Source organism: Fringilla coelebs (genome assembly GCF_963513975.1).
Source record: "Fringilla coelebs genome assembly, chromosome: 3".
Classification (NCBI taxonomy): domain Eukaryota; kingdom Metazoa; phylum Chordata; class Aves; order Passeriformes; family Fringillidae; genus Fringilla; species Fringilla coelebs.
Window position 1 is genome coordinate 1861748 of NC_140030.1, and position 144179 is coordinate 2005926.

Here is a 144179-nt window from a genome sequence, read left to right on the forward strand (position 1 = left end):
GTTGGATGGGGCTTGGAGAAATCTGGGATAGTCCAAGGAAACGTTGGAGAGGGAAAGGAGAAATCTGGGATAGTCCAAGGAAAGGTTGGAAAGGGAAAGGAGAAATCTGGGATAGTCCAAGGAAAGGTTGGATGGGGATGGAGAAATCTGGGATAGTCCAAGGAAAGGTTGGATGGGGATGGAGAAATCTGGGATAGTCCAAGGAAAGGTTGGATGGGATGGAGAAATCTGGGATAGTCCAAGGAAAGGTTGGATGGGGATGGAGAAATCTGGGATAGTCCAAGGAAAGGTTGGATGGGGAAAGGAGAAATCTGGGATAGTCCAAGGAAAGGTTGGAGAGGGAAAGGAGAAATGTGGGATAGTCCAAGGAAAGGAGAGGGATGGAGAAATCTGGGATAGTCCAAGGAAAGGTTGGACGGGGAAATCTGGGATAGTCCAAGGAAAGGAGAGGGATGGAGAAATGTGGGATAGTCCAAGGAAAGGTTGGACGGGGAAATCTGGGATAGTCCAAGGAAAGGTTGGATGGGGATGGAGAAATCTGGGATAGTCCAAGGAAAGGTTGGAGAGGGAAAGGAGAAATCTGGGATAGTTCAAGGAAAGGTTGGATGGGGATGGAGAAATCTGGGATAGTCCAAGGAAAGGTTGGATGGAGAAATCTGGGATAGTCCAAGGAAAGGTTGGATGGGGATGGAGCCACCTGGGATTGTCCAAGGAAAGGTTGGATGGGGCTGGAGAAATCTGGGATAGTCCAAGGAAAGGTTGGAAAGAGCTTGGAGAAATCTGGGATAGTCCAAGGAAAGGTTGGAAAGAGCTTGGAGAAATCTGGGATAGTCCAAGGAAATGTTGGAGAGGGAAAGGAGAAATCTGGGATAGTCCAAGGAAAGGTTGGAGAGGGATGGAGAAATCTGGGATAGTCCAAGGAAAGGATGGATGGGGGTGGAGAAATCTGGGATAGTCCAAGGAAAGGTTGGATGGGGATGGAGAAATCTGGGATAGTCCAAGGAAAGGTTGGAGAGGGAAAGGAGAAATCTGGGATAGTCCAAGGAAAGGTTGGATGGGGATGGAGAAATCTGGGATAGTCCAAGGAAAGGTTGGATGGGGATGGAGAAATCTGGGATAGTCCAAGGAAAGGTTGGAGAGGGATGGAGAAATCTGGGATAGTCCAAGGAAAGGTTGGATGGAGAAATCTGGGATAGTCCAAGGAAAGGTTGGATGGGGATGGAGAAATCTGGGATAGTCCAAGGAAAGGTTGGATGGGGATGGAGAAATCTGGGATAGTCCAAGGAAAGATTGGAGAGGGAAAGGAGAAATCTGGGATAGTCCAAGGAAAGGTGGGATGGGGATGGAGAAATCTGGGATAGACCAAGGAATGGTTGGATGGGGATGGAGAAATCTGGGATAGTCCAAGGAAAGGTTGGAGAGGGAAAGGAGAAATCTGGGATAGTCCAAGGAAAGGTTGGATGGGGATGGAGAAATCTGGGATAGTCCAAGGAAAGGTTGGATGGAGAAATCTGGGATAGTACAAGGAAAGGTTGGATGGAGAAATCTGGGATACTCCAAGGAAAGGTTGGATGGAGAAATCTGGGATAGTCCAAGGAAAGGTTGGATGGAGAAATCTGGGATAGTCCAAGGAAAGGCTGGATGGGCCTTGGAGCAGCCTGGGATAGTCCAAGGAAATGTTGGATGGGGCTTGGAGAAATCTGGGATAGTCCAAGGAAAGGTTGGAGAGGGAAAGGAGAAATCTGGGATAGTCCAAGGAAAGGTTGGAGGGGGAAAGGAGAAATCTGGGATAGTCCAAGGAAAGGTTGGATGGAGAAATCTGGGATAGTCGAAGGAAAGGTTGGCTGGGGCTTGGAGAAATCTGGGATGGTGCAAGGAAAGGTTGGAAGGGGATGGAGAAATCTAGAATAGTCCAAGGAAAGGTTGGATGGGGGTTGGAGAAATCTGGGATAGTCCAAGGAAAAGTTGGAGAGGGAAAGGAGAAATCCGGGATAGTCCAAGGAAAGGTTGGATGGGGATGGAGAAATCTGGGATTGTCCAAGGAAAGGTTGGATGGGGATGGAGAAATCTGGGATAGACCAAGGAAAGGTTGGATGGGGGTGGAGAAATCTGGGATAGTCCAAGGAAAGGTTGGATGGGGATAGAGAAATCTGGGATAGTCCAAGGAAAGGTTGGATGGGGATGGAGAAATCTGGGATAGTCCAAGGAAAGGTTGGATGGGGAAATCTGGGATAGTCCAAGGAAAGTTTGGATGGGGCTTGGAGCAACCTGGGATGGTGGAAGGTGCTGGGGGTGGAACTGGATGATCCTCAAGGTCCCTTCCAACCCATCCATCCCGGGATTCTCCAATTCCTGGGATTCCGAGTCCCACCGTGGTGGCACAGGGGAACAGGACAAGACCCAGCTCCCAACTCTCCGACCTCTCCCATGGCCAGGACCCCCCAATCCCGGTGGGAAGGGAAGCGGGACCCCCCTCTTGGGTGGTGCCACCCCCAGAGCCGCCGGTATCCCGAATTTCCCGGCTGATCCCAATCCCTTTTCCAGGCACCCACCTTCTCCTGGAGGCGCTCCAGCATGGCGGCCAGGTGCGCCTCGCGGTTCTCCTTGTTGGATTCCATCTTCTGCGCCAGCTTCTCCTTGGCCATCTTGATGAAGTTGTTGTTCTCCTCGATGGCCTTCTGGATCACTTCCCGCTCGTGTTCCCGCTTTTCCGCCAGGTGCTTCAGCAGCTCCGCCTCCTGGTACTGGAAGGGGGAAATTCCTGGGATAAAGCCACCTCGGATTCCCAAAACCCAAAAAGGAGGGGGAATTCCTGACCCAAAAACGAGGGGGGAATTCCCAAAACCCAAAACCAAGGGGGGGAATTTCCCACCCAAAAATGAGGGGGGAATTCCCAAAACCCAAAAACGAGGGGGGAATTCCCATCCCAAAAACGAGGAGGGAATTCCCAACCCAAAAATGAGGGGGGAATTCCCAACCCAAAAATGAGAGAGGAATTCCCGACCCAAAAACGAGGGGGGAATTCCCAACCCAAAAATGAGAGAGGAATTCCCGACCCAAAAACGAGGGGGGAATTCCCGACCCAAAAAATGAGGGGGGGAATTCCCAACCCAAAAACAAGGGGGGAATTCCCAACCCAAAAACGAGGGGGGAATTCCTGACCCAAAAACGAGGGGGGAATTCCCAACCCAAAAATGAGAGAGGAATTCCCGACCCAGAAACGAGGGGGGAATTCCCAACCCACAAATGAGGGGGGGAATTCCCAACCCAAAAACAAGGGCGGAATTCCCAACCGAAAAACGAGGGGGGAATTCCCAACCCAAAAAGGAGGGGGGAATTCCCGACCCAAAAACGAGGGGGGAATTCCCAACCCAAAAATGAGAGAGGAATTCCCGACCCAGAAACGAGGGGGGAATTCCCAACCCAAAAATGAGGGGGGAATTCTCGACCCAAAAATGAAAGGGGAATTCCTGACCCAAAAATGAGGAGGGAATTCCCAACCCAAAAACGACGGGGGAATTCCGAACCCAGAAACAAGGGGGGAATTCCTGACCCAAAAATGAGAGGGGAATTCCCAACCCAAAAATGAGGGGGGAATTCCCAACCGAAAAACGAGGGGGGAATTCCCGACCCAAAAACAAGGAGGGAATTCCAAAACCCAGAAACGAGGGGGGAATTCCCAAAACCCAAAAATGAGGGGGGAATTCCCAACCATAAAACGAGGGGGGAATTCCCGACCCAGAAATGAGGGGGGAATTCCTGCCCCAAAAAAGAGGAGGGAATTCCCGACCCAAAAAATGAGGTGGGGATCCCCGACCTAAAAACAAAGGGGGAATTCCCAACCCAATAATGAGGGGGGAATTCCCAACCCAAAAATGAGGGGGGAATTCCCAACCCAAAAATGGGAGGGGGAAATTCCCGACCCAAAACCAAGGGGGAAATTCCCAACCCAGAAATGAGGGGGGAATTCCCAACCCAAAAACGAGGTGGGAATTCCCGACCCAAAAATGAGGAGGGAATTCCCAACCAAAAAACAAGAGGGGAATTCCCAACCTAAAAACGAGGAGGGAATTCCCAACCCAAAAACGAGGGGGGAATTCCCAACCCAAAAACGAGGGGGGAATTCCCAAAGCCCAAAAATGAGGTGGGAATTCCCAAAACCCAAAAACGAGGTGGGAATTCCCAACCCAAAAATGAGGGGGGAACTCCCGACCCAAAAATGAGAGGGGAATTCCTGACCCAAAAACGAGGTGGGAATTCTTGACCCAAAAATGAGAGAGGAATTCCTGACCCAAAAACGAGAGGGGAATTCCCAACCCAAAAATGAGGGGGGAATTCCCAACCCAAAAACGAGGTGGGAATTCCCAACCCAAAAACGAGGTGGGAATTCCCAACCCAAAAATGAGGGGGGAATGCCCGACCCAAAAATGAGGAGGGAATTCCTGACTCAAAAACGAGGAGGAATTCCCAACCCAAAAATGAGGTGGGAATTCCCAACCCAAAAATGAGGGGGGAATGCCCGACCCAAAAATGAGGAGGGAATTCCTGACTCAAAAACGAGGAGGAATTCCCAACCCAAAAATGAGGGGGGGAATTCCCAACCCAAAAATGAGGGGGGAATTCCCGACCTAAAAACGAGCGGGGAATTCCCAACCCAAAAACGAGAGGGGAATTCCCAACCCAAAAATGAGAGGGGAATTCCCAACCCAAAAACGAGGGAGGAATTCCTGACCCAAAAATGAGAGGGGAATTCCCAACACAGAAATGAGGGGGGAATTCCCAACCCAAAAACGAGGTGGGAATTCCCAAAACCCAAAAATGAGGTGGGAATTTCGAACCCAGAAACGAGGGGGGAATTCCCGGCCCCAAAAATGAGAGGGGAATTCCCAAAACCCAAAAACGAGGGGGGAATTCCCGACCCAAAAAATGAGGGGGGGAATTCCCGACCCAAAAACGAGGGGGATCCACCCACCTTTCTCCTCTCCTCCGCCGCTTCCAGCTTCTTCTGGATCTCCTCCAGGGAAGGGTCGCGGCGGCGGGGCAGGGAGGCGTTGAATTCCGGAATTCCGTCGAAGGAGGGAGGCTTCAGGATGACCTCGAAGGATTGGCCCGAGGTGCGCTTGTTGAGCTCGATCACTTCCATGTCGGAGATGACGCACCAGGTCAGATCCACCGTGTCTGGGAGGGTGAGAAGATGGAAAAGGGCGCGGAATCAGCGCCGGGAATTCCCGTTCCGGGATTTCCGCGCCTGTGGAAGCTGTTTCCGCCTTTCCTGGGATCCGTGGGTTTCATCTGGATTTAGACCAAATGAATCCCCGGGGTTCAGGGATGTGGGAAGTGGGGTGGAAATTTTGGGATTCTTGTGGATGGGGGTTAGCTGGAGGTATCTGGGAGGGCTGAGGGGTTGGGAATGTTCCTGTCTCTCCATGTGTTCCTGCTTTGGGAAGTGGGAATGGGATCATGATCCCTTTTCCAGCATGGATCCCCATGGATAACCTGGAGGAGGCCCCCAAGGCTCTGAACATGGATTGGGATGAATCACCTGGAGCTGAAAAATATGGATACGGGATGAGGGAATGAGGAGCTCCCAGAGCTCCTCTGGATCCCAACCCATCCATGGGGCTGAGTTGGGAATATCTGGGAGAGCTGAGGGTTGGGAATGTTCCTGTTTCTTCATCTCTCCCTCCTTTGGGAAGTGGGATTGGGATCGTGATCCCTTTTCCAGTGTGGATCCCCATGGATAACCTGGAGGAGCCCCCCAAGGCTCTTCCATGGATTGGGATGAATCACCTGGAGCTGAAAAATACGGATACGGGATGAAGGGATAAAGGGGTCCCAGAGCTCCTCTGGATCCCAACCCATCCATGGGGCTCAGCTGGGAATATCAGGGAGAGCTGAGGGGTTGGGAATGTTTCTGTGTCTCCATCTCTCCCTGCTCTGGGAAGTGGGATTGGGATCAGGATCCCTTTTCCAGCGTGGATCCCCATGGATAACCTGGAGGAGCCCCCCAAGGCTCTTCCATGGATTGGGATGAATCATCTGGAGATGAAAAATAGGGATACAGGATGAGGGAATGAGGAGCTCCCAGAGATCCTCTGGATCCCAACCCATCCATGGGATTGGGTTTGGAATATCTGGGAGAGCTGAGGGTTGGGAATGTTCCTGTCTCTCCATCTCTCCCTGCTTTGGGAAGTGGGATTGGGATCATGATCCCTTTTCCAGTGTGGATCCCCATGGATAACCTGGAGGAGCCCCCCAAGGCTCTTCCATGGCCTCTGGACATGGATTGGGATGAATCACCTGGAGCTGAAAAATATGGATATGGGATGAGGGGATAAAGGGGTCCTGGAGCCTCCCTGGATCCCAACCCATCCACGGGATTGGGTTTGGAATATCTGGGAGAGCTGAGGGTTGGGAATGTCCCTGTCTCTCCATCTCTCCCTGCTTTGGGAAGTGGGATTGGGATCGTGATCCCTTTTCCAGTGTGGATCCCCATGGATAACCTGGAGGAGCCCCCCAAGGCTCTTCCATGGATTGGGATGAATCACCTGGAGCCAAAAAATACGGATATGGAATGAAGGGATAAAGGGCTCCTGGAGCCTCCCTGGATCCCAACCCATCCACGGGATTGGGTTTGGAATATTTGGGAGACCTGAGGGGGCTGGGTCTGCCCAAGCCCCTCCAGATCCCAACCCAACCCGGTGCTGAATTCCCAGAAAATTCCGGAGCCACCGCAGCGCTCGGTTCAAGGGTGGTTCAAGGTGAACCCCCCCGAAATCCCGGAATTCCCGGGGTCGGGAAGGGGGGTCCCACCTTCGTAGGCGTAGGTCGGCTTGTTGAGGGGATCCGAGAGGAAGCAGGAGCAGAAGAGGGAGACGAGGGGCAGCTCCTTCATCTTCTCCTTGTAGGCTGGGAAGAGACGTCGGGATCGGGATCAGAGGGGATCCGTGGGCCGGGGGAAGGGGGAAAAATGGGATGGAGGGAATTCCGAGTGGGATCAGAGGGATGGAAGGGCTCTGTGGGCCGGGGAAGGGGGAAAAATGGGATGGAGGGAATTCTGAGTGGGATCAGAGGGATGGAAGGGCTCTGTGGGTGGGGGAAGGAGGAAAAATGGGATGGAGGGAATTCCAAGTGGGATCAGAGGGATGGAAGGGCTCTGTGGGCCAGGGGAAGGGGGAAAAACGGGAATTGGAGGGAATTCCGAGTGGGATCGGAGGGATGGAAGGGCTCTGTGGGCTGGAAAAGGGGGAAAAATGGGATGGAGGGAATTCCAAGTGGGATCGGAGGGATGGAAGGGCTCTGTGGGCCGAGGGAAGGGGGAAAAATGGGATGGAGGGAATTCTGAGTGGGATCAGAGGGATGGAAGGGCTCTGTGGGTGGGGGAAGGAGGAAAAATGGGATGGAGGGAATTCCAAGTGGGATCAGAGGGATGGAAGGGCTCTGTGGGCCAGGGGAAGGGGGAAAAACGGGAATTGGAGGGAATTCCGAGTGGGATCGGAGGGATGGAAGGGCTCTGTGGGCTGGAAAAGGGGGAAAAATGGGATGGAGGGAATTCCAAGTGGGATCGGAGGGATGGAAGGGCTCTGTGGGCCGAGGGAAGGGGGAAAAATGGGATGGAGGGAATTCCAAGTGGGATCAGAGGGGCTCAGTGGGCCGGGGGAAGGGGGAAAACCGGGATGGAGGGAATTCCAAGTGGGATCGGAGGGATGGAAAAGCTCTGTGGGCAGGGGAAGGGGGGAAAATGGGATGGAGGGAATTCCAAGTGGGATCAGAGGGATGGAAAAGCTCTGTGGGCCAGGGGAAGGGGGAAACGGGAATTGGAGGGAATTCCAAGTGGGATCAAAGGGATGGAAGGGCTCCGTGGGCCGGGGGAAGGGGGAAAAACGGGAATTGGAGGGAATTTCGGGTGGGATCAGAGGGATGGAAGGACTCCATGGGCAGGGGGAAGGGGGAAAAATGGGATGGAGGGAATTTTGGGTGGGATCAGAGGGATGGAAGGGCTCTGTGGGCAGGGGGAAGGGGGAAAAATGGGATGGAGGGAATTCCAAGTGGGATCGGAGGGATGGAAAAGCTCTGTGGGCCGAGGGAAGGGGGAAAAATGGGATGGAGGGAATTCCAAGTGGGATCAGAGGGATGGAAGGGCTCTGTGGGCCGAGGGAAGGGGGAAAAATGGGATGGAGGGAATTCCGAGTGGGATCAGAGGGATGGAAGGGCTCTGTGGGTGGGGGAAGGAGGAAAAATGGGATGGAGGGAATTCCAAGTGGGATCGGAGGGATGGAAAAGCTCTGTGGGCCGAGGGAAGGGGGAAAACCGGGATGGAGGGAATTCCAAGTGGGATCGGAGGGATGGAAAAGCTCTGTGGGCCAGGGGAAGGGGGGAAAATGGGATGGAGGGAATTCCAAGTGGGATCAGAGGGATGGAAAAGCTCTGTGGGCCAGGGGAAGGGGGAAACGGGAATTGGAGGGAATTCCAAGTGGGATCAAAGGGATGGAAGGGCTCCGTGGGCCGGGGGAAGGGGGAAAAACGGGAATTGGAGGGAATTTCGGGTGGGATCAGAGGGATGGAAGGACTCCATGGGCAGGGGGAAGGGGGAAAAATGGGATGGAGGGAATTTTGGGTGGGATCAGAGGGATGGAAGGGCTCTGTGGGCAGGGGGAAGGGGGAAAAATGGGATGGAGGGAATTCCAAGTGGGATCGGAGGGATGGAAGGGCTCAGTGGGACGGGGGAAGGGGGAAAAGGGATGGAGGGAATTCCAAGTGGGATCAGAGGGATGGAAGGACTCTGTGGGACAGGGGAAGGGGGAAAAGGGATGGAGGGAATTCTGAGTGGGATCGGAGGGATGGAAGGGCTCTGTGGGCCTGGGAACGGGGAAAAACGGGATGGAGGGAATTCCAAGTGGAATCGGAGGGATGGAAGGGCTCTGTGGGCCTGGGAACGGGGAAAAACGGGATGGAGGGAATTCCAAGTGGGATCAGAGGGATGGAAGGGCTCCGTGGGCCGGGGGAAGGGGGAAAAACAGGATGGAGGGAATTCCAAGTGGGATCAAAGGGATGGAGGGGCTCTGTGTGGCAGGGAAGGGGTTGGGATGGGGGGAAAAAAGGGATGGAGGGATTTCCAAGTGCCAGGAAAGGTTTGGGATCAGGATCAGAGGGGTTGGGGGATTTCCATGTTCCAGGGAATGGGTGGGATTGGGATCAGAGGGGTGGAGGGGCTGCTGCATATCAGGGAAGGTTTGGGATCGGGGTCAGAGGGATGGGGGGGCTCCATGTGCCAGGAAGGGCTGGGATGGGGGAAAAAGGGATGGAGGGAATTCCAAATGCCAGGGAAGGGGTGGGATTGGGATCAGAAGGGATCCATGTGCCAGGAGAGGAGTGGGATTGGGGGAAAGGGATGGAGGGAATTCCAAGTGCCAGGGAAAGGATGAGATCGGGATCAGAGGGGTGGAGGGGATTTCCATGTGCCAGGAGAGGGATGGGATTGGGATCAGAGGGATGAGGGGGCTCCATGTGCCAGGAAAAGTTTGGGATTGGGGTCAGAGGGATGAGGGAGGGGTCTCTCCACACCAGGGAAGGATTGGGATCGGGGGAAAAGGGATGGGGAGGCTGCAGGTGCTGGGGAAGGTTTGGGATCAGGATCAGAGGGATTAGGGGATTTCCATGTGCCAGGGAATGGGTGGGATTGGGGTCAGAGTGGTGGAGGAGCTGCCATGTGCCAGGAAAGTTTTGGGATTGGGGTCAGAGGGATGAGGGGGCTCCATGGGCCAGGAAAGTTTTGGGATTGGGGTCAGAGGGATGAGGGGGCTCCATGGGCCAGGAAAGTTTTGGGATTGGGGTCAGAGGGATGAGGGGGCTCCATGGGCCAGGAAAAGGGTTGGGATGGGGAAAAAGGGATGGAGGGAATTCCAAGTGCCAGGGGAAGGGTTGGGATCGGTGGAAAAAGGGATGGGGAGCCTCCAGGTGCTGGGGAAGGTTTGGGATTGGGATCAGAGGGGTGGAGGGGCTGCCATGTGCCAGGAAAGTTTTGGGATTGGGGTCAGAGGGATGGGGGGGCTCCATGGGCCAGGGGAAGGGTGGGATGGGGGAATAAGGGATGGAGGGAATTCCAAGTGCCAGGGAAGTATTGGGATTAGGATCAGAGGGGTTGGGGGATTTCCATGTGCCAGGAGAGGAGTGGGATTGGGGGAAAAGGGATGGAGGGATTTCCAAGTGCCAGGGAAAGGTTGGGATTGGGATCAGAGAGGTTGGGGGACTTCCATGTGCCAGGAAAAGTTTGGGATCGGGGTCAGAGGGATTGGGGGCTCCATGTGCCAGGAAAGGTTTGGGATTGGGGTCAGAGGGACTGGGGGGTGTCGCTCCACACCAGGGAAGGGCTGGGATGGGGGAAAAAGGGATGGAGAGGCTGCAGGTGCTGGGGAAGGTTTGGGATCGGGATCAGAGGGGTTCAGGGATTTCCAAGTGCCAGGGAATGGGTGGGATTGGGATCAGAGGGGTGGAGGGGCTGCCACATATCAGGGAAGGTTTGGGATCGGGGTCAGAGGGATGGGGGGGCTCCATGTGGCAGGGGAAGGGTGGGATTGGGGGAAAAAGGGATGGAGGGAATTCCAAATGCCAGGGAAGGGGTGGGATTGGGATCAGAAGGGATCCATGTGCAAGGAGAGGAGTGGGATTGGGATTAGAGGGACTATGGGATTTCCAAATGCCAGGGAAAGGGTGGGATCAGGATCAGAGGGGTTGGGGCATTTCCATGTGCCAGGAAAGGTTTGGGATTGGGGTCAGAGTGGTGGAGGGGCTGCTGCATATCAGGAGAGGTTTGGGATCGGGGTCAGAGGGATGAGGGGGCTCCATGTGGCAGGAAAAGTTTGGGATCGGGGTCAGAGGGATGGGGACGCTCCATGTGCCAGGAAAAGGTTTGGGATTGGTGGAAAAAGGGATGGAGGGAATTCCAAGTGCCAGGGAAGCGGTGGGATTGGGATCAGAGGGGTTCAGAGATTTCCATGTTCCAGGGAATGGGTGGGATTGGGATCAGAGGGGTGGAGGGGCTGCTGCATATCAGGAAAGGTTTGGGATCGGGGTCAGAGGGATGAGGGGGCTCCATGTGCCAGGAAGGGCTGGGATGGGGGAAAAAGGGATGGAGGGAATTCCAAATGCCAGGGAAATGGTGGGATCAGGATCAGAGGGGTTCAGGGATTTCCATGTGCCAGGAAAGGTTTGGGATTGGGGTCAGAGGGATGGGGGGGCTCCATGTGCCAGGGGAAGGTTTGGGATCGGGGTCAGAGGGATGACGGAGGGGTCGCTCCACACCAGGGAAGGGCTGGGATTGTGGAAGAAGGGATGGGGAGGCTGCAGGTGCTGAGGAAGGTTTGGGATCGGGGTCAGAGGGATTCAGGGATTTCCACGTTCCAGGGAATGGGTGGGATTGGGGTCAGAGGGGTGGAGGGGCTGCCACGTACCAGGAAAAGTTTGGGATCGGGGTCAGAGGGATGGAGGGGCTGCCATGTGCCAGGAAAGGTTTGGGATCGGGGTCAGAGGGATGGGGGGGGGGGGCTCCATGTGCCAGGGGAAGGGTTGGGATGGGGGAAAAAGGGATGGAGGGAATTCCAAGTGCCAGGGAAGCGGTGGGATCGGGATCAGAGGGATAGAAGGGCTCCATGTGCCAGGAGAGGGATGGGATTGGGGAAAAGGGGATGGGGAGGCTGCAGGTGCTGGGAAAAGTTTGGGATTGGGATCAGAGGGGTTGGGGGACTTCCATGTGCCAGGAAAGGTTTGGGATTTGGGTCAGAGGGATGGGGGGGCTCCATGTGCCAGGAAGGGTTGGGATGGGTGAAAAAGGGATGGGGAGGCTCCAGGTGCTGGGGAAGGTTTGGGATCGGGATCAGAGGGATGAGGGGGCTCCAAGTGCCAGGAAAAGTTTGGGATTGGGGTCAGAGGGATGGGGGGGCTCCATGTGCCAGGGGAAGGGTTGGGATTGGTGGACAAAGGGATGGAGGGAATTCCAAGTGCCAAGGAATGGGTGGGATTGGGATCAGAGTGGTGGAGGGGCTGCCACATATCAGGAAAGGTTTGGGATCGGGGTCAGAGGGATGGGGGGGGGGGGGGGGCTCCATGTGCCAGGGAAAGGGTGGGATTGGGGGGAAAAGGGATGGAGGGAATTCCAAGTGCCAGGGAAGGGGTGGGATTGGGATCAGAAGGGATCCATGTGCCAGGAGAGGAGTGGGATTGGGATCAGAGGGGTGGAGGGGCTGGCATGTGTCAGGAAAGGTTTGGGATCGGGGTCAGAGGGATGGGGGGGCTCCATGTGCCAGGAAGGGCTGGGATTGGTGGAAAAAGGGATGGGGATGCTCCAGGTGCTGGGGAAGGGTTGGGATCGGGATCAGAGGGGTTCAGGGATTTCCAAGTGCCAGGGAATGGGTGGGATTGGGATCAGATGGATGAGGGGGCTCCATGGGCCAGAAAAAGTTTGGGATTGGGGTCAGAGGGATGAGGGGGCTCCATGTGCCAGGAAAAGGGGTGGGATGGCAGAAAATGGATGGAGGGATTTCCAAGTCTCAGGGAAGGGGTGGGATCGGGATCAGAGGGGTGGAGGGGCTGCCACGTATCAGGAAAGGTTTGGGATTGGTGTCAGAGTGATGAGGGGGCTCCATGTGCCAGGAAAAGTTTGGGACTGGGGTCAGAGGGATGATGGGGCTCCATGTGCCAGGAAAGGTTTGGGATCGGGGTCAGAGGGATGATGGGGCTCCATGTGCCAGGAAAAGTTTGGGATTGGGATCAGAGGGATAGGGAGGCTCCAAGTGCCGGGGAAGGTTTGGGATTGGGGGGAAAAGGGATGGAGGGAATTCCAAGTGCCAGGGAAAGGATGGGATTGGGATCAGAGTGGTGGAGGGGCTGCCACGTATCAGGAAAGGTTTGGGATTGGGGTCAGAGGGATGGGGGGGGGGGGGGCTCCATGTGCCAGGGGAAGGGTTGGGATTGGGGGGAAAAGGGATGGAGGGAATTCCAAGTGCCAGGGAAGGGGTGGGATTGGGATCAGAAGGGCTCCATGTGCCAGGAGAAGGGTGGGATCGGGATCAGAGGGATTATGGGATTTCCATGTGCCAGGAGAGGAGTGGGATTGGGATGAGAGGAATGTGGGGCTCCATGTGACAGGAGAAGGGGTGGGATCGGGATCAGAGGGGTGGAGGGGTTGCCACGTATCAGGAAAGGTTTGGGATCAGGATCAGAGGGATGTGGGGGAATTCCATGTGCCAGGGAAGGGATGGGATCGGGATAGGAGGGATTGAGGAATTCCACATTCCAGGGAAGGGATCAGATCAGGATCAGAGGGATTGGGAAATTCCACATTCCAGGGAAGGGATTGGGATCAGGATCAGAGGAATGGGGGGAATTCCAAATTCCGGGGAAGAGATGGGATCGGGATCAGAGGGATGGAGGAATTCCAAATTCCAGGGAAGGGATTGGGATGGGGATCAGAGGGATGGGGGAATTCCACATTCCAGGGAAGGGATTGGGATCAGAGGGATTGAGGAATTCCACACCCCAGGGAAGGGATTGGGATGGGGATCAGAGGGATGGGGGAATTCCACATTCCAGGGAAGGGATTGGGATCAGAGGGATTGAGGAATTCCACACCCCAGGGAAGGGATTGGGATCGGGATCAGAGGGATTGGGAAATTCCAAATGTCAGGGAAGGGGTGGGATCGGGATCAGAGGGATGAGGGGAATTCCACATTTCAGGAAAGGGATAGGATTAGGATCAGAGGGATGGGGGAAATTCCACATTCCAGGGAAGGGATGGGATCAGGATCAGAGGGATTGGGAAATTCCAAATGTCAGGGAAAGGGATGGAATTGGGATCAGAGGGATGGGGGAATTCCAAATGTCAGGGAAGGGATGGGATCGGGATCAGAGGGATTGAGGAATTCCACGCCCCAGGGAAGGGATTGGGATTGGGATCAGAGGGATTGAGGAATTCCACATCCCAGGGAAGGGATTGGGATGGGGATCAAAGGGATTGAGGAATTCCACATTTCAGGAAAGGGATTGGGATCGGGATCAGAGGGATGGGGGGAATTCCAAATTCCGGGGAAGAGATGGGATTGGGATCAGAGGGATTGAGGAATTCCAAATCCCAGGAAAGGGATGGGATCGGGATCAGAGGAATGGGGGAAATTCCAAATTCCAGGGAAGAGATTGGGATTGGGATCAGAGGGATTGAGGAATTCCACACCCCAGGGAAGGGATGGGATTGGGATCAGAGGGATTGGGGAAATTCCATATTCCAGGGAAGGGATGGGATTGGGATCAGAAGAATGGGGAGAATTCCATCTGCCAGGAAAGGAATCAGGATCAGAGGGATTGGGAAGTTCCAAATGTCAGGAAAGGGATTGGGATCGAGATCAGAGGGATGGGGGAATTCCACACCCCAGGGAAGGGATGGGATGGGATCAGAGGGATTGGGGAATTCCATCCCATCTGCCAGGAAAGGGATGGGATCAGAGGGATGGGGGGAATTCCACATTCCAGGGAAGGGATTGGGATGGGGATCAGAGGGATTGAGGAATTCGACATTCCAGGGAAGGGATTGGGATCGGGATCAGAGGGATTGAGGAATTCCACATTCCAGGGAAGGGATGGAATCGGGATCAGAGGGATAGGGGGGCTCCAAATTCCAGGGGTGGGATGGGATTGGGATCAGAGGGATTGAGGAATTCCACATGCCATGGAAAGGATGGGATTGGGATCAGAGGAATGGGGGAAATTCCAAATTCCAGGGAAGGGATGGGATCGGGATCAGCGGAATTGAGGAATTCCACATTCCAGGGAAGGGATGGAATCGGGATCAGAGGGATTGAGGAATTCCACATTCCAGGGAAGGGATGGAATTGGGATCAGAGGGATGGGGGGGGCTCCAAATTCCAGGAAAGAAATGGGATCAGAGGGATTGGGGAAATTCCATATTCCAGGGAAGGGATGGGATTGGGATCAGAGGGATGGGGGAAATTCCATCTGCCAGGAAAGGAATCAGGATCAGAGGGATTGGGAAGTTCCAAATGTCAGGGAAGGGATTGGGATCGAGATCAGAGGGATTGAAGAATTCCACATTCCAGGGAAAGGACGGGATCAGGATCAGAGGGATTGGGAAATTCCACACTCCAGGGAAGGGATGGGATCGGGATCAGAGGGATTGAGGAATTCCACACCCCAGGGAAGGGATGGGATTGGGATCAGAGGAATGGAGGGCTCCAAATTCCAGGAAAGTGATATAATTGGGATCAGAGGGATTGAGGAATTCCACATTCCAGGGAAGGGATGGGATTGGGATCAGAGGGATTGAGGAATTCCATATTCCAAGGAAGGGATGGGATTGGGATCAGAGGGATGGGGGAAATTCCACATCCCAAGGAAGGGATTGGGATCAGGATCAGAGGGATTGGGAAATTCCACATCCCAGGGAAGGGATTGGGATGGGGATCAGAGGGATTGAGGAATTCCACACCCCAGGGAAGGGATCAGATCAGGATCAGAGGGATTGGGAAATTCCAAATGTCAGGGAAGGGGTGGGATTGGGATCAGAGGGATGGGGGAAATTCCACACCCCAGGGAAGGGATTGGGATCGGGATCAGAGGGATTGAGAAATTCCACACCCCAGGGAAGACATTAGGATCGGGATCAGAGGGATGAGGGGAATTCCACACCCCAGGGAAGGGATTGGGATCGGGATCAGAGGGATTGAGGAATTCCACATTCCAAGAAAGGGATGGGATCGCGATTAGAGGGATTGAGGTATTCCACATTCCAGGGAGGGGATGGAATCGGGATCAGAGGGATGGGGGGGCTCCAAATTCCAGGAAAGAAATGGGATCGGGATCAGAGGGATTGAGCAATTCCACACCCCAGGGAAGGGATGGGATGGGATCAGAGGGATTGGGGAATTCCATCCCATCTGCCAGGAAAGGGATCAAGATCAGAGGGATTAGGAAATTCCAAATGTCAGGGAAAGGATGGGATTAGGATCAGAGGGATTGAGGAGTTCCACACCCCAGGGATGGGATTGGGATTAGGATCAGAGGGATTAGGGAATTCCACACCCCAGGGAAGGGATTGGGATGGGGATGGTGGCCGGCCCCAGCCATTCCAAGCCGGATCATTCGAGGATCCGGACGTGCAAAGGGAAAACTCGGGAAGGAGCCGGGATTGTCCTGGGCTGTCGATCCCAGTTTGTCCCCACCGGGATGGATCTGGGAGCGTTCCAGGATTGGGATGAGCCCAGGACACCCCAGGATGGGTTTGGGATTGGGATTGGGATTGGGATTGGGATTGGGATTGGGGCTGGGGGTTTGGGGTGGCGTACCGGCCAGAGTCATGGCGAGGAAATCCTTGGAATTCTGCAGGAAGAGCGATGCTGGGCCTGCGGAGGGAAGGAAGGATCGGGGTCAGTGGTGGGGTCCTGGGAATGGGATGGTGGGAATGCACTGGGATGGAGGGATGGGATGGGATAATGGGATTTAGGGAGAATGGGATGATAATGGGATAGTGGGATAATGGGATGGGATGGGATAAGGGGATAATGGGATGGGATGATTTGGGATGGGGTGGGATGGGATGGGGTGGGGTGGGATGGGATGGGATACTGGGAAGGGATGGGATGGGATAAAGGGATGGGATAATGGGATGGGAACACATTGGAGGGATGGGATGGGACGGGACGGGATGGGATGATTTGGGATGGGATGGGATAATGGAATGGGATGGGATAACAGGATGGGATAATGGGATGGGAACACACTGGATGGATGGGATGGGATAATGGGGTGGGATGATTTGGGATGGGATGGGATGGGATGGGATGGGATGGGATGGGATGGGATGGGATGGGATGGGATGGGATTGGATGGGATGATTTGGGATGGGATAATGGGATGGGAACACACTGGAGGGATGGATTGGTATAATGGGATTTAGGGACAATGGGATGATAATGGGATAGTGGGATAATGGGATGGGATAACGGGGTAGGATGGGATAATGGGATAATGGGATAATGGGATGGGGTGGGATGAGATGGGATGGGATGGGATGGGATGGGATGGGATGGGATGGGATGGGATGGGATGGGATGGGATGATTTGGGATGGGATGGGATGAGATGATTTGGGATGGGATGGGATGATTTGGATGGGATGGGGTGGGATGAAGGGATGGCATGGGATGATTTGGGATGGGGTGGGATGGAATGGGATGGGATGGGATGAGATGGGATGAAGGGATGGGACAATGGAATGGGATGGGATAACGGGATGGGATGATGGGATGGGAACACACTGGAGGGATGGGATGGGATAATGGTGTGGGATGGATAACGGGGTGGGATGGGATAATGGGATGGAAATGTACTGGGATAATGGGATGGGATGGGATGATTTGGGATGGGAATGCACTGGGATACTGGGATGGGATAATGGGATGAGGATGGGATGGGATAATGGGATAATGGGATGGGATGGGATAATGGAATGGGATTGGATAACGGGATGGGATAATGGGATGGGAACACACTGGAGGGATGGGATGGGATACTGGAGTGGGATGATTTGGGATGGGATGGGATGATTTGGGATGGGATGGGATGAAGGGATGGGATAATGGGATGGGAACACACTGGAGGGATGGGATGGGATAATGGGATTTAGGGAGAATGGGATGATAATGGGATAGTGGGATAATGGGATGGGATAACGGGGTAGGATGGGATAATGGGATAATGGGATGGGATGGGTGGAATGGGATGGGATGGGATGAGATGGGATGGGATGGGATGGGATGGGATGGGATGGGATGGGATGGGATGAAGGGATAGGATCATTTGGGATGGGATGAGATGGGATGGGAACACACTGGACGGATGGGATGGGATAACGGGGTGGGATAATGGGATGGAAATGTACTGGGATAATGGGGTGGGATGAGATGATTTGGGATGGGAATGCACTGGGATACTGGGATGGGATAATGGGATGAGGATGGGATGGGATAATGGGATGGGATGGGATGGGATGGGATGGGATGGGATGGGAAAGGATAACGGGATGGGAAAGGATAACGGGATGGGATAGGATGGGATGGGATAATGGGATGGGATGGGATAATGGGATGGGATGGGATGGGATAACGGGATGGGATGGGATGATGGGACAGGAAGTCACTGGAGTGATGGAATGGGGTTGGATGGGATAGCGGGATGAGATGATTTGGAATGGGATGGGATAAAGGGACAGAAACACACCAGAGTGACGGCATGGGATGGGCACACACCGGGATGACGGACACATCCCGCGGGATGTTCCTGGCACGCGCAGACATTCCCAGCTCCACATTCCCAACCCACACGCGTGAGGACACGCGCCAGGAGCCACACCTGGACACACCTGGACACACCTGGACACACCTGGACACACCTGGACACACCCAGACCCCTCCCAATTGCCCCCACTCGTGTCCCGACATTCCCAGTCCTCCCTTCCCGACGCTCCAGGATCCTCTCCCTCATCCCACTGGGATCATTCCCGGGGGTCTCCAGGACCCCCACCCACCCCCAGGGCTTGGAACGGAAATTGGGACTCGTGAAAACCGGGATAATCCGGGCTGTTCCCCATTCCCAGGGGTTTTTGGGTGTGGAAATGTGGAAACCCCCTTCCAAAGCACGGAGCCAGGTGGGATTTGGGGGTTATTCCCAGGTTTTGATCCCCAAATCCCTCCTGTAAAGCAGGGATCCTTAAATCCCTGCAGCTCCCGAGGGAATGAGCATTCCAGTGCTGTGCCACGCCCCATCAATCCCTAAAAAAATCCCAGCCCTCCTCCCCAAATCCTGCTGGGATCTGCCCTGGGAATCCCAAAAATAACCAGGGGCTGCTGGGGGGTGGGAACAGGGAGAAAATCTGGGAATATCCAGCCAGGATCCGCTTTTCCAAGCAAGGCTGGTGGGGGTGGGGATGCTCCGATGGATCCCTGGATTCCGGTTATCCATGGATAACCCGGCTGGGAGCGATTCCCCGGCTGCGGCATCCCCACCCCAAATCCTGCTTTTCCCTGGGATCTGCCGGCATTCCGTGCCCGCTGCCCGGCCCTCACGTGGCGTTCCCACGGGAGGAAACGTGGGGATCGCCCACCAGAGCCGGAACGGCTGGGAAACGGGATCCATCCCTATGGATACGGCTGGATGGGAGGGGAGGGGCCCAGCCCCGTTCCTGCCTGCACGGGGACGATTTTTCCAGGGGTTTGGAGGAGGGAATTCCTTCCCTGCCCCATTCCTGCCTGCATGGAGATGGTTTTTCCAGGGGTTTGGAGGAGGGAATTCCTTCCCTGCCCCATTCCTGCCTGCATGGAGATGATTTTTCCAGGGGTTTGGAGGAGGGAATTCCTTCCCTGCCCCGTTCCTGCCTGCATGGAGATGATTTTTTCCAGGGGTTTGGAGGAGGGAATTCCTTCCCTGCCCCATTCCTGCCTGCATGGAGATGATTTTTCCAGGGGTTTGGAGGAGAGAATTCCTTCCCTGCCCCATTCCTGCCTGCATGGAGATGATTTTTCCAGGGGTTTGGAGGAGGGAATTCCTTCCCTGCCCCGTTCCCAGTGGGAGCGGGGCCGTGGCTGGGGATCTGCTGCTGCCACCCCAAAATCCCGGCGTGGATGGGATGATCCCAATCCCAACCGGGCAATCCCATTCCTGACCAGGCCATCCCATTCCTGACTGTGTGATCCCATTCCCAGCCTCACAATCCCATTCCCAGCCTCACAATCCCATTCCCAGCCTCATAACCCCATTCCCAGCCAGGCAATCCCATTCCCAACCAGGCAATCCCATTTCCAACCATGTAATCCCATTCCCAAACACACAATCCCATTCCTGACCATGCAACCCCATTCCCAGCCGGGCGATCCCATTCCCGACCAGACAATCCCATCCCTGACCAGGCCATCCCATTCCTGACCAGGCAATCCCATTCCTGACCAGGCAATCCCATTCCTGACCACGTGAATCCCGTTCCCAGCCAGGTGATTGCATTCCCAGCCTCACAATCCCATTCCCAGCCTCACAACCCCATTCCCAACCGGGCGATCCCATTCCCGACCATGTAATCCCATTCCCAAACACACGATCCCATTCCTGACCATGAAACCCCATTCCCAGCTGGGCGATCCCATTCCCGGCCACACCATCCTATTCCTGGCCGCACAATCCCATTCCCGACTATGTAATCCCATCCCTGACCGTGCAATCCCATTCCTGACCAGGCCATCCCATTCCTGACTGTGTGATCCCATTCCCAGCCTCACAATCCCATTCCCAGCCTCACAATCCCATTCCCAGCCTCATAACCCCATTCCCAGCCAGGCAATCCCATTCCCAACCAGGCAATCCCATTTCCAACCATGTAATCCCATTCCCAAACACACGATCCCATTCCTGACTATGCAACCCCATTCCCAGCCAGGCAATCCCATTCCCGACCAGGCAATCCCATCCCTGACCAGGCCATCCCATTCCTGACCAGGCAATCCCATTCCTGAGCGTGTGATCCCGTTCCCAGCCAGGTGATCTCATTCCCAGCCTCACAATCCCATTCCCAGCCTCACAACCCCATTCCCAGCCTCATAACCCCATTCCCAGCCAGGCAATCCCATTCCCAACCAGGCAGTCCCATTTCCAACCATGTAATCCCATTCCCAAACACACGATCCCATTCCTGACTATGCAACCCCATTCCCAGCCAGGCAATCCCATTCCCGACCAGGCAATCCCATCCCTGACCAGGCCATCCCATTCCTGACCAGGCAATCCCATTCCTGAGCGTGTGATCCCGTTCCCAGCCAGGTGATCTCATTCCCAGCCTCACAATCCCATTCCCAGCCTCACAATCCCATTCCCAGCCTCACAACCCCATTCCCAGCCAGGCGATCCCATTCCCGACCACACCATCCTATTCCTGGCCGCACAATCCCATTCCCGACCATGCAATCCCATCCCTGACCGTGCAATCCCATTCCTGACCAGGCCATCCCATTCCCAACCACATGATCCCATTCCAAACTACGCCATCCTATTCGGCCACAAGATCCCATTCCCAACCCAGTGTTCCCATTCCTGACCTTTTGATCCCATTCCCAGCCACAAAATCCCATTCCCAGCCACACAATCCTATTCCCAACCACACGATCCCATTCCCAGCCACAGGATCCCATTCCCAACCACAGGATCCCCTTCCCGATGACACCATCCCATTCCCAGCCATGGGATCCCATTCCTGGCCACACACAATCCCATTCCCAACCCCAGGATCCCATTCCCAGCCACGCAATCCCATTCCCAGCCACGGGATCCCATTCCCAGCCACGGGATCCCATTCCCAGCCCAAGATCCCATTCCCAGCCACGCAATCCCATTCCCAGCCACGGGATCCCATTCCCAGCCACGGGATCCCATTCCCAGCCCAAGATCCCATTCCCAGCCACGCAATCCCATTCCCAGCCACAGGATCCCATTCCAAACCACAGGATCCCATTCCCAGCCATAGGATCCCATTCCCAACCACATGATCCCATTCCCAGCCACAGGATCCCATTCCCAACCACGGGATCCCATTCCCAACCATGGGATCCCATTCCCAGCCACGCAATCCCATTTCCAGCCACAGGATCCCATTCCCAACCACGGGATCCCATTTCCAGCCCCACCACCCCATTTCCGATGACACCATCCCATTCCCAACTACGCAATCCCATTCCCAGCCACGGGATCCAATTCCCAAACACAGGATCCCATTCCAAACTACAGGATCCCATTCCCAACTACGCAATCCCATTCCCAGCCACACAATCCCATTCCCAACCACGCAATCCCATTCCCAATCACAGGATTCCATTCCCAGCTACAGGATTCCATTCCCAGCCCCACCACCCCATTTCCGATGACACCATCCCATTCCAAACTACGCAATCCCATTCCCAGCCACAGGATCCCATTCCCAGCCACGGGATCCCATTCCCAGCCACGGGATTCCATTCCCAGCCACACAATCCCATTCCCAGCCACAGGATCCCATTACCAACCACAGAATCTCATTCCCAACCACGGGATCCCATTCCCAACCACATGATCTCATTTCAAACCACGCAATCCCATTCCCAACCATGGGATCCCATTCCCAGCCACGGGATCCCATTCCCAGCCATGGGATCCCATTCCCAGCCACGCAATCCCATTCCCAGCCACGCAATCCCATTCCCAACCATGGGATCCCATTCCCAGCCACGCAATCCCATTCCCAGCCACGCAATCCCATTCCCAGCCACGGGATCCCATTCCCAGCCACACAATCCCATTCCCAGCCACAGGATCCCATTCCCAGCCACGGGATCCCCTTCCCAACCACACGATTCCATTCCCAGCCCAAGATCCCATTCCAAACCACAGGATCCCATTCCCAGCCACGGGATCCCATTCCCAGCCCCAGGATCCCATTCCCAGCTACGCAATCCCATTCCCAGCCCCAGGATCCCATTCCCAACCACGCAATCCCATTCCCAACCACAGGATCCCATTCCCAACCATGGGATCCCATTCCCAACCACGCAATCCCATTCCCAGCCACAGGATCCCATTCCCAACCACGCAATCTCATTCCCAGCCGTGGGATCCCATTCCCAACCACGCAATCCCATTCCCAGCCAGCTGCACGTGGCAGGGTGAAGGATCCCGCAGGATCCACCCCCCGGCAGCGCTGCCTTTTCCCTTTTCCCACCCTGAATTCCCAGGGAAGGACCCTCCCATCTCCCATCTTTTTCCCTGGAAAAAAAGCATCCAGCCATGGATGGAGGAACTGCAAGGGATTTGTGTGGGGTCCCCATTCCCTGCCTGGAAAATTGGGAAGCTCCAGAAGGGGAAAAATGGGATGGCAGCGCCTTCTCCTTCCCTCCCCCTCCCTTTCTCCATTTCCCTGGAATAAAAATTCCAGCGGCTGCTTCCCCCGGCAGGAATTCCACATTTTGGGGGGGGGGGGTCTGGGTGGGGCCGGCGCAGCCCCCGAGGGGTCCCCGGGGTGCAGAGTTGGGGGGGGGGGGTGTGGAAAATCCCGGGAATGCTGAAGAGGATCCTCCCAGGATAACAGGGTGAGGGGCTCCCAAAAATTTGGGGAAGGGTGGGGATCCCAGGAATGCGGAGGGAGCGGGGTCCGCCCCGGGAATTCGGGACTCCGGGGATGGTGGGGGGGGGGCGAAATCCCGGGATTTTGGGGGGTTTGGTCCCCCGAGGATGCTGGGGGGGGGCGAAATCCCGGGATTTTGGGGGGTTTGGTCCCCCGAGGATGCTGGGGGGGGGCAAAATCCCGGATTTTGGGGGGTCCGGGTGCCCCGAGGATGCTGGGGGGGCAGAATCCCGGGATTTTAGGGGGTTTTTGGTCCTCCGAGGATTCTGAGGGTGCAGAATCCCGGGATTTGGGGGGTCCGGCTGCCCCGAGGATGCTGGGGGGGCAAAATCCCGGGATTTTGGGGGGTCCGGGTGCCCCGAGGATGTTGGGGGGGGGCAAAATCCCAGGATTTGGGGGGTTTTGGTCCCCCGAGGATGCTGGGGGGGCAAAATCCCGGGATTTTGGGGGGTTTTTGGTCCCCCGAGGATTTTGAGGGTGCAGAATCCCGGGATTTTAGGGGGGTCCGGGTGCCCCGAGGATGCTGGGGGGGCGAAATCCTGGGATTTTGGGGGGTTTTTGGTCCCCCGCAGGATTTTGAGGGGGCAGAATCCCGGGATTTTGGGGGGGCTCGGTTCCCCCGAGGATTCTGAGGGTGCAGAAAGAATCCCGGGATTTTGGGGGTTTTGGTCCCCCGAGGATGCTGGGGGGGCAAAATCCCGGGATTTTGGGGGGTTTTTGGTCCCCCGAGGATTTTGAGGGTGCAGAATCCCGGGATTTTGGGGGGTCCGGGTGCCCCGAGGATGTTGGGGGGGCAAAATCCCGGGATTTTGGGGGGTCCGGGTGCCCCGAGGATGTTGGGGGGGCAAAATCCCGGGATTTTAGGGGGGTTTGGGTTCCCCGAGGATGCTTGGGGGGCGAAATCCCGGGATTTTTTGGGGGGGGTTCCAATCCCCCAAGGATTTTGAGGGTGCAGAATCCCGGGATTTGGGGGGGCTCGGTTCTCCCGAGGATTTTGAGGGTGCAGAATCCCGGGATTTTGGGGGGGCTCGGTTCTCCCGAGGATTTTGAGGGTGCAGAATCCCGGGATTTTGGGGGGGCTCGGTCCCCCCGAGGATTCTGAGGGTGCAGAAAGAATCCCGGGATTTTGGGGGGTTTTTGGTCCCCCGCAGGATTTTGAGGGTGCAGAATCCTGGGATTTTGGGGGGTTCGGGTCCCCCAGGGATGCTGGAATACCCCCCCCCCTCCCCCAGGAATAGGGGTCCCCGAGGATCCCGGGAAAGCGGGGTCCCCTAAAGGATTTTGGGGGTGGGGGGATTCTGCGGATCCCCGGGAAATTCTGGGAATTCTGGGAATGCTGGGAATTCTTAGGAGGCTGAACCCCCCCCCAAATCCAACGTGGGGGCGGCAGCCGAGGATGAGGATGAGGATGAGGATGAGGATGAGGATGAGGATGAAGATGAGGATGAAGATGAGGCGGGGAGCGGGGGTGAAAATCTCCAAAAGGAACGGGATAAGGAATTCCAGACGGCTGGAAAACGCCCCGGGAAGAGCAGGGACCAGCACCCCAAAAAGGGATGGGGACACCAGGGGGGGACAAAATGGGGACCCCACCGCGACATCCAGAGAAAACCCCCCCCAAAAAAAAACCCCCACACCCCCAAATCCATCCAAACCCTCCTGGTGTGAACGGAACCGGCCGAAATTCCCCAAAAATTCCCCAAAAATTCCCCAAAAATTCCCAAAAAATTCCCAAAAAATTCCCAAAAAATTCCCAAAAAATTCCCAAAAAATTCCCAAAAATTCCAGCGGGGTCTGCCGGGCTCACCCCACGGCGGTGGTCGCGCTGCTCCTCTCCCCACATCCTTTAAGCCCCCCCAAAAATCCGCCGTACATCGACGCCCCCCACACCCCCCCAAATCCATCCAAACCCTCCTGGCGTGAACGGGACCGGCCGAAATTCCCCAAAAAATTCCAAAAAATTCCCAAAATTCCAGCCGGACTCACCCCACGCCGCTCCTCTCCCCACATCCTTTACGCCCCCCCCCCAAAATCCTCCGTACATCGACGCCCCCCACACCCCCCCAAATCCATCCAAACCCTCCTGGCGTGAACGGAACCGGCCGAAATTCCCAAAAATTCCCCAAAATTCCCCAAAATTCCCAAAATTCCAGCCGGACTCACCCCACGCCGCTCCTCTCCCCACATCCTCCCCCTCCCCCCAAAATCCGCCGTACATCGACGCCCCCCACACCCCCCCAAATCCATCCAAACCCTCCTGGCGTGAACGGGACCGGCCGAAATTCCCCAAAATTCCCCAAAATTCCCCAAAAAATTCCCAAAAATTCCCAAAATTCCAGGCGGACTCACCCCACGGCGGTGGTCGCGCTGCTCCTGGCGCTCTCCCGGCTCCTTTAACGCGGCTTTGGAAGATCCCGGGCGGGGGGTCCCCAGCGCCCCCCCCATGACATCATCACCCAGCCCTCTGATTGGTCGAGAGCCCCGTGCGAATGAGGGCCCCGCCCGGTGACGTCACAGCCCGCAGCTATTTTGGGGTTGGAGAAGGGAAAAGGGGAAAAAAAAGGGGAAAAAAAAAGGATGGGTGGAAAAAATTGGGTTTTTTTGGGAAAAAAGGGATTTGGGGTGAAAAAAGGGGATTTTGGGGGTTGGATTGGAAGGAGGGAGCGGGAGCAGGGCGGGGATGGGGGGGACAAAGTGACAAAGGGACACGGAGGGGTTCGGGGCGTCGCAAGGGTGGCGGAGTGTCCCTGGTCCCTTCTTGTCACGTCGCGGGGAGGTTGGGGCGTCCCCCGAATTTGGGGGGCAGTGGGGGGACATCGGTGTGGGGGAGGGGGACAATGGGGTGACATCGGAATGGGGGGACAGTGGGGTGACATCGGAATGGGGGGACAATGGGGTGACATCGATATGGGGGGACAATGGGGTGACATCAATATGGGGGGACAATGGGGTGACATCAATATGGGGGGGACAATGGGGTGACATCGATATGGGGGGACAGTGGGGTGACATCAATATGGGGGGGACAATGGGGTGACATCGATATGGGGGGACAGTGGGGTGACATCGATATGGGGGGACAGTGGGGTGACATCGGAATGGGGGGACAATGGGGTGACATCGGAATGGGGGAGGGGGACAATGGGGTGACATCGATATGGGAGGGGACAGTGGGGTGACATCGGTATGGGGGGGACAGTGGGGTGACATCGGAATGGGGGGACAGTGGGGTGACATCGATATGGGGGGGACAGTGGGGTGACATCGATATGGGGGGACAATGGGGTGTCCCCTCCATCCCGAGGGACAATGGGATGGCATCTCCAAGGTAATGGGGTGACATCTCCAAGATTTGGGGACAATGGGGTGTCCCCTCCATCCTGAGGGACAATGAGATGACAATGAGGATTTGGGGACAATGGGGTGTCCCCTCCATCCCGAGGGACATTGGGGTGTCATATCTGAGATAATGGGGTGAATCCTCCCAGATTTGGGGTGACATCTCCAGGATTTGGTGACAACAGGATGTCCAGTCCATCCTGAGGGACAATGGGGTGGCATCTCCAAGATTTGGGGACAACAGGGTGTCCCCTCCATCCCGAGGGACATTGGGGTGTCATATCTGAGATAATGGGGTGAATCCTCCCAGATTTGGGGTGACATCTCCAGGATTTGGTGGCAATGGGGTGTCCCCTCCATCCTGAGGGACAATGGGGTGGCATCTCCAAGATTTGGGGACAATGGGGTGTCCCCTCCATCCCGAGGGACAATGGGGTGTCATATCTGAGATAATGGGGTGAATCCTCCCGGATTTGGGGTGACATCTCCAAGATTTGGGGACAATGGGGTGTCCCCTCCATCCTGAGGGACAACAGGATGGCATCTCCAGGATTTGGGGACATTGGGGTGTCATATCTGAGATAATGGGGTGATTCCTCCTGGATTTGGGGTGACATCTCCAGGATTTGGGGACAACGGGATGTCCAGTCCATCCTGAGGGACAATGGGGTGACGTCTCCAAGATTTGGTGACAATGGGGTGTCCCCTCCATCCTGAGTAACAATGGGCTGTCCCCTCCACCCTCCCCAGGACATGTCCCAGTCCCAATCCCAATCCCAATCCCAATCCCAATCCCAATCCCAATCCCACCCTGACCCATCACTCCCAGCCCCCAATTCCCGTCCGGATTCGTCCTCCTCCGTCCCCGATCCAGGCCACGGCGACACCGAGAGGCCGAGCCCCAGATCCCAAAACTATTTTGGGGCGAGCGGAGTCTCGGGAGAATCCGGGTGGGAACGAGGGCACCTCCGGAGCGCCGAGTCCTTCCCAAATTCCGGCTCTCCTTCCCCAAATCCGCCTCATCCCGGCCTATTTTCCTCCAATCACGTGCCGGCACCTCTGGGAATCATCCCGGTATTTTTAGGTTCTGGATTTCTCCATCAATTTTTGGGAACGTGGATCACTCTGGAAAAAGGATTTCGGGGAGGATTTAGGTTTGGGGAGCAGGATTTAAGTTTGGGGAGCAGGATATCAGGAATTATGGGATGGCCCTGCTGGAATTTGGGGGTGAATTGGGGTGATTCCAGCTTCCCAAATCCGCCTCATCCCGGCCTATTTTCCACCGGTCTCGTGCCGGCACCTCTGGGAATCATCCCGGTATTTTTAGGATCTGGATTTCTCCATCACTTTTTGGGAACACGGATTTCTCTGGAAAAAGGATTTAGGGTGGGTTTGGGGGGCAGGATATCGGGAAGGGCGGGATGGCCCCGCTGGAATTTGGGGGGGGGAATTGGGTAATTCCAGCTTCCCAAATCCACCTCATCCCGGCCTATTTTCCTCCGGTCTCGTGCCCGACACCTCTGGGAATCATCCCGGTATTTTTAGGTTCTGGATTTCTCCATCACTTTTTGGGGATGTGGATCACTCTGGAAAAAGGATTTAGGGGAGGATTTAGGTTTGGGGAGCAGGATTTAAGTTTGGGGAGCAGGATATCAGGAATTATGGGATGGCCCTGCTGGAATTTGGGGGTGAATTGGGGTATTCCGGCTCTCCTTCCCCAAATCCGCCTCATCCTGGCCTATTTTCCACCGGTCTCGTGCCCGGCACCTCTGGGAATCATCCCGGTATTTTTAGGATCCGGATTTCTCCATCACTTTTTGGGAATGTGGATCACTCTGGAAAAATGATTTAGGGTGGGTTTGGAGGGCAGGATGTTGGGAAGGACAGGATGGCCCTGCTGGAATTTGGGCATGAATTGGGGTATTCCCGCTCTCCTTCCCCAAATCCGCCTCATCCCGGCCGATTTTCATCCAGCCTCGTGCCCGGCACCTCTGGGAATCATCCCGGTATTTTTAGGATCTGGATTTCTCCGTCACTTTTTGGGAACATGGATTGCTCTGGAAAAAGGATTTAGGGTGGGGTTTGGGGGAGCAGGTTGTTGGGAAAGGCAGGATGTCCCTGATGGAATTTGGGGGTGAATTGGGGTATTCTGGCTCTCCTTCCCAAAATCTTCCTCATCCCGGCCTATTTTCCTCCGGTCTCGTGCCCGGCACCTCTGGGAATCATCCCGGTATTTTTAGGATCCGGATTTCTCCATCACTTTTTGGGGACGTGGATCGCTCTGGTAAAAAGATTTAGGGTGGGTTTGGGGAGCAGGATGTTGGGAAGGGCGGGATGGCCCTGTTGGAATTTGGGGCTGAATTGGGGTATTCCGGTTCTCCTTCCCCAAATCCGCCTCATCCCGGCCTATTTTCCTCCGGTCTCGTGCCCGGCACCTCTGGGAATCATCCCGGTATTTTTAGGATCTGGATTTTTCCGTCACTTTTTGGGGACGTGGATCGCTCTGGAAAAAGGATTTAGGGTGGGGTTTGGGGGAGCAGGATATCAGGGTGGGTGGGATGGCCCTGTTGGAATTTGGCGGTGAATTGGGGTATTCCGGATTTCCTTCCCCAAATCCGCCTCATCCCGGCCTATTTTCCTCCAGTCACGTGCCGGCACCTCTGGGAATCATCCCGGTATTTTTAGGATCTGGATTTCTCCATCAATTTTTAGGAACGTGGATTGCTCTGGAAAAAGGATTTAGGGTGGGTTTGGGGAGCAGGATATCGGGAAGGGCGGGACGGCCCTACTGGAATTTGGGGGTGAATTGGGGTATTCCGGATTTTTGTTTCCAAATCCGCCTCATCCCGGCCTATTTTCCTCCGGTCTCGTGCCCGGCACCTCTGGGAATCATCCCGGTATTTTTAGGTTCTGGATTTCTCCGTCACTTTTTGGGGTCGTGGATCGCTCTGGAAAAAGGATTTAGGGTGGGTTTGGGGGGCAGGATATCGGGATGGATGGGATGGCCCTGTTGGAATTTGGGGGTGAATTGGGGTATCCCGGATTTCTGTTTCCAAATCCGCCTCATCCCGACCTATTTTCCACCGGTCTCGTTCCCGGCACCTCTGGGAATCATCCCGGTATTTTTAGGTTCTGGATTTCTCCGTCACTTTTTGGGGTCGTGGATCGCTCTGGAAAAAGGATTTAGGGTGGGGTTTGGGGAGCAGGATGTCGGGAAGGATGGGATGACCCCGTTGGAATTTGGGGGTGAATTGGGGTATTCCAGATCTCTTTTTTCCAAATCCGCCTCATCCCGGTTTATTTTCCTCCGGTCTCGTGCCCGGCACCTCTGGGAATCATCCCGGTATTTTTAGGATCTGGATTTCTCCATCACTTTTTGGGAACGTGGATTGCTCTGGAAAAAGGATTTAGGGTGGGATTTGGGGAGCAGGATGTTGGGAAGGACAGGATGGCCCTGCTGGAATTTGGGGGTGAATTGGGGTATTCCGGCTCTCCTTCCCCAAATCCGCCTCATCCCGGCCGATTTCCCACCGGTCTCGTGCCCGGCACCTCTGGGAATCATCCCGGTATTTTTAGGATCTGGATTTCTCCGTCACTTTTTGGGGATGTGGATCACTCTGGAAAAAGGATTTAGGGTGGGGTTTTGGGGAGCAGGATGTTGGGAAGGACGGGATGGCCCTGCTGGAATTTGGGGGTGAATTGGGTAATTCCAGCTTCCCAAATCCGCCTCATCCCGGCCTATTTCCCACCAGTCACGTGCCGGCACCTCTGGGAATCATCCCGGTATTTTTAGGATCTGGATTTCTCCGTCACTTTTTTGGAACATGGATTGCTCTGGAAAAAGGATTTAGGGTGGGGTTTGGGGGAGCAGGTTGTTGGGAAAGGCAGGATGTCCCTGCTGGAATTTGGGGGTGAATTGGGGTATTCCGGCTCTCCTTCCCCAAATCCGCCTCATCCTGGCCGATTTTCATCCAGCCTCGTGCCCGGCACCTCTGGGAATCATCCCGGTATTTTTAGGATCTGGATTTCTCCATCACTTTTTGGGAACGTGGATTGCTCTGGAAAAAGGATTTAGGGTGGGTTTGGGGAGCAGGATATCGGGAAAGGCGGGATGGGCCTGCTGGAATTTAGGGGTGAATTGGGGTATTCCGCCTCCGGAATGTTCCATTCCAGGTTGGGTGGGGATTGGAGAAATCTGGGATTTGGGAAGGCGCCCTTGGGGTGGGATTTAAGCACCATTCCCACCCAAACCCCTTCCACGACCCGATGATTCCGTGGCAGGGACATCCCGCTGACATTCCCGAATTTCCGATCCTTCCCCCGCCGGCTTCCGAGCGGGCAGGATTTGGGATTCCCGTGGGAATTGGGCTGGAGAACATTCCAGAGGGACAAAGGCCGGGAAAGGGTCAAATCCCAGCGGCCAAGCTGGGGACAAAGAGCCCTTCAGTGGCTCCGGGGACGGCCCCGCCGTGCCTGGCACCGGCGGCTCCTTCGAGATTCCCGGGATCCAGGCAGGCCCTTCCCGGGATCCCAGCTCCAGGCACCACCCCCGGAGCCTTGGTGGATCAGCTGGAGCTGGGAATGACACTGGGAGCACTGGGAGCACTGGGAGGGTCACACCTGGAGTTGGTTCCTTGATTTCAGGAGTGGCTTTTTTAGGGATGGATTTTTGGGATGAAATCCTGAAGCTGGGAATGGCTCTGGGAGCACTGGGAGCACTGGGAGGGTCACACCTGGAGGTGGATCCCTGATTTCAGGAGTGGGTTTTTTTGGGATGGATTTTGGGATGAAATCCCGGAGCTGGGAATGACACTGGGAGCACTGGGAAGGTCACATGTCCCTGATTTCAGGAGTGGCATTTTCAGGGATGGAGTTTGGGATGAAATCCTGGAGCTGGGAATGTCACACCTGGAGGTGGTTCCCTGATTTCAGGAGTGGCTTTTTCAGGGATGGAGCTTGGGATCAAATCCTGGAGCTGGGAATGGCTCTGGGAGGGTCACATGTCCCCAATTTCAGGAGTGGCATTTTTTGGGATGGATTTTGGGATCAAATCCTGGAGCTGGGAATGACTGGGAATGTCACACCTGGAGGTGGATCCCTGATTTCAGGAGTGGCTTTTTCAGGGATGGATTTTGGGATCAAATCCTGGAGCTGGGAATGGCTCTGGGAGCACTGGGAAGGTCACATGTCTCCGATTTCAGGAGTGGCTTTTTCAGGGATGGAGTTTGGGATCAAATCCTGGAGCTGGGAATGACACTGGGAGCACTGGGAGCACTGGGAGGGTCACACCTGGAGTTGGTTCCTTGATTTCAGGAGTGGCTTTTTCAGGGATGGAGTTTGGAATCAAATCCTGGAGCTGGGAATGTCACACCTGGAGTTGGTTCCCTGATTTCAGGAGTGGCTTTTTCAGGAATGGAGCTTGGGATCAAATCCCGGAGCTGGGAATGACACTGGGAGCACTGGGAAGGTCACATGTCCCCAATTTCAGGAGTGGCTTTTTCAGGGATGGAGTTTGGGATCAAATCCTGGAGCTGGGAATGTCACACCTGGAGGTGGTTCCCTGATTTCAGGAATGGCTTTTTTAGGGATGGAGCTTGGGATCAAATCCTGGAGCTGGGAATGACACTGGGAGCACTGGGAGCACTGGGAGGGTCACACCTGGAGGTGGATCCCTGATTTCAGGAGTGGCTTTGTCAGGGATGCAGCTTGGGATCAAATCCCGGAGCTGGGAATGACACTGGGAACACTGGGAAGGTCACATGTCCCTGATTTCAGGAGTGGCATTTTTTGGGATGGATTTTGGGATCAAATCCTGGAGCTGGGAATGACTCTGGGAGGGTCACATGTCCCAAATTTCAGGAGTGGCTTTTTTAGGGATGGAGTTTGGGATCAAATCCTGGAGCTGGGAATGGCTCTGGGAATGTCACACCTGGAGTTGGTTCCCTGATTTCAGGAGTGGCATTTTCCAGGCTGGGCTGGGATTCCCAGAGAATCCCTGGATCCCTGGCAGTGCCCCAGGGTGGGTTTGGATCACCCTGGGATGGTGGGAAGTGTCCCTGGGATCATGGGATGGAAGGTCCATGGATCCCATCCCAAACCATTCCGGGATTCTGGGATCCAGGACACTCAGGATCCATCCCGAGGGATTTTTATGGAATTGGGGGATGGAAAAGGGAAGGGAGACCCTTCCTGGAGTCCCCAATTCCCAGGGAAGCCCCTGGATCCCGAAATTCCTTCCCAAGGAGGGGTCGGGATGGGGCTGGATGCAATTCCAGGCTGGGAATGTTCAGCTGGATCGGGGGAGGATCCAGGGAATCCTCGGAGCCTTTTCCAGAGGGAAAGGAGAGCTGGGATTTGGGCAAGGGCTGGAGGGGCAGGAGGCAGGGAATGGCTTCCAGTGGGAAAGGGGAGCTTGGGATTGTGGGATCTTGGGAAGGAATTCCCGGCTGGGCTGGGATTCCCAGAGGATCCCGGGGAGTGTCCCAGGAAAGGCGGGATCACCCTGGGATGGCGGGAGGGGTCGGGGTTGGAATGGGGTGGGATTTGAGCTCCTTCCCACCCAAACCATTCCCTTTCCATGATTCCTGTCCCTGGGAATTCCAGCGGGTCCCAGGATTCCCGGAGAACCTCCCGCGTCGCCCCAAAAATCCCCCAAATCCACCCCAAAAATCCCCCAAATCCCCCGAACCCTTGGGATGCTCCGAGTACCAGGAGGGAGCGGAGGGGCGGGGCCAAGGCGAGGTGTCGGGCGCTGATTGGTCAGAAATGACATCATCGTCGAGCCGCCGGCGCTGGAGGCCCCGCCCCAAATCCTGGGTGGGTCCGGGGGGATCCCGGGAATGGGGTTGGGAATTGTGGGAAAAACGGGAAAAAATGAGGGGATTTTTGGTAGAAATTGGGATAAAAATGGGAAAATAGGATGGGGAAAATGTGGGGAAAATACGGGGGAAATCAGTGAAAATAAACGTGAAAGGAATTTTAAAGTAAATGCCGAAAATACGAAATAAATTGAAAATAAATGCAAAAATAAATCTGGAATAAATTGAAAATAAATGCAGAAAGAAATATAAAATACATTTAAAATATATTTAAATAATATAAAATAAATCTAAATAAACCCCCCCCCAAGAAGATAAAATACAACAAATTAAAAAATAAATACAACGACCCAAAAAATACAAAATAAATTTAAAATAAATGAAAAAAATGGATGTTAATTAAATAGTTATGATTGAATAGATATAAAATATTTATATAAAATTAAAAGCAAAATAAAATATAAAAAATATAAAAATAGAAGTAAATAATTTATTTAAACACGAATTAATTAATATTTTTAAATTAAGATAAACATAAAAAGAATAATGAAAGTAAATGTAAAAATAGGAATAAACAAAAATCAAATTAAAAGCGAAAATGAAAGTCTTAAAAACAAAAATAAAAAAGGGAATAAAAGCAATTTTAAAATAAAAGTGAAAACAACAGTCAATAAAAATAAAAATTAATTTTACCATTTTAGAAATGTAACGATTTTAACATTAAAGTGGAAATAAAAGCCTAGAGAAGAAAAAATTAAAATTAATCTTAAATTTTAAAAAAATCCTCTCAGAAATAAAAAAATAATAATAAATTAGAAGTTAAAAGCGAAAAGCAAAAGAAATTAAAACCTAAAAAATAAAAAGAATATTTAAAAAATAAAATTAAAAAATTTTAAAAAATAATAAATAAAATGAAATTAAATTAAAAATCAGTGAGAGCCTTCCAAGCAAGGATCCTCTTTTTCCCAGGTGGAATTCCAGGAATTCCTTCCCAAGTTTTGGGATGGAAAAGGTGCAGAGGATCCCCTCGATCTCCAGTGGTTTTCCCATATTTATCCTCCAAAATTCCCAGAAAAAAATGGAAAAATCCGGGGCCTTCCATTCCAAAGGCACCCAAAGGTGCCAGGGTTGGGGTTGGGATGCTCAGAATTCCGGGAATCAGCGGGATTTGGGGGGAGGGGAAATGTCGGGATGGGGGACGGGGAAGGGATCGGGATGGGGCGGAGAGAGGGGAAAATGGGAAAATGGGAAAATAATGCGAAAATGGGATTGGGATGGAGATGGGATTGGGATGGGTTGGGATTGGGATGGGATTGGGATTGGGATTGGGATTGGAATGGGATTGGGATGGGGATTGGGATTGGGGTTGGGATGGGATTGGGATGGGATTGGGATGGGATTGGGGTTGGGATTGGGATTGGGATTGGAGTGGGATGGGAATGCAGGATTTGGGTGGGATAGCATTGGGATTGGGATGGAGATGGGATTGGGATTGGGATTGGGATGGGAGTGGAGTTGGGATGGAGATGCAAATGGGATTGGGATTGGGATTGGGATTGGGATTGGAGTGGGATGGGAATGCAGGATTGGGGTGGGATAGCATTGGGATTGGGATGGAGATGGGATTTGGGTTGGGATGGGATTGGGATTGGGATGGGATTGGGATGGGATTGGGGTTGGGATGGAGATGGGAATGGGATTGGGATTGGAGTGGGATGGGTATGCAGTATTTGGGTGGGATAGCATTGGGTTTGGGATGGAGATGGGAATGGGATTGGGATTGGGATGGGAGTGGAGTTGGGATGGGATTGGAGTTGGGATGGAGATGCAAATGGGATTGGGATTGGGATTGGGATGGCAGTGGGATGGCATTGGGATTGTGATGGAGATGGGAATGGGATTGGGATTGGAGTGGGATGGGAATGCAGGATTAGGGTGGGATGACATTGGGATTGGGATGGGATAGGATTGGACTGGGATTAGGAATGGGACTGGGTTTGGGATTGGGAGGGGATTGGGATTGGATTGGGAGGGGATTGGGATTGGAACTGGAATTGGGGTTGGAATTGGGAGAGGATTGGGATTGGATAGGGAGGGGATTGGGATTGGAACTGGAATTGGGGTTGGAATTGGGATGGGGAGGGGATTGGGATGGGATTGGAATTGGGGTTGGACTTGGCATGGGATCGGGGTTGGAATTGGGATTGGGGTTGGAATTGGGATTGGGGTTGGAATTGGGATGGGATGGGGATGGGATTGGAATTGGGATTGGGGTTGGAATTGGGATGGGATGGGGATGCAGAACTGGAGTGGGATGGGATGGGATTGGGGTTGGGATGGGAATACAGGATTGGGGTGGGATGGAATTGCAATGGAGCAGCACTGGGATTGAGGTTGGGACTGGGATTGGGATTGGGATCGGGATGGGATGGGATGGGATGGGATGGGATGGGATGGGATGGAGAGAAGGGATGGAGATGGATGGGGGTGGGAAGGGATTAGGGTTGGGATTGGGATGGGGATGAGGATTGGGACCGGGATGGCAGTGCAGAATTGGGGTGGGATGGGATGGGTTAGGATTGGAATTGGGATTGGGATTGGAATTGGGATGGGATGTGGATGGAAATGGAGATGGGATGGGATAGGGGTGGAGTGGTGATTGGGATTGGGATGGGAATACAGGATTGGGGTGTCATGGGATGGGATTGGGATTGGGATGGAGCAGGATTGGGACTGGGATGGCAGTGCAGGATCGGGATTGAGATGGGATTGGATTGGGGTTGGGATTGGGATCGGAGCAGGATTGGGATTGGGATGGGATTGGATTGGGGTTGGGATTGGGATTAGAGCAGGATTGGGACTGGGATGGCAGTGCAGGATTGGGACTGAGATGGGATTGGATTGGGGCTGGGATTGGGTTTGGAGCAGGATTGGGACTGGGATGGCAGTGCAGGATCGGGATTGAGATGGGATTGGATTGGGGCTGGGATTGGGTTTGGAGCAGGATTGGGACTGGGATGGCAGTGCAGGATCGGGATTGAGATGGGATTGGATTGGGGCTGGGATTGGGATTGGAGCAGGATTGGAACTGGGATGGCCATGCAGGATCAGGATTGAGATGGGAATGGATTGGGGCTGGGATTGGCACTGGGATTGGGATGGGATGGGCAAGGGATGGAATGGGATGGGATGGGAAGGGATTGGGGTTGGGATTGGGATTGGAGCAGGATTGGGACTGAGATGGCAGTGCAGGATTGGGATTGGGGTGGGATTGGATTGGGGTTGGGATTGGGATTGGAACAGGATTGGGATTGGGATGGGATTGGGATTGGGATTGGGATTGGGATTGGAGCAGGATTGGGATTGAGATGGGATTGGATTGGGGCTGGGACTGGGATGGCAGTGCAGAATTGGGATTGAGATGGGATTGCATTGGGGCTGGGATTGGGATTGGAGCAGGATTGGGATTGGGATGGCCGTGCAGGATGAGGATGGGATGATATTGGGATGGGATTGGGATGGGAATGCAGGATTGTGGTGGGATGGGATTGGGGTTGGAATGGAGCTGGATTGGGACTGGGATGGGATAATGGGATGGGATAATGGGATGGGATGGGATAATGGGATGGGATGGGATGGGATGGGATGGGATGGGATGGGATGGGATGGGATGGGGTGGGATGGGATGGGGTGGGATGGGATGGGATAATGGGATGGGGTGGGATGGGATGGGACGGGATAATGGGATGGAATGGGGTGGAATGGAATGGCATGGAATGGCATGGAATGGAATGGAATGGAATGGAATGGAATGGAATGGAATGGAATGGAATGGAATGGAGGGAGGGTGGATGGAGAAGGGATGCAGGGATTTGGGATACTGCAAATCCCTTTTTCCCCTCCTTTGCCGTATCCAGGGATACGCCGCGGGAGGATCCCGGGGTCGCCCCCAGCTCCAGCATCTCCCTTTTGTTTTCCCCTCATCCCTCTCTTGTTCCCGAGCAAAAGGTGGGAAACCATGGAAACCTCCCGCTCCCGTCGGAATCCAGGCAGGGGAAAAAAGCAGGGAAAAAAAAGCAGGAAAAGTTTGGGAAGGGCCACCCAGGAATTCCCACACGGAATCACCTGAAACCCCCAAGGACTCACCTGGATTGGGGGAAAAAACCGTTTGGGCGGGATTAACTCCGGGTAAAAGCTCCAAATTCCTCCTTTTCCCAACAGCAAAGGCACATTTTCACCGGATTCCCAGGGCTGGGAATTCCAGGAAAAAACTCTTGGAGGGATAAAGCTGTGGGGAAAAGGGTGGAGGAGGCGGGATCCCCCCAGGGATGATCCCATGGATGGTTTTCCATGTGGGGGAACCCCTTGTCCAGCCAAATCCCGTGGGATTTTCCCATTCCAAGAGCTGGGATGTTCACAGCAGGGATTCCTGGATCCCTGAAAAGCCCCTAAATCCTTTCATTCCCCATTTGTCAGGGAAATCCCTTCCTCCCAAAGCATTCCCAGCCTGGATCCACGACAGAGAGGGACAGGAAACTTTGGGATTTGGGAACAGAACCACACAGACAGAGATGTATTGATAATATTTCTAATCTTTATTAACATTTATTAATGATAAAAACCTGAGACGTGGCCAACAAATATTTCTTTCATCCCTGCTTCTTTTTCTTTTATTTTTAAAATTTTTTATTTTATTTTTTTTTTTAAATTTTTTTCCCTGGAAAAGCACCCAGAGAACCCCAGCACCGGCAGACGCCCCAGCTCAGGACATCCTCGATGGTTTTCCATGTGGAGGATCCCCATCTCCAGCCAAATCCCGTGGGATTTTCCCATTCCAAGAGCTGGGATGTTCACAGCAGGGATTCCTGGATCCCTGAAAAGTCCCTAAATCCTTTCATTCCCCATTTGTCAGGGAAATCCCTTCCTCCCAAAGCATTCCCAGCTCGGATCCACGACAGAGAAGGGCAGGAAACTTTGGGATTCGGGCACAAAACCACACACAGAGAGAGATATAGTGATAATATTTCTAATCTTTATTAACATTTAATAATGATAAAAACCTGAGATATCACAAACAAATATTCCTTTCATCCCTGCTTCTTTTTCTTTTTGTTTAATTTTTTTAAAAATTTTTTTTCTCTGGAAAAGCACCTGGAGAACCCCAGACCTAGCTCAGGACATCCTCGATGGTTTTCCATGTGGGGGAACCCCTTGTCCAGCCAAATCCCGTGGGATTTTCCCATTCCAAGAGCTTGCCGTTCACAGCAGGGATTCCTGGATCCCTGAAAAGCCCCTAAATCCTTTCATTCCCCACTTGTCAGGGAAATCCCTTCCTCCCAAAGCATTCCCAGCCTGGATCCACGACAGAGAGGGACAGGAAATTTTGGGATTTGGGCACAGAACCACGCACAGACAGAGATGTATTGATAATATTTCTAATCTTTATTAACATTTATTAATGATAAAAACCTGAGACAGAGCCAACAAATATTCCTTTCATCCCTGCTTCTTTTTATTTTATTTTTTAATTTTTTTTAAATTTTTTTTTAATTTTTTTTCCCTGGAAAAGCACCTGGAGAACCCCAGCACCTGGAGACGCCCTAGCTCAGGACATCCTCGATGGTTTTCCATGTGGAGGATCCCCATCTCCAGCCAAATCCTGTGGGATTTTCCCATTCCAAGAGCTGGGATGTTCACAGCAGGGATTCCTGGATCCCTGAAAAGCCCCTAAATCCTTTAATTCCCCATTTGTCAGGGAAATCCCTTCCTCCCAAAGCATTCCCAGCTTGGATCCACGACAGAGAGGGGCAGGAAACTTTGGGATTTGGGCACAGAACCACACACACAGAGAGATGTATTGATAATATTTCTGATCTTTATTAACATTTATTAATGGTAAAAACCTGAGACATCGCCAACAAATATTTCTTTCATCCCTGCTTCTTTTTCTTTTATTTTTTAAATTTTTTATTTTATTTTTTTTTTAAATTTTTTTTCCCTGGAAAAGCACCCAGAGAACCCCAGCACCGGGAGACGCCGTAGCTCAGGACATCCTCGATGGTTTTCCATGTGGAGGCAGCCCTTGTCCAGCCAAATCCCGTGGGATTTTCCCATTCCAAGAGCTGGGATGTTCACAGCAGGGATTCCTGGATCCCTGAAAAGCCCCTAAATCCTTTAATTCCCCATTTGTCAGGGAAATCCCTTCCTCCAAAAGCATTCCCAGCTCGGATCCACGATAGGAAAGGGCAAGAAACTTTGGGATTTGGGCACAAAACCACGCACAGACAGAGATGTATTGATAATATTTCTAATCTTTATTAACATTTAATAATGATAAAAACCTGAGACAGAGCCAACAAATATTTCTTTCATCCCTGCTTCTTTTTCTTTTATTTTTAAAATTTTTTATTTTATTTTTTTTTTTAAATTTTTTTCCCTGGAAAAGCACCCAGAGAACCCCAGCACCGGGAGACGCCCCAGCTCAGGACATCCTCGATGGTTTTCCGTGTGGAGGATCCCCATCTCCAGCCAAATCCCGTGGGATTTTCCCATTCCAAGAGCTGGGATGTTCACAGCAGGGATTCCTGGATCCCTGAAAAGTCCCTAAATCCTTTCATTCCCCATTTGTCAGGGAAATCCCTTCCTCCCAAAGCATTCCCAGCTTGGATCCACGACAGAGAGGGGCAGGAAACTTTGGGATTTGGACACAGAACCACGCAGACAGAGATGTATTGATAATATTTCTAATCTTTATTAATATTTATTAATGAAAAAAACCTGAGACATCGCCAACAAATATTCCTTTCATCCCTGCTTCTTTTTCTTTTATTTTTAAATTTTTTTAAATTTTTTTTTTAATTTTTTTTCCCTGGAAAAGCACCTGGAGAACCCCAGCACTGGGAGACGCCCGAGCTCAGGACATCCTCGATGGTTTTCCATGTGGAGGATCCCCATCTCCAGCCAAATCCCGTGGGATTTTCCCTTTCCAAGAGCTGGGATGTTCACAGCAGGGATTCCTGGATCCCTGAAAAGTCCCTAAATCCTTTCATTCCCCATTTGTCAGGGAAATCCCTTCCTCCCAAAGCATTCCCAGCTCAGATCCACGACAGAGAGAGGGGCAGGAAACTTTGGGATTTGGGCACAGAACCACACAGACTGAGATGTATTGATAATATTTCTGATCTTTATTAACATTTATTAATGATAAAAACCAGAGATATCGCCAGCAAATATTCCTTTCATCCCTGCTTCTTTTGCTTTTAATTTTTAATTTTTTTTTTTTTTTTTTAAATTTTTTTTTTAAATCTTTTTTCCCTGGAAAAGCACCTGGACAACCCCAGCACCGGGAGACGCCCGAGCTCAGGACATCCTCGATGGTTTTCCATGTGGAGGATCCCCATCTCCAGCCAAATCCCGTGGGATTTTCCCATTCCAAGAGCTGGGATGTTCACAGCAGGGATTCCTGGATCCCTGAAAAGTCCCTAAATCCTTTCATTCCCCATTTGTCAGGGAAATCCCTTCCTCCCAAAGCATTCCCAGCTCGGATCCACGACAGAGAAGGGCAAGAAACTGGGATTTGGGCACAGAACCACGCACAGAGAGAGATGTATTGATAATACTTCTAATCTTTATTAACATTTATTAATGATAAAAACCTGAGACATTGCCAACAAATATTTCCTTTCATCCCTGCTTCTTTTTCTTTTTGTTTAATTATATTTTTAAAATTTTTTTTCCCTGGAGAACCCCAGCACCGGCAGACGCCCTAACTCGTGACATCCTCGAGGACGCGCACGCGCAGCGGGCAGATCTGGAGCGTGGTGGCGTTGGCGTCGCCCTGCGAGCTGCCCACGTAGAAATAGGGGAACACAACCCCTCCAAACTTCTCGTGGAAGGTGTAGATGTGGCTCTGCAGGTCGGCGTCGTAGAAGGACAGCTCGCCCTCGGCGCAGTCCAGCTCCACCCGCACCCTCCGGACGTTTCCCGGCGCCGCCTGCGAGCGCACGGCGTTGGAGGCGCGGCACTCGTCTTTGCCGTGGAGGTGGTAGATGTACCAGAAACCCGAGCGGGAATCGTGGTGGCAGCTCCAGTGGGAGCCTCGGTGGGGCCGGGAGACGCCCACCCTCCAGTTGGTGAGGCCGCCCAGGTTGACCTCCCAGGTGTGGAAGCCTTCGGTGAAGCCGCGGGAGCCCAGGATGCAGGGGGCGGAGGTGAAGCGCTCCGGGTTGTCCACGGAGCCTCGGTAGCTGCAGCAGGAGACGCTGGAGAGGTCCTCGGAGACAGAGAGCCAGCCGGCGGCGGAGTTGGGATCCAGGCTGAAAGGGACTGGACGGGAAGGGGGATGTTACATGGGAAGCTCGGCGCGCGGTAGGGATGCGTCTGTCCCTCCGTGGAGCGCTCCATGGATACATCCATGGATTCATCCATGGATCCTTCCATCCATCCATCCATTCATGATCCTTCCATGGATTCATCCATGGATCCCTCCATCCATCCATCCATCCATGGATCCTTCCATCCCTCCATCTCTCCATCCATCCATGATCCTTCCATGGATCCTTCCATGGATCCCTGCACCCCTCCATCCGTCCATGATCCTTCCATGGATTCATCCATGGATCCCTCCTATCCTCCATCCCTCCATGGATCCATCCATGCATTCATCCATGGATCCTTCCATCACTCCATCCCTCCATCCATCCATGATCCTTCCATGGATTCATCCATGGATCCTTCCATCCATCCATCTCTCCATCCATCCATGATCCTTCCATGGATCCATCCATGGATTCATCCATGGATCCTTCCATCCCTCCATGGATTCATCCATGGATCCTTCCATCCATCCATGGATCCTTCCATGGATTCATCTATGGATCCTTCCTATCCTCCATCCCTCCATGGATCCATCCATGCATTCATCCATGGATCCCTCCATCCCTCCCCCCCTCCATCCATCCATGGATCCTTCCATGGATCCTTCCATGGATCCCTGCACCCCTCCATCCGTCCATGATCCTTCCATGGATTCATCCATTGATCCCTCCATCCATCCATGAATCCTTCCATCCCTCCATGGATCCTTCCATGGATCCCTCCATCCCTCCATCTCTCCATTCATCCATGAATCCTTCCATGGATTCATCCATGGATCCCTCCATCCATCCATCCATGATTCTTCCATGGATTCATCCATGGATCCTTCCATCCATCCATGGATCCTTCCATGGATCTTTCCATGCATCCCTCCATCCCTCCATCTCTCCATCCATCCATGATTGTTCCATGGATTCATCCATGGATCCTTCCATCCATCCATGGATCCCTCCATGGATTCGTCCATGGATCCTTCCATCCATCCATGATCCTTCCATGAATTCATGCATGGATCCTTCCATCCATCTATGAATCCTTCCATGGATCCCTCCATCCCTACATCTCTCCATCCATCTATGATCGTTCCATGGATTTATCCATGGATCCTCCCATCCCTCCATGGATTCATCCATGGATCCCTCCCTCCATCCATCCATCCATGATCCTTCCCCACCACCACCATTTTTCCGGAATAATCCCTCTCCACCTTTCCCATCTTTCCCCACCACCACCATTTTTTTTGGAAGAATCCCTCTCCACATTTCCCTTTTTTCCAGACCCCACTACCACCATTTTCTGGGAAGAATCCCTCTCCACCTTTCCCACTTTTCCACCCCCTGGAAAACCTGGATCCCTCTCCACCTTTCCCCTTTTTCCAAACCCCACCACCACCATTTTCCGGGAAGAATCCTTCTCCACCTTTCCCATCTTTCCAGACCCCACCACCACCATTTTTCCGGGAAGAATCCCTCTCCACATTTCCCATTTTTCCAGACCCCACCATCACTATTTTTCAGGAAGTATCCCTCTCCACATTTCCCACTTTTCCACCTCCTGGAAAACCTGAATCCCTCTCCACCTTTCCCATCTTTCCAGACCCCACCACCACCATTTTCCGGGAAGCATCCCTCCCCACCTTTCCCACTTTTCCACCCCCTGGAAAACCTGGATCCCTCTCCACCTTTCCCATCTTTCCAGACCCCATCACCACCATTTTCCACGAAGAATCCCTCTCCACCTTTCCCACTTTTCCACCCCCTGGAAAACCTGGATCCCTCTACCCATTTCCCTTTTTTTCCAGACCCCACCAGCACCATTTTTCGGGAACAATCCCTCTCCACCTTTCCCATCTTTCCAGACCCCACCACCACCATTTTTCAGGAAGAATCCCTCTCCACATTTCCCATCTTTCCAGACCCCACCACCACCATTTTTCAGGAATAATCCCTCTCCACCTTTCCTATCTTTCCCCACCACCACCATTTTTCTGGAAGTATCCCTCTCCACCTTTCCCATCTTTCCCCACCACCACTATTTTTCGGGAAGAATCCCTCTCCACATTTCCCTTTTTTCCAGACCCCACCACCACCATTTTTCTGGAAGAATCCCTCTCCACATTTCCCATCTTTCCAGACCCCACCACCACCATTTTCCAGGAAGAAGTCCTCTCCACATTTCCCACTTTTCCACCCCCTGAAAAACCTGGATCCCTCTCCACCTTTCCCATCTTTCCAGACCCCACCACCACCATTTTTCTGGAATAATCCTTCTCCACATTTCCCATCTTTCCAGACCCCACCACCACCATTTTCCAGGAAGTATCCCTCTCCACCTTTCTCTTTTTTCCAGACCCCACCACCACCATTTTTCAGGAAGAATCCCTCTCCACATTTCCCTTTTTTCCAGACCCCACCACCACCATTTTCCAGGAAGAATCCCTCTCCACCTTTCCCATCTTTCCAGACCCCACCACCAGCATTTTCTGGGAACAATCCCTCTCCACCTTTCCCACTTTTCCACCTCCTGGAAAACCTGGATCCCTCCCCAACTTTCCCATCTTTCCAGACCCCACCACAACCATTTTCAGGGAAGCATCCCTCTCCACCTTTCCCACTTTTCCACCCCCTGGAAAACCTGGATCCCTCTCCACCTTTCCCATCTTTCCCCACCACCACCATTTTTCGGGAAGAATCCCTCTCCACATTTCCCTTTTTTCCAGACCCCACCACCACCATTTTCCAGGATGCATCCCTCTCCACCTTTTTCCACTTTTTCACCCCCTGGAAAACCTGGATCCCTCCCCAACTTTCCCATCTTTCCAGACCCCACCACAACCATTTTCAGGGAAGCATCCCTCTCCACCTTTCCCACTTTTTCACCCCCTGGAAAACCTGGATCCCTCCCCAACTTTCCCATCTTTCCAGACCCCACCACAACCATTTTCAGGGAAGCATCCCTCTTCACCTTTCCCACTTTTCCACCCCCTGGAAAACCTGGATCCCTCTCCACCTTTCCCATCTTTCCCCACCACCACCATTTTTCTGGAAGAATCCCTCTCCACCTTTCCCATCTTTCCAGACCCCACCACCACCATTTTCCGGAAGCATCCCTCTCCACCTTTCCCACTTTTCCACCCCCTGGAAAACGGGGATCCCTCTCCACCTTTCCCATCTTTCCAGACCCCACCACCACCATTTTTTTGGGAAGAATCCCTCTCACCTTTCCCATCTTTCCAGACCCACCACCACCATTTTCCACGAAGAATCCCTCCCCACCTTTCCCACTTTTCCACCCCCTGGAAAACCCCTCTCCGGACATTCCCGGCTCCTCACAGGCGGTGATGGTGTCCAGCATCTTCTTCCACACGTTGTACTGCAGCGATCCCAGGTACTTGGCCACGTCCACCAGCATTCCCGCGGGAACGGCTTCCGGCTCCTCGGCCGTGCAGGCGATCCTAGGGACGGGTTTGACCGTGGAGAAAGGATTGGGATGAGCCACCCGGCATCTTCCCGGCTTTTCCTCTCTCAATTCCCACAAAATCTGGGATTTCATGCTTCCCGAAAATTCCGCTTTGTGTCCCCCGCCCTCCTGGCCGGAGCACCCAGGGGACACCCAGCGCCTCGGAGGGGACGCTGGAATTTTCTTGGATTCAGGAGACCCCATCCAGGCAGCGGGAAGGGCTCAGCCATTCCCAAATTCCCACGGATACGACGGGATCGGGACCCACCTCCGCTTGCGGTTCTTGTGGGTCTGGAAAACAAAAGAGGGAGACACCGGGAATCAGATCCCGGCCGCCACCGGAATTCCGACAGATCCCGCGGGGGGAGGTCGGATCCTGGCTGGGAGCGGGATCCGGTGGGAATTACCATCAGGAAGGTGAAGTCGTTCTGCTGGAGATCCGCCTGGAGCCGCGCGGCCTCGTTGAGCAGGGCCTGGTTGGCGTTGGCCAGCTGCTCCAGCTTTCCCTGGATCAGATCCTGCTTCCGGCCCGTCTCCTCCCGGAGCTGTGCCAGCACCGCCTCCTCCTCGTCCCACAGGAACTTGTGCAGCTTCTCGAATTCCCACTTCACCTGCTGCTCCAGCCGCCCCGATTCCAGCTGGGAATGGCGGCACCTTGCTCCAGGTGGGAACGGCGGCAGCGCCCCGATTCCCTGGGGGTTCCTTCCGGGCAGCTCCAGCGCTCTGGGATTCACTGGGATCATGCTGCCCTTCCCAAATTCCCATTCCCGCTTCCTAAATCCCCACTGCTCTCCTTTTCCGGGATGGGATCAGTGCTCCACTCCAGCTGCATTTCCAATCAGGATCAATCCCAGCTCTGGGGCACCCAAATTCCCTGGATTCCCCCTTCCCAGAACTCAGGGATTCCCTGGGATCACGCTGCCATTCCAAAATTCCCTTCCCTGCTTCCCAAATCCCCTCTGCTCAGGGATTCTCTGGGATCACGCTGCCCTTCCCAAATTCCCTTCCTTGCTTCCCAAATGCCCTCTGCTCAGGGATTCCCTGGGATCACGCTGCCCCTCCCAAAATCCCATCCCCACTTCCCAAATCCCCACCATTCCCCTTTCCCTGGATGGGATCAGCGCTCCACCCCCAGCTGCACGGCCAGGATCAGGATGGGGATCGGGATCAGGATCAATCCCTCCTCTGGAGCACCCAAATTCCCTGGATTCCCCTTTCCCAGAACTCAGGGATTCCCTGGGATCACTGGGATCACCCTTCCCAAATTCCCATCCCTGCTTCCCAAATCCCCACTGATCTCCTTTTCCAGGATGGGATCAGGGCTTCACTCCAGCTGCATTTCCGATCAGGATCAATCCCAGCTCCGGAGCACCCGAATTCCCTGAATTCCCCCTTCCCAGAACTCAGGGATTCCCTGGGATCACGCTGCCCTTCCCAAATTCCCATTTCCAAAATCCCCATTGCTCTCCTTTTCTGGGATGGGATCAATGCTCCATCCCAGCTGCATGAGCAGGATTGGGATCAGGATCAATCCCACCTCTGGAGCACCCGAATTCCCTGGATTCCCCCTTCCCAGAGCTCAGGTATTCCCTGGGATCACGCTGCCCTTCCCAAATTCCCATTCCCGCTTCCCAAATCCCCACCACTCCTGTCCCAGGATGGGATCAGGGCTCCATCCCAGTTGCATGAGCAGGATCGGGATCGGGATCAATCCCACCTCTGGAGCACCCAAATTCCCTGGATTCCCCTTTCCCAGAGCTCAGGGATTCCCTGGGATCACTGGGATCACCCTTCCCAAATTCCCATCCCCACTTCCCAAATCCCTATCACTCCCCTTTCCCTGGATGGGATCAGCGCTCCACCCCCAGCTGCATGGCCAGGATCGGGATTGGGATTGGGATCAGGATCAATCCCACCTCTGGAGCATCCAAATTCCCTGGATTCCCCATTTCCAGAGCTCAGGGATTCCCTGGGATCACTGGGATCACCCTTCCCAAATTCCCATCCCCACTTCCCAAATCCCCACCACTCCCCTTTCCCTGGATGGGATCAGCAGTCCACCCCCAGCTGCATGGCCAGGATCGGGATTGGGATCGGGATTGGGATCGGGATTGGGATTGGGATGGGGATCGGGATGGGGATCAGGATCGGGATCGGGATTGGGATTGGGATGGGGATGGGGATGGGGATCGGGATGGGGATGGGGATCAGGATTGGGATGGGGATGGGGATCGGGATCGTGATCGGGATCGGGATCAGGATCGGGATGGGGATCAGGATCGGGATCGGGATCGGGATCAGGATCGGGATCAGGATCGGGATCAGGATCGGGATCAGGATCGGGATCGGGATCGGGATCGGGATCGGGATCGGGATCGGGATCGATCCCGGCTCCAGGAGGGAACACGCACCTCGTTATGCCGGGAGATGGATTCGAAGGATCTCCGCACGGTGGCGAAATCCTTGGCTTTATCCCGCAGGGAAGCCTCCATGTTGGCCAGCTTGGCCTGCGGGGAGGAGCCACCCTCAGATTTCCCCCGTTCCTGGGATTTTCCAGGGTTTTTCCTGGATAAACACCCCCGGAGCCAAATCCTTGCTCCATTCAGCCTTTCCCCTTAGGCAGCCGGGAGGAAGAGGAGCTTTGCTCCGTAGGGAATGCTCCTCCCTATTTTTTAGGGATGTCCCATCCCTGCTCAGCCCGGTGCTGTGGGCAGCCCCATTCCCATTCCCATTCCCATTCCCATTCCCATTCCCATTCCCATTCCCATTCCCATTCCCACTCCTACTCCCATTCCCATTCCCATTCCCATTCCTGTTGCTATTCCCATTCCCAGTCCCATTCCTGCTACCATTCCCATTCCTATTCCCATCCCCATTCCCATTCCCATTCCCACTCCCATTCCTACTCCCACTCCCATTTCCATTCCCACTCCCATTCCCCATTCCCATTCCCATTCCCGTCCTCATTCCCATTCCCATTCCCATTCCCATTCCCATTCCCATTCCCATTCCTGTTGCCATTCCCACTCCCATTCCCACTCCCATTCCCACTCCCAATCCCACTCCCATTCTTGTTCCCATTCCCACTCCCATTCTCACTCCCATTCTTGTTCCCATTCCCACTCCCATTCCCATTCCCACTCCCATTCCCATTCCCACTCCCATTCCCCATTCCCATCCCCATCCCCATTCCCCATTCCCATTCCCATTCTCGTTCCCTCTCCCATTCCCGTTGCAATTCCCAATCCCCATTCCCACTCCCATTCCCATTCCGGTTCCCACTCCCACTCCTATTCCCCACTCCCACTCCCACTCCCACTCCCATTCCCATTCCCACTCCCACTCCCATCCCCATCCCCATCCCCATCCCCATTCCCATTCCCATTCCCACTCCCACTCCCACTCCCACTCCCACTCCCATTCCCATTCCCATTCCCACTCCCACTCCCATTCCCACTCCCATTCCCATTCCCATTCCCATTCCCACTCCCATTCCCACTCCCATTCTTGTTCCCATTCCCACTCCCATTCTCACTCCCATTCTCACTCCCATTCTTGTTCCCATTCCCACTCCCATTCCCATTCCCACTCCCATTCCCACCCCCACTCCCATTCCCATTCCCATTCCCATCCCCATCCCCATCCCCATTCCCATTCCCATTCCCATTCCCATTCCCATTCCCACTCCCACTCCCACTCCCACTCCCACTCCCATTCCCATCCCCACTCCCACTCCCACTCCCATTCCCATTCCCACTCCCACTCCCATTCCCATTCCCACTCCCACTCCCATTCCCATTCCCATTCCCACTCCCACTCCCATTCCCATTCCTGTTCCTATTCCCATTCCCTTCCCACTCCCACTCCCATTCCCATTCCCACTCCCATTCCCACTCCCATTCCCATCCCCCATTCCCATTCCTGTTCCCATTCCCACTCCCATTCCCATCCCCCATTCCCATTCCCATTCCTGTTCCCATTCCCACTCCCATTCCCACTCCCATTCCCATTCCCATTCCCATTCCCATTCCTGTTGCTATTCACATTCCCAGTCCCATTCCTGCTACCATTTCCATTCCTATTCCCATCCCCATTCCTATTCCCATTCCCATTCCCATTCCTGTTCCCATTCCCATTCCCACTCCCATCCCCATTCCCATTCCCATTCCTGTTGCCATTCCCATCCCCATCCCCATTCCCATTCCCAATCCCATTCCCACTCCCACTCCCATTCCCATTTCCATTCCCACTCCCATTCCCATCCCCCATTCCCATCATTCCCATTCCAGTTACCATTCCCATCCCCACTCCCACTCCCACTCCCATTCCCATTCCCATTCCCATTCCCATTCCCATTCCCACTCCCATTCCCACCCCCACTCCCATTCCCATTCCCATTCCCATCCCCATCCCCATCCCCATTCCCATTCCCATTCCCATTCCCATTCCCATTCCCATTCCCACTCCCACTCCCACTCCCACTCCCATTCCCACTCCCACTCCCATTCCCACTCCCGTTCCCATCCCCATTCCCACTCCCATTCCCATTCCCATTCCTGTTGCCATTCCCACTCCCATTCCCATCCCCACTCCCATTCCCATTCCCATCCCATCCCCATTCCCATTCCCATTCCCATTCCCATTCCCACTCCCACTTCCACTCCCACTCCCATTCCCATTCCCATTCCCATTCCCATTCCCACTCCCACTCTCGTTCCCACTCCCACTCCCATTCCCAGGAACACCAGCCAAGCCTTTCCCGCCCCGTATGAAATCCAGCGGGATGACTCAGGGCGGCGCCGGCTGTTTTCCAGCGTGTCCTGGCAGCATTCCCAGCTCCTGGCTGCATCCCATCCCCTCCTCCTCCTCCTCCTCAGGCAGCCCCAGCCCATCCCTCCTTTCTGCTGGAATTGTGCAACTCCCAAATCCCAGCCCCGCTCCCAACCCCTGGAATAACCGGCGTGGCCGGATCGGAGCTGGGATCACGGGAATCACCAAGAGTCCGGGAATAATCCTCCCGCTCCCCTTTCCCGCAGGATCGTTATCCGGGATGGCGCCGGATAATTAAAGGGCAGGAGAGCATCCAGCGTGGCGGCCTCATCCCAAATCCTGGGAAAGCTGGGAGAGCTCCAGGATTTAGGGGTGTCTCTGCTTGTCATCCATCCATGGATGCATCACTCCATCCGTCTCTGTTTGTCCATGGATCCATCCCATCCATCCATCCATCCATCCATCCATGGATCCATCCCATCCATCCATCCATCCATCCATCCATCCATGGATCCATCCCATCCAACCATCCATGGATCCAACCATCCATGGATCCATCCCATCCATCCATCCATGGATCCAACCATCCATGGATCCATCCCATCCATCCATCCATCCATCCATGGATCCATCCATCCATCCATCATCCATCCATCCATCCATGGATCCATCCATCCATCCATCATCCATCCATCCATCCATGGATCCATCCCATCCATCCATCCATCCATCCATCCATCCATCCATCATCCATCCATCCATCCATCCATCATCCATCCATCCCATCCATCCATCCATCCATCCATCCATCCATCATCCATCCATCATCCATCATCCATCCATCCATCCATCATCCATCCATCCATCCATCCATCCATCCATCCATCCATCATCCATCCATCCATCCATCCATCCATCATCCATCCATCCATCCATCCATCCATCCATCCATCCATCATCCATCCATCCATCCATCATCAATCCATCATCCATCCATCCATCATCCATCCATCCATCATCAATCCATCATCCATCCATCCATCATCCATCCATCCATCCATCCATCCATCCATCCATCCATCCATCCATCCATCCATCATCCATCCATCATCCATACATCATCCATCATCCATCCATCCATGGGTCCATCTGTGGATTCATCTACAGATCCATCCCTCCATCAATGGATCCATGGTTCCATCAATCCTTCCATCCATTCCCCAACCATCTCCCCATCCCTCCATCCTCTCCCCTCACCCTAAAATCCGCTGCCGCCTCCTGCACCGGCCTCATCTTGTGCCCCTCGTGCTCCTTGGAGCTCTGGCAGCTGAAGCACGCCAACATCCATGGATCCATCCATCATCCATCCATGGATCCATCCATCCATCCATCCATCCATCCATCCATCCATCCGTCCGTCCGTCCATCCATCATCCATCCACCATCCATCCATCCATCATCCATCCATCCATCATCCATCCATCCATCCATCCATCCATCCATCATCCATCCATCCATCATCCATCCATCCATCCATCCATCATCCATCCATCCATCCATCCATCCATCCATCCATCCATCATCCATCCATCATCCATCCATCATCCATCATCCATCCATCCATCATCCATCCATCCATCCATCCATCCATCATCCATCCATCCATCCATCCATGGATCCATCCATCCATCATCCATCCATCCATGGGTCCATCCGTGGATTCATCTACAGATCCATCCCTTCATTTATGGATCCATGGTTTTGTCAATCCTTTCATCCATCCATCCATCCCCTCCATCCATCCATCCATCCATCCATCCATCCATCCATCCATCCATCCATCCATCCATCTCCCCATCCCTCCACCCTCTCCCCTCACCCTAAAATCCGCCGCCGCCTCCTGCACCGGCCTCATCTTGTGTCCCTCGTGCTCCTTGGAGCTCTGGCAGCTGAAGCACGCCAGCTCCTTGTCCTGCAGGCAGAAGAACTTGGGCTCCTTCTGGTGCGCGGGGCACAGCGCGGCGCCGCCGCCCCGCCAGGGCCCTTCCTCCTTGGCGATCAGCTCCACCAGGTTCCTCAGCGTGTGGTTGACGCGCAGATCCTCCAGCGACGCCCTCTCCTTGCACAGCGGGCACGCCTGCGGACGGTTCTCCCACGAGCGGCTGATGCAGCCCCGGCAGAAGTTGTGGCCGCACGGCAGGGTCACGGCTTCCCGGAACGGTTCGTAGCAGATGGGGCACAGCAATTCCTCCCGCAGGCGCGGAGCTGCCGAGCTGCTGGAGCAGGGATCGTCTCCTCTTTCCATGCTGCGAGATTTCCCGAAATGGGATTTTTTAATTTTTTAATTTTTTTTGGTCTTCCGAGCTGCCCCGACCGGACGAACGGCTCCGCTTTCTGATGCAACCGCCCGGTTTCCTGCCGGTGACTCAGTCGCGCTCCCTCCCGCCCGCTGACACCGCCCCGCGGCCGCTGCCGGGGGGGCTCCGCCCCGCGGGGACGGCGGCGAAACCGGCCGGGACCCCCCCCCAGCCCCGCGGTTGGATCGAGACCCTCGGCCCGGACACGCCCGGGGCAGCCCCGGTACCCGGTTCTGGGTCCCCAGGGCCCCCAAACTCGGGGGTGCTCCGGTGCCGGGTTTTGGCTCCCCCGGCCCCGGTCCCCCAAACTCGGGGCAGCCCCGGTGCCCGGTTCTGGGTCCCCAGGTCCCGGTCCCCCAAACTCGGGGCTGCTCCCGTGCCCGGTTCTGGCTCCCCAGGTCCCGGTCCCCCTAACTCGGGGCTGCTCCCGTGCCCGGTTCTGGGTCCCCCAGGTCCCGGTACCCCGAACTCGGGGCTGCTCCGGTGCCCGGTTCTGGGTCCCCAGGGCCCCCAAAGTCGGGGCTGCTCCGGTGCCCGGTTCTGGCTCCCCAGGTCCCGGTCCCCCAAACTCGGGGCTGTTCCGGTGCCCGGTTCTGGGGTGCGATGTCCCGGTTCCCCAAACTCGGGGCTGTTCCCGTGCCCGGTTCTGGCTCCCCATGTCCCGGTCCCCCAAACTCGGGGCTGTTCCGGTGCCCGGTTCTGGCTCCCCAGGTCTCGGTTCCCCTAACTCGGAGCTGTTCCGGTTCCCGAACCCCACCCCGAGGCTGCCCCGGTCCCTTAAACTCGGGGCTGCTCCGGTGCCCGGTTCTGGCTCCCCAGGTCCCGGTCCCCCAAACTCGGGGCTGCTCCGGGGCCCGGTTCTGGGGTGCCATGTCCCGGTCCCCCAAAAACTCGGGGCTGCTCCCGTGCCCGGTTCTGCCTCCCCAGGTCCCGGTCCCCCAAAAACTCGGGGCTGCTCCCGTGCCCGGTTCTGGGTCCCCAGGGCCCGGTCCCCCAAACTCGGGGCTGCTCCGGTGCCCGGTTCTGGCTCCCCAGGTCCCGGTCCCCCAAACTCGGGGCTGCTCCGGTGCCCGGTTCTGGCTCCCCAGGTCCCGGTCCCACAAACTCGGGGCTGTTCCCGTGCCCGGTTCTGGCTCCCCAGGTCCCGGTTCCCCAAACTCGGGGCAGTTCCGGTTCCCGGTTCTGGGGTGCCATGTCCCGGTCCCCCAAACTCGGGGCTGCTCCGGTGCCCGGTTCTGGCTCCCCAGGTCCCGGTCCCCCAAACTCGGGGCTGCTCCCGTGCCCGGTTCTGGCTCCCCAGGTCCCGGTTCCCCAAACTCGGGGCTGCTCCCGTGCCCGGTTCGGGATCCCCAGGTCCCGGTCCCACAAACTCGGGGCTGCTCCGGTTCCCGGTTCTGGGTCCCCCAGGTCCCGGTCCCCCAAACTCGGGGCTGCTCCGGTTCCCGGTTCTGGGGTGCCATGTCCCGGTCCCCCAAACTCGGGGCTGCTCCCGTGCCCGGTTCGGGATCCCCAGGTCCCGGTCCCACAAACTCGGGGCCGTTCCGGTGCCCGGTTCTGGATCCCCAGGTCCCAGTTTCGGTCCCCCCTAACTCGGAGCTGTTCCGGTTCCCGAACCCCACTCCGGGGCTGCCCCGGTCCCCCAAGCTCGGGGCAGTTCCGGTGCCCGGTTCCGCCCTCATGTCCCGGTCCTGGCTCCCATCTCCGGGGCTGCTCCTGTACCGGGACCCCCTCCTTTCCCGGGACCCCCAACCCCGGGGCTGCTCCTGTACCGGGACCCCCAACCGCGGGGCCGCTCCGGTGCCCGGTCCCGGTTCCCAATCCCCGGCCCAGCCCTTGTTCCCAACTCCGGTGTCCGGTCCCGCTCCCCCACCCCCGGTTCCCCATCCCGGGGCCACTCCGGTGCCCGGTCCCCCAATCCCGGTGCCCGGTCCCGCTCCGCAACTCCCCGTCCCCCATCCCGGGGCCACTCCGGTGCCGGGGTTCCGGTTCTCAACTCCCGGCCCAGCCCCTGTCCCCCATCCCGGGGCCATTCCGGTGCCCCGTACCCCAATCCGGTGCCCGGTCCCCATCCCGGGGCCATTCCGGTGCCCGATCCCCCAATCCCGGTGCCCATCCCGGGGTTATTCCGGTGCCCGATCCCCCAATCCCGGTGCCCGGTCCCCATCTCGGGGCTATTCCGGTGCCCCGTACCCCAATCCCGGTGCCTGGTCTCGCTCCCCCACCCCCGGTCCCCATCCCGGGGTTATTCCGGTGCCCGATCCCCCAATCCCGGTCCCCATCCCGGGGCCATTCCGGTGCCCGATCCCCCAATCCCGGTCCCGCTCCCCATCCCCGCTCCCTCTCCACGTGGCACCCGCTCTCTCCCTTCCCTTCCCGGTGCCGGTGCCGGTTCCGGGGGTGGGGGTTGGTTCCCGGTACCGGGGGTCTCACCCACCTGGCGGACGGGGCCTGGCACCGTTTGCAGCGCGCTCTCCTCCGCTGCAGGCGGCTCCGGTGCAGCGGGCCCCGGGCTATCCCCGCCGACCACATCCCGGTGCTCCTGATATTCCCGGTGCCCCCGGAGGGCGGAGCGGGACGGGACGCTCGGGACGCAGCTCCGGGGGAGGTTCCCGGTGCTGGCCCGGCCTCTCCTGCCTCCGGTCGGACCGAGACTCTTCCCCCGCTCCCCGGGAATTTTGGTATCCCAAAAATCCCCAAAATTCGCTTTTCCCTCCTCTCCCGTTTCCTTCGGGATTGGGGATCCCGAAAAATCCTCGCCGGGAACGGAATTCCCGAGGAATTTCCGTGCCCCATCCCGGGATTTACCGGGCGCGGCGCCCGCCGGGCGTTGTGCCCGTTCCTGTTTTTCCACCTTTTCCCGATTTTTCCACCCGTTCCAAAATTCCCTGTCTGTTTTTTGGGGGTTTTTTTTGTTTTTTTTTTTTTTGTTGTTTTTTGGTTTTTTTTTTGGTTTTTTGGGTTTTTTTTTGTTGTTGTTTTTTGGGGTTTTTTTTTTGTTTTTTGGGGGTTTTTTGGGGTTTTTTTGGATTTTTTGGGGGGTTTTGGTTTTTTTTTTTCACCTTCCTGTCCCGGGAGTGACGTGGTGCCCTCCAAAATTCCATCCCCCAAAATTTCATCCCCCAAAATTCTCCCCAAAATTTCACCCCCATAATTCCCCCTCCCAGAATTCCACCCCAAAATTCCCCCCCAAAATTCCCCCCCAAAATTCCACCCCTCAAAATTCCACCCCCCAAAATTCCACCCCCCAAAATTTCACCCCAAAATTCCCCTCCCAAAATTCCACCCCCCAAAATTTCACCCCCCAAAATTTCACCCCAAAATTCCCGTCCAAAATTCCCCCCCCCAAAATTCCACCCCCCAAAATTCCACCCCCAAAATTCCACCCCCCAAAATTCCCCCCCCAAAATTCCACACCCCAAAATTCCCGCCCAAAATTCCATCCCCCAAAATTCCCCCCCAAAATTCCACCCCCCAAAATTCCAACCCCCAGAATTTCACCCCCAAAATTTCATCCCCCAAAATTCCACCCCCCAAAATTCCACCCCTCAAAATTCCACCCCCCAAAATTTCACCCCAAAATTCCCCCCGAAAATTCCACCCCAAAATTTCACCCCCAAAAATTCCACCCCAAAATTCCCCCTCCCAAAATTCCACCCCAAAATTCCACCCCCAAAATTCCACCCCACAAAATTCCCCCCCCATAATTTCACCCCAAAATTCCACCCCCCAAAATTAATCCCCAAAATTCCACCCCCAAAATTCCACCCCAAAATTCCACCGCCCAAAATTCCACTGCCCAAAATTTCACCCCCCAAAATTCCACCCCAAAATTTCACTCCCCAAAATTCCCCTCCATAATTTCACCCCAAAATTTCACCCCCCGAAATTTCACCCACCAAAATTCCACCCCAAAATTTCAGCCCCCAAAATTCCACCCCCAAAATTCCCCCTCAAAATTCCATCCCCCAAAATTCTCCCCCAAAATTTCACCCTCCAAAAATCCCCCCAAAATTTCACCCCCCAAATTCCACCCCAAAATTCCACCCCCCAAAATTTCACCCCCCAAAATTCCACCCCCCCAAATTCCACCCCCCAAAATTCCACCCCCAAATTCCACCCCACAAAATTCCACCCCATAATTTCACCCCAAATTCCCCCCCAAAATTCCACCCCCCAAAATTCCACCCCCCAAAATTTCACACCCCAAAATTCCCCCCCCCAAAATTCCACCCCAAAATTCCACCCACCCAAATTCCCCCCCCCAAAATTTCGCCCCCCAAAATTTCACCCCCCAAAATTCTCCCCCTCAAAATTCCACTCCCCAAAATTCCCCCTCCAAAATTCCACCCCCCAAAATTCCACCCCCCAAAATTCTACCCCCCAAAATTTCACCCCCCAAAATTCCACCCCCCAAAATTTCACCCCCCAAAATTTCACCCCCCAAATTTCACCCCCCAAAATTCCACCCCAAAATTCCCCCTAAAATTCCACCCCCCAAAATTCCACCCCAAAATTTCACCCAAAATTCCACCCCCAAAATTCCACCCCCCAAAATTCCACCCCAAAATTCCCCCGCAGAATTTCACCCCCCAAAATTTCACCCCCCAAAATTTCACCCCCCAAAATTCCACCCCAAAATTTCCCCCCAAAATTCCACCCCCAAAATTTCCCCCCAAAATTCCACCCCCAAAATTCCACCCCCCAAAATTTCACACCACAAAATTTCACTCCCCAAAATTTCACCCCCCAAAATTCCCCCCCCAAAATTCCACCCCCCAAAATTCCACCCCCCAAAATTCCACCCCCCAAAATTCCACCCCAAAATTCCACCCACCCAAATTCCCCCCCCCCGAAAATTTCACCCCCCAAATTTCACCCCCCAAAATTCCACCCCAAAATTCCACCCCCCAAAATTCTCCCCCAAAATTCCCCTCCCCAAAATTCCCCCCCATAATTTCACCTCCCAAAATTCCATCCCCCAAAATTCCACCCCCAAAATTCCACCCCCCAAAATTCCACCCCCAAAATTCCACCCCCGAAAATTCCACCCCCAAAATTCCACCCCCCAAAATTCCACCCCCCAAAATTCCACCCCCAAAATTCCACTCCCCAAAATTCCACCCCCCAAAATTCCCCCCCAAAATTCCACCCCCCAAAATTTCACCCCCCAAAATTCCCCCCCCCAAAATTCCCCCCCCCAAAATTCCACCCCAAAATTCCCCCCCAAAATTCCCCCCCATAATTTCACCCCAAAATTCCCCCCCCATAATTTCACCCCAAAATTCCACCCCCCAAAATTCCAACCCCCAAAATTTCGCCCCCCAAAATTCCCCCCTAAAATTCCACCCCCCAAAATTTCACCCCCCAAAATTCCATCCCCCAAAATTCCACCCCCAAAATTCCCCCCCAAAATTCCACCCCAAAATTCCACCCCCAAAATTCCACCCCCCAAAATTCCACCCCCCAAAATTCCACCCCCCAAAATTCCACCCCGAAAAAAATATCCCGGTGTGGGAAGAGGGAGAAATCCCCCCCCAAAAAGTATCCAAGTAAAGTTAAATAACAGGGGGAAAAAAGAAAAAAAATGCAAAAAAATTAAAAAATAAAGAAAAAAAAAACGGGGAAAAAAAAAGAAAAAAATAAAAAGAAGGGGAAAAAAAAAGTAGAAAAAAGAAAAAAAAGAAGGGGAAAAAAAGAGAAGAAATAAAAGGAAAAAAAAAAAAAGAAAAAAGAAGGGGAAAAAATAAAGAAAAAAAGAAGGAAAAAAAAAAAAGAAAAATAAAATAAAAAGATGTTTTTTTCCCAAACCTTTGGAGCCGTTGTTTTCCAACTGCCTCGAGTCCAAGGTTAAAGATAAAATCGGCCGGGAATTCGCGCCGGGAATGCGGGAATGTGAGACGGGAGCGGTGGGAAAAGGGGGATGGGAAAAATCCCAGCGGGAAAAAAAACCCAAAAAACCCCAAAAAACCCGGCCTGGAATCGGAGGGAATTCGGGGATTGGGGTGGGATTTTTGGGCATTATTGGGATTATTCAGGGTGGAAAAACTCCTCTGGAATCATCAGGGAATTCCAGGATTTGTGCCCTCCCCCCCTTCCTAAAATCCAGAGGGATTTGGGATTTGAAATCCCGCCGGGAATCGGGGCTGGAATCCCTTTCCAGGCAGGAATTTTTTCTGGGTATTTTCAGAATTCCAAGCCTCGAGGGTTCCACGGGGTTCTTGGGATCCTTGGGATCCCAAGTTGGGATTTTTTGGGAAGGATTTCTTCCCCAGGGAAGGTGGGGAGGAGCTGGGCTGGGAATTCCCAGAGAATTCCCTGAGAGAAGAGGGCCAAGGAAAGGTTGGAGCATCCTGGGATCGTGGAATTCCCGGAATCTGAGGATGCCAGGCTGCAGATCCCAGGGTTTTGGGGCACTTCCCACAATTCCAAGAATTCCCTGGATCGTGGAAGGTGTCGGGCATGGAATTGGGATGGGATTTAGGCTTCCATCTCGGAATTCCATGCCCCAAATCCCAGGGTTTTATGGCACTTCCCACAATTCCAGGAATTCCCTGGATCATGGAAAATGTGGGCTTGGAATGGGATGGGATTTAAGCTTCCATCTTGGAATTCCAGGCTCCAAATCGAATGAATTTATGGCACTTCCTGCAATTCCAAGAATTCCCTGGATCATGGAAAATATGGGGTTGGAATTGGGATGGGATTTAAGCTTCCATCCCGGAATTCCAGGCCCAAAATCCAATGAGTTTATGGCCCTTCCCACAATACCAAGAATTCCCTGGATCTTGGGAGGTGTGGGGTTGGAATTGGAATGGGATTTAGGCTTCCATCCCAGAATTCCATGCCTCATATCCCACGGTTTTGTGGCACTTCCCACAGTTCCAAAAATTCCCTGGATCTTGGGAGGTGTGGGGTTGGAATTGAGATGGGATTTAAGCTTCCATCCCGGAATTCCAGGGCTCAGATCCCAGGGTTTTATGGAACCTCCCACAATTCCAAAAATTCCCTGGATCATGGAAAATGTGTGGGATGGGATTTAAGCTTCCATCCCAGAATTCCAGGCCCCAAAATCCAGTGAGTTTTTGGCACTTCCCACAATTCCAAGAATTCCCTGGATCGTGGAAAGTGTCAGGACTGGAATGGGATGGGATTTAGGCTTCCATCCCAGAATTCCATGCCCCAAATCCCAGGGTTTTGTGGCCCTTCCCACAATTCCAAAAAATCCCTGGATCGTGGAAGGTGTCGGGGTTAGAATTAAGATGGGATTTAAGCTTCCTTCCCAGAATTCCAGGCCACAGATCCCAGGATTTTGTGGATTTGTGGCACTTCCCACAATTCCAGGAATTCCCCGGATCACCGGAACCCCCGGACGCGCCCCCGTTCCCGCTCCGCTCCGCACTCCGATCCAACTTTGGGAATGATTTATTAACCCCTTCCGGGAATTCCTGCCCTCAATCCATAGAAATCCACACCCAGCTCCGGCCATTCCCGGCTTTCGGCTCCACCTCCGGAACGTTCCGCCGGGAACGCCGATCTCACCGTCCCTGCGCGGATCCCAAATATTCCTCCAGCAGCATTCCCAGCTCCGAGTTCTGCCGCTGCAGCGCGATGGCCTCGGAAAAGAGCTCGGATCTCCGGGTCAGCACTTTGCTGGGAAAGGGAAGCCGGGAAAAATTCCATGAGAAATCCCTGGAATTGTCCCGGTGCTGCCCCCGATCCCAGCGGGAACTCACTGGTATTCCAAGAGCGCGGCTCCCAGCGCGTCCCAAAGTTTGAGTTTCCGCTGGGGAATGATGCGGGTCATGGCTTCCCAGTATTCCCCGTCCTTGGAATTGTCCCGCACGGCCTGGATTTCCTTGGGGGGGCCTTCGTCCCTGGGGAGGGAGAAGGAATCCTTGGGATGGAGGGGAAAACCTTGGGATGGAGGGGAAAACCTTGGGATGGAAAAGAAATCCATGGGATGGAGAGGAAAACCTTGGGATGGAGAGGAAACCCTTGGGATGGAAAAGAAATCCTTGGGATGGAGAGGAAAACCTTGGGATGGAAAACAAATCCTTGGGATGGAGAAGAAATCCTTAGGATGGAAAACAAATCCTTGGGATGGAGAGGAAATCCTTGGGATGGAGAACAAATCCTTGGGATGGAAAACAAATCCTTGGGACGGAGATCGAAAGCTTGGGATGGAGAGGAAACCTTTGGGATGAGGAATCAATCCTTGGGATGGAGAACAAATGCTTGGGATGGAGAACAAATCCTTGGGATGGAGAGGAAAACCTTGGGATGGAGGGGAAAACCTTGGGATGTGGAATCAATCCTTGGGATGGAGAACAAATCCTTGGGATGGAGGGGAAAACCTTGGGATGGAGTGGAAACCCTCGGGATGTGGAATGAATCCTTGGGATAGAGAACAAATCCTTGGGAACAATGGACAAATCTTTGTGATGGAGAACAAATCCTTGGGATGGAGAAAAAATCCTTGGGATGGAGAAAAAATCCTTGGGATGGAGTGGAAACCCTTGGGATGGAGAACAAACCAATGGGATGGAGAAGAAAACTTTGGAAATAGTGAAAAAATCCTTGGGAACAGTGGACAAATCTTTGGGATGGAGAACAAATTTTTGGGAAACAGAAAAAATTTTTGGGATGGAGATCAAAATCTTGGGATGGAGAACAAATCCTTGGGATGGAAAACAAATCCTTGGGATGGAGAGGAACCCTTGGGATGTGGAATCAATCCTTAGGATAGAGAACAAATCCTTGGGATGGAGAGGAAACCCTTGGGATGGAGGGGAAATCCTTAGGATGGAGGGGAAAACCTTGGGAAGGAGGGGAAACCCTTGGGATGGAAAAGAAATCCATGGGATGGAGAGAAAACCCTTGGGATGGAGAGAAAACCCTTGGGATGGAAAAGAAATCCTTGGGATGGAGAGGAAAAACTTGGGATGGAGAACAAACCAATGGGATGGAGAAGAAAACTTTGGAAATAGTGAAAAAATCCTTGGGAACAGTGGACAAATCTTTGGGATGGAGAACAAATTTTTGGGACGCAGAACAAATTTTTGGGATGGAGATCAAAATCTTGGGACGGAGAACAAATCCTTGGGATGGAAAACAAATCCTTGGGATGGAGAGGAACCATTGGGATGTGGAATCAATCCTTGGGATAAAGAACAAATCCTTGGGATGGAGAGGAAACCCTTGGGATGGAAAGGAAATCCTTGGGATGGAGTGGAAACCCTTGGGATGTGGAATCAATCCTTGGGATGGAGAACAAATAATTGGAATGTAGAGGAAACCCTTGGGATGGAAAGGAAATCCTTGGGATGTGGAATCAATCCTTGGGATGGAGAACAAATAATTGGAATGTAGAGGAAACCCTTGGGATGGAGAGGAAACCCTTGGGATGGAAAAGAAATCTTTGGGATGGAGAGGAAAACCTTGGGATGTGGAATTAATCCTTGGGATGGAAAAGAAATCCTTGGGAATAGAGAACAAATCCTTGGGATGAAGAAAAAAACCTTGGGATGAAGAACAAGTCTTAGGGATAAAGAACAAATCCTTGGCAACTGGGAATTCAGAATTGGGAAACAAATCCTTGGGATGCAGAACAAAATCTTGGGATGGAATGGAAACCCTTGGGATGTGGAATCAATCCTTGGGATGGAGAACGAATCCTTGGGAATAGAGAACAAATCCTTGGGATGGAGAGGAAACCCTTGGGATGGAGTGGAAACCCTTGGGATGGAAAACAAATCCTTGGGATGGAAAACAAATCCTTGGGATGTGGAAGGAACCCTTGGGATGGAATGGAAACCCTTGGGATGTGGAATCAATCCTTGGGATGGAGAACAAATCCCTGGGATGGCAAACAAATCCTTGGGATGGAGGGGAAACCCTTGGGATGGAGAACAAATCCTTGGGATGGCAAACAAATCCTTGGGATGGAGTGGAAACCCTCGGGATGTGGAATCAATCCTTGGGATAAATAATTGGAACAAATCCTTGGGATAGAGATCAAAAGCTTGAGATGGAGAGGAAACCCTTGGGGTGTGGAATGAATCCTTGGGATAGAGAACAAATCCTTGGGAAGGAGAGGAAAACCTTGGGATGTGGAATGAATCCTTGGGATGGAAAGGAAACCCTTGGGATGGAGGGGAAAACCTTGGGATGGAGAGGAAACCCTTGGGATGTGAAATCAATCCTTGGGATGGAGAGGAAATCCTTGGGATGGAGGGGAAATCCTTGGGATGGAGAGGAAACCCTTGGGATGTGAAATCAATCCTTGGGATGGAGAGGAAATCCTTAGGATGGAGAACGAATCCTTGGGATGGTGGGGAAAACCTTGGGATGGAGTGGAAACCCTTGGGATGTGGAATCAATCCTTGGGATGGAGAACAAATCCCTGGGATGGCAAACAAATCCTTGGGATGGAGAACAAATCCTTGGGATGGAGTGGAAACCCTCGGGATGTGGAATCAATCCTTGGGATGGAGAGGAACCTTTGGGATGGAGAGGAAAACCTTGGGATGGAGGGGAAAGCCTTGGGATGTAGAATAAATCCTTGGGATGGAGAACAAATCCTTGGGAATAGAGAACAAACCTTGGAATGGAGAACAAATCCTTGGGATAGAGTGGAAACCCTTGGGATGGAAAACAAATCCTTGGGATGGAAATCAAATCCTTGGGATGTGGAAGGAACCCTTGGGATGTGGAATCAATCCTTGGGATGGAGAGGAACCTTTGGAATAGAGAGGAAATCCTTGGGATGGATGGGAAGCCCTTGGGATGTAGAATCAATCCTTGGGATGGAGAACGAATCCTTGGGAATAGAGAACAAATCCTTGGGATGGAGAAAAAAACCTTGGGATGGAGAGGAAACCCTTGGGATGTGAAATCAATCCTTGGGATGGAGAGGAACCTTTGGGATGGAGGGGAAACGCTTGGGATGGAGAGGAAACCCTTGGGATGGAGGGGAAACCCTTGGGATGTAGAATCAATCCTTGGGATGGAGAAGGAATCCTTGGGAAGAGGAAAAAATCCTTGGGATGGAGAGGAACCCTTGGGATGGAGAACAAATCCTTGGGAATAATGGACAAATCTTTGGGATAGAGAACAAATCCTTGGCAATTGGGAATTCAAAATTGGGAAACAAATCCTTGGGATAGAGGAAAAACCTTTGGTATGAAGAACAAATCCTTGGGAATGAGAACAAATCTTTGGGATGGAGAAAAAAATCTTGGAATGGAGAACAAATCTTTGGGATGGAGAGCAAATCCTTGGCAATTGGGAATAGAAAAATTGGGAAACAAATCCTTGGGATGGAGAAAAAACCCTTGGGAATAGAGAACAAATCTTTGGGAATAATGGACAAATCTTTGGGATAGAGAACAAATCCTTGGGATGGAAAACAAATCTTTGGGATGGAGATGGAAAGCTTGGGATGGAGAGGAAACCTTTGGGATGTGGAATCAATCCTTGGGATGGAGAACGAATCCTTGGGAATAGCAAAAAAATCCTTGGGAACAGTGGACAAATCTTTGGGATGGAGAACAAATTTTTGGGATGGAGAGCAAAATCTTGGGATGGAGAACAAATCTTTGGGAATAGAGAACAAATCCTTGGCAATTGGGAATTCAAAATTGGGAAACAAATTCTTGGGATGGAGAACAAATCCTTGGGATGGAGAACAAATTTTTTGGGATGAAGAACAAGTCTTAGGGATAGAGAACAAATCTTTGTCAACTGGGAATTCAAAATTGGGAAACAAATCCTTGGGAAGGAGAACAAATCTTTGGGATGGAGAACAAATCCTTGGGATGGGGAACAAATCCTTGGGATGGAGAACAAATCTTTGGGAATAATGGACAAATATTTGGGATAGAAAACAAATCCTTGGCGCTTGGGAGTTCAAAATTGGGAAACAAATCCTGGGGATAGAGGAAAAACCCTTGGGATGGAGAACAAATCCTTGGGATAGAGAACAAATTCCTGGGATGGAGGAAAAAAACTTGGGATAGAGAAAAACCCCTTGGGAATAGAGAACAAATCTTTGGGATGGAAAAGAAATTCTTGGGATAGAGAAAAAACTCTTGGGATGGGGAAAAATCTTTGGGATGGAGAACAAATCCTTGGGATAGAGAACAAATTTTTGGGATGAAGAACAAGTCTTAGGGATGGAGAACAAATCCTTGGGATGGGGAAAAAACCCCTTGGGAATAGAGAACAAATCTCTGGGATGGAAAACAAATCCTTGGGATGGAAAACAAATCCTTGGGAAGGAGAACAAATCCTTGGGAAGGAGAACAAATCCATGGGATAGAGAACAAATATTTGGGATAGAGAACAAATCCTTGGGATGGAGAAAAAAACCTTGGGGTGGAGAACAAATCCTTGGGAATAGAGAACAAATTTTTGGGAATAATGGACAAATATTTGGTATAGACAACAAATCCTTGGCAATTGGGAATTCAAAATTGGGAAACAAATCCTTGGGAATGAGAACAAATCTTTGGGATGGAGAAAAATCTCTTGGAATGGATAACAAATCCCTGGGATGCAGAGCAAATCTTTGGGATAGAGAACAAACCCTTGGGAAGGAGAACAAATCCTTGGGATGGAGAACAAATCCTTGGGATGGAGAACAAATCTTTGGGAAGGAGAACAAATCCTTGGGATGGAGAACAAATCCTTGGGATGGAGAACAAATCTTTGGGATGAAGAACAAACCCTTGGGATGGAAAACAAATCCTTGGGAAGGAGACCAAACTCCATCTTTCCCTCCCTTCCCAACCCCTTCATCATCTCCTCCCTGCTTTATTCCCAGCCTTGGGAATCTCCTGCTCCCTCAGGGAAGCTTGGCAATCTCCTTCCCCAAGCAGCCCAACCCAGGAGCTCCCGGAACATTCCCTGGATCCCAGTTGGGCTCCATCCCATCCCATCCCCGTTCCCACCTCAGCTTGACAAATTCCTGCAGGAATTCCCTCAGGATGGTCAGGACGTGGTCGGTTTGGATGGACGGGATGAGAGCGGCCGGATCCCCCTGGGAACGGGATCCGCCCTTCCCTCTCTCCTCGGCCTCTCCCACCTGGCTGACCTGCAGGGAGGAAAAGCCGGGATGAGGAATTTTTCGGGATGAACGCGGCGTGGAATTCCGTCCTGAGAATTCTTGGGAATTCCAGGCTCTCCTCTCCGTGGTGATCCCGATCCTACCGGGATCTTGGGCGCGTTGTGGGATTCGTAATCCAGGAAAAAATCCACCAGGTCGCGCAGCTCGTCCTCGTCCTCGATGCGGAGGGCCTGGAAAAGCGGGAATTCTGTCAGGGATTCGGAATGGGGAGGGGGATTTTCCAGGAGAGGAGGGAATGCTGGAATTCTGGAAAATGTTGGATGAGGAAGGAAGGGAGGGGAGGGGTGGATGTGGGAAAACCGGGAATATCCGTGTGGGTGGGAAAGTCTGGGAAGAGGGTGGAGGAGAACTGGAGGTGTTTAAATCGTTGGGATGGGCTGGAGCTGGGAATCTGGGAATGATGGAATGTTCTGGGTGGGAAGGGACCTCACAGCTCATCCTGATCCATGGGCTGGGACACCGTCCATGATCCCAAACCTTGGACATTCCCAGGGGTCCAGGGATTCTCTGGGAATCCCAGCCCAGCCAGGAATTCCTTCCCAAGATCCCACAATCCCAGGCTCCCCTTTCCCACTGGAAGCCATTCCCTGCCTCCTGCCCCTCCAGCCCTTGCCCAAATCCCAGCTCTCCTTTCCCTCTGGAAAAGGCTCCGAGGATTCCCTGGATCCTTCCCTGATCCAGCTGCACATTCCCAGCTCTCCCGGCCTGGCATTGGATCCAGCCCCATCCCAACTCCTCCTTGGGAAGGAATTTCAGGATCCAGGGAATTCCCTGGGAATTGGGGACTCCAGGAAGGGTCTCCCTTCCCTTTTCCATCCCCCAATCCCATAAAAATCCCTCGGGGATGGATCCTGAGTGTCCTGGATCCCAGAATCCCGGAATGGTTCGGGATGGGATCCATGGAGCTTCCATCCCGTGATCCCAGGGACACTTCCCACCATCCCAGGGTGATCCAAACCCACCCTGGGGCACTGCCAGGGATCCAGGGATTCTCTGGGAATCCCAGCCCAGCCGGGAATTCCTTCCCAAGATCCCACAATCCCAAGCTCCCCTTTCCCACTGGAAGCCATTCCCTGCCTCCTGCCCTTCTCCATCCTTCATCCCAAATCCCAAATCCCAGCTCTCCTGGAGCCCCTTGAGGGATTCCCTGGATCCTTCCCTGACCCAGCTGAGCATTCCCAGCTCCACCTCCTCCTGGCCCTGAGCATTCCAACCCCAACAATCCCGGGAAATCCCATCCCAACCCAACCTCAAAGACGGATCGGAGCTGCCGGACGTCGTTCCTGGCTCCCACCACCTCCCGCAGCGGCTTTAGGAGTTTGTTTTCCAGCAGGAATCCCTTGGGAAAAGAAAAAAAAACCAGGAAGAAGGAACAGGGTGAGCATTCCCAGCCCTCATTCCAATGGGATCCACAAGTAAACCCAAAAAACCCCAAAAAAAACCCCAAAAAATCCCAAAATCCAGCCCCGCTCACCGACTCCTCGCTGACGACCTCCAGGATCCTCCGGAGGGTTTTCCTGGGAATGCCTGGCCGGGATGTGATGCTTTCCTCGATCCTTTCCTGGTTTTCCTTCCCTCCCTCGGCGCTCCTGGCTCCTTTCTTCTTACTCCTCCTCCCTTCCTGCTCCGGTTTTCCAGGTTTGATCCCTGGAAATCAGAGAGGGGAGTGAGAGCGAGATCCCAAAGCTGGAAAACGAAGCTGTTGGGATGAGAGATGCTTCCAGGAATTTGGAAAATGGGGAAAAAGGAGAAAAATTCCAAGGAGAACAACTCCAAGGAGAAAAATTGAAAGGAGAAAAATTGAAAGGAGAAAAATTCCAAGGAGAAAATCCCAAGGAGAAAAAGCCCAAAGGAGAAAAATTGAAAGGAGAAAAACCCCAAGGAGAAAAACTGCGAGAAAAATTGAAAGGAGAAAAACTCTAAGGAGAAGAATCCCAAAGAGAAAACCTCCAAGGAGAAAAATCCCAAGGAGAAAAATTCCAAGGAGAAAAATTGAAAGGAGAAAAATCCCAAGGATAAAAATCCCAAGGAGGAAAACCCCAAGGAGAAAAATTGAAAGGAGAAAAATTCCAAGGAGAAAAACTCCAAGGAGAAAAATCCCAAGGAGAAAAACTCCAAGGAGAAAAATTGAAAGGAGAAAAATTGAAAGGAGGAAAAACCCCAAGGAGAAAAACCCCAAAGAGAAAAATTGAAAGGAGAAATTTGAAAAGAGAAAAATTCAAAGGAGAAAACCCCAAGGAGAAAAACTCCAAGGACAAAAACCCCAAGCACAAAAACCCCAAGGACAAAAACCCCAAGGATAAAATCCCCAAGGAAAAAAACCCCAAGGATAAAATCCCCAAGAACAAAAACCCCAGGGAGAAAGATCCCAAAGAGAAAAACTCCAAGGAGAAAAACCCCAATGACAAAACCCCCAAGAACAAAACCCCCAAGGAGAAAAACCCCAATGACAAAAACCCCAATGACAAAAACTGCAAGGAGAAAAACCCTACGGATAAAATTCCCAAGGAGAAGAATTCCAAGGAGAAAAACCCCAAGAAGAAAAACCCCAAGGACAAAACCCCCAAGGACAAAAACCCCAAGGACAAAAACCCCAAGGACAAAACCCCCAAGAACAAAAACCCCAAGGACAGAAACCCCACAGATAAAATTCCCAAGGAGAAAAATCCCAAGGAGAAAAACTCCAAGGAGAAAAACCCCAAGGTGAAAAATTCCAAGGAGAAAAATCCCAAGGTGAAAAATTCCAAGGTGAAAAATTCCAAGGAGAAAAACCCCAAGAAGAAAAACCCCAAGAACAAAACCTCCAAGGACAAAAACCCCAAGGATAAAATTCCCAAGGAGAAGAATCCCAAGGAGATAAACTCAAAGGAGAAAAACCCCAAGGAGAAAAACCCCAAGGATAAAATTCCCAAGCACAAAAACCCCAAGCACAAAAACTCCAAGGAGAAAAACCCCAAGGATAAAATTCCCACGGAGAAGAATTCCAAGGAGAAAAACCCCAAGCACAAAAACCCCAAGGACAAAACCCCCAAGCACAAAAACCCCAAGGACAAAACCCCCAAGGATAAAATTCCCAAGGAGATAAAGGAGAAAAACCCCAAGGAGAAAAACCCCAAGGATAAAATTCCCAAGGATAAGAAATCCAAGGAGAAAAACCCCAAGGAGAAAAACCCCAAGGACAAAAGCCCCAAGGATAAAATTCCCAAGCACAAAAACCCCAAGCACAAAAACCCCAATGACAAAAACCCAAAGGACAAAACCCCCAAGGAGAAGAATTCCAAGGAGATAAAGGAGAAAAAACCCAAGGACAAAAACCCCAAGTATAAAACCCCCAGTGACAAAAACCCCAAGGACAAAAACCCCAAGGACAAACACCCCAAGCACAAAACCCCTAAGGACAAAAACCCCACACATAAAATTCCCAAGGAGAAAAATCCCAAGGAGAAAAACTCCAAGGAGAAAAACCCCAAGGTGAAAAATTCCAAGGAGAAAAACCCCAAGGACAAAAACCCCAAGAAGAAAAACCCCAAGAAGAAAAACCCCAAGGACAAAAACTGCAAGGATAAAAACCCTACGGATAAAATTCCCAAGGAGAAGAATTCCAAGGAGAAAAACCCCAAGGAGAAAAACCCCAATCACAAAAACCCCAAGGACAAAAACCCCAAGGACAAAAACCCCAAGCACAAAAACCCCAAGCACAAAAACCCCACGGATAAAATTCCCATGGAGAAGAATTCCAAGGAGAAAAACCCCAAGCACAAAAACCCCAATGACAAAACCCCCAAGCACAAAAACCCCAAGAACAAAAACCCCAAGGAGAAGAATCCCAAGGAGATAAAGGAGAAAAACCCCAAGGACAAAAACTCCAAGGACAAAACCCCCAAGGAGAAGAATTCCAAGGAGATAAAGGAGAAAAACCCCATGGATAAAATTCCCAAGGAGAAGAATTCCAAGGAGAAAAACCCCAAGAACAAAACCCCCAAGCACAAAAACCCCAAGGACAAAAGCCCCAAGCACAAAAACCCCAAGCACAAAAACCCCAAGGACAAAAGCCCCAAGAACAAAAACCCCAAGCACAAAAACCCCAAGGACAAAACCCCCAAGAAGAAAAACCCCAAGGAGAAAAATCCCAAAGAGAAAAACTCCAAGGACAAAAACCCCAAGGACAAAAACCCCAAGGAGAAAAACTTGAAGGAGAAAAACTTGAAGGAGAAAAATCCCAAGGATAAAATTCCCAAGGAGAAAAATTCCAAGGAGAGAAACTCCAAGGACAAAAACCCCAAGGAGAAAAATCCCAATGACAAAAACCCCAAGGACAAAAACCCCAAGGAGAAGAATTCCAAGGAGATAAAGGAGAAAACCCCCAAGGACAAAAACCCCAAGGATAAAATTCCCAAGGAGAAGAATTCCAAGGAGATAAAGGAGAAAAACCCCAAGGAGAAAAACCCCAAGAACAAAACCCCCAATGACAAAAACCCCAAGCACAAAAACCCCAAGCACAAAAACCCCAAGAACAAAAACCCCACAGATAAAATTCCCAAGGAGAAAAATCCCAAGTTGAAAAATTCCAAGGTGAAAAATTCCAAGGAGAAAAACCCCAAGAAGAAAAACCCCAAGCACAAAAACCCCAAGGATAAAATACCCAAAAAGAAGAATTCCAAGGACAAAAACCCCCAAGCACAAAAACCCCAATGACAAAAACCCCAAGAACAAAAACCCCAAGCACAAAAACTCCAAGGACAAAAACCCCAAGGAGAAGAATCCCAAAGAGATAAAGGAGAAAAACCCCAAGGACAAAAACCCCAAGGACAAAACCCCCAAGGAGAAGAATCCCAAGGAGATAAAGGAGAAAAACCCCAATGACAAAAACCCCAAGAACAAAAACCCCAATGACAAAAACCCAAAGAACAAAACCCCCAAGGAGAAGAATTCCAAGGAGATAAAGGACAAAAACCCCAAGGCCAAATCCCCCGGATCCCACCTTCCAGCAGCTGTGCCGCCAGCTCCATGGCCTCGCGTTTCTCCTGGCGCCGCCCCAGGGGTCCCACGTTGTCCATGAACCACAGCTGCGGCTCCTGCCAGGCCGTGCCCAGCTGCTGCACGTGCAGCAGGCGGTCGGCATCCAGAACCTTCCGGATCAGCGCCTTGGCTTCCTCCTCGTTGACGATCCAGACCTGCCGGAAGCGCTCGGCGCTGCTGCGCATCAGCTGCCTGAGGGGGAAAAATGGGGATTTTTAAAAAATGATTTTGAAAAGTTGAAGAGTTTTTGGTTGGGAAAATAGCAGTAGAATGGGTTGGGAAAGTAGTAAAAAAATTGTTGTGGAAATGGTAAAAAAATTGGTTATGAAAATAGTAAAAAATGGTTGTGAAAATAGTAAAAAATGGATGTGAAAATAACAATAAAATGGGTTGGGAAAATAGTAAAAAAATTATCATGGAAATAGTAAAATTTGGTTATGGAAACAGTAAAAAAATTGGTTGTGAAAATAGTAAAAAAATGGTTGTGAAAATAGCAAAAAATGGGTTGGGCAAATAGTAAAAAATTGGTTATGGAAATAGTAAAAAAAGGGTTGTGAAAATAGTAAAAATTGGTTGTGAAAATAGTAAAAAATGGTTGTGGAAATAGTAAAAAATACGTTCTGGAAATAGTAAGAAATGGTTGTGAAAATCCATCAGCTGCCTGAGGGGGAAAAATGGGGAAAAATTGGGGGTTTTTAAAAAATGATTTTGAAAAGTTGAAGAGTTTTTGGTTGGGAAAATAGCAATAGAATGGGTTGGGAAAAGAGTAAAAAAATTGTTGTGGAAATGGTAAAAAAATTGGTTATGGAAAAAGCAATAAAATGGGTTGGGAAAGTAGTAAAAGAATTATTATGGAAATAGTAAAAAAAGGATTGTGAAAATAGTAAAAAAATTGGTTATGGAAATAGTAAAAAAAATCAAATTATTTCATATATTCATATATTATAGATTATGTGTTATATATTCATTGCATATAATATATAATATATAATATATAATATATAATATATAATATATAATATATAATATATAATATATAATATATAATATATAATATATAATATATAATATATAATATGTTATATTATAATATGAACATATAATATATTATATGTTCACTATATATTATATATCAATATATATTTCATATATTCATATATAGATGAAATATATGTATTGTATATATTATATATTATATATCATATATTCATTACACATTATATATAAATATATTATTTCATATATTATATATTCTATATCACATATGATATATTCTATATTCTATATTCTATATTCTATATTCTATATTCTATATTCATTATATATTATGTATGAATATATTATCTCATATATTCATATAATTTAATATATTAATATAATATAGAATATATGCTATATATATTCCTTGCATTTATTCTATATTCTATATTCTATATTCTATATTCTATATTCTATATTCATTACATATTATATATTAATATATTATCTCATATATTCATATCTTATAGTTGATATATATTCATTGTATATATGATATATTACATATTCATTGCATGTATTATACATTATATACCATATATTCACCAATTATTTCATACATTATATATTTCATACATTATATATTATATATTAATTATAGATTATAGATTATATATTCATTCTATATGATGTATGAATATATTATTTAATATTCATATTATTTAAGATATTAATATATTATAGATTATATGCTATATATTCCTTGCATATATTCTATATTCTATATTCTATATTCATTACATATTATATATGAATATATTATCTCATATATTCATATCTTATAGTTGATATATTATATATTCAATTTATAGATATGATATATTACATATTCATTGCATGTATTATACATTATATATCATATATTCACCTATTATTTCATACATTATATATTTCATACATTATATATTATATATTAATTATAGATTATAGATTATATATTCATTCTATATGATGTATGAATATATTATTTAATATATTCATATTATTTAATATATCAATATATTATAGATTATATGTTATATATTCCTTGCATATATTCTATATTCTATATTCTATATTCTATATTCTATATTCTATATTCATTACATATTATATATTAATATATTATCTCATATATTCATATCTTATAGTTGATATATTATATATTCAATTTATATATATGATATATTACATATTCATTGCATGTATTATACATTATATACCATATATTCACCTATTATTTCATACATTATATATTTCATACATTATATATTATATATTAATTATAGATTATAGATTATATATTCATTCTATGATGTATGAATACATTATTTAATATATTCATATTATTTAATATATCAATATATTATAGATTATATGTTATATATTCCTTGCATATATTCTATATTCTACATTCTATATTCTATATTCTATATTCATTACATATTATATATTAATATATTATCTCATATATTCATATATTATAGTTGATATATTATATATTCAATTTATATATATGATATATAACATATTCATTGCATGTATTATACATTATATATCATATATTCACCTATTATTTCATACATTATATATTTCATATATTATATATTATATATTAATTATAGATTATAGATTATAGATTATATATTCATTCTATATGATGTATGAATATATTATTTAATATATTCATATTATTTAATATATTAATATATTATAGATTATATGTTATATATTCCTTGCATATATTCTATATTCTATATTCTACATTCTATATTAATTACATATTATATATGAATATATTATCTCATATATTCATATCTTATAGTTGATATATTATATATTCAATTTATCGATATGATATATTACATATTCATTGCATGCATTATACATTATATATCATATATTCACCTATTATTTCATACATTATATATTATATATTAATTATAGATTATAGATTATAGATTATATATTCATTCTATATGATGTATGAATATATTATTTAATATATTCATATTATTTAATATATCAATTTATTATAGATTATATGTTAGATATTCCTTGCATTTATTCTATATTCATTACATATTATATATTAATTTATTATGTCATATATTCATCTTATAGTTGATATATTATATATTCATTGTATATATGATATATTACATAGTCATTGCATGTATTATACATTATATACCATATATTCACCTATTATTTCATACATTATATATTATATATTAATTATAGATTATAGATTATAGATTCATTCTATGTGATGTATGAATATATTATTTAATATTCATATTATTTAATATATTAATATATTATAGATTATATGTTCGATATTCCTTGCATTTATTCTATATTCATTAAATATTATATATTAATATATTATCTCATATATTCATATATTATAGTTGATATATTATATATTCAATTTATATATATGATATATTACATATTCATTACATGCATTATACATTATATACCATATATTCACCTATTATTTCATACATTATATATTTCATACATTATATATTATATATTAATTATAGATTACAGATTATAGATTATATATTCATTCTATATGATGTATGAATATATTATTTAATATATTCATATTATTTAATATATCAATATATTATAGATTATATGTTATATATTCCTTGCATATATTCTATATTCTATATTCTATATTCTATATTCTATATTCTATATTCTATATTCTATATTCATTACATATTTTATATTAATATATTATCTCACATATTCATATATTCTAGTTGCTATATTATATATTCAATTTATAGATATGATATATTACATATTCATTGCATGCATTATACATTATATACCAAATATTCACCTATTATTTCATACATCCATTTTCATACATTATAATTTCATATCTCTCATTATTCATATTATATCACATTTCATATTAATATTTCCCAACACCCAGCCACAAAACTCTCATTTTTCACACCAAAAGGATCCCGAAGGAATCGGATCCCATCCCGGAATCTCCTCGGGGGGTCAGGTCGGAATTCCCAGCGGAATTCCCAGCGGAATTCCCAGCGGAATTCCCAGCGTTCCCCACCTCATGCGGTCGCGCGTCTCCTGGAACTGCCCCTCCACGCGCTCCAGCTCCGACTCCAGGCTCTGCTTCTCCTCCTGGAATTTCGCCTCCTGCTTGGCCATCCTCACCCTCAGCACCTCCAGGGTGGTCCGGAATCTGGGAAGGCAACGGGAGCGCGGATTTGGGGACGCTCCGGGATGGGAGAGGATTCGGAAGGGGAGGTGTAGGTGAGACAGGGGAGAGGAAGAGCGTAAGAGAGCGAACGTAAGAGAGTGAGAGCGTAAGAGAGTGAAGGTAAGAGAGTAAGAGCGTCAGAGAGTGAACATAAGAGAGTGAGAGCGTAAGAGAGCGAACGTAAGAGAGTGAGAGCGTAAGAGAGCGAACGTAAGAGAGTGAGAGCGTAAGAGAGCGAACGTAACAGAGCGAACGTAAGAGAGTGAGAGTGTAAGAGAGCGAACGTAAGAGAGTGAACGTAAGAGAGTAAGAGCGTAAGAGAGCAAATGCAAGAGAGTGAGAGCATAAGAGAGCGAACGTAAGAGAGAAAGAGAGTAAGAGAGCGAACGTAAGAGAGTGAGAGCATCAGAGAGCGAGAGCGAAAGAGAGCGAACGTAAGAGAGTAAGACCGTAAGAGAGTGAACGTAAGAGAGAAAGAGCGTAAGAGAGCGAACGTAACAGCAAGGGTGTACGAGAGCGAACGTAAGAGAGTGAGAGCGTAAGAGAGCAAACGTAAGAGCAAGAGTGTAAGAGAGCGAGAGTGTAAGAGAGTGAACCTAAGAGAGTAAGTGAGTAAGAGAGCGAACGTAAGAGAGTAAGGGCGTAAGAGAGCGAACGTAAGAGAGCGAACGTAAGAGAGTAAGAGAGTAAGAGAGCGAACGTAAGAGAGTGAGAGCGTAAGAGAGAGAACGTAAGAGCAAGGGCGTAAGAGAGCGAACGTAAGAGAGTGAGAGCGTAAGAGAGCGAACGTAAGAGAGTGAGAGCGTAAGAGAGAGAACGTAAGAGAGTAAGAGAGTAAGAGAGTGAATGTAAGAGAGTAAGAGGGTATAAGAGTAAGAGAGTAAGAGCATAAGAGAGCGAACGTAAGAGAGCGAACGTAAGAGAGTAAGGGCATAAGAGAGCAAACGTAAGAGAGTGAGAGCGTAAGAGAGTGAATGTAACAGAGTGAGAGCGTAAGAGAGCGAACGTAAGAGCAAGGGCGTAAGAGTGCGAACGTAAGAGAGTGAACGTAAGAGAGTAAGAGCGTAAGAGAGTGAACGTAAGAGAGTAAGAGCGTAAGAGAGCGAACGTAAGAGAGTGAAAGTGTAAGAGAGGGAACGTAAGAGAGTAAGAGCGTAAGAGAGCGAACGTAAGAGAGTAAGAGCGTAAGAGAGTGAATGTAAGAGAGGAAGAGCGTAAGAGAGCGAACGTAAGAGAGAGAGAGCGTAAGAGAGCGAACGTAAGAGAGTCAGAGCGTAAGAGAGTGAACGTAAGAGAGTGAGAGCGTAAGAGAGCGAACGTAAGAGAGTGAGAGCGTAAGAGAGCGAACGTAAGAGAGTAAGAGGGTAAGAGAGTGAATGTAAGAGAGTGAGAGCGTAAGAGAGCGAATGTAAGAGAGTGAGAGCGTAAGAGAGGGAACGTAAGAGAGTGAGAGCGTAAGAGAGCGAACGTAAGAGAGTGAGAGCGTAGGAGAGGGAACGTAAGAGAGTGAGAGCGTAAGAGAGCGAACGTAAGAGAGCGAACGTAAGAGAGTGAGAGAGCGAACATAAGAGAGTGAGAGCGTAAGAGAGCGAACGTAAGAGAGTGAGAGCGTAAGAGAGTAAGAGTGTAAGAGAGTAAGAGCGTAAGAGCAAGGACGCAAGAGAGTGAGAGCGTAAGAGAGCGAACGTAAGAGAGTGAGAGCGTAAGAGAGCGAACGTAAGAGAGTGAGAGCGTAAGAGAGGGAACGTAAGAGAGTGAGAGCGTAAGAGAGCGAACGTAAGAGAGTGAGAGCGTAAGAGAGCGAACGTAAGAGAGTGAGAGTGTAAGAGAGCGAACGTAAGAGAGTAAGAGCGTAAGAGAGCGAACGTAAGAGAGTGAGAGCGTAAGAGAGCGAACGTAAGAGAGCGAACGTAAGAGAGCGAACGTAAGAGAGTGAATGTAAGAGAGTGAGAGCGTAAGAGAGTGAACGTAAGAGAGCGAACGTAAGAGAGCGAATGTAAGAGAGTAAGGGTGTAAGAGAGCGAACCTAAGAGAGTGAGAGCGTAAGAGAGCGAACGTAAGAGAGGAAGAGCGTAAGAGAGCGAACGTAAGAGAGTAAGGCCGTAAGAGAGTGAATGTAAGAGAGTGAGAGCGTAAGAGAGGGAACGTAAGAGAGTGAGAGCGTAAGAGAGCGAACGTAAGAGAGTAAAAGTGTAAGAGAGTAACAGCGTAAGAGAGTAAGAGCGTAAGAGAGCAAAGGTAAGAGAGTAAGAGCGTAAGAGAGTGAGAGCGTAAGAGAGCGAGAGCGTAAGAGAGTGAGAGCGTAAGAGAGCGAGAGCGTAAGAGAGTGAGAGCGTAAGAGAGCGAACGTAAGAGAGCGAACGTAAGAGAGCAAGGGCGTAAGAGAGCGAACGTAAGAGCAAGAGTGTAAGAGAGCGAGAGCGTAAGAGAGTGAACCTAAGAGAGTAAGTAAGAGAGCGAACGTAAGAGAGTAAGAGCGTAAGAGAGCGAACGTAAGAGAGTAAGAGCGTAAAGGAGCGACCGTAAGAGAGCGAACGTAAGAGAGCGAACGTAAGAGAGCAAGGGCGTAAGAGAGCGAACGTAAGAGAGTAAGAGCGTAAGAGAGCGAATGCAAGAGAGCGAATATAAGAGAGTGAGAGCATAAGAGAGTGAACGTAAGAGAGTAAGAGAGTAAGAGAGCGAATGTGAGAGCGAACGTAAGAGAGCGAAGGTAAGAGAGTGAGAGCGTAAGAGAGCGAACGTAAGAGAGTAAGAGTGTAAGGGAGAGAACGTAAGAGAGTGAGAGCGTAAGAGAGCGAACGTAAGAGCAAGGGCATAAGAGAGCGAACGTAAGAGAGTGAGAGCGTAAGAGAGTGAATATAAGAGAGTAAGAGGGTATAAGAGTAAGAGAGTAAGAGCATAAGAGAGCGAACGTAAGAGAGCGAACGTAAGAGAGTAAGAGTGTAAGGGAGAGAACGTAAGAGAGTAAGAGCGTAAGAGAGTGAATGTAACAGAGTGAGAGCGTAAGAGAGTGAACGTAAGAGAGTGAGAGGGTAAAAGAGTAAGAGAGTAAGGGCGAAGAGAGCGAACGTAAGAGAGCAAGGGTGTAAGAAAGCGAATGTAAGAGAGTGAACGTAAGAGCGAACGTAAGAGAGCGAAGTTCCCGTTCCAATACAATAAATCATCTTCTGTGTTGCATATTCTGATTCTCACTAACCCATCCAGTACAACACACAAATCCTATAGCATTTACATACAGACTATAGAAATCACTACATTGCCATATTGTGCTACATTTTAAACCCTAAAATTTCCTCTTGGGACCCCTTCTGCCAAGCCTGCAGGGTCTGCTCTGCCCCTTGGAGCTGTCTGCGAACAGAGGGTGTTGTTCCATCCAAAGGGGATCCCCTTCAGCCGGCCACACCATTATTTTCCCGTTGTTCAGTAACTGAGGGATCTCAAAGCTTTCATTTCAATCTCTCTTATAGTTTCCATATTCTCAAAATCTTTTGCCAGGCAATCATATTTGTAAGGTTTTCCTGTTTCATCTTCCCCGACAGGGATGGGAGGAGGGGATTCCCGGGACGGGATTTACCGGCTGATTTTGCGCTTCTGCAGGGAGCGGAGGGTGGAGTTCTCCACGTCCAGCTGCCGCAGCACGTCCAGGTTGTACTCCAGCTTCACCTGGTTCAGGTGGTAAAGGCCCTTCATCTGGCGCAGCTTCCGCTCCAGGTGCTGCCATTCCGTGTTGGGAAAGAAAAAAGGATCATAAAGAATTCCAGGGAAATTCCATATAGGAAAAAAAAAACCACAAAAAATTCCATGGGGAAAAGCCCACAGAGATTTCCATGGAAATTCCATATGGGAAAAAATACCCACAAATAATTCCATGGAAATTCCATGGGGAAAAAAACACACCAAGAATTCCATGGGAATTCCATAGGGGGAAAAAACACACCAAGAATTCCATGGGAATTCCATAGGGGGAAAAACAAACAAAGAAGTCCATGGGCAAAAAAAACCCCACAGAGAATTCCATGGGGGGAAAAACCGCACAGAGAATTCCGTGGGGGAAAAAAACCCACAGAGAATTCCATGGGGGGAAAAACCCCACAAAGAATTCCATGGAAATTCCATATGAGAAAAAACCCACAGGGAATTCCATGGGGGAAAAAAAACTCACAAAGAATTCCATTGGGGGAAAAAAACCCACAGAGAATTCCATGGGAAAAAATGCACACAGAATTCCATGGAAATTCCATGTGGGAAAAAACCCACAGAAAATTCCATGGGGGGGGGAAAACCCACAGAGAATTCCATGGAAATTCCATAAGGGGAAAAAATAAATTCACAGAGAATTCCATGGAAATTCTGTGGGGGGAAAAAACCCACAGAGAATTCCATGGGGGAAAAAACCCACAGAGAATTCCATGGGGAAAAAAACCCCACAGAGAATTCCATGGGGGAAAAAAACCCACAAAGAATTCCATGGGGGAAAAAAACCCACAGAGAATTCCATGGGGGGAAAAACCCACAAAGAATTCCATGGGGGGAAAAAACCTACAAAGAATTCCATGGGGGGAAAAAACCTACAAAGAATTCCATGGAAATTCTGTAGGGGGAAAAAACCCCACAAAGAATTCCATGGGAAAAAACGCACACAGAATTCCATGGAAATTCCATGTGGGAAAAAACCCACAGAAAATTCCATGGGGGGAAAAAACCTCACAAAGAATTGCGTAGGGAAAAAAAAAACCACAGAGAATTCCATGGGGAAAAGCCCACAGAGAATTCCATATAAATTCCATATGAGAAAAAACCCACAGAGAATTCCATGGGGGGAAAAACCCACTGAGAATTCCATGGGGGAAAAAAAACCCCACAGAGAATTCCATGGAAATTCTGTGGGGGAAAAAAACCCCACAAAGAATTCCATGGGGGGAAAAAACCCACAAAGAATTCCATGGGGGGAAAAACCCACTGAGAATTCCATGGGGGAAAAAAACCCACAGAGAATTCCATGGAAATTCTGTGGGGGAAAAAAACCACAAGGAATTCCATGGAAATTCCATGTGAGGAAAAAACCCACAGAGAATTCCATGGGGAAAAACCCACAAAGAATTCCTGGAAATTCCATGGGAGGAAAAAGCCCACAAAGAATTCCATGGGAGAAAATACCCACAAAGAATTCCATGGAAATTCCGTTGGAAAAAACAACCCACAAAGAATTCGATGGGAAAAAAAAACCCACAAAGAATTCCATGGAAATTCCATATGGGGAAAAAGTCCACAGAGAATTCCATGGAAATTCCACATGGGGAAAAATACCTCCAGAGAATTCCATAGAAATTCTGTGGGGAAAAAAAAACCACAAAGAATTCCATGGGGGAAAAACCCACAGAGAATTCCATGGAAATTCTGTGGGGGAAAAAAACCCACAAAGAATTCCATGGGGGAAAAAAACCCACTGAGAATTCCATGGGGGAAAAAAACCCACAAAGAATTCCATGGGGGGAAAAAACCCACAAATAATTCCATGGAAATTCCATTGGGGGAAAATAACCCACAGAGAATTCCATGGGGAAAAAAACCCACAGAAAATTCCATGGGGGGGGAAAATACCCACAAATAATTCCATGGAAATTCCATTGGAGGAAAAAACCCACAAAGAATTCCATGGAAATTCTATATGGGGAAAAATCCCACAGAGAATTCCATGGAAATTCTATATGGGGAAAAAACCCACAGAGAATTCCATGGAAATTCCATGGGGGAAAAAACCCACAAAGAATTCCATGGAAATTCCATGAGGGGAAAAATACCTCCAGAGAATTCCAAGGAAATTCCGTGGGGGAAAAAACCCCACAAAGAATTCCATGGGGGAAAAAAACCCACAGAGAATTCCATGGAAATTCCCTATGGGAAAAAACCCACAAAGAATTCAATGGGGGGAAAAAACCCACAGAGAATTCCATGGGGGAAAAAAACCCACAAAGAATTCCATGGGGGGAAAAACCCACAGAGAATTCCATGGGAAAAAAAACCACAGAGAATTCCATGGGGGGAAAAAACCCACAAAGAATTCCATGGAAAACCACAAAGCAGGGGTTAATTCCCAAAAATCCCACCTGAGGCAGAAATCCCAAGTGCAAATCCCAAACAACCAACAGGGGGGGAATTCCTTCCCAATCCCAGCCTCTCCCAGCTTGAAATTCCCACCCTAAATCCCAGTCCCAGCTTCAGTTTTTCATTCCAGGAATTTTATTTTTTTATTTTCCACCTGCGGTGGGCACAGAGAATTCCCACTCCTCCTCCTCCTCCTTGGGGAATTTTGTGTTTGTTGGGATTAAAAATTGGGATATTTCACACCAGTTTGGGGAAGGAAATATTCCTAAAATCCAGCAGAAAACTTTCCCTGGAAGAGCCTGAGAGATTTCTCCGTTGTTATCCCCGTTCCCAAGGCTGCTCCAAAAACCGGGATAAGGCCGTGGGAAAACAAAAGGAGGGAAAATCATCTCCGGAGCCTCCCCCAGCCACAGCTCAAGGTTGTTTTCCCAACGTTTTCCCGACTTTCCAACGGCATTCCCTGGGAATGCTGAGCTCCAGCACGGAGCTGTTTCCATCCCAAAATTCCTGGGAGCATCCCACGCGGCCGAGATATCGGGAACGGAGGGTGGGGGGATGCTGGAGGGAGGCCAGGGAATGCCACGGAGCAGCTGCAGGGCTGGGAGAGCTGGGAATGTGCAGCTGGATCTGGGGAGGATCCAGGGAATCCTCGGAGCCTTTTCCAGAGGGAAAGGAGAGCTGGGATTTGGGCAAGGGCTGGAGAGAGGGGCAGGAGGCAGGGAATGGCTTCCAGTGGGAAAGGGGAGCTGGGGATTGTGGGATCTTGGGAAGGAATTCCCGGCTGGGCTGGGATTCCCAGAGAATCCCTGGATCCCTGGCAGTGTCCCAGGGTGGGTTTGGATCACCCTGGGATGGTGGGAATTGTCCCTGGGATCATGGGATGGAAGGTCCATGGATCCCATAATCCCAAACCATTCCGGGATTCTGGGATCCAGGACACTCAGGATCCATCCCCAGGGATTTTTATGGGATTGGGGGATGGAAAAGGGAAGGGAGACCCTTCCTGGAGTGAAACCTCTGGATCCTGAAATTCCTTCCCAAGGAGGGATTGGGATTGGGCTGGATCCAACCCAGGGGAGCTGGAGAGGGATTTGGGAAAAGGGCCTGGAATGGCAGCACAGGGAATGGCTCCCACCATGGCCAGAGGGTCGGGATTTGGGGATTTTGGGAATTCTGGGATTTTGGGAAGGAATTCCCGGCTGGGCTGGGATTCCCAGAGAATCCCTGGCAGCATCCAAAGAAAGGTTGGAGCACCCTGGGGTTGGAATGGGATGGGATTGAAGCTCCATGGATCCCATAATCCCAAACCATTCCGGGATTCTGGGATCCAGGACGCTCAGGATCCATCCCCAGGGATTTTTATGGAATTGGGGGATGGAAAAGGGAAGGGAGACCCTTCCTGGAGTCCCCAATTCCCAGGGAAGCCCCTGGATCCTGAAATTCCATCCTAGAGAGGAATTGGAATGGAGATGGATCCAATCCAGGGCTGGGAGAGCTGGGAATGGAGGGAATTCCCTGGGAAAGGGGAGCTTGGGATTGTGGGATCTTGGGAAGGAATTCCCAGCCGGGCTGGAATTCCCAGAGAATCCCTGGCAGTGTCCCAGGAAAGGCTGGAGCAGCCTGGGATCGTGGGGGTGTCGGGGCTGGAATGGGATGGGATTTGAGGTTCCATTCCCACCCAAACCATTCCAGGATTCCCAGCGGTGATCCCGTGATCCGGGGCCTCTCCCGGTACCTGCACATCCTGCTCCAGCTGGCATTTCAGGTGGTCGTAGATTCCCACACTCGCATCCTGCAGCTCGTTCAGCTGCTGCTCGAAATCCAGCGCCTTGTCCGTCTGCTTCCGCAGGAATTCCAGCTGTGGGAATGAGGAGAAGCTCATCCCACCTCATCCCACCTCATCCAACCTCATCCAGCCTCATCCAGCCTCATCCAGCCTCATCCCACCTCATCCAGCCTCATCCCACCTCATCCAATCTCATCCAATCACCATACAACCTCATCCCACCATCTCCAACCTCATCCCACCCCAATCCCACCCCAATCCCAAACCCAATCCCACCCCAATCCCAATCCCACCCCAATTCCAATCCCATTCCCAATCCCATCCCCAATTCCAATCCCATTCCCAATCCCATTTCCAGTCCCAATCCTAATCCCACCCCAATCCCACCCTAATCCCAATCCCATTCCCAATGCCAACCTCAATCCTAATCCCACCCCAATCCCAATCCCCATCCCAATCCCAATCCCACCCCATTCCCAATCCCAACCTCAATCCCAATCCCACCCAATCCCAATCCCATCCTAAACCCAATCCCACCCTAATCCCAATCCCAGTCCCAACCCCAATCCCAATCCCACCACAATCCCAATCCCAATCCCAATCCCACCCTAATCCCAATCATACCCCAATCCCATTCCCAATCCCAATCCCAATCCCACCCCAATCCTAGTCCCAATGCCAATCCCAATCCTAACCCCCCATTCCCAATCCCAATCCCATTCCCAATCCCACCTCAATCCCATTCCCAATCCCAATCAGAATCCCATTCCCAATCCCAATCCCTCCCCAATCCCAAACCCAATACCAAATTCACCCTATACCAAATCCCCACCCCAATCCCACCACAATCCCAGTTCCACCCCAATCCCAATCCCACCCTAATTCCCATCCCAATCCCACCCCAATCCCAATCCCACCCCATCCCATCCCAATCCCAATCCCAATCCCAATCCCATCCCAATCCCAATCCCAATCCAATCTCAATCCCAATCCCAATCCCAATCCCATCCCAATCCCAATCCCAATCCCATCCCAATCCCAATCCCACTCCAATCTCAATCCCATCCCAATCCCATTCCTAATCCAAATCCAATCCTATCCCACCCTCAGCAATTCCCAAAAATCCTCCCCCGGGATTCACCTCCTCCTCGTTGTGTGCCCTCATGGCCTCGTTCCACCTTTCCCGGTTGCTCGTCAGCATCTCCCGCCGCTCCTCCTCGAACGTTTTCTGCGGAAAAAATCGGGAATTCCGCCCCGGGATCCCAGCGAGCGCGAACAGCCGGATCCCAAACTCCTTCCCAACCCCCTCAGAGCTCCGGATCCCCAACCTCACCCACCCAAATTCCATCCCGGCACTGCCGCTCCGAGGGGTTTTTTCCAGAATCTTTTCCCGGTTTTCCCGGTTTTCCCGGTTTTCCCGGGATGGGGATACCTCGATCTGCCGGAGGTGGTGCCGGTAGGATTTGAGCATGGTCCTGGTTTGCTCCTCCATCCTCTCCAGGAGCAGGTGGGTGGCGTGCGCCTGCTCCTTCAGGACCTGCTCGTACTGCTGGTCCCTGGCCCTCACCTCCTGGGAAAAACCAGGGGGAAAGGAGGATGGAATCAGCGGGAATCAGCGGGAATCCTCAGGGAATCCTCAGGGAATCCTCAGGGAATCCTCAGGGAATCCTCAGGGAATCCTCAGGGAAAGGGCAGGGCGTGGAATTATTGTGGATTGGGCAGGAATTGAAATTAAGGATCATCCAATTCAAATCCTGTAATCCCAGAGTGATCCAACCTTTCTGGGGTTCTCTGGGAATCCCAGCCCAGCCGGGAATTCCTTCCCAAGATCCCACAATCCCAAGCTCCCCTTTCCCACTGGAAGCCATTCCCTGCCTCCTGCCCCTCCAGCCCTTGCCCAAATCCCAGCTCTCCTTTCCCTCTGGAAAAGGCTCCAAGGATTCCCTGGATCCTCCCCTGATCCAGCTGCACATTCCCAGCCTGGAATTGCATCCAGCCCCATCCCGACTCTTCCTTGAGAAGGAATTTCAGGATCCAGGGAATTCCCTGGGAATTGGGGACGCCAGGAAGGGTCTCCCTTCCCTTTTCCATCCCCCAATTCCATAAAAATCCCTCGGGATGGATCCTGAGTGTCCTGGATCCCAGAATCCCGGAATGGTTTGGGATGGGATCCATGGACCTTCCATCCCATGATCCCAGGGACACTTCCCACCATCCCAGGGTGATCCAAACCCACCCTGGGACATTCCCAGGGATCCAGGGATTCTCTGGGAATCCCAGCCCAGCCGGGAATTCCTTCCCAAGATCCCACAATCCCAAGCTCCCCTTTCCCACTGGAAGCCATTCCCTGCCTCCTGCCCTTCTCCACCCCCTTCCCCAAATCCCAGCTCTCCTGGAGCCCCTTGAGGGATTCCCTGGATCCTCCCCTCCTCCATCCTGCCATTCCCAGCTCTCCCAGCCCGGATCCGTGCCAGAGCAGCTCCAGCCCCGGGATCAGCCCCGAGAATTCCCGGGTACCTCCTGGAGCTCTCGGATGAGCTGGTTCTTCCCCGCCAGGAGCTGCTCGCACTCCTGGCGCTGCTGCTCCAGCAGCTCCCACAATTCCTGCGGCGCCTTCACCTCCCCCACCAGGGCCCACTTGGAGTTGATCTCCTCCAACTTTTCCGTCCCGTGCCTGGCTTCCGCCTCCAGCTTCTCCAGCCTGCGGGAAGGCAGGGAATCGGGGAGCTGGGATAGGGCTGGAATTGTTCCAGACCTGGGGTTCTTCCCTTCCCTAAATCTTCTCCCTGAATTCCTTCCCTAAATCCCTTCCCTGAATCCCTTCCCTAAATTCCTTCCCCAAAATCCCTTCCCTAAATTCCTTCCCTAAATCCCTTCCCTGAATCCCTTCCCTAAATCCATTCCCTAAATCTATTCCCTAAATCCCTTCCCCAAAATCCCTTTCCTTCTCTAAATCCCTTCCCTAAACCCCTTCCATGAATCTCTTCCCTAAATCCCTTTCCTTCCCTGAATCCCTTCCCTAAACCCTTTCCCTATATCCATTCCTGGAATTCCTTCCCTAAATCCCTTTCCTTCCCTAAATCCATTCCCTAAATCCCTTCCCTAAATCCATTCCCTAAATCCCTTCCCTAAATCCATTCCCTAAATCTATTCCCAAAATCCCTTCCCTAAAATCCCTTTCCTTCCCCAAATCCCTTCCCTAAATCCATTCCCTAAGACCTAAATCCCTTTTCTGAATCCCTTTCCTTCCCTAAATCATTTCCCTGCCCTAAATCCATTCCCCAAATCCCTTCCCCAAATCCCTTCCCCCAAATCCCTTTCCTTCCCTAAATCCCTTCCCTAAATCCCTTCCCTAAACCCCTTCCCTGAATCCCTAAATTCCTTCCCTAATTCCCTTTCCTTCCCTAAATCCCTTCCCTGATTCCTTTTCCTTTCCTGAATGCCTTTCCTTTCCTAAATCCCTTCCCTGAATCCCTTCCCTAAATCCCTTCCCTGAATCCCTTCCCTAAATCCCTTCCCTGAATCCCATCCCTAAATACCTTCCCTAAATCTCTTCCCAAAATCCCTTCCATGAATCTCTTCCCTGAATCTTTTCCCTGAATCCCTTCCATGAATCTCTTCCCTGAATCCCTTTCCTTCTCCTAAATCCCATCCCTAAATCCTTTTCTTTCCCCAAATCCCTCCCCTAAATCCATTCCCTGAATTCCTTCCCAGAATCCCTTTCCTTCCCCAAATCTCTTCCCTGAATCCCATCCCTAAATCCCTTCCCTAAATCCATTCCCTAAATCCCCTCCCTGAATCCCTTTCCTTCCCTAAACCCGTTCCCTGAATCCCTAAATTCCTTCCCTAATTCCCTTTCCTTCTCTAAACCTCTTCCCTGATTCCTTTTCCTTTCCTGAATGCCTTCCCTTCCCTAAATCCATTCCCTAAATCCCTTCCCTAAATCTCTTCCCAAAATCCCTTCCATGAATCTCTTCCCTGAATCCCTTTCCTTCCCCAAAATCCCATCCCTAAATCCCTTTCTTTCCCCAAATCCCTCCCCTAAATCCATTCCCTGAATTCCTTCCCTGAATCCCTTTCCTTCCCCAAATCCCTTCTCTAAATCCATTCCCTAAACCTATTCCCTAAAATCCCTTCCCTGAATCCCTTCCGTGAATCCCTTCCCCAAAATCTCTTCCCTGAATCCCATCCCTAAATCCCTTCTCTAAACCCCGTCCATGAATTTCTTCCCTAAATCCCTTCCCTGAATCCCTTTTCTTCCCCAAAATCCCATCCCTAAATCCCTTTTCTTCCCCAAATCCCTTCCCTAAATCCATTCCCTAAATTCCTTCCCTAAATCCTTTTCTTTCTCTAAACCCCTTCCCTAAATCCATTTCCTAAGATTTAAATCCCTTTTCTGAATCCCTTTCCTTCCCTAAATTCGTTTCCTTCCCTAAATCCCTTCCCCAAAATCCATTCCCTACATCCCTTCCCTAAATCCATTCCCTAAGACCCTTCCCTGAATCCCTTCCCTAAATCCCTTCCATGAATCTCTTCCCTAAATCCCTTCCCTGAATCCCATCCCTGAATCCCTTTCCTTCCCCAAATCCCTTCCCTAAATCCCTTCCCTGAATCCTTTCCCTAAATCCATTTCCTAAATCCCTTCCCAGAATCTCTTCCCTGAATCCCATCCCTAAATCCCTTCTCTAAACCCCTTCCATGAATTTCTTCCCTAAATCCATTCCCTAAATCCCTTTTCTTCCCCAAAATCCCATCCTTGAATCCCTTTTCTTCCCCAAATCCCTTCCCTAAGGCCCTTCCCTAAATCCTTTCCCTGAATCCATTTCCTTCCCTAAATTCCTTTCCTTCCCTAAATCCCTTCCCTAAATCCCTTCCCCAAAATCCCTTCCCTAAATCTCTTCCCCAAAATCCCTTCCCTAAATCCCTTCCCTGAATCCCTTTCCTAAATCTCGGGAGAATGGATTTGTTGTTTCCTGGAATTTCTTTCCCCAAATCCCTTCCCTAAATCCCTTCTCTTTCCTTTCCTGAATCCCTTCCCCAAAATCCCTTTCTTTCGCCGAATCCCTTCCCTAAATCCCTTCCCTGAATCCCTTCCCTATATCCCTTCCCTAAATCTCTTCCCAAAATCCCTTCCATGAATCTCTTCCCTGAATCCCTTTCCTTCCCTAAATCCCTTCCCCAAATCCCTAAATTCCTTCCCTAATTCCCTTTCCTTCTCTAAACCCCTTCCCTGATTCCTTTTCCTTTCCTGAATGCCTTTCCTTTCCTAAATCCCTTCCCTGAATCCCTTCTCTAAATCCCTTCCCTGAATCCCCTCCATGAATCCCTTCCCTAAATCCCTTCCCTAAATCCATTCCCTGAATTCCTTCCCCAAATCCCTTCCTCAAATCCCTTCCCTAAATCCATTCCCTAAGACCCTTCCCTAAATCTTTTCCAAATCCTTTTCCTTCCCTAAATTCCTTTCTTTCCCTAAATCCCTTCCCTAAACTCCTTCCCTAAATTCATTTCCTTCCCTAAATCCATTCCCTAAATCCATTCCCCAAATCCCTTCCCCAAATTCCTTCCGTAAATCCCTTCTTCAAACCCCTTCCCTAAATCCACTCCCAAAGACCCTTCCCTAAATCCCTTTTCCGAATCCTTTTCCTTCCCTAAATCCATTCCCTAAATCCCTTCCCTAAATCTCTTCCCTAAATCCCTTCCCTGAATCCCATCCCTAAATCCCTTCCCTAAATCTCTTCCTGAAATCCCTTCCATGAATCTCTTCCCTGAATCCCTTTCCTTTCCCAAATCCCTTCCCTGAATTCCTTCCCTGAATCCCTTTCCTTCCCCAAATCCCTTCCCTAAATCCATTCCCTGAATTTCTTCTCTAAATCCCTTTCCTTCCCTAAACCCCTTCCCCAAATCCCTAAATTCCTTCCCTAATTCCCTTTCCTTCTCTAAACCCCTTCCCTGATTCCTTTTCCTTTCCTGAATGCCTTTCCTTCCCTAAATCCCTTCCCTGAATCCCTTCTCCAAAATCCCTTCTCTTCCCTGAATCCCTTCCCTAAATCCCTTCCCTAAATCCCTTCCCTGAATCCCTTCCCTGAATCCCTTCCCTAAATCCCTTCCCTGAATCCCATCCCTAAATACCTTCCCTAAATCTCTTCCTGAAATGCCTTCCATGAATCTATTCCCCGAATCCCTTTCCTTCCCTAAATCCCTTCCCTGAATTCCTTTCCTTCCCTAAATCCCTTCCCTGAATCCCTTTCCTTCCCTAAATCCCTTCCCTGAATCCCTTCCCTAAATCTCTTCCCAAAATCCCTTCCATGAATCTCTTCCCTGAACCCCTTTCCTTCCCCAAAATCCCATCCCTAAATCCTTTTCTTTCCCCAAATCCCTCCCCTAAATCCATTCCCTGAATTCCTTCCCTGAATCCATTTCCTTCCCCAAATCTCTTCCCTAAATCCATTCCCTAAATCCCTTCCCTAAATCCCTTCCCCAAAATCCCTTCCCTAAATCCCTTCCCCAAATCCCTTCCCTGAATCCCTTCCCTAAATCCCTTCCCTAAATTCCTTCCCCAAATCTCTTCCTTAAATCCCTTCCCTAAATCCTCTCCCTGGATCCCTTCCCTAAATCCCTTCCCTGAATCCCTTCCCTAAATCCTTTCCCTATATCCATTCCTGGAATTCCTTCCCTAAATCCCTTTCCTTCCCTAAATCCATTCCCTAAATCTATTTCCTAAATCCCTTCCGTAAATCCCTTCCCCAAAATCCCTTCCCTAAATCCCTTCCCTAAATCCCTTCCCTAAATCCCTTCCCTGAATCCCATCCCTAAATCCCTTCCCTAAATCTCTTCCTGAAATCCCTTCCATGAATCTCTTCCCTGAACCCCTTTCCTTCCCTAAATCCCATCCCTAAATCCCTTCCCTAAATCTCTTCCTGAAATCCCTTCCATGAATCTCTTCCCTGAATCCCTTTCCTTCCCTAAATCCTTCCCCAAAATCCCATCCCTAAATCCCTTTCTTTCCCCAAATCCCTCCCTTAAATCCATTCCCTGAATTCCTTCCCTGAATCCCTTTCCTTCCCCAAATCCCTTCCCTGAATCCCTTCCCTAAATCCCTTCCCTGAATCCCTAAATTCCTTCCCTAATTCCCTTTCCTTCTCTAAACCCCTTCCCTGATTCCTTTTCCTTTCCTGAATTCCTTTCCTTCCCTAAATCCCTTCCCTAAATCCATTCTCTAAATTCCTTCCATGAATCCCTTCCCTAAATCCCTTCCCTAAATCTCTTCCTGAAATCCCTTCCATGAATCTCTTCCCTGAATCCCGTTCCTTCCCTAAATCCTTTCCCTGAATCCCATCCCTAAATCCCTTTCTTTCCCCAAATCCCTCCCTTAAATCCATTCCCTGAATTCCTTCCCTGAATCCCTTTCCTTCCCCAAATCCCTTCCCTGAATCCCTTCCCTGAATCCCTTCCCTGAATCCCTTCCCTAAATCTCTTCCCAAAATCCCTTCCATGAATCCCTTCCCTGAATCCCTTTCCTTCGCTAAATCCCTTCCCTAAATCCATTCCCTAAATCCCTTCCCTAAATCTCTTCCCTAAATCCCTTCTCTAAATCCATTCCCTAAATCCCTTCCCTAAATCCCTTCCCTAAATCCCCTCCCTGAATCTCTTCCCTGAATCCCTTTCCTTCCCTAAATCCCTTCCCCAAATCCTTAAATTCCTTCCCTAATTCCCTTTCCTTCTCTAAACCCCTTCCCTGATTCCTTTTCCTTTCCTGAATTCCTTTCCTTCCCTAAATCCCTTCCCTGAATCCCTTCCCTAAATCCCTTCTCTAAATCCCTTCCCTAAATCCCTTCCCTAAATCCCTTCCCTAAATCCCTTCACTGAATCCATTTCCTTCCCTAAATCCATTCCCTAAATCCCTTCCCTAAATCCCTTCTCCTTCCTTCCCTAAATCCCTTCCCCAAATCCCTTTCCTGAATCCCTTTCCTGAATCCCTTCCCTGAATCCCTTCCCTAAATCCCTCCCTGAATCCCTTCCCTAAATCCCTTCTCCTTCCTTTCCTGAATCCCTTCCCCCAAATCCTTTTCTTTCCCTGAATCCCTTCCCTGAATCCCTTCCCTAAATCCCGGGAGCATGGATTTGGTGCTTCCTGCAATTCCTGGGAATGGGGCTGAAGGAAAAGCAGGATGGCACCACCCAGGAATGATCCTGGGGCAGGGAGGGGGAGGATCAGGGAATGCCAGAGGCTGGAAAAGCTTTGGAAAATCCCGGTAGGAAAAATTCCACAGCCAGAGCAGGATGGGCAGGGCCCCTCCAGGAATGTGCTGAGGAATTCCAAGCAGGAATCCCGGAATGGTTTGGGATGGGATCCATGGAGCTTCCATCCCATGATCCCAGGGACACTTCCCACCATCCCAGGGTGATCCAAACCCACCCTGGGGCACTGCCAGGGATCCAGGGATTCTCTGGGAATCCCAGCCCAGCCGGGAATTCCTTCCCAAGATCCCACAATCCCAAGCTCCCCTTTCCCACTGGAAGCCATTCCCTGCCTCCTGCCCCGCTCTCCAGCCCTTGCCCAAATCCCAGCTCTCCTTTCCCTCTGGAAAAGGCTCCGAGGATTCCCTGGATCCTCCCCTGATCCAGCTGCACATTCCCAGCCTGGAATTGCATCCAGCCCCATCCCGACTCCTCCTTGAGAAGGAATTTCGGGATCCAGGGGTTTCCCTGGGAATTGGGGACTCCAGGAAGGGTCTCCCTTCCCTTTTCCATCCCCCAATTCCATAAAAATCCCTGGGGATGGATCCTGAGTGTCCTGGATCCCAGAATGGTTTGGGATGGGATCCACGGACCTTCAATCCCATCCCATTCCCGCCCCACCATCCCATAGTGATCCAACCTTTCCTTGGACACTGCCAGGGATCCAGGGATTCTCTGGGAATCCCAGCCCAGCCAGGAATTCCTTCCCAAGATCCCACAATCCCAAGCTCCCCTTTCCCACTGGGAAGCCATTCCCCGTTTCCTCCCCTTCCATCCCATTCCCAAATCCATCTCCACCTCTCCAGGAAACCTCTGGAAAACTCTCCCTCAAACCACCTGGGCCAGGTGGGATTTGGGAACCTCGTCACGGGCTGGAATTTCCCATCGGAATCCGGCGGCGTTCCCGAATCCCCGGCTCCTCCCCGCTCACCTCCTCCTCTTCTCCACCCCGTCCTTTTCCCGCCGCCGCCATTCCCGAAGGTCGGATTCCGCCCGGACGTTGGTCAGCAGCTGCGTCCCGTGGAAAAGCAGCTTGGCCAGGGCCTGCCAGGGAAGGGACATCCCGGGAATTTGGGCTGGGAATGCGCCAATCCCGGATCCTTCCCGTCCGTGGGCTGGTTGGGAATCCAGTTCCGAGGATCCCGGTCAAATCCCGATGCCTAAAGGATCCTGAAATCCCTTTCCTTCCTGAAATGCCTTCCCTGAATTCCATCCCATCCCATCCCATAATCCCATCCCTGAATCCCATCCCACCCCATAATCCCATCCTGGAATCCCATCCCATCCCATCCTGGAATCCCATCCCAGAATCCCATCCAATTCCAGAATCCCATCCCATCCAGGAATCCCATCCTGGAATCCCATCCAACTCCAGAATCCCATCCAATTCCAGAATCCCATCCCACCCCATAATCCCATCCTGGAATCCCATCCAATTCTGGAATCCCATCCTGGAATCCCATCAAACTCCAGAATCCCATTCCACCCCATAATCCCATCCTGGAATCCCATCCAATTCCAGAATCCCATCCTGGAATCCCATCAAACTCCAGAATCCCATTCCAGAATCCCATCCCGGAATCCCATTCCAGAATCCCATCCCAGAATCCCATCCCGGAATCCCATCCTGGAATCCCATCCAATTCCAGAATCCCATCCCATAATCCCATCCAATTCCAGAATCCCATCCCAGAATCCCATCCAATTCCAGAATGCCATCCTGGAATCCCATTCCAGAATCCTATCCCAGAATCCCATCCCATAATCCCATCCCAGAATCCCACCCCAAAATCCCATCCACTTCCAGAATCCCATCCCAGAATCCCATCCAGGAATCCCATCCAACTCCAGAATCCCATCCAATTCCAGAATCCCATCCCAGAATCCCATCCCGGAATCCCATCCCAGTATCCCATCCCAGAATCCCATCCAATCCCAGAATCACATCCAACTCCAGAATCCCATCCCAGAATCCCATCCCGGAATTCCATCCAATTCCAGAATCCTATCCCAGAATCTCGTCCCGGAATCCCATCCCGGAATCCCATCCCGGAATCCCATCCCAGAATCCCATCCTGGAATCCCATCCCAGAATCCCATCCCGGAATCCCATCCCAGAATCCCATCCCAGAATCCCATCCCGGAATCCCATCCCGGAATCCCATCCCAGAAACCTATATCGGAATCCCATCCAATTCCAGAATCCCATCCCATCCCAGAATCCCATCCCGGAATCCCATCCAATTCCAGAATCCCATCCTGGAATCCCATCCAATTCCAGAATCCCATCCCAGAATCCCATCCCAGAATCCCATCCCAGAATCCCATCCAGGAATCCCATCCAATTCCAGAATCCCACTCCAGAATCCCATCCCAGAATCCCACCCCGGAATCCCATCCAATTCCAGAATCCCAACCCACCCCATAATCCCATCCCAGAATCCCATCCCACCCCATAATCCCATCCAGGAATCCCATCCAATTCCAGAATCCCATCCCAGAATCCCATCCCAGAATCCCATCCTGGAGTTCCATCCAACTCCAGAATCCCATCCAACTCCAGAGTCCCATCCCAGAATCCCATCCCAGAATCCCATCCCAGAATCCCATCCCACCCCATAATCCCATCCCGGAATCCCATCCAATTCCGGAATCCCATTCAGGAATCCCATCGAATCCCAGAATCCCATCCAATTCCAGAATCTCATCCAATCCCAGAATCCCATCCCGGAATCCCATCCAATTCCAGGAATCCCATCCCATAATCCCATCCCGGAATCCCATCCCAGAATCCCATCCAGGAATTCCATCCAACTCCAGAATCCCATCCAGGAATCCCATCCAATTCCAGAATCCCATCCCACCCCATAATCCCATCCCGGAATCCCATCCCACCCCAGAATCCCACCCCGGAATCCCATCCAATTCCAGAATCCAATTCCAGAATCCCATCCTGGAATCCCATCCCAGAATCCCATCCAGGAATCCCATCCAATTCCAGAATCCCATCCCAGAATCCCATCCCAGAATCCCATCCCGGAATCCCATCCAATTCCAGAATCCCATCCCAGAATCCCATTTCGGAATCCCATCCCAGAATCCCATCCAATTCCAGAATCCCATCCAGGAATCCCATCCAATTCCAGAATCCCATCCCACCCCATAATCCCATCCCGGAATCCCATCCCACCCCAGAATCCCACCCCGGAATCCCATCCAATTCCAGAATCCAATTCCAGAATCCCATCCTGGAATCCCATCCCAGAATCCCATCCAGGAATCCCATCCAATTCCAGAATCCCATCCCGGAATCCCATCCAATTCCAGAATCCCATCCTGGAATCCCATCCAACTCCAGAATCCCATCCCATAATCCCATCCCGGAATCCCATCCCAGAATCCAGGAATTCCATCCAACTCCAGAATCCCATCCAGGAATCCCATCCAATTCCAGAATCCCATCCCGGAATCCCATCCCAGAATCCCATCCAATTCCAGAATCCCATCCCGGAATCCCATCCCAGAATCCCATCCCGGAATCCCATCCCGGAATCCCATCCAATTCCAGAATCCCATCCCAGAATCCCATCTCGGAATCCCATCCCGGAATCCCATCCCAGAATCCCATCCCGGAATCCCATCCCAGAATCCCATCCCGGAATCCCATCCAATTCCAGAATCCCATCCCAGAATCCCATCTCGGAATCCCATCCCAGAATCCCATCCCAGAATCCCATCCAATCCCAGAGTCACATCCAATTCCAGAATCCCATCCCAGAATCCCATCCAATTCCAGAATCCCAGCCAGGAATCCCATTCCAATTCCAGGATCCCATCCTGGAATCCCATCCAATTCCAGAATCCCATCCAATTCCAGAATCCCATCCAACTCCAGAATCCCATCCTGGAATCCCATCCAACTCCAGAATCCCATCCAGGAATCCCATCCCACCCCATAATCCCACCCCGGAATCCCATCCAATTCCAGAATCCCATTCCAGAATCCCATCCCAGAATCCCACCCCAGAATCCCATCCCATAATCCAATTCCAGAATCCCATCCTGGAATCCCATCCAATTCCAGAATCCCATTCAGGAATTCCATCCAATCCCAGAATCCCATCCCAGAATCCCATCCAATTCCAGAATCCCCGTTTAAGGTTGGAAAATCCCACGGAATCCAACCATTCCCAGCACCACGGATCCCGCTCAAATCCCACTCCTGGGCAGTTTCTCTCCAAAATTTTTGGCCCAAAAAAGGAGGAAAACAAGGGATAAGAAAGGATCCAAGAAGAAATTCCCATCAGATCCCAAGGATCCTGCTCAAATCCCACTCCTGGGCAGTTTCACTCTCAGTTTTTCGCCCAAAAAGGAGGAAAATCAGGGATAAGGAAGGATCCAGGAGGAGATTCCCATTGGATCCCAAATCCCAATCCTGGGGAGTTTCTTTCCCAAATTTTTGGCCCAAAAAGGAGGAAAATAAGGGATAAGGATGAATCCAAGAGGAGATTCCCATTGGATCCCAAATCCCAATACTGAGGAATTTTTTCCCTATTTTTTGTCCCATCAAGGGGATGAAAGGAGGAAAACATGGAACAAGGAGGGATCCAAGAGGAAATTCCCATCGGATCCCAAATCCTGGTCCTGAGGAATTTTCTCCCTATTTTTTGTCCCATTAAAGGATGGATCCAAGAGGAAATTCCCATCAAATTCCAAATCCCACTCCTAGGGTTTCTCTCCCGGATTTTTGTCCCACCAAGGAGACCAAAACAAGGGATAAGGATGGATCCAAGAGGGAATTCCCATCAGATCCCAAGGATCCTGCTCAAATCCCAATCCTGGGGAGTTTCTTTCCCAAATTTTTGGCCCAAAAAGGAGGAAAATCAGGGATAAGGAGGGATCCAGGAGGAAATTCCCATTGGATCCCAAATCCCACTCCTGAGGAGTTTTTTCCCTATTTTTTGTCCCATCAAGGGGACACCAAGGAGGAAAACATGGAACAAGGAAGGATCCAAGAGGAAATTCCCATTGGATCCCAAATCCCAATCCTGGGGAGTTTCTTTCCCAAATTTTTGGCCCAAAAAAGAGGAAAACAAGGGATAAGGATGGATCCAAGAGGAAATTCCCATCGGATCCCAAATCCTGGTCCTGAGGAGTTTCTTTCCCTATTTTTTGTCCCATCAAGGAAACACCAAGGAGGAAAACATGGAACAAGGAGGGATCCAAGAGGAAATTCCCATCGGATCCCAAATCCCACTCCTAGGGTTTCTCTCTCGGATTTTTGCCCCACCAAGGAGACCAAAATGAGGGATAAGGATGGATCCAAGAGGGAATTCCCATCTGATCCCAAGGATCCTGCTCAAATCCCACTCATGGGGAATTTCTTTCCCAAATTTTTGGCCCAAAAAGGAGGAAAAACAGGGATAAGGATGGATCCAAGAGGAAATTCCCACTGGATTTCAAGGATCTGGCCCAAATTCCCGCTCCAGAGTTTCTCTCCCGGTTTTTGGTCCATAAAGGAGGAAAATCAGGGATAAGGAGGGATCCAAGAGGAAATCCCCATTGGATCCCAAATCCCAATCCTGGGAAGTTTCTTTCCCAAATTTTTGGCCCAAAAAGGAGAAAAATAAGGGATAAGAAAGGATCCAAGAGGAGATTCCCACTGGATCACAAATCCTGGTCCTGAGGAATTTTCTCACCATTTTTTTGTCCCATTAAAGGATGGATCCAAGAGGAAATTCCCATCAAATCCCAAATCCCACTCTTAGGGTTTCTCTCCCAGATTTTTGTCCCACCAAGAAGACCAAAACGAGGGATAAGGATGGATCCAAGAGAAAATTCCCATCTGATCCCAAGGATCCTGCTCAAATCCCACTCATGGGGAGTTTCCCAAATTTTTGGCCCAAAAAGGAGGAAAATAAAGGATAAGAAAGGATCGAAGAGGAAATTCCCACTGGATTTCAAGGATCTGGCCCAAATTCCCACTCCAGAGTTTCTCTCCAGGTTTTTAGTCCATAGAGGAGGAAAATCAGGGATAAGGAGGGATCCAGGAGGAGATTCCCATCGGATCCCAAATCCCAATCATGGGCAGTTTCTTTCCCAAATTTTTGGTCCAAAAAGGAGGAAAATCAGGGATAAAGATGGATCCAGGAGGAGATTCCCAATCCTTCCTCACCTTCTCGGTCTCCTCGATCAGCTTCAGGCTCTTCCTCTTCTCTTCCTCCTCCTCCTCCTGCTCTTCCTGCTCCACCTTCTCTCCAAGCGCTTCCCTGGCAGGAAAAAGGGGAAAAGTTGGGAATATTTTAATGGTATTTAATGAGGTTATTTATATTAATTTTATATGTATATATATAATTTTATATAGATATATATTTTATTTATATATATATTATGTATATATAAATTTTTAAAATTTTATATATATAAAATTATATATTTAGATATAAATTATATCTAAATATATAATTGATATATAAATTATATATTATAATTATATAAATTATAATTCATAGATAACTTATATAATTTATAATTATATATGAATTATTGAAATTTATATATTTATACATGAATATAAAAATATTTGTATATATATTTATGTATTTATATATATAAATTTGATTTAATTGATATAAATTTATGTATAATATTTATCTATTATATTTTTATATAATATTAATATAAGGTAATATTATTATATTCTTATATAATATTAATATAAGGCTTATATTATATTATATTATATTATATTATATTATATTATATTATATTATATTATTCTTATATAATTATTTTATTATATTATATTATATTATATTCTTATATTATATTATATTATATTCTTATATTATATTCTTATATAACATTAATATAAGGTAAAATAAAAAATAATATAATATAATATAATATAATATAATATAATATAATATAATATAATATAATATAATATAATATAATATAATATGATTTTAAAATTATAATACAATATAATACAATAAATTTATTTACTATATCATATAATATAATATAGTACATAGTATAATAATTAATGTATAATAATAACATAATATAATATAATGTAATGTAATGTAATGTAATGTAATGTAATATAATATAATATAATATAATATAATATAATATAATATAATATAATATATTTCTATAATTAATATGACATTAATTAATTAAATTCTTATATATTTCTCTATTTACACTTATAATATTTGTTAATATATTCTCCACCCCGCCCTCTTCCCAATGCTTGGAAAGGGCCTGGATCCAACCCCATTGGTTCCTTGGGATTGGGAAAGGATTTGGGATGATCCTGGTGGGATCCTTGCAGAGGGATCAATCCCAGCTGGGATCAGGAAAGGGTTTGGGATGATCCTGGTGGGATCCTTCCAGAGGGATCAATCCCAGCTGGGATCGGGAAAGGGTTTGGGATGATCCCGGTGGGATCATTCCCGTGGGATCCATCCCAGGTGGTTCCTTGGGAAAGGATTTGGGATGATCCCGGTGGGATCCTTGCAGAGGGATCCATCCCAGCTGGGATCAGGAAAGGGTTGGGGATGATCCCGGTGGGATCCTTGCAGAGGGATCAATCCCAGCTGGGATCGGGAAAGGGTTTGGGATGATCCCGGTGGGATCCTTCCTGCTCAGGATATTCCAGAGGGATAATCCCAGCTGGGATCAGGAAAGGGTTTGGGATGATCCCGGTGGGATCCTTGCAGAGGGATCCATCCCAGCTGGGATCAGGAAAGGGTTTGGGATCAATCCCAGCTGGGATCCGGACAGGATTTGGGATGATCCTGGTGGGATCCTTCCAGAGGGATCAAACCCAGGTGGGATCAGGAAAGGGTTTGGGATGATCCCGGTGGGATCCTTGCAGAGGGATCAATCCCAGGTGGGATCAGGAAAGGGTTTGGGATGATCCTGGTGGGATCCTTCCAGTGGGATCAATCCCAGCTGGGATCAGGAAAGGGTTTGGGATCAATCCCAGCTGGGATCCGGACAGGATTTGGGATGATCCCGGTGGGAGCCTTCCAGTGGGATCAATCCTAGACAGTTCCTTGGTATTGGGAAAGGATTTGGGATGATCCCAGGTGGGATCCTTCCGTGTCAGGAGATTCCAGTGGGATCAATCCCAGGTGGGATCGGGACAGGATTTGGGATCAATCCCAGGTGGGACTGGGACAGGATTTGGGATGATCCCGGTGGGATCCTTGCAGTGGGATCGATCCCAGGTGGTTCCTTGGGAAAGGCTTTGGGATTATCCCGGTGGGATCCGCTTGGCACTCAGATATTCCAGAGGGATCAATCCTAGGCAGTTCCTTGGGATCAGGAAAGGATTTGGGATGATCCCAGGTGGGATCCTTCCCCGTCAGGAGGTTCCAGTGGGATCAAACCCAGGTGGGATCAGGAAAGGATTTGGGATGATCCTGGTGGGATCCTTCCAGTGGGATCCATCCCAGGTGGTTCCTTGGTATCGGGACAGGATTCGGGATGATCCCAGTGGGATCCCTCCAGAGGGATCCATCCCAGGTGAGACTGGGACAGGATTTGGGATGATCCTGGTGGGATCCTTCCCGCTCACGATATTCCAGAGGGATCAATCCCAGGTGGGATCGGAAAAGGATTTGGGATCAATCCCAGGTGGGATTGGAAAGGGGTTTGGGATGATCCCGGTGGGATCCTTCCACTGGGATCCATCCCAGGTGGTTCCTGGGGAAAGGATTTGGGATGATCCCGGTGGGATCCTTCCAGAGGGATCAAACCCAGGTGGGATTGGGAAAGGATTTGGGATCAATCCCAGGCGGGATCAGGACAGGATTTGGGATGATCCCGGTGGGAGCCTTCCAGTGGGATCAATCCTAGACGGTTCCTTGGGATTGGAAAAGGATTTGGGATGATCCCAGGTGGGATCCTTCCCACTCAGGATATTCCAGAGGGATCAGTCCCAGGTGGGATCGGGACAGGATTTGGGATGATCCCGGTGGGATCCTTCCAGTGGGATCCATCCCAGGTGGGACTGGGAAAGGATTTGGGATGATCCCAGCTGGGATCGTGACAGGATTTGGGATGATCCTGGTGGGATCCTTCCATTGGGATCCATCCCAGGTGGTTCCTTGGGAAAGGATTTGGGATCGGGAAGGGAAGGAGGAGCCCGGCGGGGCGACAAATGAGATTCCATGGATTCGGAATTCCCGTCGGGAATAGGATCCACAGGCCCCTCCCTCTGGGTCAGGCTGGTGCTTCCCATCCTAATTTTCCCTAAAAACAGCGGGAAAAGCGGGATCCCAGCCCAGCCCCAGCCCGGGAGCGGATCCCGCTGCCGGATCCGATCCTGGACGGGGAATCCACGGGATCCAGTTGGATCCCAGGGAAAACCCTTTGGGAAAAGGATCCCAGGTGGATCCCAGCATGGATCCGGGATGGGAACGGGGATTTGTCCAGGGAATGGGATCGTCCTCAACTTTGGGATCCGCTGGGAGTGGGAATGGTGATCCCGGGACTGGGATTGGGAATGGGATGGATCCTGAGCCTGGGATTGGGATTGGGATGGATCCTGAGCCTGGGAGTGGGATTGGGATGGATCCTGAGCCTGGGATTGGGATTGGGATGGATCCTGAGCTCTGGGATTGGGATTGGGATGGATCCTGAGCTCTGGGAGTGGGATTGGGATGGATCCTGAGCCTGGGAGTGGGATTGGGATGGATCCTGAGCCTGGGATTGGGATTGGGATGGATCCTGAGCTCTGGGATTGGGATTGGGATGGATCCTGAGCCTGGGATTGGGATTGGGATTGGGATTGGGATGGATCCTGAGCTCTGGGATTGGGATGGATCCTGAGCCTGGGATTGGGATTGGGATGGATCCTGAGCTCTGGGATTGGGATGGATCCTGAGCCTGGGAGTGGGATTGGGATGGATCCTGAGCCTGGGATTGGGATTGGGCTGGATCCTGAGCCTGGGATTGGGATGGATCCTGAGCTCTGGGATTGGGATTGGGATGGATCCTGGGATTGGGATGGATCCTGAGCTCTGAGATAGGATTTGGGATGGATCCTGAGCTCTGGGTATTGGATTGGGATGGATCCTGAGCCTGGGATTGGGATTGGGATGGATCCTGAGCCTGGATTGGGATTGGGATGGATCCTGAGCCTGGGATTGGGAATGGGATGGATCCTGACCCTGGGATTGAGATTGGGATGGATCCTGAGCCTGGGATTGGGATTGGGATGGATCCTGAGCCTGGGATTGGGAATGGGATGGATCCTGAGCCTGGGATTGGGATTGGGATGGATCCTGAGCCTGGGATTGGGAATGGGATGGATCCTGAGCTCTGGGATTGGGATTGGGATTGATCCTGAGCTCTGGGATTGGGATGGATCCTGAGCCTGGGATTGGGATTGGGATGGATCCTGAGCCTGGGATTGGGATGGATTCTGAGCCTGGGATTGGGATTGGGATGGATCCTGAGCTCTGGGATTGGGATTGGGATGGATCCTGAGCTCTGGGATTGGGATTGGGATGGATCCTGAGCTCCGGGATTGGGATTGGGATGGATCCTGAGCTCTGGGATTGGGATTGGGATGGATCCTGAGCTTTGGGATTGGGATTGGGATGGATCCTGAGCTTTGGGATTGGGAATGGGATGGATCCTGATCTTGGGATTGGGATTGGGATGGATCCTGAGCCTAGATTGGGATTGGGATGGATCCTGAGTTTGGGATTGGGATTGCGATGGATCCTGAGCCTGGGATTGGGATTGGGATGGATCCTGAGCCTGGGATTGGGATTGGGATGGATCCTGAGCCTGGGATTGGGATGGATCCTGAGTCTGGGATTGGGATTGCGATGGATCCTGAGCCTGGGATTGGGATTGGGATGGATCCTGAGCCTGGGATTGGGATTGGGATGGATCCTGAGCCTGGGATTGGGATGGATCCTGAGTTTGGGATTGGGATTGGGATGGATCCTGAGCCTGGGATTGGGATTGGGATGGATCCTGAGCCTGGGATTGGGATTGGGATGGATCCTGAGCCTGGGATTGGGATTGGGATGGATCCTGAGCCTGGGATTGGGATTGGGATGGATCCTGAGCTCTGGGATTGGGATTGGGATGGATCCTGAGCCTGGGATTGGGATGGATCCTGAGCCTGGGATTGGGATTGGGATGGATCCTGAGCTCTGGGATTGGGATGGATCCTGAGCCTGGGATTGGGATTGGGATGGATCCTGAGCCTGGGATTGGGAATGGGATGGATCCTGAGCTCTGGGATTGGGATTGGGATGGATCCTGAGCTCTGGGATTGGGATTGGGATGGATCCTGAGCTCTGGGATTGGGATTGGGATTGGGATGGATCCTGAGCTCTGGGAATGGGATTTGGATGGATCCTGAGCTTTGGGATTGGGATGGATCCTAAGCCTGGAATTGGGATTGGGATGGATCCTGAGCCTGGGATTTGGGATTGGGATGGATCCTGAGCTCTGGGATTGGGATTGGGATGGATCCTGAGCCTGGGATTGGGATTGGGACGGATCCTGAGCCTGGGATTGGGATTGGGATGGATCCTGAGCCTGGGATTGGGATTGGGATGGATCCTGAGCCTGGGATTGGGATTGGGATGGATCCTGAGCTCTGGGATTGGGATTGGGATGGATCCTGAGCCTGGGATTGGGATTGGGATTGGGATTGGGATGGATCCTGAGCTCTGGGATTGGGATGGATCCTGAGCCTGGGATTGGGATTGGGATGGATCCTGAGCTCTGGGATTGGGATGGATCCTGAGCCTGGGAGTGGGATTGGGATGGATCCTGAGCCTGGGATTGGGATTGGGATGGATCCTGGGATTGGGATGGATCCTGAGCCTGGGATTGGGATGGATCCTGAGCCTGGGATTGGGATTGGGATGGATCCTGGGATTGGGATGGATCCTGAGCTCTGAGATAGGATTTGGGATGGATCCTGAGCTCTGGGTATTGGATTGGGATGGATCCTGAGCCTGGGATTGGGATTGGGATGGATCCTGAGCCTGGGATTGGGATTGGGATGGATCCTGAGCCTGGATTGGGATTGGGATGGATCCTGAGCCTGGGATTGGGAATGGGATGGATCCTGACCCTGGGATTGAGATTGGGATGGATCCTGAGCCTGGGATTGGGATTGGGATGGATCCTGAGCCTGGGATTGGGATTGGGATGGATCCTGAGCCTGGGATTGGGAATGGGATGGATCCTGAGCCTGGGATTGGGATTGGGATGGATCCTGAGCCTGGGATTGGGAATGGGATGGATCCTGAGCCTGGGATTGGGATTGGGATGGATCCTGAGCCTGGGATTGGGAATGGGATGGATCCTGAGCTCTGGGATTGGGATTGGGATTGATCCTGAGCTCTGGGATTGGGATGGATCCTGAGCCTGGGATTGGGATTGGGATGGATCCTGAGCTCTGGGATTGGGATGGATCCTGAGCCTGGGATTGGGAATGGGATGGATCCTGAGCTCTGGGATTGGGATTGGGATTGATCCTGAGCCTGGGATTGGGATGGATCCTGAGCCTGGGATTGGGATTGGGATGGATCCTGAGCTCCGGGATTGGGATTGGGATGGATCCTGAGCTCTGGGATTGGGATTGGGATGGATCCTGAGCTCTGGGATTGGGATTAGGATGGATCCTGAGCCTGGGATTGGGGTTGGGATGGATCCTGAGCCTGGGAAGGGATTGGGATGGATCCTGAGCCTGGGATTGGGATTGGGATGGATCCTGAGGCTGGGATTGGGATGGATCCTGAGCCTGGATTGGGATTGGGATGGATCCTGAGCCTGGGATTGGGATTGGGATGGATCCTGAGCCTGGGATTGGGATTGGGATGGATCCTGAGCCTAGATTGGGATTGGGATGGATCCTGAGCTCTGGGATTGGGATTGGGATGGATCCTGAGCTCTGGGATTGGGATTGGGATGGATCCTGAGCCTGGGATTGGGATTGGGATGTATCCTGAGCCTGGGATTGGGATTGGGATGGATCCTGAGCCTGGGATTGGGATTGGGATGGATCCTGAGCTCTGGGATTGGGATTGGGATGGATCCTGAGCCTGGGATTGGGATGGATCCTGAGCTCTGGGATTGGGATTGGGATGGATCCTGAGCCTGGATTGGGATTGGGATGGATCCTGAGCCTGGGATTGGGATGGATCCTGAGCCTGGGATTGGGATGGATCCTGAGCCTGGGATTGGGATTGGGATGTATCCTGAGCCTGGGATTGGGATTGGGATGTATCCTGAGCCTGGGATTGGGATTGGGATGGATCCTGAGCCTGGGATTGGGATGGATCCTGAGCCTGGGATGGGGTTTGGGAATGGGAAGGATCCTGAGCCTGGATTGGGAATGGGATGGATCCTGAATTTGGGATTGGGATTGGGATGAATCCTGAGCCTGGGATTTGGATTGGGATGGATCCTGAGCCTGGGATTGGGATTGGGATGGATCCTGAGCTCTGGGATTGGGATGGATCCTGAGCTCTGGAATTGGGATTGGGATGGATCCTGAGCTCTGGAATTGGGATGGATCCTGAGCCTGGATTGGGATTGGGATGGATCCTGAGCCTGGGATTGGGATGGATCCTGAGCCTGGGATTGGGATTGGGATGGATCCTGAGCCTGGGATTGGGATAGGGATGGATCCTGAGCCTGGGAGTGGGATTGGGATGGATCCTGAGCCTGGGATTGGGATTGGGATGGATCCTGAGCCTGGGATTGGGATTGGGATGGATCCTGAGCCTGGGATTGGGATTGGGTCTGGGATGGATCCTGAGCTCTGGGATTGGGATTGGGATGGATCCTGAGCCTGGGATTGGGATTGGGATTGGGATGGATCCTGAGTTTGGGATTGGGATTAGGATGGATCCTGAGCCTGGGATTGGGGTTGGGATGGATCCTGAGCCTGGGATTGGGATTGGGATGGATCCTGAGCCTGGGATTGGGATTGGGATGGATCCTGAGGCTGGGATTGGGATTGGGATGGATCCTGAGCTCTGGGATTGGGATTGGGATTGGGATTGGGATGGATCCTGAGCCTGGGATTGGGATTGGGATGGATCCTGAGCCTGGGATTGGGATTGGGATGGATCCTGAGCCTGGGATTGGGATTGGGATGGATCCTGAGCCTGGGATTGGGAATGGGATGGATCCTGAGATCTGGGATGGATCCTGAGCCTGGGATTGGGATTGGGATGGATCCTGAGCTCTGGGATTGGGATTGGGATGGATCCTGAGCCTGGGATTGGGATTGGGATGGATCCTGAGCCTGGGATTGGGATGGATCCTGAGCCTGGGATTGGGATTGGGATGGATCCTAAGGCTGGGATTGGGATGGATCCTGAGCTCTGGGATTGGGATGGATCCTGAGCCTGGGATTGGGATTGGGATGGACCCTGAGCTCTGGGATTGGGATGGATCCTGAGCTCTGGGATTGGGATTGGGATGGATCCTGAGCTCTGGGATTGGGATGGATCCTGAGTCTGGGATTGGGATTGGGATGGATCCTGAGGTCTGGGATTGGGATTGGGATGGATCCTGAGCCTGGGATTGGGATGGATCCTGAGCTCTGTGATTGGGCTTGGGATGGATCCTGAGCCTGCATTGGGATTGGGATGGATCCTGAGCCTGGGATTGGGATGGATCCTGAGCTCTGGGATTGGGATTGGGATGGATCCTGAGCTCTGGGATTGGGATTGGGATGGATCCTGAGTTTGGGATTGGGATTGGGATGGATCCTGAGTCTGGGATTGGGATTGGGATGGATCCTGAGTCTGGGATTGGGATTGGGATTGGGATGGATCCTGAGCCTGGGATTAGGAAAGGGATGGATCCTGAGCCTGGATTGGGATTGGGATGGATCCTGAGCCTGGGATTGGGATTGGGATGGATCCTGAGGTCTGGGATTGGGATTGGGATGGATCCTGAGCCTGGGATTGGGATGGATCCTGAGCTCTGGGATTGGGCTTGGGATGGATCCTGAGCCTGCATTGGGATTGGGATGGATCCTGAGCCTGGGATTGGGATGGATCCTGAGCTCTGGGATTGGGATTGGGATGGATCCTGAGCTCTGGGATTGGGATTGGGATGGATCCTGAGTTTGGGATTGGGATTGGGATGGATCCTGAGTCTGGGATTGGGATTGGGATGGATCCTGAGTCTGGGATTGGGATTGGGATTGGGATGGATCCTGAGCCTGGGATTAGGAAAGGGATGGATCCTGAGCCTGGATTGGGATTGGGATGGATCCTGAGCCTGGGATTAGGAAAGGGATGGATCCTGAGCCTGGATTGGGATTGGGATGGATCCTGAGCCTGGGATTGGGATTGGGATTGGGATGGATCCTGAGCCTGGGATTGGGATTGGGATGGATCCTGAGCCTGGGATTGGGATTGGGATTGGGATGGATCCTGAGCCTGGGATTGGGATTGGGATGGATCCTGAGCCTGGGATTGGGATGGATCCTGAGCCTGGGATTGGGATTGGGATGGATCCTGAGCCTGGGATTGGGAATGGGATGGATCCTGAGATCTGGGATGGATCCTGAGCCTGGGATTGGGATGGATCCTGAGCTCTGGGATTGGGATTGGGATGGATCCTGAGCCTGGGATTGGGATTGGGATGGATCCTGAGCCTGGGATTGGGATGGATCCTGAGCTCTGGGATTGGGATTGGGATGGATCCTGAGCTCTGGGATTGGGATTGGGATGGATCCTGAGCCTGGGATTGGGATTGGGATGGATCCTGAGCTCTGGGATTGGGATTGGGATGGATCCTGAGCCTGGGATTGGGATTGGGATGGATCCTGAGTTTGGGATTGGGATTGGGATGGATCCTGAGTTTGGGATTGGGATTGGGATGGATCCTGAGTTTGGGATTGGGATTGGGATGGATCCTGAGCCTGGGATTGGGATTGGGATGGATCCTGAGCCTGGGATTGGGATTGGGATGGATCCTGAGCCTGGGATTGGGATTGGGATGGATCCTGAGCCTGGGATTGGGATGGATCCTGAGCCTGGGATTTGGTTTGGGATGGATCCTGAGCTCTGGGATTGGATCTGGACTGGATCCTGAGTCCTGGGAATGTTCCTGATCCCCTGGGATTTGGTTTGGGATGGATCCTGAGTCCCGGTTCCGGTTCCAAGCCCCGGTTCCAATTCTGAGCCCGGGTTTGGGCTCGGCTATTGACCCCCGGCCCGGTTTGGGGTAGGGACCCCCCCGACCCCCCCGCCACCACCCCCCACTCTGGAAAACCGGGAATGGGGGCCCCGCTCCCCGTTCCTCACCGGCGCCGGACATCGACGCGGTTCCGGCGGGCGGCGATTCGCTGCTGGCGCTCCCAGTCCGCGCCGGGACCGGCATCGGTACCGGCACCGGGATCGGTACCGGCACCGAGATCGGGAACGGCGCCGAGATCGGGAACGGCGCCGAGATCGGGAATGGCATCGGGATCGCGACCGGGATCGGGACCGAGATCGGGAACGGCATCGGGATCACGACCGGGACCGGGATCGGGACCGAGATCGGGACCGGAATCGGGATCGGGACCGGTATCGGTACCGGGCTCGGTACCGGGATCAGCACCGGGCTCCGGCGTGGGATGGGATTTAGGATCGAGTTCTGGCTCGGTCTCCGTCTCCGCCGTCTCCAGGCCCGGGCCCGGGCCCGCCGCGTCCTCCCCCGACTCCATGCGCACACCTGGGCGCAGGTACGCTGCCGTTACTGCGCATGCGCGGCGCGCGTTACCGTGGCAACGGGCGATGCGCGGCGCTCACTGCGCATGCGCAAAGCGCTGAGCGTCCCGCGTTGCCAGGCAACGGGTGTGCGTCGTCATCCAGACGTTGCTGCGCATGCGCGGTGACCCTACCCGTTGCTTGGCAACGGCGGGAGCATCATGGCCCCGCCTCTTCCCAAATTTTCCAAATTTTCCCGGCGCGTTTTCCGCGGGAAGGAGCGGGAAAAACGGCACCGGGAGAGCTCCTCCCGCTCCTTCCCGCCGGGATCCGGGAGTTGGGGACGGGAATGAGGGGAGGGGCTGGGAGGGAATTCCCAAAGAATCCCTGGGAATGTCCAAGGAAAGGTTGGAGCATCCCCGGGATCGGGGTGGGAATGGGATGGGATTTCAAATCCATGGGTGCCATCCAAGGAATTCTGGGATTCTGGGAGCGAGGAGGTTGAGGATCTGTCCCGAGGGATTTTTATGGAATTCTGGGATGGAAAAGGGAAGGGAGACCCTTCCTGGAGTCCCCAATTCCCAGGGAAGCCCCTGGATCCTGAAATTCCTTCTCACGAAGGAATCGGGATGGGGATGGATCCAATGCAGGAGAGCTGGGAATGGAGAGAATTCCCTGGGAAAGGGGAGCTTGGGATTGTGGGAGCTTGGGAAGGAATTCCCGGCTGGGCTGGCATTCCCAGAGAATCCCTGGATCCCTGGCAGCGCCCCAGGGTGGGTTTGGATCACCCTGGGATGGTGGGAAGTGTCCCTGGGATCATGGGATGGAAGGTCCATGGATCCCATCCCAAACCATTCCAGGATTCTGGGATCCAGGACACTCAGGATCCATCCCCGAGGGGTTTTTATGGGATTGGGGGATGGAAAAGGGAAGGGAGACCCTTCCTGGAGTCCCCAATTCCCAGGGAATTCCCTGGATCCTGAAATTCCTTCCCAGAGAGGGGTCGGGATGGGGCTGGATCCAGGCCAGGAGAGCTGGAGAGGGATTTGGGAAAAGGGCCTGGAATGGCAGCACAGGGAACGGCTCCCACCATGGCCAGAGGGTCGGGATTTGGGGATTTTGGGGGATTTTGGGATCTTGGGAAGGAATTCCCGGCTGGGCTGGGATTCCCAGAGAATCCCTGGCAGCCTCCAAGGAAAGGTTGGAGCACGTTGGGGTTGAGATGGGATGGAAGGTCCATGGATCCCATCCCAAACCATTCCGGGATTCTGGGATCCAGGACACTCAGGATCCATCCCCAGGGATTTTTATGGGATTGGGGATGGAAAAGGGAAGGGAGACCCTTCCTGGAGTCCTGAATTCCCAGGGAAGCCCCTGGATCCCGAAATTCCTGCTGAAGGAGGAGCTGGGATTGGGATGGATCCAATGCCAGGCTGGGAATGTTCAGCTGGATCAGGGGAGGATCCAGGGAATCCTTGGAGCCTTTTCCAGAGGGAAAGGAGAGCTGGGATTTGGGCAAGGGCTGGAGAGAGGGGCAGGAGGCAGGGAATGGCTTCCAGTGGGAAAGGGGAGCTGGGGATTGTGGGATCTTGGGAAGGAATTCCCGGCCGGGCTGGAATTCCCAGAAAATCCCTGGCAGCGTCCCAGGACGAGGATCCCACTCCCAATTCCTGGGATTATTTTTTCGCTTTTCCAGCCTCCCTCACTCCCTCACTCCGGGATTTTTTGGGAATTCCGAGGATTCCACGGAACCCTCCCGGCTCAGCATTCCCGGATCCTCCCCCCTCCGGGATGTGGGAGCCTCCCGTTGCCATGGGGGGTTGCCATGGAATTCGGGTGCGCAGTTTCCATGGAAATCGCGGGAGGTTGGGAATGGGGTGGGATGGAGGAGGGGGTGGGATGGGGGAGGGGGTGAGGCCCCGCCGGGATTCCCGGGATGGCCCCAAATGGGAATAAAAAAACCCCAAAAAATTCCCAAATCCTCCTTTTTTCCCCTTTCCGGAATGTTCCTTTTCCAGGGAATCTCGCAGCGCTTTTTGGGGGGGCTGGTTTGGGGTCGAGGAGTGGGGGAATATTCCAGGGGATCATTTTGGGATGATCCCGGATTTTGGGATTTTCTCCGATCCTTTCGGGATTGCTCCGGGATGCAGCGATCCAAATTATTCCCTTCAGGAATGCCGAGATGGGAAAAGAACGGAAAAATCCTGGAATTCCTGATCCATCCCCCCAATCCCTTTCCCAAACCCGATCCCAAAGGATGAGGAAAACCGGGATGATCCCGTGGCCTGATCCCATCCATCCACCCTCATTCCCCTTTTCCATGATTTTCCTTGTGGGAAAAATCCCTTAAAACTCATCCCAAAGCGGAATTTCCCGAGTAAATCATGGAATTTCGGGAGGTTTGGAGGGCCGGAATTCCTTGGAACGAGGGGGAAGGGAGGGTTGGGAATTTTTTTTCCCCCAACTCCAGAAGATGGCAGCAAGCGCCCGCAGCATTCCCGGCAGCGGGAAAAGCTCCGTCCAAACCTCTGGAAGCGGCTCCAACTTGTCCCAAATCCCCAAATCCCGGCCGGATCCTCCGGAGCCCATCCCCCTCTCCAACATTTCCCTTGGAAAAAAGTGAGTGGATCCTTAAATTTTAATAATTTTAATTTTAATTTTATTTTTTTCCAAGCCGGGAATGTCGCGATTCCCAAAGCGTCGCTCCCTAGCGATGGGAGAAGGGAAGGGAAAAAAAGGAAAAAAAAAAGAAAATCCCGACGGATTTTGATTCCCAGCTCTCCGTGCCAATGGAAAAAGGGGAAAATTGGGAAGTGGAAACGGGGAGGGTGAGGAGGGAGGGAGGGAGCAGCGGTTTCCCGGGAGCCGTTCCCGGAGCGACGGGAAAAAAGGGAAGAGGGAGCATGGGATGGCTCAGCCGCCTCCTGAGCCAGCTCTCCTGTGAGTCCTGGGGGATCCTCCGGGATTTGGGAATTTTGGGAATTTCGGGAAGGGAATTTGGAGCCTTCCCCTCCCGCCGAGCAGGAGGGACGGCGCCGAGTTGGCGGCGGGATCGGGGGATGGGACGGGAGGAGCGGGATGGGTCCCGTCGGAACTCGGCGGAGATTCCCGCTGGGAATTTTTGGGGTTTTTTTTTTTTTGGGATGGGGGGGTGGTGGGATGAGGTTCCCGGCCCCGAGGATGCGGGATTCCAGCCGGAGCGTGGGAATTGCGCATCTCTGAGTGCGTGGGAAGAGCTCGGGAGCAGCCGGGGATGGGAATCTTTGGGATCCGGGGGGATCCAAGGGAAGGAGGGATCTGGCCGGGATCCCGGGATTCCTGCCCCAAGGGATTTGGGGTGGCTGGAGGGGAAATGGGGGCGGATGATCCGGGATGGGGAATTCCAGAGGAGGGGATGGCGGAATTCCCGGGGGGGTTTGGGGAATGGGGGAGCCCCCACATCCCTGGGGGGTCGTTCCCGAATTTTGGGGGTGGTGGGGAGGTGTTCCCACCTGGAGAGGGGAAAATTTGGGAGCTGAGGGGGAGAGAGGGAGATGAGGGAAGGGATGGGATTGGGATTGGGATTGGGAATGGGATTGGGAATGGGATTGGGATTGGGGGAATGGGAATGGGGAAGGGGGAATGGGAATGGGATTGGGATTGGGAATGGGAATGGAAATGGGGATGGGAATGGGGAATGGGGAATGGGGAATGGGGATGGGAATGGGGATTGGGGATGGGAATGGGATTGGGATTGGGGATGGGGAATGGGATTGGGAGTGGAATTGGGGATGGGATGGGAATGGGGATAGGATTGGGAGTGGGATTGGGATCGAGATTGGGAATGGGAATGGGATTGGGAGTGGGAATGGGGAATGAAATGGGATTGGGGATGGGAATGGGGATGGGATTGGGATAGGAATGGGGATAGGAATGGGAATGGGAGTGGGATTGGGAACAGGGATGGGATAGAATGGGAATGGGAAGGGGAATGAGGATAGGATGGGAATTGGATTGGGGAAGGGAATGGGATTGGGATTGGGAATGAGGATGGGAATGGGGAAATGGGAATGGGGGAATAGGAATGGGGAATGGGATTGGGATTGGGAATGGGGATGGGGATGGGGATGGGAATGGGAATAGGAATGGGATTAGGAATGAGGGTGGAATGGGAATGGGATTGGAATGGGAATGGCAATGGAGATGGGAAGGGGATTGGAATTGGAATGGGATTGGGAATGTGATTGGGATTGGGAATGGGATTGGGGGATGGGAATGGGAATAGGATTGGGATTGGGATTGGGATAGGGAATGGGAGTGGGAATGGGAGTGGGAATGGGGATGAGGATAGTGACAGGGATGGGAATGGGATTTGGAATGGGATTGGGGATGGGGATAGGATGGGAATGGGAATGGGACAGGGAATGAGATTGGGATTGGGATTGGGATTGGGATTGGGAATGGGAATGGGGATGGGAATGGGGATGGGGATGGGATTGGGAATGGGATTGGGATAGGAATGGGAGTGGGATTTGGAACAGGGATGGGATGGAATGGGAATGGGAAGGGGAATGAGGATAGGATGGGAATGGGATTGAGATTGGGGATGGGAATGGGAATGGGGATGGAATGGGGATGACAATGGAGATGGGAAGGGGATTGGAATGGGAATGGGAATGTGATTTGGACTGGGATTGGGATTGAGATTTGGAATGGGAATGAGATTGGGATTGAGGTTGGAGTTGAGAAGAGGATGCAATGGGAATGGAATGGGGATTGGAATGGGAATGGGAATGGGAATGGGAGTTGGACTGGGAATGGGATAGGGAATGGGAATGGGATCGAGAATGGGATTGGGATTGGAATAGGAATGGGATTGGAATAGGAATGGGATTGGCAATGGGATTGGGAATGGGAATGGGATTGGAGATGGGAATGAGCCAGGTGTCCTCGGACACCCTCGGGGGTTGCAGCTCCACAGGAATTCCCACCTGGAATTTCAGGAAGCGCTCACCGCCCCCCCCACCACCACCCCCCAGTACTTCCCTATTCCCCCTCGGAATTCCCCATTCCCACAGGGAATTCCCAGCACATCCCAAAACTGTGGGATCAGGAGCATTCCCACTGCTCCTCTCCCCTTCCCGCTTTCCCTCCTGTCATTCCCATAATTTTAAACCACTCTGGGATCAGGATTGGGATTGGGATCAGGATTGGGATTGGGATCAGGACTGGGATCAGGATTGGGATCAGGATTGGGATTGGGATTGGGATTCCACCGTGGTGAAGGATCCTCGGGGCAGAATTCCCAGGATCCTGAAGATCCCAGGAGTGGGAAGGATCCTCTGGGTCAGCAAAGGGGCTGGAATTCCACAGGAATTCCCACCTGGAATTTCAGGAATTCTCCCCTCATTTCCCCATTCCCACTGGGAATTCCCAGCACATCCCCAAAACTGTGGGATCAGGAGCATCCCCACTGCTCCCCTCCCCTTCCCATTTTTCCTCCTGGCATTCCCATAATTTTAAACCACTCTGGGATCAGGATCGGGATCAGGATCGGGATCGGGATCAGGATTCCTCCTCAGTGAAGGATCCTCGGGGCAGAATTCCCAGGATCCCTAAGATCCCAGGAGTGGGAAGGATCCTCTGAGCCAGGAACGGGCTGGGAGAAGAATCCCGGCGGGGGCTGCAGCTCCGCAGGAATTCCCACCTGGAATTTCGGGAAGCGCTCACCCCCCCCTTCCCTTCCCCGTTCCCACTGGGAATTCCCCATTCCCACTGGGAATTCCCCATTCCCACCGGGAATTCCCAGCCCGTCCCGGGATCGCAGCTGCGGGATCAGGCCCCCCCCCCCCCCATTTTCCCCCCTTCCCGTTTTTCCTCCCGGCATTCCCATCATTTTTTAAACCGCTCTGCGGGATCGCGGTCGGGACCCGTCCCGCGGGCAGAATTCCAAGGATCCCGGGGATCCCGGCACCGGGAAGGTGCCGCCGCTTCCCGGGGGAGGGGCGGCGCCCCGGGACCGCCTCCCGCTCCTTCCCCCTTCCTGCCCCGGCTCCTTCCGCGCTCCGGGAGCGGCTCCGGCTTTTCCCGGGATCCGGGGCCAGGTGGGCGGGGGGGGAGCGGGAAGGATTCCCTGGAATTCCCGGCGGATTCCCAAAGCTCCGCCGCGCAGGTGAGGGGATCCCGGAGTTTTTCTGCTTTGCCACTTTTCCATCCCGGCTTCCTGGGAAGCGCCGTCGGGAAGTGAGTGCGGCGCTTCCCCCCCACGGGATCTGATTCCCACCGGGATTCGGGATTTGGGATCCGGGATCCGGGATCTGATTCCCACCGGGAGCCGGGATTCGGGAGTCGGGATCCGATTCCCACCAGGATTCGGGAGCCGGGATTTGGGAGCCGGGATTCGATTCCCACCGGGATTTGGGATTCGGGATCTGGGATCCGATTCCCACCGGGAGCCGGGATTTGGGATCCGGGAGCCGGGATCCGATTCCCACCGGGAGCCGGGATTTGGGATCCGGGAGCCGGGATCCGATTCCCACCGGGAGCCGGGATTTGGGAGCCGGGATCCGATTCCCACCGGGATTCGGGAGCCGGGATCCGGGATCCAATTCCCACCGGGAGTCTGGATTCGGGAGTCGGGATCCGATTCCCACTGGGAGATGGGATTCGGGAGCCGGGATCCGATTCCCACCGGGAGCCGGGATTTGGGAGCCGGGATTCGATTCCCACCGGGAGCCGGGATTTGGGAGCCGGGATCCGATTCCCACCGGGAGCCGGGATTTGGGAGCCGGGATCCGGGATCTGATTCCCACCGGGATTCGGGATCCGGGATCCGATTCCCACCGGGAGCCGGGATTTGGGAGCCGGGATTCGATTCCCACCGGGAGCCGGGATTTGGGAGCCGGGATTCGATTCCCACCGGGATTTGGGATTCGGGATCCGATTCCCACCGGGAGCCGGGATTTGGGATCCGGGATTCGATTCCCACCGGGATTTGGGATTCGGGATCCGATTCCCACCGGGAGCCGGGATTTGGGATCCAGGATCCGGGATCCGATTCCCACCGGGAGCCGGGATTTGGGAGCCGGGATCCAATTCCCACCGGGAGCCGGGATTTGGGAGTCGGGATCCGATTCCCACCGGGATTCGGGAGCCGGGATCTGATTCCCACCGGGAGCCGGGATTTGGGAGTCGGGATCCGATTCCCACCGGGAGCAGGGATTTGGGATCCGGGATCCGATTCCCACCGGGAGCCGGGATTTGGGAGCCGGGATCCAATTCCCACCGGGAGACGGGATTCGGGAGCCGGGATCCGATTCCCACCGGGAGTCTGGATTCGGGAGCCGGGATCCGATTCCCACCGGGAGCCGGGATTTGGGAGCCGGGATTCGATTCCCACCGGGAGCCGGGAGCCGGGATTTGGGAGCCGGGATTCGATTCCCACTGGGATTCGGGATTCGGGATCCGATTCCCACTGGGAGACGGGATTCAGGATCCGGGATCCGGGATCCGATTCCCACCGGGATTCAGGAGCCGGGATCTGATTCCCACCGGGAGCCGGGATTTGGGATTTGGGATTTGGGAGCCGGGATCCGATTCCCACCGGGATTCGGGAGCCAGGATCCGGGATCCGATTCCCACCGGGAGCCGGGATTTGGGAGCCGGGATCCGATTCCCACCGGGATCCGATCCCCACTGGGATCCGATCCCCACCGGGATCCGATTCCCACCGGGATCCGATTCCCACCGGGAGCCACCAGGACGCGGGGATCCCGCGGGAAGGTGAGAGCCGCTTCCCAAATTCGGGAAACGCCGGGAAGAGCCGAGGGAATGGGAGCAGGAGTCGGGAAGGGCTCTCGCCGTCCCCTTCCCAAAATCCCGGGAAAAGCGGGATGAGCTCCTGGTGGCTGGGATGGTGGAGGTGGAATTTGGGAATGTGAGAGCCGAGGATCGGGAATTCCATGGGATTTGCTGGAATCAAGGTTTTCCCGGCGGTTCTGGAAGAGGGAATTGGGAATGCTGTGGATTGGTTGGGATTTGGGGCATCCAGGGAATTCCATGATTCCCTCGGGATGATCCCGCCGCTGGATCGCTGGGATTGGGATGGGGATCCCCACCAAGGGCTGGGAACGCAGCCTCGGAATCCTTTGGAATGCTGGAAATCTGGGAATTCTCCGGGTGGGATATCCCAGGGTTCCTCCACCCAGGAAGGAAAAACCTGGGATAACCAGCAGGAAAATTCCCACAGGGAATAAAAGGAGTTTTTTTTTTCCTGTGGGAAAATCCCACGGGTTTGGCTGCGTTCGCCCTCGGGATGGATCCCAGGATGGATCCCGGGAATTACGGGGATGGATCCCGGGAAAGACAGGGATGGATCTCCGGAAGGATCCCCGGGAAGATGGGGAAGGATCCCGGAAAGGACGGGAATGGATCCTGGGAAGGACGGGAATGGATCCTGAGGAAGGACTGGGATGGATCCTGGGAAGGACTGGGATGGATCCTGGGAAATATCCCTGGAAGGATCCTGGGGAAAACCCCAGGAAGGATCCCAGAAGGATCCCAGGAAGGATGGGAATGGATCTAGGAAGGATCCCAGGAAGAGCAGGGGTGGATCCTGGGAAGGATCCCAGGAAAGATCTCAGGAAGGATGGGAATGGATCCTGGGGAGGATCCCGGGAAGGATCCTGGGAATGATCTTGGGAATGGATCCTGGAAATGATCCTGGGAAAGATTCTGGAAAGGGCAGGGATGGATCCCAGGAAGGATCCCAGGAAGGATCCTGGGAATGATCTTGGGAATGGATCCTGGGAAGGACAGGGATGGATCCTGGGAAAGAGCAGGGGTGGATCCTGGAAAGGATCCCGGGAAAGATCCCAGGAAGGATGGGAATGGATCCTGGGGAGGATCCCAGGAAGGATCCTGGGAATGATCTTGGGAATGGATCCTGGGAAGGACAGGGATGGATCCTGGGAAAGAGCAGGGGTGGATCCTGGAAAGGATCCCGGGAAAGATCCCAGGAAGGATGGGAATGGATCCTGGGGAGGATCCCAGGAAGGATCCTGGGAATGATCTTGGGAATGGATCCTGGGAAGGACAGGGATGGATCCTGGGAAAGAGCAGGGGTGGATCCTGGAAAGGATCCCGGGAAAGATCCCAGGAAGAGAAGGGGTGGATCCCAGGAATGATCCCAGGAAGGATCCTGGGAATGATCTTGGGAATGGATCCTGGGAAGGACAGGGATGGATCCTGGGAAAGATTCTGGAAAGGGCAGGGATGGATCCCGGGCAGGATCTTGGGAAGGATCCTGGGAATGATCTCGGGAATGGATCCTGGCAAAGACAGGGATGGATCCTGGGAAAGATTCTGGAAAGAGCAGGGGTGGATCCTGGGAAGGATCCCAGGAAGGATCCTGGGAATGATCTCGGGAATGGATCCTGGGAAGGACAGGGATGGATCCTGGGAAGGATCCTGGGAAAGATTCTGGAAAGGGCAGGGATGGATCCCAGGAATGATCCCAGGAAGGATCCCAGAAAAGACAGGGATGGATCCTGGGAAGGAGGGGAGTGGATCCCAGGAAGGACAGGGATGGATCCCGGGAAGGATCCCGGGAAGGATCTCAGGGAGGATGGGAATGGATCCTGGGAAGGATCCCGGGAAGGATCCCAGGAAGAATCCTGGGAAGGAGGGGGATGGATCCTGGAAGTGGCAGGAGGATGGATCCTGGGAAGGATCCTGGGAAGGATCCTGGGAAGGATGGGAATGGATCCTGGGAAGGATGGGAATGGATCCTGGGAAGGGTGGGGATGGATCCTGGGAAGGATCCCAGGAAGGGAAGGGATGAATCCCAGGAATTATGGGGATGGATCCCAGGAAAGATCCCGGGAAGGGCAGGGATGGATTCTGGGAAAGATCCTGGGAAGGATGGGAATGGATCCTGAGGAGGGCAGGGATGGATCCCAGGAATTTTGGATCCCAGGAAGGATCCCAGGAAGGATCCCGGGGAGGATCCCGGCGAGGACAGGAACGCTGGGATCAGGGAGAGGCCGAGTGTTTGAGGAAGCGGCAGAAAAAAGGGAACAGGAAGAGGCCGAGGCTCCCGACAGCCCCCGGGAAACCTCGGAAAGCTCCGGAACCAGGGCCAAAAACAGCAAAAAAAAATTCCCTTCTGTCAAAATCCCGGGATACGATGGGAAAATCCCGGGATCTGACGGGAAAATCCCTGGATCTGGTGGGAAAATCCTGGGATCGAATGGGAAAATTCTGGGATCTAATGGGAAACTCCCAGGATCCAGTGGGAAAATCCTAGGATCCAATGGGATAATCCTGGGATCCAACAGGAAAATCCCGGGATCTGATGGGAAAATACTGGATCTGATGGGAAAATCCTGGGATCCAGCAGGAAACTCTCAGGATCCAATGGGAAAATCCTGGGATCTGAAGGGAAATCCTGGGATCTGACAGGGTAATCCCGGCATCTGAAGGGAAAATCCTGGGATCTGACAGGAAAATCCCAGGATCTAATGGGAAAATCCCGGGATCCAGCAGGAAAACCTGGGATCTGACAGAGAAATCCTGGGATCTAAAGGGAAAATACTGAGATCTGATGGAAAAACCTCGAAATAAGACAGGAAAATCCTGGGATCTGACTGGAAAATCCCAGGATATGACAGGAAATCCCAGGATCTGACAGGAAAATCCCAGGATCCAACAGGAAAATCCTGGGATCTGACAGGGAAATCCCAGGATCTAACGGGAAACTTCCAGGATCCAATGGGAAAATCCCGGGAACCAACAGGAACATCCGGGGATCTGATGGGAAATCCCAGGATCTGAAGGGAAAATTCTGGGATCTGACAGGGAAATCCCAGGATCTGATGGGGAAATCCTGGGATCTGATGGGAAAATCCCGGGATCTGATGAGAAAATCCCAGGATCTCATGGGGAAAATCCCAGGATCTGACAGGAAAATACTGGGGTCCAACAGGAAAATCCCGGGATCTGCCTCAAAAATCCCAGGATCTGACAGGAAATCCCGGGATCTGGCAGGAAAATCCCATGATCTAATGGGAAAATCCTGGGATCTAATGGGAAAATCCCAGGATCCAACAGAAAAATCCTGGCATCTGATGGGAAAATCCCAGGATCTGACAGGATAATCCCAGGATCTGAAGGGAAAATCCCAAGATCTGACAGGAAATCCCAGGATCTGATGGGGAAAATCCCAAGATCTGATGGGAAAATCCCAGGATCTGACAGGGAAATCCCAGGATCTGACAGGAAAATACCGGGATCCGATGGGAAAAATCCCAGAATCTGACAGGAAATCCCAGAATCTGACAGGAAAATTCCAGGATCTGAGGGGAAAATCCCAGGATCTGATGGGGAAATCACAGGATCTGACTGGGAAATTCCAAGATCTGACAGGAAAATCCCGGGATCTGAAGGGAAAATCCTGGAATTTAACAGGAATATCCTGGGATCCAACAGGAAAACCCCGGCTGCCGCTTCCCAGGAAAAGTGGGAAGCTCCAGAGGGTGGGAGGGAAGTGCTGGAATTCCAAAATTCCCAGAGAATCCAGGATATTCAGAGGGGTGGAGCTGTCGCATCCCAGGAAAACAGGGAAAGGATTCCCAGGGCTGTGGATTCCATGGGAGATTCCCGGGATCCGACTGATCCCGGCAGAATCCCGATCCCAGCCTCGGGGTCTCCGGGTGCAATCCGGCGTTTTCCAGCTGGGATTGAGGCTGGAAAAGCGGGAATGCCGTTGGGAATGGAGGGAGTTGTTGGATTGGGGAGCGTTCGGAATGGGAACGGGAACGGGAAAAAGTGGGAATGGGATTTTAGGTGGGAAAAAGGGGATTTGGGGTCAAGGGATTGACATGGGGGATGTGTGAGAATATGGGAAAATGGGAATGTGGGAATGATGGGAATGGTGGGAAAATGGGAATGATGGGAGTGATGGGAATGATGGGAATATGGGAATGATGGGAATGACGGACACCTGGAAATGATGGGAATGATGGGAATGTGGGAATGATGGGAATATGGGAATGATGGGAATGATGGGAGTGATGAACACCTGGGAATGATGGGAATCTGGGAATGATGGACACATGGGAATGATGGGAAAGGTGGACAGGTGGGAATGATGGGAATGTGGGAATTATGATAATAATGGGAATATGGGAATGTGGGAATGATGGGAATGATGGACATGTGGGAATGATGGGAATATGGGATTGATGGGAATGATGGGAATATGGGATTGATGGGAATGATGGACACCTGGGAATGATGGGAAAGGTAGACAGGTGGGAATGATGGGAATATGGGAATGATGGGAATCTGGGAATGATTGACACATGGGAATGATGGGAATGATGGGATTGATGTGAATATGGGATTGATGGGAATGATGGACACCTGGGAATGATGGGAAAACGGGAATATGGGAAGGAGGGACAGGTGAGAATGAGGGATATCTGGGAATGATGGGAATATGGGAATGATGGATGCTTGGGAATGATGGATGCTTGGGAATGATGGGCACATGGAAATGAGGGATATGAGGTGATGAGGGATAGACAGGAATGATGAGAATGTGGGAATGAGGGATACCTGGGAATGATGGGAACATGGGAATGATTAATACCTGGGAATGATGGGAATGATGGACACATGGGAATGATGGGAATATTGGAATGATGGGAAAATGGGAATGGTGGGGTGTCTGGGAATGATGGATATTTCAGAGTGAGGGATATCTGAGAATGATGGGAATAGGGGAAGGAAGGACACATGGGAATGATGGAGATCTGGGAATGATGGAGATCTGGGAATGATGGATCCATGGGAATGAGGGATCCGTGGGAATGAGGGATATCTGGGAATGATGGATCCATGGGAATGAGGGATGCATGGGAATGATGGATCCATGGGAATGAGGGATGCATGGGAATGAGGGATATCTAGGAATGAGGGATATGTGGGAATGATGGATCCATGGGAATGAGGGATATCTGGGAATGATGGATCCATGGGAATGAGGGATATCTGGGAATGATGGATCCATGGGAATGATGGATATGTGGGAATGATGGATCCATGGGAATGAGGGATCCATGGGAATGAGGGATATCTGGGAATGATGGATCCATGGGAATGAGGGATATCTGGGAATGATGGATCCATGGGAATGAGGGATATGTGGGAATGATGGATCCATGGGAATGAGGGATCCATGGGAATGAGGGATATCTGGGAATGAGGGATCCATGGGAATGATGGATCCATGGGAATGAGGGATCCATGGGAATGAGGGATATGTGGGAATGATGGATCCATGGGAATGAGGGATCCATGGGAATGAGGGATATGTGGGAATGATGGATCCATGGGAATGAGGGATCCATGGGAATGAGGGAGATCTAGGAATGATGGATCCATGGGAATGAGGGATGCATGGGAACGAGGGATATCTGGGAATGAGGGATATGTGGGAATGATGGATCCATGGGAATGAGGGATATCTGGGAATGATGGATCCATGGGAATGAGGGATATCTGGGAATGATGGATCCATGGGAATGAGGGATATGTGGGAATGATGGATCCATGGGAATGAGGGATCCATGGGAATGATGGATCCATGGGAATGAGGGATCCATGGGAATGAGGGATATGTGGGAATGATGGATCCATGGGAATGAGGGATATGTGGGAATGATGGATCCATGGGAATGAGGGATATGTGGGAATGATGGATCCATGGGAATGAGGGATATCTGGGAATGATGGATCCATGGGAATGAGGAATGCATGGGAATGAGGGATATCTGGGAATGAGGGATCCATGGGAATGATGGATCCATGGGAATGATGGATCCATGGGAATGAGGGATCCATGGGAATGAGGGATATGTGGGAATGATGGATCCATGGGAATGAGGGATCCATGGGAATGAGGGATATCTGGGAATGAGGGATCCATGGGAATGAGGGATCCATGGAAATGAGGGATATCTGGGAATGATGGATCCATGGGAATGAGGGATGCATGGGAATGATGGATCCATGGGAATGAGGGATATCTGGGAATGATGGATCCATGGGAATGAGGGATATGTGGGAATGAGGGATATCTGGGAATGATGGATTCATGGGAATGATGGATCCGTGGGAATGAGGGATATGTGGGAATGAGGGATATCTGGGAATGATGGATCCATGGGAATGATGGGAATATGGGAATGCTGGATCCATGGGAATGATGGGAATGATGGGAATATGGGAATGATGGGAATCATCCACGATTTGGGAATTTGGCGGAGCCGTGGGATCTCAATCCCTCAATCCCTGGTCAGCACAGGCTGGAAAATGAATTCCCAAATTTTTCGGGATCATTTTTGGTCAGGGCACAGGTGGGAATTCGGGATTGGGGATTTTCCCGAGGCTGGGAATGCTTTGGGATGTTTTTTTTTTGGGATCACTCCCGGCTGGAGCAGCCGGAACGGCCCCAGTGTCCATTGGGATGGGGATGAGAAGGAATAATTTGGGAAAAATGGGAAAAAATTCCCTGAAACTTGGGAATTTTCCCTGCGGGGAGGATGCAGTGACCCCCTCCTCGATCCCATGGAATTCCTGGGATTGGCTGCAGGGCTGGGAATGACGAGGCTGGGATCAGAGAGCCGGAATTCCGGAGGTTTTCCGGATCGGGAATCACATTCCCAACAGCCAAAAAAAATTTTTTTTAAAAATTGGGAATGAGGATCCTCCTGGAAGCTTCCATCCCAGAATTCCAGGAGATCTGGAGAGCTCTCCCTTCCCAGATGGTTGGATCCGATCCCATCCCGGCTCGGGGACATCGGGAATATCGGGAACGCAGAGTTCTGATCCTGAGTCATCCCCGTGCGTGGGATTCCCGGCAGCGCTCCCGGCCGGGGGCGGATTCCCGGGAAAAGGTCGGGTTGGATTCCTGGGAAGGGGTTGGATTCCCGGGAAAAGGTCGGATTGGATTCCTGGGAAGGGGTTGGATTCCCGGGAAAAGGTCGGAAGCAGATCCCGAGGGGATGAGGGGAAAGAAGGGAAAGAGGGGGAAATGGGATGGAGGGAAAAACGGGGAGATGGAGGAGATGGGATGGAGGGAAAGATGGGAAACTGGGAAAGAGGGAAATTGGGATTCAGGAGGAGATGGGATGCAGGGAAAATGGGATACAGGGAAAATGGGAAGGAGGGAGAGATGGGAAGGAGGGAAAATGGGATTCAGGAGGAGAGGGGATGCAGGGAAAATGGGATGCAGGTGGAAATGGGAAATTGGGAAAATGGGATGCAGAGAAGTTGGGATAGAGGGAAAATGGGATAGAGGTGGGAATGGGAAGCAGGAAAAATGGGGAGCAGGGAAAATGGGATGCAGGGAAAATGGGAAGTAGAGGAGATGGGATCCAGGGGGAAATGGGATGAAAGGAGAGATGGGGAGCAGGGAAAATGGGATGAAAGAGGAAATGGGAGCATGGGAAAATGGGATGCAGGGGAAGATGGGAAACTGGGAAAATGGGAAACAGGGAAAATGGGATTCAGGAGGAGATGGGATGCAGGGAAAACGGGGCACAGGTAAAAATGGGAAGGAGGGAAAACGGGATACAGGAGGAGATGAGATGCAGGGAAAATGGGATTCAAGAGGAGATGGGAGCACGGGAAAATGGGAAGCAGGGGGAGATGGGAAACAGGGAAAATGGGATGCAGGTGGTGATGGGATGCAGGGAAAATGGGAAACAGGGAGAGATGGGAAGCAGGGAAAATGGGATGAAAGAGGAGATGGGAGCACAGGAAAATGGGATGCAGGGGGAGGTGGGAAGCTGGGAAAATGGGATACAGGGGAGCTGGAGGAGATGGGATTCAGGGGAGGATGGGAAGCAGAGGAGACAGGATTCAGGGAAAATGGGATACAGGAGAAATTGGAAGCAGGGAAAACGGGGAGCAGGAAGAGATGGGAAGCAGGAGAAATGGGATTCAGGGAAAATGGGATTCAGGGAAAATGGGATGTAGGGAAAAACAGGGAGCTGGAGGAGATGGGATGCAGGGGAAGATGGGAAACTGGGAAGATGGGAAGGAGGGAAAATGGGATGGAGGAGGAGATGGGAGCACAGGAAAATGGGAGAGCTGGAGGGAAATGGGAAATTGGGAAAATGGGAAGCAGAGGAGTTGGGATAGAGGGAAAATGGGATACAGGAGGAGATGGGGAGCAGGGAAAATGGGATGCAGGGGAAAGGGGATGCAGGAGAAGATGGGAAACAGGGAAAAACAGAGAGCAAAAGGAGATGAGGAGAGGAGAAAATGGGATGCAGGGAAAATGGGATACAAGAGAGGTGGGATGCAGGGAAAATGGGATACAGGAGAGGTGGGATGAAGGGAAAATTGGATGAAAGGGGAGGTGGGAAGGGGGAGAGATGGGAAAGAGGGAAAATGGGATGGAGGGAAAAACGGGGAGCTGGAGGAGATGGGATGGAGGGGAAGATGGGAAACTGGGAAAATGGGAAGCAGGGAAAATGGGATTCAGGAGGAGATGGGATGCAGGGAAAATGGGATACAGGTGGAAATGGGAGGAGAGGAGGTGGGAAGGAGGGAAAATGGGATGGAAGAGGAGATGGGAGCACAGGAAAATGGGAGAGCTGGAGGGAAATGGGAAATTGGGAAAATGGGAAGCAGAGGAGTTGGGATAGAGGGAAAATGGGATACAGGGGGAAATGGGGAGCAGGGAAAATGGGGAGAAGGGAAAATGGGATGCAGGGAAAAGGGGATGCAGGAGAAGATGGGAAACAGGGAAAAAGAGAGAGTAAAAGGAGATGGGGAGAGGAGAAAATGGGATGCAGGAAAAATGGGATACAAGAGAGGTGGGATGAAGGGAAAATGGGATGAAAGGGGAGGTGGGAAGGGGGAGAGATGGGAAAGAGGGAAAATGGGATGGAGGGAAAAATGGGGAGCTGGAGGAGATGGGATGGAGGGGAAGATGGGAAACTGGGAAAATGGGAAGCAGGGAAAATGGGATTCAGGAGGGGATGGGATACAGGGAAAATGGGATGAAAGAGGAGATGGGAAGGAGAGGAGGTGGGAAGGAGGGAAAATGGGATGGAAGAGGAGATGGGAGCACAGGAAAATGGGATGCAGGTGGAAATGGGAAATTGGGAAAATGGGATGCAGAGGAGTTGGGATAGAGGGAAAATGGGATACAGGTGGAAATGGGGAGCAGGGAAAATGGGGAGCAGGGAAAATGGGATGCAGGGAAAAGGGGATGTAAGAGAGATGGGATGAAGGGAAAATGGGATGAAAGGGGAGGTGGGAAGGGGGAGAGATGGGAAAGAGGGAAAATGGGATGGAGGGAAAAACAGGGAACTGGAGGAGATGGGATGGAGGGGAAGATGGGAAACTGGGAAAATGGGATGCAGGGAAAAGTGGGGAGCTGGAGGAGATGGGATTCAGGGGAAGACGGGAAAGTGGGATATTGGGAATTTGGGATTTGGGAAGTGATGGGATCCAGGGAAAATGGGATATTGCTGGGTCCTGGTATCGGGTGCTGGGTGCCGGTGCTAGTTTCGGTGCTGGTGTCGCTGTTGAGTGCCAGCTCCCGGTGCCTGTCCTGGTTCCGGTGCCACTGTCAGGTACTGGGTTCTGGGTCCTGGTGCTGGTTCCGGTGTCAGGTGCTGGGTTCTGGGTCCTGGTGCCGGTTCTGCTGTCAGGTGCTGGGTCCCAGTATCGGGTGCTGGGTGCCGGTGCTGGTTCCGGTGCTGGTGTCGCTGTCAAGTGCCAGCTCCTGGTACCTGTCCTGGTGCCACTGTTGGGTACCAGGTTCTAGGTCCTGGTGCCAGTTCTGGTGTCAGGTGCTGGGTTCTGGGTCCTGGTGCTGGTTCCGGTGTCAGGTGCCGGTTCAGGGTCCTAATCCCAGGTCCCGGCACCTGTCCTGGTTCTGGTGCTGGTTCTGGTGTCAGGTGCTGGGTTCTGGGTCCTGGAGCCGGTCCCGGTGCTGGTTCCAGTGTCAGGTGCTGGGTTCTGGGTCCTGGTGTCTGTTGCGGTGCCGGTCCCGGTGTCAGTCCCAGATCCCGGTGCCTGTCTTGGTTCTGGTGCCACTGTCGGGTACTGGGTTCAGGGTCCTGGTGCCGGTTCTGGTGTCAGGTGCTGGTTCAGGGTCCTGGTCCCAGCTCCTGGTGCCTGTCCCGGTTCTGGTGCCAGTGTCAGGTGCTGGGTTCTGGGTCCTGGTGCTGGTTCCGGTGTCAGGTACTGGGTTCTGGGTCCTGGTTCCGGTGCCACTGTCAGGTGCTGGGTCCCGGTATCGTGTGCTGGGTGCCGGTGCTGGTTCCGGTGCTGGTGTCGCTGTCGAGTGCCAGCTCCTGGTGCCTGTCCCGGTTCCAGTGCCACTGTTGGGTACTGGGTTCTGGGTCCAGGTGCTGGTTCTGGTGTCAGGTGCTGGGTTCTGGGTCCTGATCCCAGGTCCCGGTGCCTGTCCCAGTTCTGGTGCCACTGTCAGGTGCTGGGTCCCGGTATCGGGTGCTGGGTGCCGGTGCTGGTTCCGGTGCTGGTGTTGCTGTTGGGTGCTGGGTTCTGGGTCCCGGTGCTGGTTCCGGTGTCCGGTGCTGGGTTCTGGGTCCTGGTTCTGGTGTCAGGTGCTGGGTTCAGGGTCCTGGTGCCAGTTCTGGTGTCAGGTGCTGGGTTCTGGGTCCTGGTTCCGGTGCCACTGTCAGGTGCTCGGTCCCGGTATCGGGTGCTGGGTGCCGGTGCTGGTTCCGGTGCTGGTGTCGCTGTCGAGTGCCAGCTTCTGGTGCCTGTCCCAGTTCCGGTGCCACTGTTGGGTACTGGGTTCTGGGTCCTGGTGCTGGTTCCGGTGTCAGGTGCTGGATTCTGGTTCCCGGTGCTGGTTCCGGTGTCAGGTGCTGGTTCAGGGTCCTGGTGCCAGGTCCCGGTGCTGATCCCGGTTCCGGTGTCAGGTGCTGGGTTCTGTGTCCCGGTGCCGGTCCCGGTGTCAGGTGCTGGGTTCTGGGTCCTGGTGTCCGTTGCGGTGCCAGTCCCGGTGTCAGTCCCAGGTGCTGGGTTCTGGGTCCCGGTGCCGGTTCCGATGCTGAGTGCCGGGTCGCGGTGCCGGGTGCTGGGTCCCGGTGCTGGTTCTGGTGTCAGGTGCTGGGTTCTGGGTCCCGGTGCTGGTCCCGGTTCCGGTGTCAGGTGCTGGGTTCTGGGTCCCGGTGCAAGTTGTGGTGCCAGTCCCGGTGTCAGTCCCAGATCTGGGTTCTGGGTCCCGGTGCCGGTTCCAATGCTGAGCGCCGGGTCCCGGTGCCGGGTGCTGGGTTCTGGGTCCCATTGCTGGTTCCGGTGCTGGATGCCAGGTTCTGGGTTCTGTGTCCCGGTGCTGGTTCCGGTGTCAGGTACCACTGCCTGTTGCAGTCCCAGGTCCTGGTCCCGGTCCCGGTTCCGGTGCCGCTGTCAGGTGCTGGGTTCTGTGTCCCGGTGCCGGTTCCGGTGTCGGGTACCACTGCCTGTCCCAGTGCTGGTGCCGGTGCCGGGTCCTGGTCCCGGTGCCAGTCCTGGTGCCGGTTCTGGTGCCCGGTCCCAGGTCCAGGTCCTGGTCCCGGTTCTGGTGCCGCTGTCAGGTGCTGTGTTCTCTGCCCCGGTGCCGGTTCCGTGTCCCGGTGCCGGTTCCGGTGCCAGGTCCCGGGTCTTGGTCCCGGTCCCGGTGCCGCTGTTGGGTGCTGGTTCCTTGTCCCGGTGCCGGTCCCGTTCTGCTGTTGGGTGCCGGTTCCGTGTCCCGGTGCCGGTTCCATGTCCCGGTGCCAGTTCCGGTGTCGGCTCCCGCCGCCGGTCCCAGTGCCGGGTCTTTATCCCGGTCCCGGTCCTGGTTCCGGTGCTGCTGTCGGGTGCCGGTTCCGTGTCCCAGTGCCGGTCCCGTTCCGCTGTTGGGTGCCGGTTTCTGTCCCGGTCCCGGTCCCGTTCCGCTGTCGGGTACCGGTTCCGTGTCCCGGTCCCGGTCCCGTTCTGCTGTCTGGTGCCAGTTCCGTGTCCCGGTGCCGGTTCCAGTGTCGGCTCCCGCCACCAGTCCCGGTGCCGGGTCTTGGTCCCGGTCCCAGTCCCGGTTCCCGTGCCGCTGTCAGGTCTTGGTCCTGGTCCCGGTCCCGGTTCCGATGCCGCTGTCGGGTGCCGGTTCCTTGTCCCGGTGCCGGTTCCAGTGCCGGGTCCCGCTGCCAGTCCCGGGTCTTTGTCCCAGTCCCGGTTCTGGTACCGCTGTCGGGTGCCGGTTCCATGTCCCGGTCCCGGTGCCAGGTCTTTGTCCCAGTCCCGGTGCTGCTGTCGGGTGCCGGTTCCGTGTCCCGGTGCCGGTTCCGGTGTCGCTGTCGGGTGCCGGTTCCGTGTCCCAGTCCCGGTCTTTGTCCCGGTCCTAGTTCTTTGTCCCAGTCCCAGTGCCGGTCCCAGTGCCGCTGTCGGGTGCCGGTTCCGTGTCCCGGTGCTGGTTCCGGTGCCGGCTCCCGCCGCCGCTCCCTCTGCGCACCCGAGTCGGTCACAGCAGGAAGCGCCGCCGGCTCTCGCTCGGCGCGGCGACAGCGGCGACAGCGGCGGCGACATCGGGGCCACCCCGGGGGCGACATCGGGGCCACCCCCGGCGGCGACAGCGGCGACAGCGGGGCCGCCACTCCGTAAGTGCCGCCGGCATCCCGGGAATCCCGCGCACCGGGAATCCCGCGCACCGGGAATCCCGCGCACCGGGAGGAGCCGCGCACCGGGAATCCCGCGCACCGGGAATCCCCCGCACCGGGAGGAGCCGCTCACAGGGAATTCCGCGCACCGGGAGGAGCCGCTCACCGGGAATCCCGCGCACCGGGAATCCCGCGCACCGGGGATCCTGCACACCGGGAATTCCGCGCACCGGGAATCCCGCGCACCGGGAATTCCGCGCACCGGGAATTCCTCACACCGGGAATCCCGCACACCGGGAATTCCGCGCACCGGGAATCCCCCTCACCGGGAATCCCGCGCACCGGGAATTCCTCACACCGGGAATCCCGCGCACCGGGAATCCCGCGCACCGGGAATTCCTCACACCGGGAATTCCTCGCACCGGAAATCCCGCGCACCGGGAGGAGCCGCACACCGGGAATCCCGCGCACCGGGAATTCCGCGCACCGGGAATTCCGCGCACCGGGAATCCCGAGCACCGGGAATCCCCCGCACCGGGAATCCCCCACACCGGGAATCCCCCACACCGGGAATCCCGCGCACCGGGAATCCCGCGCACCGGGAATCCCGCGCACCGGGAGGAGCCGCTCACCGGGAATCCCGCGCGCCGGGAATTCCGCGCACCGGGAATCCCGCGCACCGGGAGGAGCCGCTCACCTGGCGGAGGGCGGATCCCGGGAAAACTCATCCCGGAGAATTCCCCGGTGGGAATTTTGGAACCCGGGGCGGCGGCGGCGGGTTGGGGACACCCCTCAAAGTTGTCACCGAGGTGCCACCACCCCTCGGGCTCGGCGACAGCGCCCCGCCGGGGAGGCGACACCGGGCGGGGAGGCGACACCGGGCGGGGACTTCACCGGGGCGACTTCCTGGTACCGGGAGGTGGCCCCGGGCCCCGCGGGGACTTCGCCGGTGTCGCCGTGGGGGAGGAGGTGACAGGAGGTGACACCGGGGGACGCGAGGGGACGCGGGGTGAGGGGGGGGGGGGGGGCAGGGAGGGGACGTTGGTGGCAGCTCCGGGCTCGGTTTCGTTTCCTCCGTGTCCCCGCCGTTGCGTCACGGGGAGCGCGGGGATGTGTCCCCAAGGCGGAGGGGAGGTGACAGGGGTCGGGGACGGCGACAAGGGGGTGGCGGTGTCACCACCGGGGACGCTTTTCCAGGTCTGGAAGGGAGGAGGAGGATTTGGGGTGGGAAGGTGCGGATGGGGGTGGGGGGAAGGGCGGGATTGTCCCGCGTGTCCTTGTGGGGTTTGAGGGGACATTGGTGGCACTCGGTGTCGCTCGGTGTCCCTCGGTGTCGCTCGGTGTCGCTCGGTGTCCCCAGCTCGTGAGGGCGCTGCTGGGAATTCCCTTTGGGATATTCCAGGGGGTTTTCCATGGGATGCTCCCATTCCCAGCCAGCCGTGGGGACGGGGGTGGGGACACGCTGGGGACATCCAGCCCTGCCTGTCCCCGTGCCACCCCCGTGGGAAGGAGGAAAAATTGGGGGGAAAAACCCAAAAAAACCCCCATAAATGGAAGATTTCTGTCCCTAAAAATTCCCCAAAAAATCCCCAAAAAAACCCCTAAAAAAATCCCTAAAAATCCCCCAAAAACCCCTTAAAAAATCCCTAAAAATCCCCCCAAAAAACCCTAAAAAAATCCCCAAAAACCCTAAAAAAAATCCCTAAAAATCCCCCCAAAAACCCTTAAAAAATCCCTAAAAATTCCCCAAAAATTCCCAAAAAAATCCGTAAAAATCCCCCCCAAAAAACCCTAAAAAAATCCCCAAAAATCCCCCCAAAAACCCCTAAAAAAATCCCTAAAAATCCCCCCAAAACCCCTAAAAAAATCCCTAAAAATTCCCCAAAAAACCCGAAAAAAATCCCTAAAAATCCCCCCCAAAAAACCTAAAAAAATCCCTAAAAATCCCTAAAAACCCCCCAAAAAACCCTAAAAAAATCCCTAAAAATCCCCAAAAAACCCTAAAAAAATCCCTATAAAATTCCAAAAAAAATTCAGCTCCTCCCGGGGCTGGATTTGGGGTCACCCCCACCCGGAATTCCCTCGGGGACCCCAAACCCTTCTGGGTTTTTGTGGGATCGGGGCGGCCTCGGGATTTTTTGGGGGGAACAGGAAGGGCCGAGGTGTGGGAGGAGGCGGCCCCGGGGGTTGTGCAAAGGATGTGGCTTCCTGCAGAGCCCGAGAGGCCCCGGGGGTGGGGAAAGAGCAAAAAAAACCCCAAAAAAGGCCCCAAAAAAACCCCAAAACCCCGGAGGTGAATTTAAAAAAAAAAAGACAAAAAAACCTCAAAGAGTGAAAAGATCCCGGAATGGTTTGGGGTGAGAGGGAGCTTAAATCCCGTCCTGGTGCAGATCTGATTTTTGGGTGATCCCAAACTTTTCTTGGATGTTCCCAGGGGTTCTCTGGGAATTCCAGCCCGGCTGGGAATTCCTTCCCAAGATCCCAAAATCCCCAAATCCCAAAATCCCAAGATCCTGATGTCCTGCCATTCCAGGCTCTTTTCCCAAATCCCTCTCCAGCTCTCCTGGGTTGGATCCAGCCCCATCCCAGCTCCTCCTTGAGAAGGAATTTCGGGATCCAGGGAATTCCCTGGGAATTCAGGACTCCAGGAAGGGTCTCCCTTCCCTTTTCCATCCCCCAATCCCATAAAAATCCCTGGGGATGGATCCTGAGTGTCCTGGATCCCAGAATCCCGGAATGGTTTGGGATTATGGGATCCATGGACCTTCCATCCCATGATCCCAGGGACACTTCCCACCATCCCAGGGTGATCCAAACCCACCCTGGGACACTGCCAGGGATCCAGGGATTCTCTGGGAATCCCAGCCCAGCCGGGAATTCCTTCCCAAGATCCCACAATCCCCACTGGAAGCCATTCCCTGCCTCCTGCCCCTCCATCCTTCATCCCAAATCCCAGCTCTCCTTTCCCTGTTGAAAAGGCTCCAAGGATTCCCCGGATCCTCCCCTGATCCAGCTGCACATTCCCAGCTCTCCCAACCTGGATCCATCCCCATCCCGACCCCTCCTTGAGAAGGAATTTCAGGATCCAGGGAATTCCCTGGGAATTGGGGACTCCTTCCCTTTTTCCCATCCCCGAATTCCATAAAAATCCCTTCCCCGGATCCTCCCCCGATCCCAGCGCGCATTCCCAGCCCTGGATCGGCTCCTCCGGAGGTTTAATCGTTAACCCGAGCTCCTCCGGATGCGGAATTCCACATTCCAGAGGCTCCTCCGGATGCGGAATTCCACATTCCAGAGGCTCCGCCGCACCTTTGCTCCCGCCCGGGCACCGCCCGCGGCTCCCAAACCCAACCCAACCCCGGGGCGATCCCTCGGGGATCCCCAAAATCCTCGGGAAGGGCAAAATTCTGGGATCCCTTTGGGTGGAAAAATTTGGGATCACCCCAGATCCTCATCCCGGTTTTTTTTTGGGAAGGGTTGGAGCTGTTTCCCCTTTGATTGCAGTGAAATTCTTAAGGAAATTTGGGATTTTTTGGGTTTTGATCCCCTCTAAAAATCCCAAATCCCAAATCCCTTTGGATCCCAAAATTTGGGATCACCCCAGATCCTCATCCCAGTTTTTTTCCGGGAAGGGTTGGAGCTATTTCCCCTTTGATTGCAGTGAAATTCTTCAGCAAATTTGGGATTTTTGGGGGTTTTTCATCCCCTCTAAAAATCCCAAATCCCAAATCCCTTTGGATCCTAAAATTTGGGATCATCCCCAATCCTCATCCCGGTTTTTTGGGAAGGGTTGGAGCTGTTTCCCCTTTGATTGCAATGAAATTCTTCAGCAAATTTGGGATTTTTGGGGTTTTTTAATCCAGACTTGGGATCCAAAGGGATCCCAAAATTTGGGATCACCCCAGATCCTCATCCCAATTTTTTTTGGGAAGGGTTGGAGCTGTTTCCCCTTTGCTTGCGGTGAAATTCTTCAGCAAATTTGGGATTTTTTGGGTTTTTATCCCCTCTAAAAATCCTAAATCGCAGAATTTGGGATCCAAAGGGATCCCAAAATTTGGGATCACCCCAGATCCTCATCCCAATTTTTTTTGGGAAGGGTTGGAGCTGTTTCCCCTTTGCTTGCGGTGAAATTCTTCAGCAAATTTGGGATTTTGGGGGCTTTTACCCCCTCTAAAAATCCCAAATCGCAGAATTTGGGATCCAAAGGGATCTCAAAATTTGGGATCACCCCAAATCCTCATCCCAATTTTTTTGGGGAAGGGTTGGAGCTGTTTCTCCTTTGGTTGCGGTTATATTTTAATGCAAATTTGGGATTTTTTGGGGTTTTTTTCCCCTCTAAAAATCCCAAATCCCAAATCCCTTTGGATCCCAAAATTTGGGATCACCCCAGATCCTCATCCCGGTTTTTTCCCAGGAAGGGTTGGAGCTGTTTCCCCTTTGATTGCAGTGAAATTCTTCAGCAAATTTGGGATTTTTGGGGTTTTCTTATCTTGATTTGGGATCCAAAGGGATCCCAAAATTTGGGATCACCCCAGATCCTAATCCAAATTTTTTTCCAGGAAGGGTTGGAGCTGTTTCCCCTTTGGTTGCAGTGACATTTTAAAGCAAATTTGGGATTTTTGGGGGTTTTTTCCCCTCTAAAAATCCCAAATCCCAAATCCCTTTGGATCCCAAAATTTGGGATCACCCCAGATCCTCATCCTGATTTTTTTCCAGGAAGGGTTGGAGCTGTTTCCCCTTTGATTGCAGTGAAATTCTTAAGGAAATTTGGGATTTTTGGGGTTTTCTTATACTGATTTGGGATCCAAAGGGATCCCAAAATTTGGGATCACCCCAGATCCTCATCCCGGTTTTTTTCCAGGAAGGGTTGGAGCTGTTTCCCCTTTGCTTGCAGCGAAATTCTTCAGCAAATTTGGGATTTTTTGGGTTTTTTATCCCCTCTAAAAACCCCAAATCGCAGAATTTGGGATCCAAAGGGATCCCCAAATTTGGGATCACCCCAGATCCTCATCCCAATTTTTTTTGGGAAGGGTTGGAGCTGTTTCCCCTTTGCTTGCAGTGAAATTCTTCAGCAAATTTGGGATTTTTTGGGGTTTTTCATCCCCTCTAAAAATCCCAAATCCCACATCCCTTTGGATCCCAAAATTTGGGATCATCCCAGATCCTCATCCCACTTTTTTTTGGGAAGGGTTGGAGCTGTTTCTCCTTTGGTTGCGGTGAAATTCTTCAGCAAATTTGGGATTTTTTGGGGTTTTTATCTCCTCTAAAAATCCCAAATCCCAAATCCCTTTGGATCCCAAAATTTGGGATCACCCCAGATCCTCATCCCAATTCTTTCGGGAAGGGTTGGAGCTGTTTCACCTCTGGATGCGATGACATTTTAATGCAAATTTGGGATTTTGGAGGTTTTTATCTCCTCTAAAAATCCCAAATCCCAAATCCCTTTGGATCCCAAAATTTGGGATCACCCCAGATCCTCATCCCGGTTTTTTTGGGAAGGGTTGGAGCTGTTTCCCCTTTGATTGCAGTGAAATTCTTCAGCAAATTTGGGATTTTTTTTGGGTTTTATCACCTCTAAAAACCCCAAATCGCAGAATTTGGGATCCAAAGGGATCCCAAAATTTGGGATCACCCCAGATCCTCATCCCGGTTTTTTTGGGAAGGGTTGGAGCTGTTTCTCCTTTGGTTGCGGTGAAATTCTTCAGCAAATTTGGGATTTTTTGGGGTTTTTATCTCCTCTAAAAATCCCAAATCCCAAATCCCTTTGGATCCCAAAATTTGGGATCACCCCAGATCCTCATCCCAATTCTTTCGGGAAGGGTTGGAGCTGTTTCACCTCTGGATGCGATGACATTTTAATGCAAATTTGGGATTTTGGAGGTTTTTATCTCCTCTAAAAATCCCAAATCCCAAATCCCTTTGGATCCCAAAATTTGGGATCACCCCAGATCCTCATCCCGGTTTTTTTGGGAAGGGTTGGAGCTGTTTCCCCTTTGATTGCAGTGAAATTCTTCAGCAAATTTGGGATTTTTTTTGGGTTTTATCACCTCTAAAAACCCCAAATCGCAGAATTTGGGATCCAAAGTGATCCCAAAATTTGGGATCACCCCAGATCCTCATTCCGGTTTTTTTTTGGGAAGGGTTGGAGCTGTTTCTCCTTTGATTGCAGTGAAATTCTTTAGCAAATTTGGGATTTTTGGGGGGCTTTTATCCCCTCTAAAAATCCCAAATCCCTTTGGATCCCAAAATTTGGGATCATCCCAGATCCTCATCCCAGGTTTTTTTGGGAAGGGTTGGAGCTGTTTCACCTTTGCTTGCAGTGAAATCCTTCAGCAAATTTGGGATTTTTTTGGGGTTTTCTTATCCTGATTTGGGATCCCTTTGGATCCCAAAATTTGGGATCACCCCAGATCCTCATCCCGGTTTTTTGGGGAAGGGTTGGAGCTGTTACACCTCCGGTTGCAGTTACATTTTAATGCAAATTTGGGATTTTGGAGGTTTTTGATCCCCTCTAAAAATCCCAAATCCCTTTGGATCCTAAAATTTGGGATCATCCCAGATCCTCATCCCTGTTTTTTTTCCAGGAAGGGTTGGAGCTGTTTCTCCTTTGCTTGCAGTGAAATTCTTCAGCAAATTTGGGATTTTTGGGGTTTTCTTATCCTGATTTGGGATCCAAAGGGATCCCAAAATTTGGGATCACCCCAGATCCTCATCCCAGTTTTTCCGGGAAGGGTTGGAGCTGTTTCCCCTTTGATTGCAGTGAAATTCTTCAGCAAATTTGGGATTTTTTGGGGGCTTTTATCCCCTCTAAAAATCCCAAATCCCAAATCCCTTTGGATCCCAAAATTTGGGATCACCCCAGATCCTCATCCCAATTTTTTGGGGGAAGGGTTGGAGCTGTTTCCCCTTTGCTTGCGGTGAAATTCTTCAGCGGATTTGGGATTTTTGGGGTTTTCTTATCCTGATTTGAGATCCAAAGGGATCCCAAAATTTGGGATCACCCCAGATCCTCATCCCGGTTTTTCCCGGGAAGGGTTGGAGCTGTTTCCCCTTTGGTTGCAGTGATATTTTAATGCAAATTTGGGATTTTTTTGGTTTTTATCCCCTCTAAAAACCCCAAATCCCTTTGGATCCCAAAATTTGGGATCACCCCAGATCCTCATCCCATTTTTTTGGGGGGAAGAGTTGGAGCTGTTTCTGCTTTGCTTGCAGTGAAATTCTTCAGCAAATTTGGGATTTTTTGGGTTTTTATCCCCTCCAAAAATCCCAAATCGCAGAATTTTGGATCCAAAGAAATCCCAAAATTTGGGATCACCCCAGATCCTCATCCCAACTTTTTTTGGGAAGGGTTGGAGCTGTTTCCCCTTTGCTTGCGGTGAAATTCTTCAGCAAATTTGGGATTTTTTGGGTTTTGATCCCCTCTAAAAACCCCAAATCCCAAATGCCTTTGGATCCCAAAATCTGGGATCACCCCAGATCCTCATCCCAGGTTTTTTGGGAAGGGTTGGAGCTGTTTCCCCTTTGCTTGCTGTGACATTTTAATGCAAATTTGAGATTTTTTGGGGTTTAATCCCCTCTAAAAATCCCAAATCCCAAATCCCTTTGGATCCCAAAATTTGGGATCACCCCAGATCCTCATCCCAGGTTTTTCCCCTTTGCTTGCGGTGACATTTTAATGCAAATTTGGGATTTTTTGGGTTTTTTATCCCCTCTAAAAATCCCAAATCCCAAATCCCTTTGGATCCCAAAATTTGGGATCACCCCAGATCCTCATCCCAGGTTTTTCCCCTTTGGTTGCAGTGACATTTTTAAGGAAATTTGGGATTTTTTGGGTTTTTCATCCCCTCTAAAAATGAAGGAGGAAATCGGTCCGAGTCAGGGTGGGGGTGGGGTCGCTCTGGAGGTGACAGGGACAGGGAGGTGTCCCCATGGAGGTGACAGGGACATTGGGGATGTCACTGTGGTGACAGGGACAGGGAGGTGTCACTGCAGAGGTGACAAGAACACACAGGTGTCACTGTGGAGGTGACATGGACATGGAGGTGTCATCGCAGAGGTGACAGGGACATGGGGGTGTCACTGCAGAGGTGACAAGAACACACAGGTGTCACTGTGGAGGTGACATGGAGACAGAGGTGTCACCATGGAGGTGACAGGGACATTGGAGGTGCCACTCTGGAGGTGACATGGAGACAGAGGTGTCACTGTGGAGGTGACACGGATGTGAAGGTGCCACTCTGGAGGTGACAAGAACACACAGGTGTCACTGTGGAGGTGACAGAGACAGGGAGGTGTCACCGTGGAGGTGACAGGGACATTGGAGGTGTCACTGTGAAGGTGACAGGGACAGGGAGGTGTCACTGTGGTGACATGGACACAGGGAGGTGTCACTGTGGAGGTGACAGGGACATGGGGGTGTCACCATGGAGGTGACAGGGACACAGAGGTTTTCACTGTGGAGGTGACAGGGACAGGGAGGTGTCACCATGGAGGGGATAGGGACATGGAGGCGTCATTGTGAAGGTGACAGAGACACAGAGGTGTCACTGTGGAGGTGACAGGGACAGGGAGGTGTCACTGTGGAGGTGACAGGGACATGGAGGTGTCACTGTGGAGGTGACAGGGACACAGAGGTGTCACTGTGAAGGTGACAGGGACATGGAAGCGTCACTCTGGAGGTGACAGAGACATGGAGGTGTGGCTGTGCAGGTGACAGGGACATGGAGGTGTCACTGTGGAGGTGACAGGGACACAGAGGTGTCACTGAGGAGGTGACAGGGACACAGAGGTGTCACTGTGGAGGTGACAGGGACAGGAAATTGTAACTGTGGAGGTGACACAGAGACCGACACGTCACTCTGGAGGTGACAAGGAGATGGACATGTTGGTTTGCAGGTGACAAGGACTTGGAGGTGTCACTGTGGTGACAAGGACATTGGAGGTGCCACTGTGGTGACAGGGACACAGGGAGGTGTCACTGTGGTGACAGGGACATTGGAGGTGTCACTGTGGAGGTGACAGGGACACAGGGAGGTGTCACTGTGGAGGTGACAGGGACACAGAGGTGTCACGGCGGAGGTGACAGGGACATGGGGGTGTCACCGTGGAGGTGACAGGGATGTGGAAATGTCACTGTGGGGTGACATGGAGACAGAGATGACACGGGGGGTGACAGGAACATTGGAGGTGTCACCGCAGAAGTGACAGGGACACAGAGGTGCCACTGTGGAGGTGACAGGGACACAGTGAGGTGTCACTGTGGTGACAGGCACAGGGAGGTGTCACTGTGAAGGTGACAAGAACACAGAGGTGTCACTGTGGAGGTGACAAGGACAGGGAGGTGTCACTGCAGAGGTGACAGGGACATTGGAGGTGTCACTGTGGTGACAGGGACAGGGAGGTGTCACTGTGGAGGTGACATGGAGACCGACACGTCACTCTGGAGGTGACAAGGAGATGGACATGTTGGTTTGGAGGTGACAGGGACTTGGAGGTGTCACTGTGGAGGTGACAGGGACAGGGCGGTGTCACTGTGGTGACATCGACACAGAGGTGTCACTGTGGAGGTGACAGGAACACAGAGGTGTCACTGTGAAGGTGACAGGGACATTGGAGGTGTCACTGAGGAGGTGACAGGGACATGGAGGTGTCACTGTGGAGGTGACAGAGACATGGAGGTGTCACTGTGGAGGTGACAGGGACATTGGAGGTGTCACCGCGGAGGTGACAGGGACAGGGAGGTGTCACTGACGAGGTGACAGGGACATTGGAGGTGTCACCGTGGAGGTGGCATGGAGACAGAGGTGTCACCATGGAGGTGACAAGGACAGGGAGGTGTCACTGTGGAGGTGACAGGGACACAGAGGTGTCACTGTGGCGGTGACAGGGACATGGAGGTGTCACTGTGGAGGTGACAGGGACAGGAAGGTGTCACCGTGGAGGTGACAGGGACACAGAGGTGTCACCGTGGAGGTGACAGGGACACAGAGGTGTCACTGTGGAGGTGACATGGAGACACAGGGGTGTCACTGTGGAGGTGACAAGGAGATGGACGTGTTGGTTTGGAGGTGACAGACAGGGAGGTGTCATTGTGGAGGAGACAAGAACACAGAGGTGTCACCGTGGAGGTGACAGGGACAGGGAGGTGTCACTGCAGAGGTGACAAGAACACACAGGTGTCACTGTGGAGGTGACAGGGACATGGAGGTGTCACCGTGGAGGTGACAGGGACACAGAGGTTTTCAATGTGGAGGTGACAGGGACAGGGAGGTGTCACTGTGGACGTGACAGGGACACAGAGGTGTCACTGTGGACGTGACAGGGAGGTGTCACTGTGGAGGTGACAGGGACAGGGAGGTGTCACTGTGGAGGTGACATGGAGACCGACACGTCACTCTGGAGGTGACAAGGAGATGGACATGTTGGTTTGGAGGTGACAAGGACTTGGTGGTGTCCCTGTGGTGACAGGGACATTGGAGGTGCCACTGTGGAGGTGACAGGGACACAGGGAGCTGTCACTGTGGTGACAGACAGGGAGGTGTCACTGTGGAGGTGACAGGGACATGGAGATGTCACCATGGAGGTGACATGGAGACAGAGGTGTCACCATGGAGGTGACAGGGACACACAGGTGTCACTGTGGAGGTGACAGAGACACAGAGGTGTCACCGCGGAAGTGACGGGGACAAAGAAGTGTCACTGTGGTGGTGACAGGGACACCGGGAGGTGTCACCGCAGAGGTGACATGGACACCGAGGTGTCCCCGCGTAGGTGACAGGGACACAGAGGTGTCACTGTGATGACATGGACACACAGAGGTGTCACTGCAGCGGTGACAGGGACACAGGGAGGTGTCACTGCAGAGGTGACATGGACACACAGAGGTGTCACTGTGGTGACATGGACACACTGAGGTGTCACCGCGGAGGTGACATGGAGACACAGAGGTGTCACCGCGGAGGTGACGGGGACACAGGAAGGTGTCACTGTGGTGACATGGACACCGAGGTGTCACCGCAGATGTGACATGAAGACACGGAGGTGTCACTGCGGAGGTGACGAGGACAGAGGGAGGTGTCACCGTGGAGGTGATGGGGACAGAGAGGTGTCACTGTGTAGGCGACATGGAGACACAGGGGTGTCACTGTGGTGACATGGAGACAGGGAAGTGTCACTGTGGTGACATGGAGACAGAGGTGTCACCACGGAGGTGACATGGAGACAGAGGTGTCACTGTGGTGACATGGACAGAGGTGTCACCGCGGAGGTGACAGGGACACAGTGGTGTCACAGCAGAGGTGACATGGAGACAGAGGTGTCACCACAGAGCTGACGGGGACACCGGGAGGTGTCACCATGGAGGTGACATAGACACAGTGAGATGTCCCCGCGTAGGTGACATAGACACAGTGAGTTGTCACAGAGGTGACAGGGCCACACGGAGGTGTCCCCGCGGCGGTGCCACCCCCGTCACGCCGCCATCCCCGCAGGGAAGGGATGCTCGTCCCCTGACGAGGTGTCACTGTGGTGACACGGAGGTGTCACTGAGGTGACAAGGACACACACCGAGGTGTCCCCGCGGCGGTGCCACCCCCGTTCCCGTTCTCCCGCAGGGAAGGGATGCTCGTCCCCTGACGAGGTGTCACTGAGGTGACAAGGACACACAATGAGGTGTCACTGAGGTCACACGGAGGTGTCCCCGCGGCGGTGCCACCCCCGTTCCCGCTCCTCCCATCACGCCGCCGTCCCCGCAGGGAAGGGATGCTCGTCCCCTGACGAGGTGTCACTGAGGTGACAAGGACACACAATGAGGTGTCACTGAGGTGACAAGGACACACACCGAGGTGTCACTGTGGTGATACGGAGGTGTCACTGAGGTGACAAGGACACACACCGAGGTGTCCCCTTGGCGGTGCCACCCCGGTCACGCCGCCGTCCCCGCAGGGAAGGGATGCTCGTCCCCTGACGAGGTGTCACTGAGGTGACAAGGACACACAATGAGGTGTCACTGAGGTGACAAGGACACACACCGAGGTGTCACTGTGGTGATACGGAGGTGTCACTGAGGTGACAAGGACACACACCGAGGTGTCCCCTTGGCGGTGCCACCCCGGTCACGCCGCCGTCCCCGCAGGGAAGGGATGCTCGTCCCCTGACGAGGTGTCACTGAGGTGACAAGGACACACTGAGGTGTCACTGTGGCGGTGACAAGGACACACACCGAGGTGTCACTGAGGTGACAAGGACACACAATGAGGTGTCACCGTGGAGGTGACAGTGACACACGGAGGTGTCCCCTTGGCGGTGCCACCCCCGTCACGCCGCCGTCCCCGCAGGGAAGGGATGCTCGTCCCCTGACGAGGTGTCACTTTGGCGGTGACAGGGACACACTGAGGTGTCACTGTGGTGACATGCACACACGGAGGTGTCACTGAGGTGACAGGGACACACGGAGGTGTCACTGAGGTCACACCGAGGTGTCACTGTGGCGGTGACAGTGACACACCGAGGTGTCCCCTTGGCGGTGCCACCCCCGTTCCCGTTCCTCCTGCAGGGAAGGGATGCTCGTCCCCTGACGAGGTGTCACTGTGGTGACACGGAGGTGACAGTGACACACCGAGGTGTCACTGAGGTGACACCAAGGTGTCCCCGCGGCGGTGCCACCCCCGTTCCCGTTCCTCCCGCAGGGAAGGGATGCTCGTCCCCTGACGAGGTGTCACTGTGGTGACCCGGAGGTGTCACTGAGGTGACAAGGACACACACGGAGGTGTCCCCGCGGCGGTGCCACCCCCGTCACGCCGCCGTCCCCGCAGGGAAGGGATGCTCGTCCCCTGACGAGGTGTCACTGTGGCGGTGACAGGGACACACTGAGGTGTCACTGTGGTCACACGGAGGTGTCCCCGCGGCGGTGACAGTGACACACCGAGGTGTCCCCTTGGCGGTGCCACCCCCGTTCCGTTCCCCCCGCAGGGAAGGGATGCTCGTCCCCTGACGAGGTGTCACTGAGGACACACCGAGGTGTCACTGTGGTGACAGTGACACACCGAGGTGTCCCCGCGGCGGTGACAGTGACACACGGAGGTGTCCCCTTGGCGGTGCCACCCCCGTTCCGTTCCCCCCGCAGGGAAGGGATGCTCGTCCCCTGACGCCGCCGCGGCCCCGCTGAGGATGACGGCGCTGCCCGAGCCCCGGCCCCGCTCCGGCTCCTCCCGCAGCCTGCCCGGCACCCTGGAGGCCACGGAGAGCGACCGGGATCCTCATTCCCGGGATCCTTCCCGGGATCATTCCCGGGATCCTCGGGATTCCCGGGATCCTCCTTCCCGGGAGGCGGAGGAGACGCGGATCCTCAAGGTTTGCTTCTACAGCAACAGCTTCAACCTGGGCAAGAACTTCAAGCTGGTCAAGTGCTCGGTGGCCACGGAGATACGGGTAGGCGGGAATTCTGGGTGGGGATTGGGGATTTGGGATGGGATTGGGGATTTGGGGTGGGATTGGGGATTTGGGGGTGGGGATTGGGAATTTGGGGGTGGGGATTGGTAATTTGGGCCGGGGATTGGGAATTCGGGATGGGAATTCCAGTTTGGGGGTGGGAATTGGAATTTGGGGTTGGGAATTTGGGGGTGGGAATTTGGGAATATGGGGGTGGGAATTGGAATTTGGGGGTGGGAATTTGGGAATTTGGGGATTTGGGGGTGGGAATTGGGAGTTTGGGACTGAGATTGGGAATTTGGGGGTGGGGATTGGGAATTTGGGCCTGGGATTGGGAATTCGGGATGGGAATTCCAATTTGGGGGTGGGAATTGGAATTTGGGGTTGGGAATTTGGGGGTGGGAATTTGGGAATATGGGGGTGGGAATTGGAATTTGGGGGTGGGAATTTGGGAATTTGGGGATTTGGGGGTGGGAATTGGGAGTTTGGGACTGAGATTGGGAATTTGGGGGTGGGGATTGGGAATTTGGGCCTGGGATTGGGAATTCGGGATGGGAATTCCAATTTGGGGGTGGGAATTGGAATTTGGGGTTGGGAATTTGGGGGTGGGAATTTGGGAATATGGGGGTGGGAATTGGAATTTGGGGGTGGGAATTTGGGAATTTGGGGATTTGGGGGTGGGAATTGGGAGTTTGGGACTGAGATTGGGAATTTGGGGGTGGGGATTGGGAATTTGGGCCTGGGATTGGGAATTCGGGATGGGAATTCCAATTTGGGGGTGGGAATTGGAATTTGGGGTTGGGAATTTGGGGGTGGGAATTTGGGAATATGGGGGTGGGAATTGGAATTTGGGGGTGGGAATTTGGGAATTTGGGGATTTGGGGGTGGGAATTGGGAGTTTGGGACTGAGATTGGGAATTTGGGGCTGGGAATTCAGGAATTCGGGGATTCGGGGATTTGGGGGTGGGAATTTGGGAATTTGGGGTTGGGAATTTGGGAATTCGGGGTTTCGGGGGTGGGAATTGGGAATTTGGGGGTGGGAATTTGGGAAATCGGGGCTGGGATTGGGAATTCGGGATGGGATTGGGAATTTGGGAATTCGGGAATTTGGGAAATCGGGGGTGGGAATGGGAATTCGGGATGGGAATTTGCGAATTTGCAAATTCGGGGATTCGGGGATTCCGGGGTGGGAATTGGGAATTCATGGGTGGGAATTGGGAATTTGGGGCTGGGATTGGGAATTCGGGATGGGAATTTGGGAATTCGGAATTTGGGGATTTGGGGGTGGGAATTGGGAATTTGGGGATGGGAATTAGGGAATATGGGCTGGGATTGGGAATTTGGGATGGGAATTGGGAATTTGGGATGGGAATTGGGAATATGGGGTTGGGATTGGGAATTTGGGGCAGAGATTGGGAATTCAGGGCAGAGATTGGGAGCTGGGATTGGGAATTCACGGTTGGGATTGGGAATTTGGGGTTGGGAATTTGGGGATGGGATTGGGAATTCTGGGGCAGGAACTCGGGGATTCGGGGATTCAGAGCTGGGAATTGGGAATTTGGGGGTGGGAATTTGGGAAATCGGGCCTGGGATTGGGAATATGGGACTGGGAACTGGGAATTCGGGGATTCGGGGATTCCGGGGTGGGAATTGGGAATTTGGGGATGGGGAATTCAGGAATTCGGGGATTCGGGGATTTGGGGGTGGGAATTAGAAATTTGGGGATGGGAATTGGGAATTTGGGATGGGAATTTGGGAATTTGGGGTTGGGAATTGGAATTTGGGGGTGGGAATTTGGGAATTTGGGGTTGGGAATTTGGGGGTGGGATTGGGAATTCGGGATGGGAATTTGGGAATTTGGGAATTTGGGGATTTGGGGGTGGGAATTGGGAGTTTGGGGCTGGGATTGGGAATTCGGGGCTGGGATTGGGAATTTGGGGGTGGGAATTGGGAATTCGGGGATTCGGGGATTCCGGGGTGGGAATTGGGAATTTGGGGGTGGGAATTTGGGAAATCGGGGGTGGGAATGGGAATTCGGGACTGGGATTGGGAATTCGGGATGGGATTGGGAATTTGGGAGTGGGAATTTGGGAAATCGGGGGTGGGAATGGGAATTCGGGATGGGAATTTGGGAATTCGCGAATTCGGGGATTCGGGGGTGGGAATTGGAATTTGGGGTTTGGAATCTGGGAATATGGGATGGGAATTTGGGAATTTGGGGATTTGGGGGTGGGAATTGGGAATTCAGGACTGGGATTGGGAATTCGGGATGGGATTGGGAATTTGGGGTTGGGAATTTGGGAATATGGGACGGGAATGGGAATTCGGGATGGGAATTTGGGAATTCGCGGATTCGGGGATTCGGGGGTGGGAATTGGAATTTGGGGTTTGGAATCTGGGAATATGGGATGGGAATTTGGGAATTTGGGAATTCGGGTATTTGGCGGTGGGAATTGGGAATTAGGGATGGGATTGGGAATATGGGATGGGAATTTGGGAATTTGAGAATTCGGGTATTTGGGGGTGGGAATTGGG

At 52.1% G+C, this 144179-nt stretch overlaps 4 protein-coding genes across 5 annotated transcripts in view; 1 reads left to right on the plus strand and 3 right to left on the minus strand.

Annotated features, from left to right (window-relative positions):
* STMN4 (stathmin 4) overlaps positions 1-6909 on the minus strand; it is a gene marked incomplete at its 3' end in the record, with an annotated part of 9372 nt that extends 2463 nt beyond the window's left edge. Inside the window, exons 1-3 of one of the 2 annotated variants that reach the window (XM_084201730.1) lie at positions 6814-6909; positions 4973-5178; positions 2553-2744 (exon numbers count right to left, since the gene is read on the minus strand). In XM_084201730.1, the coding sequence (XP_084057856.1) occupies positions 2553-2744; positions 4973-5178; positions 6814-6895 (480 nt within the window). In that variant the 5' untranslated portion in view covers positions 6896-6909. The remainder of the gene's footprint in view (positions 1-2552; positions 2745-4972; positions 5179-6813) is intronic. The other variant, XM_084201729.1, reaches the window with a different exon arrangement.
* Positions 6910-40572: 33663 nt separating this feature from the next.
* Positions 40573-54867, minus strand: TRIM35 (tripartite motif containing 35). Its single transcript, XM_084202865.1, has 7 exons — positions 54750-54867; positions 51838-52264; positions 47600-47695; positions 45596-45826; positions 45457-45479; positions 45062-45183; positions 40573-41678 (listed from the first exon to the last, which is right to left on the minus strand). The coding sequence occupies exons 1-7, from the start codon at positions 54842-54844 to the stop codon at positions 41119-41121; spliced, it is 1554 nt and encodes a 517-aa protein (XP_084058991.1). The 5' UTR covers positions 54845-54867; the 3' UTR covers positions 40573-41118.
* A 4983-nt stretch (positions 54868-59850) lies between these two features.
* DRC1 (dynein regulatory complex subunit 1) lies at positions 59851-98144 on the minus strand (the record flags this gene model as incomplete). The annotated part of the gene is made up of 16 exons (XM_084201648.1): positions 59851-59965; positions 60049-60189; positions 65266-65408; positions 65525-65611; positions 66691-66780; positions 66916-67088; positions 70423-70652; positions 74575-74709; positions 78302-78441; positions 82568-82690; positions 83760-83846; positions 84051-84188; positions 85136-85319; positions 91788-91900; positions 97032-97125; positions 98140-98144. 16 exons carry the CDS (start codon positions 98142-98144, stop codon positions 59851-59853), a joined length of 1998 nt encoding a protein of 665 aa, XP_084057774.1.
* A 43239-nt stretch (positions 98145-141383) lies between these two features.
* PTK2B (protein tyrosine kinase 2 beta) overlaps positions 141384-144179 on the plus strand; it is a gene marked incomplete at both ends in the record, with an annotated part of 81141 nt that continues 78345 nt past the window's right edge. The window contains one exon of the mRNA XM_084201649.1: positions 141384-141644. Coding sequence (XP_084057775.1) covers positions 141384-141644 — 261 coding nt within the window. The remainder of the gene's footprint in view (positions 141645-144179) is intronic.

Excerpts from the sequence above, each read along its gene's own strand:
- TRIM35 (XM_084202865.1), bottom strand. The coding sequence starts at position 54,844 with ATGTGGTCGGCGGGGATAGCCCGGGGCCCGCTGCACCGGAGCCGCCTG. Across the intron at positions 47,696-51,837 it reads AGGCGGCGGCGGATTTTAGG|GCCAAGCTGGCCAACATGGA; the intron begins GTGAGGGGAGAG and ends TCCTCCCCGCAG. Across the intron at positions 45,480-45,595 it reads ACGACTTCACCTTCCTGATG|ACCCACAAGAACCGCAAGCG; the intron begins GTAATTCCCACC and ends TTTGTTTTCCAG.